At 27.7% G+C, this 117,911-nt stretch overlaps 10 protein-coding genes and 2 long non-coding RNA genes across 25 annotated transcripts; 7 read left to right on the top strand and 5 right to left on the bottom strand.

The window, feature by feature from the left end:
* Positions 1-3,129: 3,129 nt before the first annotated feature.
* Positions 3,130-11,302, bottom strand: LOC124957417. 2 transcript variants are annotated; one of them, XR_007103533.1, is made up of 4 exons: positions 11,081-11,302; positions 3,817-4,072; positions 3,549-3,727; positions 3,130-3,469 (listed from the first exon to the last, which is right to left on the bottom strand). It is a non-coding gene; the product is annotated as an uncharacterized LOC124957417 (long non-coding RNA). The 2 variants fall into 2 exon arrangements; XR_007103532.1 differs by having other exon boundaries at positions 3,549-4,072.
* LOC124957406 (fatty acyl-CoA reductase wat-like) lies at positions 3,875-14,374 on the top strand. Of its 5 annotated transcripts, none has more exons than XR_007103523.1 (17): positions 3,875-4,078; positions 6,135-6,221; positions 7,068-7,399; positions 7,661-7,909; positions 8,002-8,147; positions 8,259-8,368; positions 8,439-8,634; positions 8,736-8,975; positions 9,068-9,325; positions 9,412-9,559; positions 10,740-11,094; positions 11,174-11,597; positions 11,727-11,930; positions 12,183-12,267; positions 12,942-13,094; positions 13,216-13,302; positions 13,544-14,374. XR_007103523.1 is itself a non-coding variant. In XM_047514442.1 (11 exons), the coding sequence occupies exons 2-10, from the start codon at positions 6,250-6,252 to the stop codon at positions 9,515-9,517; spliced, it is 1,656 nt and encodes a 551-aa protein (XP_047370398.1). In that variant the 5' UTR covers positions 3,875-4,078; positions 6,135-6,249; the 3' UTR covers positions 9,518-9,559; positions 9,839-10,724. The 5 variants fall into 5 exon arrangements, 1 of the variants encoding a protein (XP_047370398.1); XR_007103520.1 differs by having other exon boundaries at positions 6,135-6,268; XR_007103522.1 differs by having other exon boundaries at positions 6,135-6,268; positions 11,174-11,619.
* Positions 14,375-18,742: 4,368 nt separating this feature from the next.
* LOC124957238 (fatty acyl-CoA reductase wat-like) lies at positions 18,743-19,764 on the top strand. The gene is made up of 5 exons (XM_047514077.1): positions 18,743-18,898; positions 18,991-19,140; positions 19,206-19,356; positions 19,427-19,622; positions 19,671-19,764. The coding sequence occupies exons 1-5, from the start codon at positions 18,743-18,745 to the stop codon at positions 19,762-19,764; spliced, it is 747 nt and encodes a 248-aa protein (XP_047370033.1).
* Positions 19,765-21,823: 2,059 nt separating this feature from the next.
* On the top strand, positions 21,824-30,401 carry LOC124957407 (fatty acyl-CoA reductase wat-like). Of its 2 annotated transcripts, none has more exons than XM_047514443.1 (14): positions 21,824-21,957; positions 23,115-23,446; positions 23,708-23,956; positions 24,049-24,194; positions 24,305-24,414; positions 24,485-24,680; positions 24,782-25,021; positions 25,114-25,371; positions 25,458-27,642; positions 27,772-27,975; positions 28,214-28,298; positions 28,969-29,121; positions 29,243-29,329; positions 29,571-30,401. In XM_047514443.1, exons 1-9 carry the CDS (start codon positions 21,939-21,941, stop codon positions 25,561-25,563), a joined length of 1,656 nt encoding a protein of 551 aa, XP_047370399.1. In that variant the 5' UTR covers positions 21,824-21,938; the 3' UTR covers positions 25,564-27,642; positions 27,772-27,975; positions 28,214-28,298; positions 28,969-29,121; positions 29,243-29,329; positions 29,571-30,401. The 2 variants fall into 2 exon arrangements, with proteins under 2 accessions (XP_047370399.1, XP_047370400.1); XM_047514444.1 differs by having other exon boundaries at positions 21,826-21,910.
* A 4,704-nt stretch (positions 30,402-35,105) lies between these two features.
* Positions 35,106-36,707, top strand: LOC124957413 (histone-lysine N-methyltransferase SETMAR-like). Its single transcript, XM_047514452.1, has 2 exons — positions 35,106-36,267; positions 36,374-36,707. Exon 1 carries the CDS (start codon positions 35,757-35,759, stop codon positions 36,195-36,197), a length of 441 nt encoding a protein of 146 aa, XP_047370408.1. The 5' UTR covers positions 35,106-35,756; the 3' UTR covers positions 36,198-36,267; positions 36,374-36,707.
* Positions 36,708-44,559: 7,852 nt separating this feature from the next.
* On the bottom strand, positions 44,560-50,853 carry LOC124957237 (fatty acyl-CoA reductase wat-like). Its single transcript, XM_047514076.1, has 13 exons — positions 50,780-50,853; positions 50,474-50,621; positions 49,155-49,206; positions 48,996-49,051; positions 48,573-48,594; positions 46,744-47,075; positions 46,234-46,482; positions 45,996-46,141; positions 45,775-45,884; positions 45,509-45,704; positions 45,168-45,407; positions 44,818-45,075; positions 44,560-44,731 (listed from the first exon to the last, which is right to left on the bottom strand). Exons 1-13 carry the CDS (start codon positions 50,851-50,853, stop codon positions 44,626-44,628), a joined length of 1,989 nt encoding a protein of 662 aa, XP_047370032.1. The 3' UTR covers positions 44,560-44,625.
* Positions 50,854-51,434: 581 nt separating this feature from the next.
* LOC124957236 (fatty acyl-CoA reductase wat-like) lies at positions 51,435-57,383 on the top strand. Its single transcript, XM_047514075.1, has 8 exons — positions 51,435-51,534; positions 52,624-52,764; positions 53,222-53,260; positions 55,335-55,368; positions 55,410-55,635; positions 56,445-56,681; positions 56,779-56,924; positions 57,215-57,383. The coding sequence occupies exons 1-8, from the start codon at positions 51,435-51,437 to the stop codon at positions 57,381-57,383; spliced, it is 1,092 nt and encodes a 363-aa protein (XP_047370031.1).
* Positions 57,384-64,385: 7,002 nt separating this feature from the next.
* Positions 64,386-64,949, bottom strand: LOC124957235 (histone-lysine N-methyltransferase SETMAR-like). The gene has a single exon (XM_047514074.1). It carries the CDS (start codon positions 64,947-64,949, stop codon positions 64,386-64,388), a length of 564 nt encoding a protein of 187 aa, XP_047370030.1.
* Positions 64,950-77,916: 12,967 nt separating this feature from the next.
* LOC124957414 lies at positions 77,917-80,838 on the bottom strand. Of its 3 annotated transcripts, none has more exons than XR_007103527.1 (6): positions 80,613-80,838; positions 80,280-80,483; positions 79,431-80,027; positions 79,089-79,268; positions 78,916-78,997; positions 77,917-78,338 (listed from the first exon to the last, which is right to left on the bottom strand). It is a non-coding gene; the product is annotated as an uncharacterized LOC124957414 (long non-coding RNA). The 3 variants fall into 3 exon arrangements; XR_007103528.1 differs by having other exon boundaries at positions 79,943-80,027; positions 80,613-80,834; XR_007103526.1 differs by having other exon boundaries at positions 79,089-80,027.
* Positions 80,839-81,836: 998 nt separating this feature from the next.
* LOC124957405 (fatty acyl-CoA reductase wat-like) lies at positions 81,837-92,765 on the bottom strand. 3 transcript variants are annotated; one of them, XM_047514438.1, is made up of 9 exons: positions 92,581-92,765; positions 84,803-85,134; positions 84,293-84,541; positions 84,061-84,206; positions 83,841-83,950; positions 83,575-83,770; positions 83,234-83,473; positions 82,884-83,141; positions 81,837-82,797 (listed from the first exon to the last, which is right to left on the bottom strand). In XM_047514438.1, the coding sequence occupies exons 1-9, from the start codon at positions 92,711-92,713 to the stop codon at positions 82,692-82,694; spliced, it is 1,770 nt and encodes a 589-aa protein (XP_047370394.1). In that variant the 5' UTR covers positions 92,714-92,765; the 3' UTR covers positions 81,837-82,691. The 3 variants fall into 3 exon arrangements, with proteins under 3 accessions (XP_047370394.1, XP_047370395.1, XP_047370396.1); XM_047514439.1 differs by lacking the exon at positions 92,581-92,765 and adding an exon at positions 86,328-86,425; XM_047514440.1 differs by lacking the exon at positions 92,581-92,765 and adding an exon at positions 86,493-86,606 and having other exon boundaries at positions 81,838-82,797.
* Positions 92,645-111,056, top strand: LOC124957411 (fatty acyl-CoA reductase wat-like). 4 transcript variants are annotated; one of them, XM_047514449.1, is made up of 11 exons: positions 92,645-92,725; positions 93,174-93,440; positions 93,522-94,100; positions 100,746-101,053; positions 101,852-102,100; positions 102,198-102,343; positions 102,435-102,544; positions 102,623-102,818; positions 104,115-104,354; positions 104,446-104,703; positions 104,790-111,056. In XM_047514449.1, the coding sequence occupies exons 4-11, from the start codon at positions 100,766-100,768 to the stop codon at positions 104,902-104,904; spliced, it is 1,602 nt and encodes a 533-aa protein (XP_047370405.1). In that variant the 5' UTR covers positions 92,645-92,725; positions 93,174-93,440; positions 93,522-94,100; positions 100,746-100,765; the 3' UTR covers positions 104,905-111,056. The 4 variants fall into 4 exon arrangements, 3 of the variants coding, with proteins under 3 accessions (XP_047370405.1, XP_047370406.1, XP_047370404.1); XR_007103524.1 differs by having other exon boundaries at positions 92,661-93,440; positions 104,790-105,035; positions 105,114-111,056; XM_047514448.1 differs by having other exon boundaries at positions 92,664-92,756.
* A 3,264-nt stretch (positions 111,057-114,320) lies between these two features.
* LOC124957412 lies at positions 114,321-117,710 on the top strand. The gene is made up of 2 exons (XM_047514451.1): positions 114,321-114,416; positions 117,166-117,710. Exons 1-2 carry the CDS (start codon positions 114,399-114,401, stop codon positions 117,649-117,651), a joined length of 504 nt encoding a protein of 167 aa, XP_047370407.1. The 5' UTR covers positions 114,321-114,398; the 3' UTR covers positions 117,652-117,710.
* The last annotated feature ends 201 nt before the right edge of the window (positions 117,711-117,911 follow it).

Genomic DNA, 117,911 nt, shown 5'->3' with positions numbered 1-117,911 from the left:
AATGATCATGCGCCTTAAGTGTGAAGTTGGGTGCAATAAAATACAATTAAATCCTCTGTCAGGAAAGAACGAAATTACTTCCCGAACAATCCAATATATATTGAAGAAAATAAATTGGCGGTTCAACGTAGGGGGAAGAGTCCGACATTGATCCCCTCTCTCTACATATTCGTTTTGTTAATTTATAATTAAGTGTAAAATAACATATGCACCTAATATAGATTTCGACGAACGAAACAAATCTCATCATTGACTTTTATTCGTTTCGTAATAGATGCTATGACTTTGTTTTAATATTCGATAGTGATCATGTCGTTGCATGAATATTATAATAAAAAAAGCAAACACATTAGAATAAAAAATGTGAATGATAATCGTTCGATTGCCTTTTTTTCAAGAGACACTTGAAGCTTCTTTCCATTATCGTTTAGATGATTAAAGTCAATGAATACGATAAAGAAATTGAGATTTTTTATGTTTACGTTTATGTTTATGTTTGCAGATCAATTTGGAAAAGTAAATATGATAGGAGAAGGTGAACAAAAAATAACCATAGCGAAAAGTTATTTGAGAGATGTTACGAAAACTGAGTATGCTCCTTCAGATATGGAATCTGTCGGAAGTCTAACAAGTTCACGCCAATTAAAAAATTCTAAGATGGTCAAAATATTTTTATGATTGACGAAACAGAATTTATAGGGAAATTATTGGTCGAGAAATTGTTAAGAGAATATTCCGGCATCATTTGAATTTATCTTCTGATATGTACAAAGAAAGAGAAACGTATGCTATGGCGTACGAAAGAACTAATCGAACATTCGATGAATTATTATATCTATTAGAGAAATTAATAAATTATTATTTCATTCTTAATTTAAAGCTTTCATATTATCTGTTTCTATTAAATAGCATAATTGATATATAATATAAAGAAACTTGAGAAATATAGAGTATTGGTCTAACATATGTTTAATGTGTAGAAAGTCACAAAAAATCATTTTCCTGTTATTTATGATAACGAACGTGAGAGGGAAAATATTTACAACTCTGTAAACTTTTTAGTTATTTTCCTCTTTTGTTTTTTTGAGAAAAAGACAATCAACGTTCAAAAATCGCCTAATCGCAATCAAGTACGATTGTAGTTTGTTGAATCTCGATATCTCAATGATCCATAAAGCTACATTTATACACAAAATCTCTATTCTTTTTAATGTCGCTACAAGTAAATATCTAAAGATCGTGAATTATTCTTTTCTGTTATAAAAGATCTTTATTTCTATGAAAGATTTAGGATACTAATTTTCCAACACATTTCCTAGCTATAAGAAAATATATTTTCTACTATTCCATTGAGATCAACGGTAAGCACTTATAAAATGGCGTAGGTACTTTTTATCTTGGATTTTTACTTCATTGACCGTATATTGTTGACAGTTTTGAAATTTTCAGGATTTCATTGGATGCATCAAGCAATGAGACTTATTATCGTTCGTGTCCTATTATCTGATGGACTATTGTTTTTAAACTATTTGTAACGTTCAGATCATCGTAACAGAAGTATAATTGTGAAAGAAAACAAAGGGAAAGAAAATAATTAAATAATAATTGACGATTTCCTCTATGTACGAACCAATTATTTATCGTATTTGATAGATCTTGATGAAACGATATGATAAGGAGGCAGTTTTAATAAATAAATTACAGTTTTTCATTACAAATTACTTATACCGTTAGGCTTAATATTATTAAATGACATTTATGATCGTTGAATAATAAGTAATATGCGATATATATAAATATATCTTTATAATTTTACTAGTTTGTTGTGTAGAGTCAATCTATTTGGGAAATAAGTCATTCTAAATTAGATATATTACATAAGCTTTAGTTTCTGCCGATTATCCGTCATTGTTCTTTTCTAAATATTTATTGGTAATATCTGCCTATATACTTGAGTCAATTTGAAATTTATCGAATCTGATTATTATTCATACTATACCATGCCTTGTAATTGAATTTAACGACGATAAATAAAAAATACAAGAAAAAAAAAACATGCAAGATATAGCAAAGACTAAATAATGCATAACGTCGTTCTTTTTTTTTTTTTTGAGCAACAATTCATCAGCAAAGATTAATTAGTCATAACATGCACAAGATTAACGTAGATAAAATAAATGCGTCAGGTTCACATAAATGAGAATTTGTAAAATTTGATTTCCTTAACGTAATATGCTTATTTAATAGAGTAATGGTGGACGTGGGACAGAAACGACAAAATATGAATTAATAGCGAAATGATGAAATAGGAAATTTTCATCACTTCACTTTATTTTTCTTCGAGTACTTTGATTTTTAACATTCTTATCAATTTTAGACAAATTCCAAACATTTAACCAATACGTCGAAATTTAATTTTGAAATGTAGAGTTTTCGTTCGTTGTTTGTTGTGTATAATGATAATTAAAGTTTTGAAAGATAGAGGGAAAGGGCTACCAACTTCTACCAAACTTTATAATCCAGTGCAAGAGTGCTCCTCTTTCGTGTAGCGTCTGAAGTTTGGATGAGCACACGAGAGAAACGTTTATAACTTCGATGAATGTGCGTCAATTTTAATTGTTCAAAACGTAAAATACTTCCAAAACTAAGTTAAGTTTATGTAAATTTGCATTAAAAATTCATAATTATAAAATATATTATAAAGATTTAGTCATATTCCTCTATAATAATTCAACAAATTCCAAGTCTACATTGGAAAAAATATAGAAAAACTTTTTGAGTGACACGCAGTTATGCGAAATATTTTTTCAATTATTTAGATATTATCATAATTTAACAAAATAAAAAATACTAGCTGCAAAAGATTGCACTCTAATTGTAATGAGATACTGTTAAACCGATAATTTAAATGGTCCGTGGTAATTAAAATACTAACAAATTTTTCATAATTTTTGAAATATTAAATATTTTTGTATAATCAAAATTTAAATAAATATGAAGAATTTAAATTAATATATTACAATTTAAACAATTAAATTTATAAATCACAATTATTACAATTATAATTTGGTAATAAAAAAATTTTTTAAATATAATACTTTAATACAGTATATTTATATTTTTGCTAATGAATATTTTTAATATAAAGATCAAAGAAGAAAATAAAAGCAACCAACTGCGGAAAAGAGAATATTATTAAATTCGGAGACAATATTCTACATTCGATCATAGCTAAAACCTTGACGAATTTAATAGGATTCAAGATTTTTTATGACACGTACAGGACAATTAATATAAAAATACGGAAGAAATTGACTATAGGTAATTCCAGGTGCGCATAAAACCGGAAAAATTCGCATATCTATTTTTCTCGACTAAACTGTCCACATTTTTGACAAGGACAATTATTCTCTAATACAGTGTTGTTTATAAATAACCGCCATTTTCATTGTTACCAGAGATTTTTATGCTAAACGCCGAAAAATAAAAAAAGTAATAAAAAACATGTGAGTAGGGTATCAGCTTGCACTAGAGTTAAATATACTTACTATCTTTTAATTGTTCGCGAATTGTTTTTATGTGATATGTATGATCTCATTTGTAATCTTTATTTTTCGTATCTTCAGAGCATAAAAGTATGCGTCTTAAACGATCACATTGAAACGCTTCTACAATCTTATATAAAATAATAAATATAACTTTGTTGTTTTCTTCTTTCTCCATTTCTCTATCGTTAACAATCATTTTCAAATGACACTTGTTTTTCAAATTTTTATGGCTTCGTTGGATGCATTAAGAATTGAAATCAGTTATTACCTTGTTATGATTGCATGAACTACTGTTTTCAGGCCTTCGATTATGCATAAAAGAAGCAACGTTTAAAGAAAAACGGTGAGTTATACAGTTGAAAGTAGAAGGATACTATTTTAACTTATACAATAGCTTTGTGCTATAAAGATAAAGTTAGTTCCAACAACACTTGCATCTGAAGTAAGAAGAAGGAAGGAACACTTGTTTTAAATCTTCATAATTTTCTTGAAAGTGCATCAATTTTGCCATATACAAAATAATTCTGAAAGTAGGTAAAATTTATATACATATGCATTTAGAAAATCGTAATTATACGTTCGTTGCATTATGAACATTTAGTAAAATTATTTTATGAAAAGTTAAATTTTATGAATTACATGGAGTTGGGCTAAAATAAGTTAAGTACAGGCTTCGATTAATACTATAATTTAGTAATATCGTTAAAAATTAATTGTCACAAACACATTTAAATCCATGCGTGATAAATAGGATGCAAATAGTGTTTGTATAGTTTTTGCGTATACATATCGAAAATGTCACAACTGTAAACAACTTGCATCCGGAATTTTTTTTATTCTGACTGATTATATTATTATTCGATTCACTATCTTTTCTTTCTCTTATTGTTTCAGTTGTAATTTAATAATTTCCGAAAATAGTTCGATTCCGTTAAAGTACTCAGTGGAAAATATTTTGATTTTGCAATTTATTAGGATCCAACTTTTGGAAAGAAAATTATTTCGAAAACATATCGTTGTATATTATTAGTTTGAAGAGACACTTGAAAAGACGTATACGTATTCTGTTTCTATAAATTAGGAGGGATAAACGAATAATGGCAAGTACGATAGGAATGATTTTTCATTTACGTGTTATATTACGTGTATTTTTCTCATATTTTATATTTTATTATATTATTTAATAGTGCAACTAACATTAAATACAATAAAAATACCATCTATAGAGTCACATTTGACATTTTGGGATCACGTGTAAAAAATAAAAAAATCTCTTTTCCGAAAATATCTTTATATTGCTCAAAGTTAGGATGGAGCGTGTAACTAATATTCAAGGTTGACAATTATTCAGTTATTCACTGCAAGCGCATTGTTAGTGTTTATGAACATAGATATAAACGACATTAACAAAATTTTTAACTCAACTAAATATATAATGTAGTATTTTTTTAGTTCCCATAATGTCTTACTATTTTCTACCATTAAAAATTTTTTGTTTTTTGTCCTTTCATAATGATTTATACAAAAATATAAAAAATGTATTATCAAGATATAACAAAGTGTCATTTTCTTAAGAAAAAATATTTATGTATTGGTAGAAATATTAAATTACAAAATAAAAAGAAAGGTGATAGGAAAGTTCCACTCATTTTTCACTTCGTATTATATATTATTATTGTACATTTGCATTTCGGAAAAAACACTGACATATTCACATGTGATAATATCAGAATATTCGCAATGATAATAGATTTTGTAGTTACGAAAATTTTATTTAGCAGCGTTCTAAACATTTAATTAGACAATGATCTTTCGACCTTCTGAGTATAAACACGTAAATAAATATTTGTAAACAGAGGAATAAAGTCAACGAGCTAATTATTGACCAAGGATTGTTAAGAGGATATCACTTTAAATGATAAATTTATCTTTTAAAAGGATCCATAAAAAAGAAACAACTTATTATTTTTTTGATTATGAAAATCGTTATCTGACTGTTTTTATCAACATTTACATTATTTCTTGCATCATTTCCAAACTTATTTAGAAAGCGACATGTAAATTAGAATGTAGAAAGTTTTTCTGTTATTCTACCTTACACATTAAATATACATTAAATCGTCCATTCTTTTCTCCTTCGCATGAATGTTTCATCCATTTCTAAAATAAGACTGATAATATTAATTTTCGTTTAAATCTCGTTCGTAATGTTTAAGTACATACTATCGATCATATCTCCTAACGATAAGAATATACATGTCTTAAATATGCTATTTAAACGCTCCTACAAGCATATATTAAAATAACAAAGATATTTTCTTTCTTGCCTTTTCCTTTCATTGTTGGTTTCTCATTAAAATTTAAAATAATGGCCTCTTTCCGAAATTTTAAGGCTTTATTGGATACATCAAGCATTAAAACAAACTATAAACTATGTGTGCTAATAGCTTTTTTAGGGCCACACGTGCTTTCCAGGATACGAATTATGTTCGAATATAAGGAAAAAAACCAAGACAATCAAGAATTGATCATTGAAACGTGGTGGGAGAAAAGGTTAAATGCTTTTGTTTTGTTTCTATATTTCAGAACAGAAGTGAGCTTCGTTCAGTCAACACCTACAGCTGCCCTAAGGAGTAGAAAGAAATCTCTACTTCGAATGTTCATAACTTTACGGTAAACATGTCTATTTTAATTCTGCAATATGGAAAATAATTCTGAGAGTAAGTAAATTTTATAGAAGTATACACTTAAAAAGAATCAAAATCATAAGGTGTGTTATAACAATTTAGAAAAATTTTTTTACGAAAATTCAAGTAAATAATTATGTAAAAATTCTGAAAAGCATAAAAATGTTTGTCAGTAACACGAAATTACAAAACAAAACAAAAATTAATTTATTCGGTTAATACTACAATTCAACAAAATCTAGAAGAATTAGCTGTAACTACCATAATTAAAACCATAAATAGAACGCGAAAAATTTTTTTTTAATTTTCGAAATATTCAGAAGTGTAAACACGGAATGTGATCAGCTTTGATTATTCTTTTGTTAGTGAACCGATCAAAAATATTTTTATTTGACATAAACATTGTTGAGACGGAATATGTAATGTAATTATCTACAGTAAATTTCCTGACACTCTTTTTTGTCGGTTTTTATATGGTCCACTTTAGTTTTATGTAGACTAACTTTTAACTTTTTTACACTTATCTTTTATCAAATATTGAAAAAATTTCTCCAAGAATCATAATAAATATTGTTTTCCTGTCTGAAACGAAGGAAGATTAAAAAATTTGTCTAGTTGAAAGAATTTCGTATCATTTTATTAACAAGGAATATCACACATTGCTCTGTTTGCGTAGCACTCGAAAAATTATACGTAGATTAGTATAGAAAAATGATCGCAATCGAAGACTCAATTGATTTTTCTCGTATAACTTGTTCTTTGATGTTCACTTATTACACATTATTAAGCGGCAGGTTGATTTCTACATTTACGTTTATGTTTATGTTTACAGATCGATTTAGAAAAGCAAATATGATAGACGTAGTGCCAGAAAGAGGTGAACAAGAAATAGCCCTATCGGAAAGTTCTTTGAGAGATGCTACGGAAACTAAATATGCACCTGTATATATTCAACCCATCGAGGATAATTACGAACTTACACCCATTCAAAAATTTTACAGTGGTCAAAGTATTTTTATAACTGGTGGAACAGGATTCATAGGAAAGTTATTGATCGAGAAACTGTTAAGAGAATGTCCCGGTATCACTTGCATTTATCTTTTGATGCGCACAAAAAAAAAAAAAAGTGTACATCAACGGATGAAAGAACTAATCGAAAATTCTGTGAGTTATTATGTCTTATTTCCATGCATTAGATTCATTGAGTTATTATATTTATTACAGGGATTAATAAATTATTATTCCACCTTTGATCCAACTTTGAAATTATCTCTTTCTAGTAAATAATATAATTGGTATATAAAATAAAGAAATTTGAGAAACAAAGTACTGATCTATCATAACGTGGAAAAGATCGCAAAAAGTAGTTTTCCTGTCATAACGAATGTGAGAGAGAAAATATTTACAACTCTGTCAACTTTCCAGTTATTTTCCACTTTGAGAGAGAAACAACCAACATTCCAGAATCGTATAGTCCCAATCAAGGGCGATTGTACCTTGCCGAATCTCGATATCTCAATGGTCGATAGAGCTACATTAATACGCGAGGTCTCAATTATTTTTCATGTTGCCGCAACCGTCAAGTTCAACGAGAAAATAAAATTGGCGACAGAAATCAACGTTGGAAGTGTAAAGGACATAATAAATTTGTCCAAAGAAATGCCAAAACTGAAGGTGCCATTTTTGTCCTCTGTATACGTATTAATAACAATCAGGGTCTTTCAAAATCTGACTTTAACAAATCTTTGTTATCCTTAAAATTTCAGAGTGTTGTGCATGTATCAACAGCTTATTCCAATTGTTTTCATATTCCACTTGAAGAGAAATTTTATGACCCACCGATAGATCCTGATAAGTTGATAAATTTGGTGGACTGTATAAATGAAAAATTGCTCGACGATATTACCCCACAGTACGTTTATATCTCGGAGTATCGATTGCTTAATTTCATATTTATTTATAAAAAATATAAAATGAATAGATGGGGCACTTAATTACACTCACACAATTGTTTTGATTGTAGATTACTCGGAATATGGCCAAATACTTATGTTTATACGAAAACAGTCGCAGAGAATTTTATAAAAAAGCATGCTGAGTCTATACCGATTGGAATATTTCGGCCGGGAATAGGTTGGTAGTAATGTAATCCTTACAGAATAAAACAATAAATGCTGTATGTTAATCAATTTAATATTCCTAGTGATATCAACTTATCGAGAACCTATTCAAGGATGGATCGATAACGTGTACGGACCAACAGGAATCACAATAAATGTTTTTATGGGATTAATGAGAATTCACCACTGCGATAGATTGATAAATGTGGACATGGTTCCTGGAGATTTGACCGCCAATGGAATAATCGCTTGCGCATGGGAGATTGCAAATAATCGAAAGTAACGACAAATACTCGAATCGATATTTTTGGAATCAAATTAAGTAATGATATTAGAAAATATTGAATTAATTCGTCTGTATGAATACGTAATCTTTTTAGATCCAACGAAGATATTCCCATTTACAATTATATATCAAAGGACAATGCATTCACTTTCGGCAGATTTTTGGAAAAGATACATACGTATGCAGAATTGGTACCGTCTGAAAAAGCAATTTGGTGCCCCATCTTTGAAATAACAAAATATCGGTTGATCTATCTTTTCTACGTATGTTTTGTACATTTACTACCAGCTCTTATAATCGATACAATCTCTTTGTGCAGGGGTAAAAACCCAAGGTAAATTTCTCTTATCTTATTTTCTGAAGGATGCGTATTAGAACGATAAAAAAGCGAAAAATTTCATCTGGCGATAATCCTTTTCGTTCAAGGTTACTCAGAATGTACATTAAAATTCACGAAATGTCAGATCTACTTAGTTATTTTTGTATAAACGAAAAAACATTTACGAATGAAAGATGGAACGAATTGTTGAGGAAGTTGACGCCCGAAGATCGTGAATTATTCTTTTGTGATATGAAGGATCTCGTTTGGAATACTTATTTTGAAACATATTTCACAGGTGTAAGAAAATATATTTTAAAGGATCCTATTGAGACAGTCCCACAAGCTCGTATAAAAAGGCGAAGGTATTTTTTTTATTGCATTTTTACTTCGTTGTCCTTTTATTATTAACAATTACTTTCAAATAATATTGATTTTGCAAATTTTCAAGGTTTTATTTGATGTATCAAGGATTGAAACTTCTTATCGCCTGTGTCCTACTTATCATCACATGGGCTATGATTTCCAGGCTGCTTGTAACGTTTGGATCTCCGTAAAAGAAGCAAACATAAGCAAAAGAATGAAGGATAAAAATAATGGTAATTTAGGCTATCGCCTATGTATAAATCAATAATTTCTTGAATGAAAATAAATCAAAATTAAACGGTTTTTATTCGTGAAATCTCGAACAGATATTTGGGTTAGAACTTTTTCCTTGTATAGATTGACTACGTCATTTATTGCATATAATATATACTTATTTTTTTATATTTATTTTTTATTAAATGTTAAATTGTGGTCAAATGCTTAGCCATGTGTTTCATTCCTAATCTTCATTGAAACAATGTATCATTTTTACTGGATTTTCTCTTTTTTAGTGAAAATTAAGATAAAACGAGTAAGACAATAATTCAAAGTTCGTTCGACAAATACGTATTTCAGAATCATAATTGGTGAGATTTGTTGCCGGAATACTTATTAATTCCGTATCATTTTTACTGGTAAATTCATTATTTTGGATTTTTTTGTAAAGTGCATTCATTATACTGATATCAAATCCCCAAAATTTAACCAAAACGTCGAAAATTAATTTCTAAATGTAAAGTATTTGATTGTTATGAGTCGCGTACACTGACAGTTTAAACCTTCCGTGATTGAGGGAAAAAGGCTATCTACTTCTACTAAACTTTATAGTTCGGTGCAACAGTGAGTACATTCGACAACAATATCTGTACGTGACATGAGCATAAGGAAATAATGCTTGCTTCAAGCATTTATAATTGCGATAAAAGTGCATCAATTTTATTTATGCAAAAAGAGAAATACTTCCGGAAATAAGTAAAATATATATTAATTTTATTCCCATGCCATATTTCTCACATATTAATACATTTATGAACGTTGTTTTTCGATCGAGATGATCAAGATGAGGATACCTCATATAATTTAAAGAAATCTATAGGTAAATATTGAAAGATAGAAATATATAAATGTATATCAATATGATGTAAATATTGTCTCCTTATGTCATGTTTTATAATTATTTGTCGTTTAAAAAAGAGCTGATGCGATCAAAAGAAAACGTTCTTATGCCAAATAAATAAAAACATTTATAAATAAAAATATATTGAAAAAAGTCGGAATGGATTTCTAACACGTGTAAGGATAAATGGTGGATTGAATTAATTTAAAGAAAATCCATGATTTTTCTTTATCAAAGTAGGGAACAATTTTCTTTATCCTGGAGATCATATTGATATAGTAGTTACATTTTTATAGAAAGTTGTATGAACAAGATTAATGGAAGAATAGAGACCAAATAGAAACAAAAATTATTCTAAAAAATGCGGGTTAAATAGTATCAACAAAAAGTATATGTGCATCGACAGAAATGAATCGAAATATTGTTAGAATATGAAATCAAATAATGCGACGTAGTTGCATTGCCTGCTGATACGAATATGTAAACGGAAAAATATAACAAGAATGAACGATGTAATATTTGGGTTTATCAAGAATTCAGAAAAACACGAATAGAAATAAGACGTTTTAAGGTTAATAAACGTAAATAAGAAAATGCTATGGAGAATTTGAAAAGATAGTTAATTATAGCACTATACCTTATACTCAACAAGTATTTTATACAAAATCATTTTCCAAAAACTGTTTTATCCTTCACAAAATCTACTATATTTCTGGTAATCTTTCTCCAGGCACGCTCTCGGCATCATTATCGAGTGTAATATATGGTTCATCATTACTATTTTTAAATATGGCTGATACCATAGTGTCGACAAATAAGGAAGCTATATTTCGGTGGAACTTATAATTTAATAGTCCAGTCAAAACTACAAACTCGAACGCCTCCATAATAAGTTTACACATTACTGTCGCAAGGTGTCGCCTAAGTTATTGTTTTGTTTCTTCCACTCTTCTACTTCCCAAAATCAAAATTTTTTGACAAAGATTTACGTTCAACATAAGTTCTGGCTGTAAAAAAAACCATTATTATCAATTAATTAATAAAGTTGATGGTGACGTGAAATATTATTAAAATGAGAATCATTAGATACAGTTTTGAAATATATTAAAATGAAGAACAGATCAACACGTCATAAATGGAAAGATACATTTCAGGTTATATTATATTATTAATAATGTAATAATTTTTGACAAAGTTACATGTTATTTAATAATATTCCTTACTGTTATAATTTAAATCGTTCTTTTGAAAAAGTACATGAGACAAGTATTTTGTTTGTGTAGCTTGCTGAAATGAGGAAAACGACGGGGAAGTGGAAATGTATTTTCATGAAACGACACAAAAATGGAATCTCCTGAAATTAACATATGATTATTGTAGTTCTAAAATATAAATGAGAAAAATTATTATATTATCGTAATCGCTCTATAAGGAACAATATATCATCGAACGTTCCTAAAATATATATAGTTAAAAATTAAATGAGAGTAAGTATTACAATTTCTTTTTAAAAGAAATTGCAAGGTAATAAACATTAACTTACTTGCTTTAAAAAGTTAATGTCTGAAGGTTTGATAGACTATACCGATTTTATTTCTCTCTAAAGTAGACATTATAACCTTATTTCAATAAGAAAATGAATTCGTAAATCAAAATCTAGTGTATACTCTTATGTAACTAATGCTCATATCACTGTAAAATTTTATTTATACCAATTAAAAAGAAATATTCAATTTCAGCAACAAATTATCCAGGAAAACTCGGAATTATCTACAAATGAAAATAATCTTATCTCTAAAAACAATGAAAAAGAAAACGAAGATGGTAATGACAATAATGAAAACGTGATGATGAAAATAATACTTTAGTTGACCAAGACAAAGAAGAAAGAATGGAATGACATGAAATTAAATAATGAAAATATTGTATATATTTAGAAGATAAAGATAAAACGACAAATGCACATTTGTTTGACATACGAAGACATATTGAATTTTCATAATATAGACCAAACTATAATTCAATAGATATGCAACATTAGAGAACTATGGTTATGCTAATCTGATTGATACTTTCAAGATTTTAGCTTGGATTGTAATCGAGCGATTACAAATAGATTTTCATTCATAAAATTCATAAAATTACTGAATATATTTGTCAAAAATTTAATTTTCATCGCATAGATCTCGAAATAAGTTAAAAGTCATATTGATTACTCAGATAACGATTATTAATTATATAAAAAGAGTAATACTTTATCTCTTACTTGACTAATGAAATGATTAAGAAAAACTATAGCTATATAAATAATTAAGGCACTTAATTTGTTATCAATGGTATCACTCCATTTAATATTAATTAGGATCTTTATTCTAAGTATACAAATTTATTATGTTCAGAAAAATACAATATTTAAATGAGCGACTGATATAATGGGTGCTATATAAATGGGAAAATTAAATGAAATACTTTTTAATGTAAAGTCTCTTTTGATACAGGAAACGTCTACGATTATAGAATCATCTACTTTTGGATAAATTGACAAAGGAGATAACTTCTGTGACAAAGAAATAAATGCGTAAGGAAGAAAATACGAAATTCTATAGTAAAAGACAACAAAACTGCAACAACAAGAGATATATAAGCTGCAGGTAAAGTATCGTATTTAGTTCTACTATAAAGTATGTCATCTATATATATGGTTCTTTTTATTTTTAATATGATTACCAACATTTATATTTTCTTATCGATTTAATAAATTTATAATTGTAGTTATAATTGTGGGAGAATTGAAATTATCAATAAAGGAAGAAATCTAAAGTTATGCAACAAAGAAAGAAAGTAAACAAGAAGAAAAACGTGAGTAGTGAAATGGCTATAAGAAAGTGAATGAGAATAAAAAGATCGATTTTGAAATTTTCTAATTATGTGTTTTATGTATATATGCATATATCATTACTTTTAAATTTAATGGTATAGCACTGTCGGTATTTTTTAATTAGTGCTTTTGCACTAATATCAGACTCATTAAAAGACTTTGAAAAATTAATATACTTAAAACTATTAAGTACAATTTTATATGATAATATTTCTGTTGTAGGCTTAGTAAACATCTTTAGTTATATGTACCTGTACCTCTGCTGACACGCTTTTCCAAATTACCATAAATTCATGGTACTGATGTGATATTGCCACATCTTGATATATCTCACTCTTTTCCTATGTGTTTTCACTGTGCAATTGCTTCTTGTAAAGGAACGGTGTTTTATCGCTGATGAAGAAGAAGAAAGAAAGGGCAGTCAGTTTTAATTCAATAATCAACAATCTTAATTAGAGAATGTCTGAAATGATTCTTTCCAATCGGTTCATAACCCTGTAAATCTATTAATATGTACATATTTGTGTCATATTTCATCTATTTTTACTCCTTAGACTATATTAATTGCTAACGATTGATCTACACTATTTCTTACAAATATGTAGGAAGAGAAATAAATTATGAGAATATTTGGATTGTCAGAAAATAAGCGTAAATAATTTTTTATTTCAAACTCACAGGTAATTTCTTTTATTTTATAGTATTTCATACTAATTACATTCGAATTGTATTTTTTCTCTGCATATATATTTCGATGTAAGTCATTTCAAAAGTATCTCAATGATTATTAATATATTATTTTATTTTCTCGTACACGTACTGATTAAGTTCTTTGAAAAATTTCTAATTTTGTGTCTCAATATAGAAAAAATAGCGGTTTTGTGATTTGTAAATAGTTATCTAAAATTTAAAATGCGAAATATATATATATATAAATTATAAAGTCAATCATAAGTAATGAAATATATTAAAATTATAAATCATTCTGTATTAGATTAAAATTTATATTTTATAGTTGTGCGAATAAAATGCAAAGTTAGGTAGGAATTGAGAGTCACTGTTATGTTTCTCACAAGTGCTCAGATGGTCCGCTATTCCTATATAATAAACTTCCAAGACTAAAATTAATGAAGTTTCTTCGTGCGTCACTTCGGAACCACTAGCGGAGTTCGTCAGTAACTCTCTCAACTTGCTCTGAGGAAAGTCCCCATAAGATCTTCGGCAGAGAGTGCCGTAACTTAGCTTGTTGTTATAAGCCTTTCTTCGCCGTCTTTCTCGATTATAGGATAGAGGAAGCCTTTGGCTGATCTTTTTCGAGATTGGGCGAGAGTGTATTGGTCAAAGCAAAGTTTTCGATGTGTTCGAGGCGCGAATTTCTATCCATCTTGTTTGGATGAATCTTCGTATCTAACTGAACAGGGCTTTCAGCGAGAAAACTTCTTCTTTTGCAATTATTTCTTTCTCCTTTCCGTGTTTTTTTTATTTTTATAAATGGATTCTTAAATGCATTAAATAAAAATTGTTTAATTAATTTAAAAAATTAACTTAATGATTGTTAGTTCGATGTTGAATTAGAAAACATTTTGTAATAACTACCTGCAATAGAAATTATTTAAAATTTCTTAGATAGAATATTTTATTAGAATTGACAGATAATTTGCACATATTTTAATTTTTATTTAAGTTAATTAATTTATTTAATTTTACCGTCAAATTTGATTTCATATAAAAATGAAATTTTATAATCCAATTAATTGATATATATGTAATTTATATAAAATCTTAACAATACTATATATATTGACTTGATTTAGTTTTATAAAAAAAAATTTAATTTAATGTAATATTAATCAAATGTCAAAAATAGCATATATAAATTAAAATTTTGTTAAATTGAACTTATTGTGAATTATCAGTTACTGTACCGATTCCCCAAACAAAAAAGAACACCTCCAAATCTTTTAAATTTAATAATTTATCATTTCATCTTTTTTTCTATAATTTTAACATATTATAATAGAGTATATAATCCTAATTTCAAATTAGCACAGGGAGAAGCCTACATTCAGGGGCAATGTCTAATATTTGTACTGAGTTTATGTAGAAAAAGATCTCAATATTATTTGCATTAATATTATTACAAAATAGGAATCATAACTTATATTTAAAAAAACAATAAATATTTCGGATACGAAGCAACAATTAAGATTTTGTGTCGATAAAATGAAACAATTTTTATATACATATATTAAATATATAAAAGGGTTAAACTTTGAAATGCTTTGTACTTATTTTTTTCAAACTTACGTGATTATATTGAACTTGACGACTGGAATCTTCATAAAAGTCAGGAAATTGCTGAACATTCTATTAATTGTAAATAACACTCTAAGAAGTTACTAAAGAATTGCTAACGTAGTCGAATGGCAATAATCTTTTAATATTAATACTAAACGATTTGCAAAATTATCACATACGCAGTTGTAACATTTCAGTTTTACATATTAAAAAATCTTAACAATTGACCGTCTAAAACAATGTATTATTTGTGTTTTCAAACATAATTAACATAAACTTCAATCTAATCGTTTCATAGTATTGCAATTCATTCACAAAAAAATATAAATTCATAACAAATAATATTGAATAACTGGAATAATAAAAATACATCTATTATAAAATCACATTTATAAAAGTAACAAGCTGCAATAATATATTTACATCAAGATAAGGAAATAAAAAAAGGAAAGAAAAATGTAGTTGTATCGCCGTTCGATTCAAAAAAATATTCTACTTCATATAAAATCAATTATTTACTCCTTTTGAAATGATTAGACTCAGTTTTCTTTGTTCTTGTAAATTCTTAATTCGAACATCAGTAAACGGTAGAAAAATTCTATTAATATCGATATTGAATCTTCTATGGAACGTTTGATTTTTTTTTATGTAAGTTTCGCAGATTTTTTATTTTAATGATTTTAATAGTGAGTAGTAAAGCTTACAGATTAAGAATCCGTTTGAAATTTTTTTTGAGTATCAATCTAAGATCTATAATTTCATCTGCTCTCGATAAGTAATAAATTTGTAAAAATGTCTACTACTTTAGAAATAGGCATAAATTTTCAGAATTCTGGTTGCTTCTTTATCAGCATGGAAAATAACTAGAAAGGGGGCATTGTTAAATTTATAAATCTTTCCTTACGTACATGCGTATCTATCATGAACAGAAGAGAGTGATTAAAATCGGACTCTGTGTCGTATCTACGACAGATTTTGTTAAATTAATGTTGGAAACCATTGATAAGTGGGAATACTACTGCAGAATATCGCCGTAATTCTATCGAATTACGATTACTTGTTTGTTATTGAGAATTGATAAGTTACAAGTTTATTAATATTTTTCTGATTTATGAATTCGTTTCAATATATCTTTTCCTCCTTATTACTTGATTTTTAAACTCGTGATTATTCATTTTCTATTTCTAATTTATAAAAATAAATTAGAAGTAGTGAAAACTTATATGCAGTTTCTATTGCATTTTAAAGACAATTATAAACATCGACGTATTTCTAAATCAATTCTCTCTCCGGAGAATGAGGGTTGTATCCTAACGCATTAAAAAGCAGGACATTTTTTATTAAATATTTTTATTCTGTGAAATTATTCCCTATTATTTTCAGATTATAAGTGATGGGAGATAGAGAAAATCGCAGTTTTATAAATCGAGAACAATTACGGTAAAATCAGTGAGAAAAAAGAAAGTATAATTCAAGAAATCTGATAGTGCCTGAAATAACTTTAATGCATGTATCCAATAATAAACGCTGAGAAGAAAAGTATATATTTATTTGGCTTATGAAAAGAAAATTAATAAACCTTTGAAATGTCGCCTTATCATAATCAATTGCTTAAATATTTTTGTTTTCAAATATGCCTACGTTCTTGAACATGATCAATTTTTATTTTATTTATGTGTTTTTTTTTATTCATAAAAAATGCATTTCTATTAGACAGTTTTTATGATTCAAGTCCGACAATTTAGTCTTATGTCATGAGTATGAGCAAAAAATTGGATACGCAATGACACGACTTTTATTTGGAGATTTTGTGGAGAATCATAAATGTAAAAATAAATATTTTATTGAATAGCATGTAAAAGAACATTACTATTAAAATATTAAACTTTTATTGATAATTTGTTCGTTCAATTTCGTTTAATTTGATTTAATTTTGTTATAAACCATATTTGTAATTGTTGTTTGATACAACGTAAAATTATTACGTAAAACAAATCTGTAAATATGTTATTTAGTTTTACGTGAGTTAATACCGTAAATTCTTTATATTCGTATTCAAGAAATATTTCAGTTTAAGTAATTCTTTCTAAATTTAATATTTCTAGTAATATTTCGTTCAATTATATTTGATACTTCTTGTTTAAATTTTAAACAAAAAATGATTGTAAAAGTAATATCAAAAAACAATATTTCCTATATTCATACACATTGAAACAACAGAACATTGAGGCATTCAAGTATAGACTTTTGGAAATTAGACGTAGTAATCAACTATTCATCTCGCTTTATTAACATTTGATTATGAATGTTTTAATATACGAGACGCAGTGTATCCGACTTTGGAACTCTTTTTCTAAAACGTTCTTTTGATCATTCTTCATAAATTCAAAAATTTATTTTACTGTAATTCTTTACAACACTTCCATCGAGGCAAATTATTAGATAACTAAATAGAGAAGATATGCTAAATATTAATTTTAATGTTATCATTAAGAAAAAGATTGACAAAAAAACCAATTGAAGATTTAAAAATTGAAAACTTGACAAATTTCATATGATCTAATACTTTGTGCACGATATGTACACGATTAATAAATGGAGTTTTAATGCGAGAATACAAAAAAAAATTATCATAGTTTAATATGCAAAACGGATCTATTTCGCTTATATTATTTTTTTATTTATCATTACATCATTATATTTGCATTCTATCTTATTCTATTATTATCATATGTTAGTTTGAACGATCATATTTATTTAGCTGAAAAGAAATGCAAATAGATAATGGATGAATTTTTTTTACATCGTTTTGTCGATAAGGTGTGGTGATAAACGAATATAAGTTTCTCTGTGAACAAAGATATAAATCTTTATTTGTCAATTAATGTTTAATTGTTAATTAATCTTATCTGTATACAAAGAAACGACAATTTATGTTTATTGTTCACACTGCTTAAATTTTATTTAATATCTTTTATAAATTTTCTTATTAGCTCTTGTGTTACCTTTCTCTTCTATGTTATCTTTCATACTGCCCGTTTCTCTTCCAAATCTTAACCAACATTCCAGAATCGTATAGTCCCAATCAAGGGCGATTGTACCTTGCCGAATCTCGATATCTCAATGGTCGATAGAGCAACATTAATACGCGAGGTCTCAATTATTTTTCATGTCGCCGCAACCGTTAAGTTCAACGAGAAAATAAAATTGGCGACAGAAATCAACGTTGGAAGTGTAAAGGACATAATAAATTTGTCGAAAGAAATGTCAAAACTGAAGGTGCTACCTTTGTCCTCTATATACGTATTAATAACAATCACAGTCTTTCAAAATCTGACTTTAACAATCCTTTGTTATCCTTAAAATTTCAGAGTGTTGTGCATGTATCAACGGCTTATTCCAATTGTTTTCAAATTCCACTTGAGGAGAAATTTTATGACCCACCGATAGATCCCGACAAGTTGATAAATTTGGTGGACTGTATAAATGAAAAATTGCTCGACGATATTACCCCACAGTACGTTTATATCTCGGAGTATCGATTGCTTATTTTTATATTTATTTATAAAAAATATAAAATGAATAGATGGTGCACTTAATTACACTCACACAATTGTTTGATTGTAGATTACTCGGAAAATGGCCAAATACTTATGTTTATACGAAAACAGTCGCAGAGAATTTTATAAAAAAGCATGCTGAGTCTGTACCGATTGGAATATTTCGGCCGGGAATCGGTTGGTAGTAATGTAATCCTTACAGAATAAAACAATAAATGCTGTATGTTAATCAATTTAATATTCCTAGTGATATCAACTTATCGAGAACCTATTCAAGGATGGGTCGACAACGTGTACGGACCAACAGGAATCACAATAAATGTTTTTGTGGGATTAATGCGAATTCACCACTGCGATAGATCGATAAATGTGGACATGGTTCCTGGAGATTTGACCGCCAATGGAATAATCGCTAGCGCATGGGAGATTGGAAATAATCGAAAGTAATACAATTGTTAATTTCATCTCATTTTCAAGAATGAAAAAAATAGTTTACAGTTACGCTTATGTTTACAAATCGATTTGGAAAAAGTAGAATTGATAGAAGCTCTTAGGAGGAGGAGGCGGAACAAAAGTAGTTGTTGAGGAAAGTACTTTGACAAGTGGCACGAAATATATGCCTGTAAAAATGCAATCATTCAAGGCAATTGTCGTTAAGCTTACCCCACATTCAAAATTTCTACGACGGTCAAAGTATATTCTTAACCGATAGAACCGGAATATTATCAATTGTTTTCCACGCACAAGTCTTGGAATTTGTGAGTATCATGACTTAATGAATAATTTAAATCGTCTAATATTGTATTAAACCTTAATGGACCAATGCCGCCATATGAACGGCATTGTATGTTACTTACTGGATCCAATATGGCGGCAAAGACCGAATTATTATTTTTATTGCTGTGATTGTTGTTATATGTACTAGTAATGCGTTAAATATTGTGCCATGTCATTTTTGTGAATTATCTATGTTCTGTTATTTTTTTATCTTTCCTTGAAATACTTCCGGACCGTTAAGGGTTAAACTATAAAACAAAGAATGAACAGGAAGTTTTTTTTTTTATAGAATTTAATTTCTATATTGCAAACAAAGCACCTAATTTCTTAATTGAAAGCAAATAAATAGTATTGTTCATGAGTTTTGTTAAAAATTATCATCCCAACAGCTAAAGATATCAGAAATATGTTAAATAAAATATAAGATAGTCGTCTCACCATTATGGTCATCTTATCTAGAATTACTCTATAATTAAGTATTTAGTATTTTGTAGATATAAAAGAAAAAGGAAATTGATAAATATTGTTTTGAACTAATATATAAAAGCTTTATATTAATTTCTTGAATTAATATGTAGTTATAATATATACGTCCATGGTGCAGAAAAGATTTAGAATATCTTTGAATGAGTGTTTTCCAGTTATTTTCCAGGTTGAGAGAGATATCTATATTTGTAGTTATATCTATGTCACACGGACATTACCTAAATGAAACATATTAATGTCTCCTCGCACAAAATTCTCCACAACTACATACTGCGGATGAAAAAAATCGAGCTAAAGAAAAGTGAAAGTACGTGATTTCACGTACGATGAAGAAGTAAAAAAGACTTACAAGTTCATCTATATGAACACGTTCGTAGATAGATCTGGAACAGTTGAAATGATGGAATTACTCTTAGAAGAGGAGGACAAGAATTGGAGGACGGAAAGCGACTTCGAGAGATTTTAATCTTTTCAAAAGATAGTTCAACTTCGTCTCGCTACTGTGACATCAACAGTTGGGTCTTGAATGGCTGTAGAGTAACCGAAGTGCCTGCAGAACGTACGAGTAGAAAAACAAGCTTATGTAACTTAGTACGATATAGATGTATACAATAGTTGTAGTTGTAGGTATTGTAGAATTAGGAAAATACTCATGTATATATGTATGAGGGTCGAAAAAGTGTTAGGAATAATGTAAATAAGATGGAGATGTAGACCTGATATAGATATAATATAAGATAGATATATAGATATGAGTGATACGAACGATATATAAGCGAGAGTATATGAGCGATAGAGTTAAGTGACGTGTGAAGATTAAGTGACGTTTAGGACTTTGTTTAAACACATAGTTCGTAGGTCCGTATCCTAAAAGATATACGATAATGAGAAGAAAAGGATAATGAGTGAGCGAAAGAAAGAAACGATAATTAGTATAAAGAATTAGGCATTAGTGCGGAAAGATTAGAATAGTACAGAGTAGATCAAAGTAGAGAATAGAGTAGAGTAATATAAGTTGACAAACTACGACAAAACATATTAATATCATTTAGATAAGAAACCATTTAGCTTGCAATGCAGAGGCCAATTTTTACATTTCAATTTACGGGACTCAAACAAAACAGATGCACTATAAATTCTTATTTCGTCTTTTCTATCTCACTTTTCCCAACATCCAATTAAAGAAATATGTCTCATTAAGAAAATGATATTCTACAAGTTCTTGCTAATATATCGTATAACCTGATCTATTGTAATCTTGTGTATATAATAATAAATTAGTCTTTAAGTATTGATGATTATCAAAAGAAAAAAAAATGACGCATCATTGAAAAGTGGTGGGAGAAAAGGTTAAATGCTTTTGTTTTGTTCTATATTTCAGTACAGAAGTGAGCTTCGTTCAATCAACACCTACAGCTGTCCTAAGGAGTAGAAAGAAATCTCTACTTCGAATGTTCATAACTTTACGGTAAACGTGTCTATTTTAATTCTGCAATATGGAAAATAATTCTGAGAGTAAGTAAATTTTATAGAAGTATACACTTAAAAAGAATCAAAATCATAAGGTGTGTTATAACAATTTAGAAAAATTTTTTTACGAAAATTCAAGTAAATAATTATGTAAAAATTCTGAAAAGCATAAAAATGTTTGTCAGTAACACGAAATTACAAAACAAAACAAAAATTAATTTATTCGGTTAATACTACAATTCAACAAAATCTAGAAGAATTAGCTGTAACTACCATAATTAAAACCATAAATAGAACGCGAAAAATTTTTTTTTAATTTTCGAAATATTCAGAAGTGTAAACACGGAATGTGATCAGCTTTGATTATTCTTTTGTTAGTGAACCGATCAAAAATATTTTTATTTGACATAAACATTGTTGAGACGGAATATGTAATGTAATTATCTACAGTAAATTTCCTGACACTCTTTTTTGTCGGTTTTTATATGGTCCACTTTAGTTTTATGTAGACTAACTTTTAACTTTTTTACACTTTTCTTTTATCAAATATTGAAAAAATTTCTCCAAGAATCATAATAAATATTGTTTTCCTGTCTGAAACGAAGGAAGATTAAAAAATTTGTTTAGTTGAAAGAATTTCGTATCATTTTATTAACAAGGAATATCACACATTGCTCTGTTTGCGTAGCACCCGAAAAATTATACGTAGACTACTATAGAAAAATGATCGCAATCGAAGACTCAATTGATTTTTCTTGTATAACTTGTTCTTTGATGTTCACTAATTACACATTATTATGAGGCAAGTTGAACGATACATTTGTAATTGAAACAATTTTTTTACCTTATAATAGATAAAAAACATGTTTCTTTCTTACATGTTACGTGATATTTTTCCCTTTCGAATTTAGGACACCAATTATCGATCATTTTCTATCATAACGAAATTGTCTATTTTAAATTATAGATATATATTAGGACGAGTAATAGATGCCACGAATGTCTTTTAATGATCGATATTAAGATAGAAAGAGCAAACCCATCGGAATAAAGATTGTGTTAATGATAATCAAACGTTCGATTATAATATTTTTAACGGAAACTTGAACTTATTTACTTTACCGTTTAAACGATTAAAATAAATAAATACGATAGAGAAACAGAGAATATTTCTACATTTACGTTTATGTTTATGTTTACAGATCGATTTAGAAAAGCAAATATGATAGACGTAGTGCCAGAAAGAGGTGAACAAGAAATAGCCCTATCGGAAAGTTCTTTGAGAGATGCTACGGAAACTAAATATGCGCCTGTATATATTCAACCCATCGAGGATAATTACGAACTTACACCCATTCAAAAATTTTACAGTGGTCAAAGTATTTTTATAACAGGTGGAACAGGATTCATAGGAAAGTTATTGATCGAAAAATTGCTAAGAGAATGTCCCGGTATCACTTGCATTTATCTTTTGATACGCACAAAAAAAGAAAAAAGTGTACATCAACGCATGAAAGAACTAATCGAAAATTCTGTGAGTTATTATATCTTATTTCCATGCATTAGATTCATTGAGTTATTATATTTATTACAGGGATTAATAAATTATCATTCCACCTTTGATCCAACTTTGAAATTATCTCTTTCTAGTAAATAATATAATTGGTATATAAAATAAAGAAATTTGAGAAACAAAGTACTGATCTATCATAACGTGGAAAAGATCGCAAAAAGTCGTTTTCCTGTCATAACGAATGTGAGAGAGAAAATATTTACAACTCTATCAACTTTCCAGTTATTTTCCACTTTGAGAGAGAAACTACCAACATTCCAGAATCGTATAGTCCCAATCAAGGGCGACTGTACCTTGCCGAATCTGGATATCTCAATGGTCGATAGAGCTACATTAATACGCGAGGTCTCAATTATTTTTCATGTTGCCGCAACCGTTAAGTTCAACGAGAAAATAAAATTGGCGACAGAAATCAACGTTGGAAGTGTAAAGGACATAATAAATTTGTCCAAAGAAATGCCAAAACTGAAGGTGCCATTTTTGTCCTCTGTATACGTATTAATAACAATCAGAGTCTTTCAAAATCTGACTTTAACAATCCTTTGTTATCCTTAAAATTTCAGAGTGTTGTGCATGTATCAACGGCTTATTCGAATTGTTTTCATATTCCACTTGAGGAGAAATTTTATGACCCACCGATAGATCCCGACAAGTTGATAAATTTGGTGGACTGTATAAATGAAAAATTGCTCGACGATATTACCCCACAGTACGTTTATATCTCGGAGTATCGATTGCTTAATTTCATATTTGTTTATAAAAAATATAAAATGAATAGATGGTGCACTTAATTACACTCACACAATTGTTTGATTGTAGATTACTCGGAAAATGGCCAAATACTTATGTTTATACGAAAACAGTCGCAGAGAATCTTATAAAAAAGCGTGCTGACTCTATACCGATTGGAATATTTCGTCCAGGAATTGGTTTGTAGCAACACAATTCTTATAAAACAAAGTAATAAATAATGTATATTAAGTGATATATTATTTCTAGTGATATCCACGTACCGAGAACCTATCCGAGGATGGATCGACAACAAAAACGGACCAATAGGAGTTACAACAAGTGTTTTTATGGGATTAATGCGAACTCACTATTGTGATGGATCGATAAATGTGGACTTCGTGCCTGGAGATTTTACCACCAATGGAATAATCGCTAGCGCATGGGAAATTGCAAATAATCGAAAGTAACGACAAATACTCGAAACAATATTTTTAGGATTAAATTAAATAATGATATTAGAAAATATTGAATTAATTTGTCTGTATGAATACGTAATCTTTTTAGATCCAATGAAGATATTCCCATTTACAATTATATATCAAAGGACAATCCATTCACTTACGGCAGATTTATAGAAATGATACTTACGTATGGAGAATTGGTACCTTTTGAAAAGGCAATTTGGTGCCCTATCTTTGAAATAACAAAATATCGGTCGATCTATCTTTTCTACGTATATTTTTTACATTTACTACCAGCTCTTATAATCGATACATTCTCTTTGTGCAGAGGTAAAAACCCAAGGTAAATTTCTCTTATCTTATTTTCTGAAAGGAGCGTATTAGAACGATAAAAAAGCGAAAAATTTCATCTGGCGATAATCCTTTTCGTTCAAGGTTACTCAGAATGTACATTAAAATTCACGAAATGTCAGATCTACTTAGTTATTTTTGTATAAACGAAAAAACATTTACGAATGAAAGATGGAACGAATTGTTGAGGAAGTTGACGCCCGAAGATCGTGAATTATTCTTTTGTGATATGAAGGATCTCGTTTGGAATACTTATTTTGAAACATACTTCACAGGTGTAAGAAAATATATTTTAAAGGATCCTATTGAGACACTCCCACAAGCTCGTATAAAATGGCGAAGGTATCTTTTTTATTGCGTATTTACTTCATTGTCCCTCTGTTATTGACAATCATTTTCAAATAATATTGATTTTGCAAATATTCAAGGTTTTATTTGATGCATCAAGGATTGAAACTTATTATCGCCTGTGTCCTACTTATCATCACATGGGCTATGATTTACAGACTACTTATAACGTTTGGATCTCTGTAAAAGAAGCAAAGATAAGCAAAAAAATGAAGGATAAAAATAATGATAATTTAGGCTATCGCGTATGTACGAATCAATAATTTCTTGAATGAAAATAAATCAAAATTAAACGGTTTTTATTCGTGAAATCTCGAACAGATATTTGGGTTAGAACTTTTTCCTTGTATAGATTGACTACGTCATTTATTGCATATAATATATACTTATTTTTTTATATTTATTTTTTATTAAATGTTAAATTGTGGTCAAATGCTTAGCCATGTGTTTCATTCCTAATCTTCATTGAAACAATGTATCATTTTTACTGGATTTTCTCTTTTTTAGTGAAAATTAAGATAAAACGAGTAAGACAATAATTCAAAGTTCGTTCGACAAATATGTATTTCAGAATCATAATTCGTGAGATTTGTTGCCGGAATACTTATTAATTCCGTATCATTTTTACTGGTAAATTCATTATTTTGGATTTTTTTGTAAAGTGCATTCATTATACTGATATCAAATCCCCAAAATTTAACCAAAACGTCGAAAATTAATTTCTAAATGTAAAGTATTTGATTGTTATGAGTCGCGTACGCTGACAGTTTAAACCTTCCGTGATTGAGGGAAAAAGGCTATCTACTTCTACTAAACTTTATAGTTCGGTGCAACAGTGAGTACATTCGACAACAATATCTGTACGTGACATGAGCATAAGGAAATAATGCTTGCTTCAAGCATTTATAATTGCGATAAAAGTGCATCAATTTTATTTATGCAAAAAAAGAAATATTTCCGGAAATAAGTAAATTATATATTAATTTTATTCCCATGCCATATTTCTCACATATTAATACATTTATGAACGTTGTTTTTCGATCGAGATGATCAAGATGAGGATACCTCATATAATTTAAAGAAATCTATAGGTAAATATTGAAAGATAGAAATATATAAATGTATATCAATATGATGTAAATATTGTCTCCTTATGTCATGTTTTATAATTATTTGTCGTTTAAAAAAGAGCTGATGCGATCAAAAGAAAACGTTCTTATGCCAAATAAATAAAAACATTTATAAATAAAAATATATTGAAAAAAGTCGGAATGGATTTCTAACTGGTGTAAGGATAAATGGTGGATTGAATTGATTTAAAGAAAATCCATGATTTTTCTTTATCAAAGTAGGGAACAATTTTCTTTATCCTGGAGATCATATTGATATAGTAGTTACATTTTTATAGAAAGATGTATGAACAAGATTAATGGAAAAATAGAGACCAAATAGAAACAAAAATTATTCTAAAAAATGCGGGTTAAATAGTATCAACAAAAAGTATATGTGCATCGACAGAAATGAATCGAAATATTGTTAGAATATGAAATCAAATAATGCGACGTAGTTGCATTGCCTGCTGATACGAATATGTAAACGGAAAAATATAACAAGAATGAACGATGTAATATTTGGGTTTATCAAGAATTCAGAAAAACACGAATAGAAATAAGACGTTTTAAGGTTAATAAACGTAAATAAGAAAATGCTATGGAGAATTTGAAAAGATAGTTAATTATAGCACTATACCTTATACTCAACAAGTATTTTATACAAAATCATTTTCCAAAAACTGTTTTATCCTTCACAAAATCTACTATATTTCTGGTAATCTTTCTCCAGGCACGCACTCGGCATCATTATCGAGTGTAATATATGGTTCATCATTACTATTTTTAAATATGGCTGATACCATAGTGTCGACAAATAAGGAAGCTATATTTCGGTGGAATTTATAATTTAATAGTCCAGTCAAAACTACAAACTCGAACGCCTCCATAATAAGTTTACACATTACTGTCGCAAGGTGTCGCCTAAGTTATTGTTTTGTTTCTTCCACTCTTCTACTTCCCAAAATCAAAATTTTTTGACAAAGATTTACGTTCAACATAAGTTCTGGCTGTAAAAAAACCATTATTATCAATTAATTAATAACGTTGATGGTGACGTGAAATATTATTAAAATGAGAATCATTAGATACAGTTTTGAAATATATTAAAATGAAGAACAGATCAACACGTCATAAATGGAAAGATACATTTCAGGTTATATTATATTATTAATAATGTAATAATTTTTGACAAAGTTACATGTTATTTAATAATATTCCTTACTGTTATAATTTAAATCGTTCTTTTGAAAAAGTACATGAGACAAGTATTTTGTTTGTGTAGCTTGCTGAAATGAGGAAAACGACGGGGAAGTGGAAATGTATTTTCATGAAACGACACAAAAATGGAATCTCCTGAAATTAACATATGATTATTGTAGTTCTAAAATATAAATGAGAAAAATTATTATATTATCGTAATCGCTCTATAAGGAACAATATATCATCGAACGTTCCTAAAATATATATAGTTAAAAATTAAATGAGAGTAAGTATTACAATTTCTTTTTAGAAGAAATTGCAAGATAATAAACATTAAGTTTTAAAAAGTTAATATCTGAAGATTTGATAGACTATTTATTTCTTTCTAAAGCAGACATTATAACCTTATTTCAATAAGAAAATGAATTCGTAAATCAAAATCTAATGTATACTCTTATGTAACTAATACTCATATCACTGTAAAATTTTATTTATACCAATTAAAAAGAAATATTCAATTTTAGCAACAAATTAACCAGGAAAACTCGGAATTATCTACAAATGAAAATAAACTTATCTCTAAAAACAATGAAAAAGAAAACGAAGATGGTAATGACGATAATGAAAACGTGATGATCCAAATAATACTTTAGTTGACCAAGACAAAGAAAAAAGAATGGACATGAAATTAAATAATGAAAATATTGTATATATTTAAAAGATAAAGATGAAACGACAGATGCACATTTGTTTGACATACGAAGATATATTGAATTTTCATAATATAGACCAAACTATAATTTGATAGATATGCAACATTAGAGAACTATGGTTATGTTAATCTGATTGATATTTTCAAGATTTTAGCTTGGATTGTAATCGAGCGATTACAAATAGATTTTCATTCATAAAATTCATAAAATTACTGAATATATTTGTCAAAAATTTAATTTTCATCGCATAGATCTCGAAATAAGTTAAAAGTCATATTGATTACTCAGATAACGATTATTAATTATATAAAAAGAGTAATACTTTATCTCTTACTTGACTAATGAAATGATTAAGAAAAACTATAGCTATATAAATAATTAAGGCACTTAATTTGTTATCAATGGTATCATTCCATTTAACATTAATTAGGATCTTTATTCTAAGTATACAAATTTATTATGTTCAGAAAAATACAATATTTAAATGAGCGACTGATATAATGGGTGCTATATAAATGGGAAAATTAAATGAAATACTTTTTAATGTAAAGTCTCTTTTGATACAGGAAACGTCTACGATTATAGAATCATCTACTTTTGGATAAATTGACAAAGGAGATAACTTCTGTGACAAAGAAATAAATGCGTAAGGAAGAAAATACGAAATTCTATAGTAAAAGACAACAAAACTGCAACAACAAGAGATATATAAGCTGCAGGTAAAGTATCGTATTTAGTTCTACTATAAAGTATGTCATCTATATATATGGTTCTTTTTATTTTTAATATGATTACCAACATTTATATTTTCTTATCGATTTAATAAATTTATAATTGTAGTTATAATTGTGGGAGAATTGAAATTATCAATAAAGGAAGAAATCTAAAGTTATGCAACAAAGGAAGAAAGTAAACAAGAAGAAAAACGTGAGTAGTGAAATGGCTATAAGAAAGTGAATGAGAATAAAGAGATCGATTTTGAAATTTTCTAATTATGTGTTTTATGTATATATGCATATATCATTACTTTTAAATTTAATGGTATAGCACTGTCGGTATTTTTTAATTAGTGCTTTTGCACTAATATCAGACTCATTAAAGGACTTTGAAAAATTAATATACTTAAAACTATTAAGTACAATTTTATATGATAATATTTCTGTTGTAGGCTTAGTAAACATCTTTAGTTATATGTACCTGCACCTCTGCTGACACGCTTCTCCAAATTACCATAAATTCATGGTACTGATGTGATATTGCCACATCTTGATATATCTCACTCTTTTCCTATGTGTTTTCACTGTGCAATTGCTTCTTGTAAAGGAACAGTGTTTTATCGCTGAAGAAGAAGAAGAAAGAAAGGGCAGTCAGTTTTAATTCAATAATCAACAATCTTAATTAGAGAATGTCTGAAATGATTCTTTCCAATCGGTTCATAACCCTGTAAATCTATTAATATGTACATATTTGTGTCATATTTCATCTATTTTTACTCCTTAGACTATATTAATTGCTAACGATTGATCTACACTATTTCTTACAAATATGTAGGAAGAGAAATAAACTATGAGAATATTTGGATTGTCAGAAAATAAGCGTAAATAATTTTTTATTTCAAACTCACAGGTAATTTCTTTTATTTTATAGTATTTCATACTAATTACATTCGAATTGTATTTTTTCTCTGCATATATATTTCGATGTAAGTCATTTCAAAAGTATCTCAATGATTATTAATATATTATTTTATTTTCTCGTACACGTACTGATTAAGTTCTTTGAAAAATTTCTAATTTTGTGTCTCAATATAGAAAAAATAGCGGTTTTGTGATTTGTAAATAGTTATCTAAAATTTAAAATGCGAAATATATATATATATAAATTATAAAGTCAATCATAAGTAATGAAATATATTAAAATTATAAATCATTCTGTATTAGATTAAAATTTATATTTTATAGTTGTGCGAATAAAATGCAAAGTTAGGTAGGAATTGAGAGTCACTGTTATGTTTCTCACAAGTGCTCAGATGGTCCGCTATTCCTATATAATAAACTTCCAAGACTAAAATTAATGAAGTTTCTTCGTGCGTCACTTCGGAACCACTAGCGGAGTTCGTCAGTAACTCTCTCAACTTGCTCTGAGGAAAGTCCCCCTGGACCTTCGGCAGAGAGTGCCGTAACTTAGCTTGTTGTTATAAGCCTTTCTTTGCCGTCTTTCTCGATTATAGGATATAGGAAGCCTTTGGCTGATCTTTTTCGAGATTGGGCGAGAGTGTATTGGTCAAAGCAAAGTTTTCGATGTGTTCGAGGCGCGAATTTCTATCCATCTTGTTTGGATGAATCTTCGTATCTAACTGAACAGGGCTTTCAGCGAGAAAACTTCTTCTTTTGCAATTATTTCTTTCTCCTTTTCGTGTTTTTTTTATTTTTATAAATGGATTCTTAAATGCATTAAATAAAAATTGTTTAATTAATTTAAAAAATTAACTTAATGATTGTTAGTTCGATGTTGAATTAGAAAACATTTTGTAATAACTACCTGCAATAGAAATTATTTAAAATTTCTTAGATAGAATATTTTATTAGAATTGACAGATAATTTGCACATATTTTAATTTTTATTTAAGTTAATTAATTTATTTAATTTTACCGTCAAATTTGATTTCATATAAAAATGAAATTTTATAATCCAATTAATTGATATATATGTAATTTATATAATATCTTAACAATACTATATATATTGACTTGATTTAGGTTTATAAAAAAAAATTTAATTTAATGTAATATTAATTAAATATCAAAAATAGCATACATAAATTAAAATTTTATTAAATTCATCTTATTGTGAATTATCAGTTACTGTACCGATTCCCCAAACAAAAAAGAACACCTCCAAATCTTTTAAATTTAATAATTTATCATTTTATCTCTTATTATATACCTTCAACTTATTATAATAGAGTATATAATACTAATATCAAATTAACACAGGGAGAAGCCTACTTTCAGGGGCAATGTCTAATATTTGTACTGGGTTTATGTAGAAAAAAATCTCAATATTATTTGCATTAATATTATTACAAAATAGGAATCATAACTTATATTTAAAAAAACAATAAATATTTCGGATACGAAGCAACAATTAAGATTTTGTGTCGATAAAATGAAACAATTTTTATATACATATATTAAATATATAAAAGGGTTAAACTTTGAAATGCTTTGTACTTATTTTTTTCAAACTTACGTGATTATATTGAACTTGACGACTGAAATCTTCATAAAAGTCAGGAAATTGCTGAACATTCTATTAATTGTAAATAACACTCTAAGAAGTTACTAAAGAATTGCTAACGTAGTCGAATGGCAATAATCTTTTAATATTAATATTAAACGATTTGCAAAATTATCACATACGCAGTTGTAACATTTCAGTTTTACATATTAAAAAATCTTAACAATTGAAACAATGTATTATTTGTGTTTTCAAACATAATTAACATAAACTTCAATCTAATCGTTTCATAGTATTGCAATTCATTCACAAAAAAATATAAATTCATAACAAATAATATTGAATAACTGGAATAATAAAAATACATCTATTATAAAATCACATTTATAAAAGTAACAAGCTGCAATAATATATTTACATCAAGATAAGGAAATAAAAAAAGGAAAGAAAAAAGTAGTTGTATCGCCGTTCGATTCAAAAAAATATTCTACTTCATATAAAATCAATTATTTACTCCTTTTGAAATGATTAGACTCAGTTTTCTTTGTTCTTGTAAATTCTTAATTCGAACATCAGTAAACGGTAGAAAAATTCTATTAATATCGATATTGAATCTTCTATGGAACGTTTGATTTTTTTTTATGTAAGTTTCGCAGATTTTTTATTTTAGTGATTTTAATAGTGAGTAGTAAAGCTTACAGATTAAGAATCCGTTTGAAATTTTTTTTGAGTATCAATCTAAGATCTATAATTTCATCTGCTCTCGATAAGTAATAGATTTGCAAAAATGTCTACTACTTTAGAAATAGGCATAAATTTTCAGAATTCTGGTTGCTTCTTTATCAGCATGGAAAATAACTAGAAAGGGGGCATTGTTAAATTTATAAATCTTTCCTTACGTGCATGCGTATCTATCATGAACAGAAGAGAGTGATTAAAATCGGACTCTGTGTCGTATCTACGACAGATTTTGTTAAATTAATGTTGGAAACCATTGATAAATGGGAATACTACTGCAGAATATCGCCGTAATTCTATCGAATCACGATTACTTGTTTGTTATTGAGAATTGATAAGTTACAAGTTTATTAAGATTTTTCTGATTTATGAATTCGTTTCAATATATCTTTTCTTCCTTATTACTTGATTTTTAAACTCGTGATTATTCATTTTCTATTTCTAATTTATAAAAATAAATTAGAAGTAGTGAAAACTTATATGCAGTTTCTATTGTATTTTAAAGACAATTATAAACATCGACGTATTTCTAAATCAATTCTCTCTCCGGAGAATGAGGGTTGTATCCTAACGCATTAAAAAGCAGGACATTTTTTATTAAATATTTTTATTCTGTGAAATTATTCCCTATTATTTTCAGATTATAAGTGATGGGAGATAGAGAAAATCGCAGTTTTATAAATCGAGAACAATTACGGTAAAATCAGTGAGAAAAAAGAAAGTATAATTCAAGAAATCTGATAGTGCCTGAAATAACTTTAATGCATGTATCCAATAATAAACGCTGAGAAGAAAAGTATATATTTATTTGGCTTATGAAAAGAAAATTAATAAACCTTTGAAATGTCGCCTTATCATAATCAATTGCTTAAATATTTTTGTTTTCAAATATGCCTACGTTCTTGAACATGATCAATTTTTATTTTATTTATGTGTTTTCTTTTTATTCATAAAAAATGCATTTCTATTAGACAGTTTTTATGATTCAAGTCCGACAATTTAGTCTTATGTCATGAGTATGAGCAAAAAATTGGATACGCAATGACACAACTTTTATTTGAAGATTTTGTGGAGAATCATAAATGTAAAAATAAATATTTTATTGAATAGCATGTAAAAGAACATTACTATTAAAATATTAAACTTCTATTGATAATTCGTTCGTTCAATTTCGTTTAATTTGATTTAATTTTGTTATAAACCATATGCAAAATTTGTAATTGTTGTTTGATACAACGTAAAATTATTACGTAAAACAAATCTGTAAATATGTTATTTAGTTTTACGTGAGTTAATACCGTAAATTCTTTATATTCGTATTCAAGAAATATTTCAGTTTAAGTAATTCTTTCTAAATTTAATATTTCTAGGAATATTTCGTTCAATTATATTTGATACTTCTTGTTTAAATTTTAAACAAAAAATGATTGTAAAAGTAATATCAAAAAACAATATTTCCTATATTCATACACATTGAAACAACAGAACATTGAGGCATTCAAGTATAGACTTTTGGAAATTAGACGTAGTAATCAACTATTCATCTCGCTTTATTAACATTTGATTATGAATGTTTTAATATACGAGACGCAGTGTATCCGACTTTGGAACTCTTTTTCTAAACCGTTCTTTTGATCATTCTTCATAAATTCAAAAATTTATTTTACTGTAATTCTTTACAACACTTCCATCGAGGCAAATTATTAGATAACTAAATAGAGAAGATATGCTAAATATTAATTTTAATGTTATCATTAAGAAAAAGATTGACAAAAAACCAATTGAAGATTTAAAAATTGAAAACTTGATAAATTTCATATGATCTAATACTTTGTGCACGATATGTACACGATTAATAAATGGAGTTTTAATGCGAGAATACAAAAAAAAAATTATCATAGTTTAATATGCAAAACGGATCTATTTCGCTTATATTATTTTTTTATTTATCATTACATCATTATATTTGCATTCTATCTTATTCTATTATTACCATATGTTAGTTTGAACGATCATATTTATTTAGCTGAAAAGAAATGCAAGTAGATAATGGATGAATTTTTTTTACATCGTTTTGTCGATAAGGTGTGGTGATAAACGAATATAAGTTTCTCTGTGAACAAAGATATAAATCTTTATTTGTCAATTAATGTTTAATTGTTAATTAATCTTATCTGTATACAAAGAAACGACAATTTATGTTTATTGTTCACACTGTTTAAATTTTATTTAATATCTTTTATAAATTTTCTTATTAGCTCTTGTGTTACCTTTCTCTTCTATGTTATCTTTCATACTGCCCGTTTCTCTTCCAAATCTTAATGGCTCGATTTGTAGGTCACAAAAGAATTCGATTTGTAAATAACAAAGGACAATGGAAGGGCGGGCTATGAGACGCGCGGCAAATCTATCTGAAGAAAGTATACTTTCTTTACATATATATATATATATATATATATGTACATATATATATATATATATGTATATATATATATATATGTACATACACACTAATTAGAAGTTTAACATTTATCAATTAAATAATATTGATAAAATGTCGACTTAAGTAGTTGAATAAATTGTCCCAAAAATATTCACAATAAATAGTATACATTAATTATTGTAATATTCCTAGTGATATTCATGTATCAAATACTTATTAAAGATTGATAACAGGAATATCAACATATGAACAGAAAGGAATTACATTTGCTACTCTAAAAAAATAATAATTATGATTTCGTATATCTACGAATCAATATTTTCTCTTATTCAAGGTATCTAAATCGAAACATGGTGTGAAAGAGAAATTAAAATACGATTCTGGAGAACTTTATTCGTATAATCTCTGACAAATATGGATATATTGTTTGTTATTTATTAAGTTACTTATTAGATATAGAAAATATACTTATATTACCATTACTGTTTTTGTTATTGAGTACGAATGATTCGTCGCAAGTTTAAGTTCATAAACCTTAAAAATGTATATTTTTCGAAGAAAATTTATCGCTATTATATGATTTGTACTTCGATATTTATTGCAAAGCAATTTGAAATGAATGATAGAATAATTCACCGTTGTAATGACACATACATACATTGAAATCATGAACTAGTTTCGCAGCTAAAGTACTTATTACAAATTCCGTATCTTTTTTCTGATAAATTTGTTTTACATTTATTTGTTATGTGGGTTGTTCAGAAAGTAATTTCGTTTTTTCCCGACAGAACATTTAATTGTATTTTTTTGCACCCAACGTCACACTTAAGCCGCATAATCATTATATGTTTTGAGAGTTGATATAGCAAGGTTTGTGTGTGAAAAAGTCCAATTGATTCTACGCAGTAGTTTTTGGTTGGTGCCCTTTTAAATATGGAGAGCAATAAGCAGCATTTTCGTCATATTTTACTTTTTTACTATAGAAAAGGTAAAAATGCTGTTCCAGCCAGAAAGAATTTATCCAATGTGTATGGAGAAGATGTGTTGACAGTACGCCAGTGTCACAATTGGTTCGCAAAATTTCGATGCGGCAATTTTGATGTCGAAGATGCATCACGTTCTGGAAGGCCGGTTAAAGCTGATAAAGACACGATAAAAGCATTAGTTGATACAAACCGCCGAATAACAACACGTGAGATTGGTGAGAGTTTAAATTTATCAAATTCAACTGTTTATGACCACTTTAAAGGCCTGGATTTAACCTCGAAACTCGATATATGGATTCCCCATATTCTCACGGAGAGAAATTTGTGTCGTCGCGTTGACATTTGTAATTCGTTTCTCAAACATCACGAAAATAATTACAATTTTTGAAGCGCATCATTACTGAGGACGAAAAATGTATATAACAATGTCAAACGCAAGAGATCATGGAGCAAAAAAGGTGAACCAGTTCAATGCATTTCCAAAGCCAATATCCATAAAAAAAAAGTAATGCTGTCTGTTCGATGGGATTTTAAAGGAATCGTTTTTTTTTTTAATTTTACCAGATAATACAACAATTAATTCGGAAGGCTACTGTCATCAGCTGGACAAACTGAATGATGCACTTCAATAGAAAAGGCTAGAATTAATCAACAGAAAAGGTGTAGTGTACCTCCAAGATAATGCGAGATCTCATACAAGTTTGGTCACTCGCCAAAAGCTTTTACAGCTTGAATGGGATACAATGCCACACTCACAATATTCTCCAAATCTGGTACCTTCGGATTATTATTTATTCCGGTCACTGCAAAATTTTTTAGACGGTAATACCTTCATTTCAAATGAGAAGGTCAAAAACCACCTCGATTAGTTTTTTACCTGCAAAGACCAAATATTTTATGAGCGTGGAATCATGTTACTACCAGAAAGATTGCGAAAGGTATTAGACCAGAATGACCAATATATAATTTAATAAAATATTTGTTCATTATACGAAAATTGTCTTTCATTTTCACAAAAAAAAAGACGAAATGACTTTCCGAACGACCTAATAGAATAAAGATGGCACAATTAATTTCATTATTTCTTTGGATAAAGTGATTCCTTCAGAGTTTGGACATTAATAGCTATAGCTGATTTTGTTTTCTCATTTAATCTAATGGTCGTGTTAAAAATAATTGATACCTCGCATATGAGCGTAGCTTTACTCCATCACGAGATGCCGAGATTGGACAATCCCTCTCGACTAATCAATATTGGAATTTCTATATGTCTTCATCTAAAGTAAAAAATAACGTCAATGTTTTTCAAAATACTGTCCCTTTCAACAAATATTTTCTATCTCTTAAGTAGTTACGTAGTTAACACGTTCCGTGCCAAGCCATTTTTGCATATTTCATCATTGTAGCATATTTCAAGAATTTGACCAATACGTCAAAAATTAATCTGTAAATGTAGAATTTTTTATCATTTTGATTTCCGTATACTGTTAGTTTAAGCTTTGAAATGTAAGAGGTTGTAATGTTAACTACTTTACAGTTAAATCGAAAGCTTCATTCGAACAACATCTACACTACGTGAGCACAAGGAAAGAATGCTATTTCAAATGTTTATGATTTCGATAAAAGTGCATTAAGTTTAATTGTGTAAAATGGAAAATATTTTTAAAAGTAGGTAAAATTTATATGGATAGTCATTTTTAAAAATTATCATTATTTCACAGAAATGAAATGGAAGTAAGTACAATAAAGCGGGAAACAGTTTTTTTCAAAATATTCTATATTGCAAAACAGTTAGGACCGTAAGATTGATTATTGGAATAAGTAATCAAAATTCGAAAATATTAAATTGTTTGCTCTCGATAGCATGAGTGTATCCATGAATTTGTGTGATCTGTTCGCAGGACAATATGATTAACTCTACTATAGAATTCTTTTTAAATTTTCATGACAATGCACTTGATTAAAATTTATCTTTTTATATTAAAAATAAATTTTAAATTAAAAATAAATAATTAAGCTTAACACCACTAAATGATCTACATTTATATTGCCTCTGAATAATAAATAATGTTACTATATCAATTTTCTTTACATTTTGTTTCATGAAGTTAATCGATCTAGCGAATGAAATTGGTTTGTACCTAAATCAAATAACTCGACAAAATTCGCCCACTCATTTTCAATTAAATTTATCACCTAAGCTTTATTTATCTCTCATAATCCATTTCACTATTGTTCTTCTGTAAATTATTTATTGAAATGTCTGAATGTTTACTTAAGTCGATTTGAAATTTACTGAAGCAGATTATTATTTGCATAATCTCGTGCCACTTGATCATATTGAGTATAGAATAAATCAAGAAGAGTAGGAAGGATTATAAATTCTAAAAAAAAATGATTAATACATCACGACCGAGTCATTTGCTTTACGTGTGAATTATAATTCATATTTTTTGCTCGCAAAAATCTCTGTGTTGAAAGCTGAATGATCTCTTATTTGAATAATATTCCCATGACTCCATTTTAGAATCCGTAGACAATGAAAAATAATCATTTCGATAGAAACATTTACATTCCTATACCTATATCTATTCCTAGAGCTAAACATATATCTATATCTATTTTGTACAGACAATATATTGGCTTGTTTATTTACTTGCACAAAATACAGCAACAACTACAGCTTGGAATATATTAAATCTACATATGTACAAGTTGCTAATGAATATTTATGTGTTTCAAAATCAACGTCAAAGAAGACAAAAAAAGCAAAACTATCCGAAATAGCGAATATTATATAATTCAGAAGCAATATTCGATATTCCATCACAGATGAAAACTTATCCAATTTAACAAGTTCTTCTACGAAACAATTCTTTTAAATTAGTCTTTTTTTTTTAAATTAATTCTTTTAAATTAATTCTTTTAAATTAATTTCGGAAATAGTGAGAAATAAAAATATGAAGTATTTTTAGAATTAAAAAAGAAAAAAAAAAGAAATATTAAAAATTAATAATTTAGTATAAATATAGTATAAAATATATGAAATTATTTGTAATAATTAATTATATATAATGTAATTATTTTATTGTGAGATATATTATTTATTAATTTATCATAATTATTTATATATATTAAAACATTTTATAAATATCTTTCAAATTAATAGTATGTTAAATTAATAATTTTAATACAGTCGCGCTTACAACGAGAAAAATTTGAATCTTTTTTTTTCAACTGCATTATCTACGTTCTTACCAAAGATAATTATGCTCTAATCCAGATTTGTTTATAAATAATCATCAATTTCACTTTTTTACTAGAAATTTTTATGCTAAACGTCGACAAATAAACGGAATTATAAAAAAACAAAATGCGTGTTAAGTTATCATCATGCATTACATAACGAGTCATATCTAATTACATGTCTTTTAATCTTTATGTGCATTAGTGTATTTAAATAAATCAAATTACTACATATCCGTTTTGTTCGCTTATAAATAAATATAAAATAAAATATACCCATTGTAAATTCTGTAATGTTTTTTTTTTTGTATTATAGCAATCAATAGTGATTCTTCCATCGTTTGAACGTAAAAGTAAAACAATACGATCATGACAAATTGGAAAATCCTTGAAAAATAACAAAACGTTCAATTTTAATTTCTTTGAAAGACAATTCCGCTTCTTCGCATAACCTAACGTTGGGTTATACAATTGTTAATTTCATCTCATTTTCAGGAATGAAAAAATAGTTTACAGTTACGCTTATGTTTACAAATCGATTTGGAAAAAGTAGAATTGATAGAAGCTCTTAGGAGGAGGCGGAACAAAAGTAGTTGTTGAGGAAAGTACTTTGACAGGTGGCACGAAATATATGCCTGTAAAAATGCAATCATTCAAGGCAATTGTCGTTAAGCTTACCCCACATTCAAAATTTCTACGACGGTCAAAGTATATTCTTAACCGATAGAACCGGAATATTATCAATTGTTTTCCACGCACAAGTCTTGGAATTTGAGAGTATCATGACTTAATGAATAATTTAAATCGTCTAATATTGTATTAACCCTTAATGGACCAATACTGCCATATGAACGGCATTGTATGTTACTTACTGGATCCAATATGGCGGCAAAGACCGAATTATTATTTTTATTGCTGTGATTGTTGTTATATGTACTAGTAATGCGTTAAATATTGTGCCATGTCATTTTTGTGAATTATCTATGTTTTGTTACTTTTTTATCTTTTCTTGAAATACTTCCGGACCGTTAAGGGTTAAACTATAAAACAAAGAATGAACAGGAAGTTTTTTTTTTTATAGAATTTAATCTCTATATTGCAAACAAAGCACCTAATTTCGTAATTGAAAGCAAATAAATAGTATTGTTCATGAGTCTTGTTAAAAATTATTATCCCTACAGCTAAAGATATCAGAAATATGTTATATAAAATATAAGATAGTCGTCTCACCATTATGGTCATCTTATCTAGAATTACTCTATAATTAAGTATTTAGTATTTTGTAGATATAAAACAAAAAAGAAATTGATAAATATTATTTTGAACTAACATATAAAAGCTTTATATTAATTTCTTGAATTAATATGTAGTTATAATATATACGTCCATGGTGCAGAAAAGATTTAGAATATCTTTGAATGAGTGCTTTCCAGTTATTTTCCAGGTTGAGAGAGATATCTATACTTGTACTTATATCTATGTCACACGGACATTACCTAAATGAAACATAGGTCAATGTCTCCTCGCACAAAATTCTCCACAACTACATACTGCGGATGAAAAAAATCGACCTAAAGAAAAGAGAAAGTACGTGATTTCACGTACGATGAAGAAGTAAAAAAGACTTAAAAGTTAATTTACATGAACACGTTCGTAGACAGATCTGGAACAGTTGAAATGATGGAATTACTCTTAGAAAAGGAGGACAAGAAGTGGAGGATGGAAAGCGACTTCGAGAGATTTTAATCCTTTCAAAAGGTAGTTCAACTTCATCTCGCTACTGTGACATCAACAGTTGGGTCTTGAATGGCTGTAGAGTAACTGAAGTGCCTGCAGAACGTACGAGTAGAAAAACAAGCTTATGTAACTTAGTACGATATAGATGTATACAATAGGTATAGTTATATTAGTTATTGTAGAATTAGGAAAATATTCATGTATATATGTATGAGGGTCAAAAAAGTGCTGGGAATAATGTAAATAAGATAAAGATGTAGACCTGATATAGATATAATATAAGATAGATATATAGATATGAGTGATACGAACGATATATAAGCGAGAGTATATGAGCGATAGAGTTAAGTGACGTGTGAAGATTAAGTGACGTTTAGGATTTTGTTTAAACACATAGTTCGTAGGTCCGTATCCTAAAAGATATACGATAATGAGAAGAAAAGGATAATGAGTGAGCGAAAGAAAGAAACGATAATTAGTATAAAGAATTAGGCATTAGTGTAGATTAGAATAGTACAGAGTAGATCAAAGTAGAGAATAGAGTAGAGTAATATAAGTTGACAAACTACGACAAAACATATTAATATCATTTAGATAAGAAACCATTTAGCTTGCAATGCAGAGGCCAATTTTTACATTTCAATTTACGGGACTCAAACAAAACAGATGCACTATAAATTCTTATTTCGTCTTTTCTATCTCACTTCTCCCGACATCCAATTAAATAAATATGTTTCATTAAGAAAATGATATTCTACAAGTTCTTGCTAATATATCGTATAACCTGATTTATTGTAATCTTGTGTATATAATAATAAATTAGTCTTTAAGTATTGATGATTATCAAAAGAAAAAAAAATTACGCATACATTATTAAGGTTATGTAATTCAATCACGAAATATGAGATAACTTGATTTATATATAATCAGATACGATATAAATCACTTCGATTTAAATAAGTAGTCGGATATTTTCAATGGTTATTCAAAAAAATACAACGAAGGAAGGAAAGCTTATGTAATATAACTAGTTGAACATAAATGGATGAATTTAGTCTAGTTACGTCGTTTAGATAACAGTCATTCATTTATCTAAACATTCACTCTTTCACATTTCCGTTGCTTTTATTTTTCCCTTTGTTGTTCATATTGTGAAAATATTATTATTCATTCGAAAGCTGTACGTATATGCATAAATGTATATTTCAAATTATATTTGTCGATCAGTTTCGTGCGAATGTAAAAATGAGCGTAACTTTTTGGCTTATGGTTCAGGCCCTATCCTTTACTTTAAAGCCATATCCTTTCTAGAATACTTAATTATATTTTGTTAAGAAAATCACATTTTATAACTTCTTGTTAATAAACCATATAGTCTGACGCATATATTATAATAAGTCGACATTAACATTATGCATTAATGTCATAATCAAGTCGCTTTTCGGAATGAATGATTATGAAAAAAAAGCAATAAAAAATATCATGTGCATTTATTATTTTTTTATTATTATTTTTTGCCATATCTTATAATTTCTTGTTACCTTACATTTTATCTTATCTTCGTGTAAGAAAATCACGAACTGTGGGATGATTCGAATAATAATTAGAATCGGTCAATATCAAATCGACTTAATTAAACAATCAGATATTTTTAGTGATAAAGAATTGTGATGGATGAGGAGAACAAAGAGAAGTTTAGATTATTTAGAAGATTAATGAAAAAAATTTGCATTGAATAACTATATTTTTTTTTATCTGTTATGAAATAAGAACAATGATTTTCAATGGCAAGCGTTCACCGTTTAATTAAACTTAAAATGAATTGTCATGATTTGTCTTAATGAGGCGAGTAAAAGTCGATGGTGTACTTGATTAGTTTCGTTCGTTTAAATCTATTTACAATAGATATAGATATACCTTATTTTACACTCATTTGTAAAGGAACAGGATGAATATGAAATGATTTATTGTATTTAGATAGATTTATGCACAAAACGATTAAAAGAAAATAAACACATTCAACTCGCTATGTAGTGCACGGTGATAGCCTAACCAATCATTTGTTTTTTATTACTTTGTTTATTTTTCGACGTTTAGCATAAAAATTTCTAATGACAATAGAAATTAAAATGGTTATTTATAATCGAAACTGTATTAGAGAATAATTGTCTTTGTCAAAAACGTGGAAAGTGCAATTGAGAAGAAAAAATCCGCGAATTCTTTTATTTGTAGCCTGGAAATTAATTTTGAATTTTAAATATCATGCACGTGTCGTGGAAAAATTAAAATCATATTAAATTCGATAAGTTTTTTCATAATATTGCTTCTAAATTTAATAATATTCGCTCTTTCGCATTGTTTTGCTTTTATTTTTTCTTTTGACATTTATATTGGAGGAAATAATTATTTATTGGGAAACTGTACATACGTAGATTTAACATATTTCAGGCTTTATTTATTGACGAGTTTCGTGCAAGTAGAGAAACGAACCAATGTAATGTCTGTGCGATATAGATATAGATATAGATATAGTTATAAGAATTTAAATATTTGCTTCGGAATGAATATTTTCCACTGTCAACCGACTATGAAAACAGGCATATGGGAATTTTACTCAAGAAAGAGGTCAATTAGTTGACAATGCAGAATGCGTTTTCGGGCAAAAGATATGAATTATAATTCGAAAGGGAAATAAATGATTTAGAATCTTTTCTCCTCATCTTGATTTATCGTTGTTTAATAATATCACGAAACATGAGAGTATGCAAATTATAATCATGATCGATAAATTAATGATAATCGACTTAAGTGAGCGATCAGACATTTCGAATTGTCATTTTGAAAAATACTATGATAGATCATAAGATAAAAGAAAGCTCATGTAATATAAGCGTTGAAGAAAAGCTTATGTAAAAATTCTGAAGAGAAGTTAATCGCATTTTTTTTATACTTTTTACAATGTATATACAATTCCTAACTTATATTATCATAGAGAAATATGACTAAATTTTTATAATATATTTATTATACAATTATGATATTATTGTATGTAAATCAATATATATTTTACTTATTTGCAGAAGTATTTTCCATTTTGCATAATTAAAATTGATATACTTTCATCGCAATTATAAACGTTTGAAGCAAACATTCTTCCCTTATGTTCATGTCACATACAGATGTTGTTATCGAATGTACTCACTGTAGCATCGAACTATAAAGTTTAGTAGAAGTAGATAGCCTTTTCCCCTCAATCACGGAAGGTTTAAACTGTCAGTGTACGCAACTCATAACAATCAAAAACTTTACATTTAGAAATTAATTTTCGACGTTTTGGTTAAATTTTTGGGATTTGAGATCAGTATAATGAATGTACTTCACAAAAAAATCCAAAATAATGAATTTACCAGTAAAAATGATACGGAATTAATAAATATTTCGGCAACAAAATTCAACAGTTATGATTCCGAAATACGTATTTGTCGAACGAACTTTGAATTATTGTCTTATTCATTTTATTTTAATCTTTACTAAGAAAGAGAAAATGCAGAAAAAGTGATACATGGTTTCAGTGAAGTTTAGAAATGAAACTTGTAGCTAAATATTCGGCCATAATAAAAATTAAATATGAAAAACTAAGTATATATTATATGCAATAAATGGCGTAGTATATAAGGAGAAAGTTCTAACCCAAATATCTGTCTGAGATTTCCCGAATCAAAGCCGTTTAATTTTGATTTATTTTCATTCAAGAAATTATTGATTCGTACATAGGCGATAGTCTAAATTACGATTATTTTTATCCTTCATTCTTTTGCTTATCTTTTCTTCTTTTACGGAGATCCAAACGTTACAAGCAATCTAGAAAGCATAGCCCATGTGATGATAAATAGGACACAGGCGATAAGAAGTTTCAATGCTTGATGCATCAAATAAAACCTTGAAAATTTGAAAAATCAATCTTATTTGAAAGTAACTGTCAATAACAGAGGGACAATGAAGTAAAAATGCAATAAAAAAAATACCTTCGCCATTTTATACGAGCTTGTGGAAGTGTTTCAATAGGATCCTTTAAAATATATTTTCTTACACCTGTGAAGTATGTTTCAAAATAAGTATTCCAAACGAGATCCTTCATATCACAAAAGAATAATTCACGATCTTCGGGCGTCAACTTCCTCAACAATTCGTTCCATCTTTCATTCGTAAATGTTTTTTCGTTTATACAAAAATAACTAACTAGATCTGACATTTCGTGAATTTTATTATACATTCTGAGTAACCTTGAACGAAAAGGATTATCGCCAGATGAAATTTTTCGCTTTTTTATCGTTCTAATACGCTCCCTTCAGAAAATAAGATAAGAGAAATTTACCTTGGGTTTCTACCTCTGCACAAAGAGAGTATATCGATTATAAGACCTGGTAGTAAATGTAAAAAATATACGTAGAAAAGATAGATCGGCCGATATTTTGTTACTTCAAAGATGTGGCACCAAATTGCCTTTTCAGACGGTACCAATTCTCCATATGTACGTATCATTTCTATATATCTGCCGTAAGTTAATGGATTGTCATTTGATACGTAATTGTAAATGGGTATATCTTCGTTGGATCTAAAAAGATTATGTATTCATATAGACGAATTAATTTAATATTTTCTAATATCATTATTAAATTTGATCCTAAAAATATTGTTTCAAGTATGTGTCGTTACTTTCGATTATTAGCAATCTCCCATGCGCTAGCGATTATTCCATTGGCGGTTAAATCTCCAGGTACCATTTCCGCATTTATCGATTTATCGCAATAGTGAGTTCGCATTAATCCCATTAGAACACTTGTTGTAATTCCTGTTGGTCCGTACACGTTGTCGATCCATCCTTGAATAGGTTCTCGATACGTGGATATCACTAGGAATATTAAATCGATTAACATACACCACTTATTGTTTTATTCTATAAGGATTACATTACTACCAACCAATTCCTGGACGAAATATTCCAATCGGTATAGACTCAGCATGCATTTTTATAAAATTCTCTGCGACTGTTTTCGTATAAACATAAGTATTTGGCCATATTCCGAGTAATCTACAATCAAACAATTGTGTGAGTGTAATTAAGTGCACCATCTATTCATTTTATATTTTTTTATAAATAAATATGAAATTAAGCAATCGATACTCCGAGATATAAACGTACTGTGGGGTAATAGCGTCGAGCAATTTTTCATTTATACAGTCCACCAAATTTATCAACTTGTCGGGATCTATCGGTGGGTCATAAAATTTCTCCTCAAGTGGAATATGAAAACAATTAGAATAAGCCGTTGATACATGCACAACACTCTGCAATTTTAAGGATAACAAAGAATTGTTAAAGTCAGATTTTGAAAGACTGTGATTGTTATTAATACGTATACAGAAGACAAAGATGGCACCTTCAGTTTTGGCATTTCTTTGGACAAATTTATTATATCCTTTACACTTCCAACGTTGATTTCTGTCGCCAATTTTATTTTCTCGTTGAACTTAACGGTTGCGGCGACATGAAAAATAATTGAGACCTCGCGTATTAATTTAGCTCTATCGATCATTGAGATATCGAGATTCGGCAATCTACAATCGCCCTTGATTGGGACTATACGATTGTGGAATGTTGGTTGTTTCTCTCTCAAAGTGGAAAATAACTGGAAAGTTGACAGAGTTGTAAATATTTTCTCTCTCACATTCGTTATGACAGGAAAACGACATTTTGCGAATTTTTTCACGTTATGATAGATCAGTACTTTGTTTCTCAATTTTCTTTATTTTATATACCAATTATATTATTTAATAGAAAGAGATAATTTCAAAGTTGAATCAAATGTAAAATAATAATTTACTAATCCATGTAATAGATATAATAACTCAATGAATCTAATGCATGGAAATAAGATATATTAACTCACAGAATTTTCAATTAGTTCTTTCATGCGTTGATGCAGACTTTTTCCTTTTTTTGTACGTATCAAAAGATAAATGCAACTGATACCGGGACATTCTCTTAACAATTTCTCGATCAATAACTTTCCTATAAATCCTGTTCCACCAGTTATAAAAATACTTTGACCACTGTAAAATTTTTGAATGGGTGTAAGTTCGTAATTATCCTCGATGGGTTGAATATATACAGGTGCATATTTAGTTTCCGTAGCATCTCTCAAAGAACTTTCCGATAGGGCTATTTCTTGTTCACCTCTTTCTGGCACTACATCTATCATATTTGCTTCTCTAAATCGATCTGTAAACATAAACATAAACGAAAATGTAGAAATCTTGTCTGTTTCTCTATCGTATTTATTTATTTTAATCATTTAAACGATAATGCAAATAAATTCAAGTGTCCGTTGAAAATACTATAATCGAACGTTTGATTATCATTAACACAATCTTTATTCCGATAGGTTTGCTCTTTCTATCTTAATATCGATTATTAAAAGGCATTCATGGTATCTATTACTCGTCCTAATATATATCTATAATTTAAAATAGACAATTTCGTTATGATAGAAAATGATCGATAATTGGTGTCTTCAATTCGAAAGGGAAAAATATCACGTAACATCTAAGAAAGAAACATTACATATATTACTATTAATTGCTTCATGATATTCTTTTTTATCTAGTTCAAGGTAAAAAAAAACGTTTCAATTGCACATGTATCGTTCAACCTGCCGCTTAATAATGTGTAATAAGTGAACATCAAAGAACAAGTTATACGAGAAAAATCAATTGAGTCTTCGATTGCGATCATTTTTCTATACTAATCTACGTATAATTTTTCGAGTACTACGCAAACAGAGCAATGTGTGATATTCCTTGTTAATAAAATGATACGAAATTCTATCAACTAGAAAAATTTTTTAATCTTCCTTCGTTCAAACAGGAAAAAAATATTTATTATGATTCTTGGAGAAATTTTTTCAATATTTGATAAAAGATAAGTGCAAAAACGTTAAAAGTTAGTCTATATAAAACTAAAGTGGACAATATAAAAACCGACAAAAAAGAGTGTCAGGAAATTTACGGTAGATAACTACATTACTTATTCCGTCTTAACAATGTTTATGTCAGATAAAAATATTTTTGATCGACCCACTAACGAAAGAATAATCAAAACTGACAATTTTTTGGTCAATTATTACCTCCTAATTTTATTTCCCTGTTTATAAATATTTATTTACGTATTTATTCTTTTATTCAAATGGTCGAAGGATCATTATCTAATTAAATGTTTAAAACGCTGTTAAATAAAAAGTTTCGTAATTGCAAAATCCATGATTATTGTGAATAATCTGATATCATCACATATGAATATATCAGTGTTTTTCCGAAATGGAAAAGTACTAAAGTAATACATAATGCGTAGTGAAAAATGTTTATTACGTCTCTCAAAGTATCTTTGAAATGAATATCATTCATTGTTATGACCTTCCACCATAATTAGTTATCACTATACTTTCTCTTTTATTCATGGAGAATAGAGAAATATGATTTCTAATTTTAATCAGGTTTAACCGGATTTTAAATTATTTGTAAAATAAATCATCACGATGCGTCTTAATGAAACGAGTGAAAGGAAAATTACCTATAGTAAATATTTTCTGTATTTTTATGTTAATTGTCGTGTATCTCTCATAAAAAGTCTTTAATCATTTTAAATTCGTCAAGTTTTGAGTTATGATCTAATGTAGAATATTGTCTCCGAATATAATAACATCCTCCTTTCTTCATTTGCTTGTTTTATTTTCTCCTTTGATCTTTATATTAAAAATATAAATATAAATATTAGTAAAAATAAAAATTTTCTGTATTAAAGTATTACATGAATATTTAAAAAATGTTTGTATTGCCAAATTGTAATCGTAATAATTGTGATTTATTAATTTAATTGTTTAAATTATAATATATTAATTAAAATTTTTCTTATTCATTTAAATTTTGATTATACAAAAATATTTAATATTTTAAAAATTATGAAAAATTTGGTAGTAGTTAATTATTACGGGCCATTTAAATGATCGGTTTAGCAGTATCTCATTACAATTAGAGTGCAATATTTTGCAGCTAGTTTTTTTTATTTTGTTAAATTATGATAATATCTAAATAACTGAAAAAATATTTCGCATGACTGCGTGTAACTCAAAAAGTTTTTTTATACTTTTTCCAATGTAGACTTGGAATTTGTTGAATTATCATAGAGGAATATGACTAAATCTTTATAACATATTTTATAATTATGAATTTTTAATGCAAATTTACATAAACTTAACTTAGTTTTAAAAGTACTTTCCGTTTTGCACAATTAAAATTGACGCACATTCATCGAAGTTATAAACGTTTTTCTCTTGTGTTCCTGCAATTTTTAGATGCTACACGAAAGAAGGGCATTCTTGCACTTAATTATAAAGTCTAGTAGAAGTATGTAGCCCTTTCCCTCTACCTTTCAATAACGAACGAAAACTCTACATTTCATGATTAAATTTCGAAGTATTGGTTATATGTTTATTATAATGCTTAGGTAATATATCTAATTTAAAATGATTTATTTCCCTATTTTCTGTATTTCTTCATTGTACTCATTGATTTTTAGTATTATAACCTTTTCTTTTTATTTTTCATTTATTTCTAAAACTAATTCGATAATTCTATTAACTCTATGAATAATTATGAACGGTAACGAGATGAAATTATTCAACGAAAAATTGTTGAGAAATAAGCACGTCATCAGATTCATTTAACTTTTGATATTTTCGAAAATTAGTAAAGAACGTGCTTCCATGCATGAAGAAACTCATGGAAGATTCGAATAATGAGTTGTTTACTTGTGATCGATTATTATTTCCTACTAATATCTAATAATATAATTAAATTATCTATATATGATATCACTCTGATTAAATTCTGAGATTCCCTGTTACCACTAGAAACGGTATTTAAAATTTAATATTTAGTACATGTAAAGAGGAAAAAATTGATAAATAAATTTTGTACTATGATACACGTTGAACATGTTAGAAGTTGTAAACTTTTTTGTTGTTTTTCACGTAATAATACTTATTTATGATGCGTATGTGAAAAAAAACGGAAAGATTCACAACTCTTTCAATGTATGATTTCCACAGTTGTTTTTCACGCAGAAGAATAGACATTCAGAATTCCGACAATTTGCCGAATCTCGATATCTCAATGGTCGATAGAACTATACGTATACGCGAGGTCCCGGTTGTTTTCTATGTTGCTTCGACTGTGAGATGCAATAAAAAAATGAAGTCGATGTCAGCTATTAGCGTTTGAAGTCAATAATTTTATATTATTTCAATTTGCATTAAATTATTCGATTAATATTGTCCTAGGAGAAAATATTATTTGTATGCTATTTCATTTCTTTTCTATATACACGCAAGCACGATTATACAAATTTATCGATAGTATTAAAAGAGATCGAATGCAAATTCAATTCAAAAAGAAGCAAAAAATTTAACCGGTTAACAAAAAATATTAGTAATCTCTTCTTGTAAGTGCGCTCGAAAACTTGCGGATAAGTAAAAAAAAGAGTGAGAAATATAGGCAAGAGAAAAGATAAAATGATCTACTTAACCGAATGCACTAAATAAACTATTATGTATATCTATGTACATATATAAACTCGAACAAGTCGTTTGCATCAATTAATTTAATATTTTTGAATTTATTTTTCAACGGGTAGTGTAAACTTTTGTATAATGTAGAAATACCTTTTGGATTTTTATTCTTTTTGGAATTTGATCCCATTTCAGATCCAAATCTATAATTGGCAATTGTATTGTATTTAACGATACATATTTAATAGTATAATATAATAATATGATAGTAAATAATGAAATATAAAATATAAATGTTAAATATAGTAAATAATATGGTAGAAATAATATATAGTAAAAAATATAATAGAATGCAGAATACGAAGAAAATGAATGAATGATTGTGATTTTTCCCTCGTACTCGTCATCCGTTATATGACATTCATTTATAGCCATGCGCGATAATTACGAGAAAAAAATTTTTTTCATTATCAAATATTAATATATTTTAATGTAATATTAATTTGATTAATATTTTGTAATTAATTAATATAGTAGACTTGAACGAACCTTGTGAACCTAATCTTGAGTCATTTTCAACGCAAAAATGCAGTAAAAAATTTAAACTAAACAAATAATTGTTAAAATATTTTAATAAATAAGACATAGGTAAATTCGCAATATGAATAAATATAACATTTTGGAAAATAGTTTAGTGTCAATTTAAAATCGAATTGTCTTTTGTTAAATAATTCTCACGATAATAATTAGTATAATTTATAAACATAATAATTATAAAGTTTTAGTATGACAATAACGTTTACTATTATTGCGAATTGATCGTTGCATTTTTCAAAATGGAAATATTATTATTAACAATTATCTTTACGTTTCACTTGATATTGAGTATGTAAATTTATGGAAATGCAAAGCGTTAGAGAAATGATCCTGATCATTTGTTTATTTCATATTTTCTCTGTATTCTTGCATTTTATAATATTGTTTAATGGTATAAGTATCACTGAAATACAATACAAATGCCAATTATAGAGTTTCATTTCAATTGGGATCGAGTGCAATTAGAAAAAGAAAATAAAAGCGAACAATCACTCTTTCGAAAGTATTTCCACATTGCAAGTAATTATAACTGCACGTGGTACGAATATTCAAAATTGATAAATATCTATGTTCATAAATCTAAGCTACAATATTTTATAAAATATACGAGCTCAATCGCACAGATTATGCAACCTTTTTCTTCTCATCATCTGTCACACTTTTCTTTTTTTTTAAATAACCATTAAAAATATCCGACTGTTTGTAATCGAGTCGATTTAAAAATTATCGAAATTCATTATTATTCAAATAATGTCAATATATATCAATAACGATAAATGAACGATAGAGAAATATTACAAAAAACTAATTAATAAATTAAGCGTGCGTTATTTCTTTTTTTATTAGATTTCAAGATTAAGATAGATTGATTGTTAATAATATATGCAGGAGATTGAAAGATTCATTTAATATGTTAATCATACATATTCATTATATTTTTTGTCGGTTATGAGAAAATATGTTACTTTTATTTTGTTTACAATATCTCCTTTCTTTTTCTTTCATTTTTTTTTTACTCTGATTGAATAACTTCACAAAATTTGTCCTAATGTTTTCAATTATTCAGTTCGATTGTAAGATGTTAGCACTCGAATAATCGTTCTAGATCAAATTATATAACGGTTATTGCGACAATTCAAATGTTTCTAACGATTACATGTTTGAGCAAATTTCATTTAAAATTAAGTCATCGGGGTTGTATAATTGTTTTATAGAAAGAAAAAAAAATAATGTGGTACGTATACGGTACGTATAATAAATTAAGGGAGGCATTATTTATTTGTAAATTCTGTCAAGTTTCTTTTCATAGGGGTGATTTTTTTTATTGGTACCGCACTTTGCTTAAATACTAAATGATAATAATTATATATATATAGGCAATCTAAATTTCTTTTACTTGATTTGATTTTTTTTCACTGATTTTCGTGAACTTAATTATTCGTGGCTTTAGTCATCTCTGGTATATATGAAGAATTTTGAACGTAAACCACTTTAGTCGATCATAATATATTAGAAAATTTTATAGTGAGCAACTATAGTCACCCATGGTAGCGAAAACAATTAATATAATATTCTTAATAATATTCAAGTATTAAGAATCTATTCAAGGATGGATTTATAATGTACACAGAACAATAGGAATTACAGCAGGTGCTGGAATGGGATTAATAGAAACTAATCATCAGGATGGATTGATAAAAGTGAACTTAATGTCCGGAGTTTTGATGATCGAACCGCTAATCATTAATGGTTGATATATCGCACAAATTAGCAACGAAAGATCGTGAATACTTTTTTTTCCTTTTATGAAGGACTTTGTTTTTGAAGGATATTTATTTTCAAACGTATCTCTTAAAGAATCTCATTGAAATGCATCTACATGTTTGTGTAAAACAACAGAGATATCTTCTTTCTTGCATTTTACGTTCACTATCGCTTTCTAATGATATTTATTTTTCGAATTTTCAATGCTTTAATGAAAGCATCAAATATTGAAATTCCTTATTGCCTGTATCTTCTTCATAATTACATGATTTCGCGGCTTATCGTAATGTTCAGATTTTCGTGAAAGAAACAAGATTGTCAACGAAGATGAAGAGGAAAGAATAATTTTAATTCTTGTTCTTGTCAAAATGCGGATCAATGAGTTCTCTTATTTAAGGGATTTTGTTTAAAATATAAATTTTATGAAAAATTATAACTTCAGTGGTGGTACGGGAGGAAGGTTACAATTATAATTATTTGGGTATTTTTATTCATAAAAGTTTGATCGGATATTTTTTTTCTCATTAATTAACTTATTTATTACGTATAAAAAGATATCCCGCCGTATTTTTAAAAAATTAAATATTTTTATATAATTATATAAAAATATTTCCTGCATAAATTTAAATCGTAAATCATGTAAAAGGAAATATTTTTTGAAAACTATATTTGTTCTTCGATATTTATTGGAAGGCAATGAAAATTAGCATGGAATTAATAATGCAATAATTATGCGTCAGGTTAATAAATACATAAATACATTGAAGTTATTATTGGCGAGTTTTTATTTCGAATATTCCTTATCATTTTCACCGTGATAAATTGATTGGTATTTTTTGTTTACAGTTATTTTAGATTTAAATAATTCGAGCAAAAACTTAAAAATGAAGTGTTGACCTTTAGAATTGTTACACCTTCAGATCGTGTTGGATATGCTGAATAAATAGTAGAGGGGAACAATATTAAGCTGCTTCTATCTGATTTTATAGTTTAGTGTAAAAGTGAACTCTGTTCGAGTATATACACCTATCGTGAGTACGGAAGGAAAGTACGTTTGTGTTTAAGTTATTAAGTACGTTAATAATCTTTTTTAAAGTACATACGCAATTTCAATTCATAATTGGAAAATACCTGTGAAAGACAGTAAAATTTGTGTATATATGAAAAAAAAAAATATTACAATTATTAAAGAATATATTTACGATTATGCGTGATATTACGCGAAAATAATAGTCAGTGGGAGTGAAACAATCACGATACTTCGTTTATATTTTTCGTATCTTTTTATTATATTATTTTGTAACATATTATACTGTTATGAACATTTCTTTTCTGAAATTTTACATTATTATAAAATATTATATTATATAATTTTATTATATTAATTTGCAAGTACCATTAAATATAATACAAATATAAACTATATATTTAACATTTTATAAGGAATTAAAAGTAAAAAACAAGCATAGAATCGCATTTTCAAAACGGATATTCAAAATTATATTCTATTCAAGATTATGTATTCAATATTGTATATTATAATATACAAACGACACTATTGTAGAAAGATCGTTTTCTGAATTATATGAATTACATAACCTTTTCTTTTTTCCTATTATATGCCGCTGTTTCTTTTTTTTCTTCTCCAGTAAATCGATAGTTCGACTGTTTAATTACATCGATTTGAAATTTATCGAAGCTTGATTATTATTTAAATATTATGTTTTTTAATTGAATTTTGAGATGATAAATCAAGAATAGAGAGAAAACTATCGAAAAATTTGGCGTAAGATTTGAAAACAAAAAAGATAATGGTTGTATAACTTGAGCGATTGTTTTTCTTTTTTTGCTTTTTTTATCGAACAATGTCTCAAAACGGTAGACCGAAAATAAGATACCTATTTATTATAGATATAGATATGTATCTTATATTGCTTACATACTTATTGTGGATAAATTTCGACGAACCAATGTCACAATCGACTCTCACTCGCCTCATAACGCATTGTGTCAATTGATTTTTTTTCGAATAAATTCAAGACAAGCCAAAAAGGTGAAAAATTGCTTCTTTGATCATAATCATAATAGATTATAGAAGAAAATATATTGTAATAAACAATTAAAATGTAGATTTATTGGAGGATATTTTGTCAACCGTATTTAACATTCTTTATTTCACATTATTACTTTTTATACGTTCGCATCTCAGAAAAGTAGTATATAGGTATATATACACCAACGTGCTTACCATGAATATATATTTTATAATTGGAAGTGATCGTGGTCGTGTGGCCAAATGAATATAAAGATAAAAAAAAAGAAGCAGTTAGAAAAAAATGCGTTAGAATAAAAAAATGCGTCAATAGTAATCGACAGTACAATTTATAATGTTTTTCAGAAGACATTTCAGCTTCGTTGCGTTAGCATATATACTCTTACGTTAAGATTATAAAATTATCAGTTTTCTTTTCAGAAGCGGATTAAAAAAATCCGTCCGAAAGAGAAAATTATGATATAAATTTTAAAAAATGTCTAATTCACGCTTACTTTTATAGATCGATTTGGAAAAGTAGAAAAGATGAAACCGCTGTTAGAAGAGTGTGACCAAGAAGTGGCCTTTGATTCAACAGTTGGAACATCACATCGTCCGTCAAAATAATCGACGAGCTTACACCTATTCAAAAGTTTTACGACGATGAAAGTGTATTTTTGACTGGCGGAACCGGATTCATGGGAAAATTATTAATCGAGAAATTGTTAAGAGGATGTTCTGGCATCAGATGCATTTATATTTTGATACGTTCGAAAAAAGGGAAAAATGTTCTTGAACGCTTGGATGAACTTATGGAAGATTCGGTTAGTTGTTTATTATTTCTATATTTTCTTTGATTGTTATATATTAGATTCTGTATTTATTAAATAATCTATACAGGGTGTCTTATTTATTTTGAAAAATTGGAACATCTTGTGAGAGGTCCAACCTAAAAAAGAAGGTTTTTGTACGGATTTGTTTAATGCGAAGGGATACACCATGTTCTAATTCCTTTTTAAGCATGTTAAGCGTTGGGAGAATTTCGAAGTCAAATTCATTTTTTTAAATCGAACTATATAACAGCTTTTTGATAGTTGGATTGATATAAATTCATGTTGAATTATATGCAATATAACAGTCAGAAACTAGTAATATATATTTGTATTCCTTATTATTTAAGATCTCACGAATTTATAATGTAATTTATAATATTTTATAATAATAAATGACTTCATATAGAAAGTCGTCGAATTCGTCTTAAAAAATCATCGAGCCGTGAAAAAAGAATATATATTTCTATTAAAAAAATGAGTTTAGCTGTAAAATTTTCCATATCGTTCGATTTATAATAAATAAATTTGGCACAATCCAATGTTTCCGATCATACCAAACAAATCTCTTCAAAAATTTTTTTGCTCGCTTCAGTCTCTCAAGTTTCAATTATTTGAGATAAATTGAATACCTTGTATATACTTGCTAGATATATGAAACAAGAGATTAATAAATAAATTATTAGTTTAATGTACTTTGAACATGTACAAAGTCTTCTAATGCTATTTATTTTTTTATGACATTTATTTAAACGAAGTGGACGAAATTTACAACTTTATTCGTTTTCTAGTTATTTTCCAAGTTAAAGAAAGTAGAACTAAAATTCCGGAAACGAATAGTCGCAATCAAGGGAGATTGTAGCTTGCCAAATCTCGGTATTGCCAAAATTGATAGAGTTATACTCGTACACGAAGTATCAATTGTTTTCAATGTCATCGCGACCGTGAGATTCAATGAAGAAATGAAAGCGGCGATAGCTATTATCATCCAAAGTCTAAGGGATTTGATAAATTTGTCCAAAGAAATGCTAAATCTGAAGGTACCATCTTTATCCTATATATACTTACTAATGACTATCAAGATCTTTCAAGGAAGATATTGACTTTTGTAAATGTTCGTTATTTTTGATAATTTAGAGTTTCGTACGCGTATCAACGGCTTATGCTAATTGTCTTCATAATCCGATTAAAGAGATATTTTATGATCCACCCATGGATGGGGACAAGTTGATTGATCTGATGAATTCTTTGGATGAAAAATTGCTCAATGACATTACACCGCGGTACATTTAGATTTCCAAATAATAATTCTTTTTACTTATTTCACATTTATTTACAAAAAAAAAAGAATTTAAGAATTTGTATTATGCATTAATTAATAATGCATAATATATACACGAAATCAGCCGCTGAAGATATAATACGGAAGCATGCTAAATCGATACCGATTGGAATCTTTCGTCCTGCAATTAGTTGCCAGTAATATAGTTTTTGTAGAATAATACAATAAATAATGTATATTAATTAACGTAATATTTTTAATAATATCAACGTATCAAGAACCTTTTCCAAGATGGATCGACAATATGAACGAACCAGTAGGAATTACTGCAGGCATTTTAATGGGATTAATGAGAACTCATTATTGTGATGGGTCGTTAAAAATAAACTTGGTGTCCGGAGATCTAACTATAAATGGTCTAATTGCGAGTGCCTGGGACATTGCAAATAATCATCGATAGGTTCAAATGATTTCGTTTACACGGAAATAGTATTTTCACGATCGAATTTTATAATGATTTTAGAAAAAAATATATTATATCCTCTTTATTCGAATCGATAATGTTTCTGATTCAGCGATGATGTTCCCATTTATAATTACATATCTGAAGATAATGTAATCACTTACAACAGACTGAAGGAAATATTATTTAAATACGCACAATTAATGCCGTCTAAGGAAGCAATTTGATACTATTGTTTAAACATGACGAAATACCGGCCGGTCTATTTATTCTACGTTTATTTTCTACATTTACTACCAGCTTTTATAATTGATACGATCGCATTGTGTTTATATAAACGGCCAAGGTAAATTTCTCTGATCTTATTCTCTGGACGAAAGGCATTAGAACGAAAAAAAGGGAGAAAAATTTTATACTGATGATAATATTATTCGTTCAAGATTACTCAGAATGTATAATAAAATATACAAAATGTCGGATAATCTTGATTATTTTTCTACAAATGAATGGAACTTTACAAATGAAAGATGAAACGAATTGACGAGGAATTTAATGCCTGCGGATGACAAATTGTTCTTTTGTAAAAAAGCTCGATTGGGATAGCTACTTTCAAACTTATATCCTAGGGATAAGAATGTACATTTGAAAGGATTTCATTGATACGCTTCTGCAAGCTCGTATAAAATGGTAAAGGTATCTTCTTTCCTTCATTTTTATATTATTGTTTATCTGTCATTAATATTAATTTCTAAATGATACTTATTTTTCGAATTTTCAAGACTCTATTGGATGCATCAAATATTGAAATTTATTATCGCCTATTTTTTTCTTATGATCGCATGAGCTATGGTTTCCGGACTACTTGTAACGTTCAGATCATCGTAAAAGAAGCATAAAAGTGAAAGAAAATGAAGAGAAAATAATAATCATAATTTAAGTTTTCATGTATATACAAATCAATTATTTCTCATATTTGATGGATTTTAATTAAACGATATGGCGAAGAGGAAGGAGTAAATTAGTATTTTTTATTTGTAATCTTTCAACAGATATTTGGGTTTTTCTTTTTTGCATTTACTCTACTACTTATTATTTACAAATAATATACTTATCTATGATGTAGTTTGGATGGATATGACGAAATAAATATCATTCACAAAATATATATATATATAATAATATATATATTATTGTGACTATTGCAAGTCTGTTTTAAAATAAATTTATAAAATGCTATAGATCGTACTGTTTTTCTTCATAAATATTATAAAATATTTTTCATGAATTAAAGAAACAGTATATGCTTTTAACTTTTCCTTCTATTTCGTGATGCTGGAACAATGAATATTTCGAAGTGGTAAAAATAACTTTGTTTGCAATGCAATTAGATATCCCACAACATTTTGTATCATGAATGTGCATAGACTGCTTGGAAATAAAATCTTTTTGTACTTTCCTTACCTTTTCAACAATCGCATATGTTTCTAATTAGTAAGCTCGCAGTTGAATAATTTACCGCTTACTTCAAAATTTCTCAGAAAAATATTAATTTGTTAACAAATTATAGCAGTTTCTTCGGATTTAACGTGTTGGAAAATAATGACATATTATCCTGTATTTAAGTGAATTAAAGCATTAAATGAATTTTCACATAACAGTACTTTCTAATTTTCACAAAAACCAATAAAATTACGATTTTCTAAATGCATAACCATATAAATTTTACTTACTTATAGAATTATTTTTCATAATACTTTAAATGAATTTTCACAAAACAGTACTTTCTAATTTTCACAAAAACCAATAAAATTACGATTTTTTAAATTCATATCTATATAAATTTTACTTACTTTTAGGATTATTTTTCATAGGGTAGAATTAAATTAATGCGCTTTTAAAAAAATTATGAAAGTTTGAAATAAACGTTCCTTCCTTTCTCTTACTTTGGAAAGAGATGTTGCTCGAACGAAGTCTATCTTTGCACTGAAGCAGTACCCCTCTACTTTCAATTTTAAACTCAATATTTTTTTTAACAACCTTGTTTCTTTTACGCATGATCGAAAGTAAGTAGCCTGAAAAAAAAATAGAAGGTAATAACTGGTTATAACAAGCTTTTCTTTTTAATACATACAATGAGGCCATAAAAATTCGAAAAACAAGACTCATTTAAAAATGGTTGTCAACGATAAATGAGCATTCAAGAAAGAAAAAAAAAAACAGTTGTATTTATCATTTTATATAAGATTATAAAAGTATTTCAATAAGATTATTTAAGAAACATATCTTATGCTCAGAAGATACGATAATTATGGAGTACTTAAATATTATAAATGATATCATTTAGAAACAATTCATTCACCGATCATTACTTGTTAACTTTCTTTTCGGTTCATTCCATTTATTCATATACTTTCATTTGATCGTAGAAAAATGATCGATTACATTCAATATTTTGTGATAATCATTCAAAAGTTTGGAATCAATTTATATAGAATGATTACATTGTAAGTATACTCAATAAAATTGTACTCCTTTTGAATAATAATCGAAATCCCTGAAATGAAACTTGATTCTCCTAATAAATAAATAATTTAAGATATGTCACATATTATGTTACATAATCGAATATTAATTAAGAATTTAAATAAAGTAGAAATAATTATTATTATAAAAAATAAATAATTTAAGATGTCATATATTATACTATATAAATAAATTTTTTATGAATATTCTTATTATAATTAAGAATGTGATTGGGTAATTACCTTATAAATTATAACTGATAAATAATTAATATTTATTTAAAATTAAAATTGTAAGATATTTAATTATTTTAGAATCTTATGTTTAATTAAATATTAAGTGGAATTTAAAAAGTAAGAAGATTATTGAAATAAAGAATATTTTTTTAATTAAAAAAGAAATATTTAAAAATAAGAATTTAATTATAACATAATATAATGTATAAATAATTAATTAATGTATATATTTAAATTATAGAATATATTTATTAATTAATTATTATTATTTATATATGTTAATAAATTTTATTATATTTTAAAATTGACTCAGATTCGCAAGTACATCTTGCACTTGATCTTATCTTTAAAAAATCAAGGATCCATCTTTTGGATTAGTCATTGAATGAGAAACCCATACAAAACTATCTTTCAAGTGAGTAATTTAATTCTCTTTCAAGGAAGTGATTACGCTCTTTTGATTTTATTTCTGTTTTTCTCAATTGATTTCGTGTAAACATAAAAGTTCGTTCATATTGTAAATATTCTAAAATCAAAAATATTAATATATTTTATACAATGAAAGATAAACGTACTCTAATCTAAATAAAATAATAAAACAAATCTTTTGAAGAGTCGATCGTACTTTTTATCTCAGTTTCATATTTCTTCATTTAAATATTTTAAAAGAATATTAATAATATTTCCTCACGATATAATTAATAATATATTTAATAATATATTCTCATAATTTTAATAATATAATGATATATTCTTATAAATTTTTCAATTTAGATTATATACGTGGAATATACAAAATTAGTAATCGAGAATGTTATGACAAATAATCTAGAAAGTATACACAGAAAAATTGCTTAGGTCAATGTTTAGTATATCGTATATGAGCCATCGTGTCGTTCAATTCGTCGTCAGTAATGGAATTATCCTTAAATACATAATTATCAACATGAATATCTTCGTTGAATCTGAAAGATCAGATCTATCGGTATGAATTAATTTAATTGTTTCCAATCTTTATTTATTTCGATTAAGAAAATATTATTTAAAAGTATGACATGAGATCATTGCACTATTTACATTTGATTATTTACATGTTATCAATCCATTCTCGATATGTAAATATTACAAAAAATGTTACATCAATTAACATACATCATTTATTGCTTTCTTTTACAATAATTACTATTAATCAATTCCTGGATGAAATATTTCAATCGGTATCATGTCAGCATTCTTGGACACCTGTCATTCTGAGCATTTGATTTCGTATGTAACGTAAGTATTCGGTCATATTTCAAGTAATACGAAATTAAAAAATTGTATCAGTGTATTATTAATTAACGCGTATCATCTATTTTTTTTTAAATATATTTTTATATTAATAAATGTAAAAATAATATAAAAGATTTATACTTGGAGATAATAAACGTTCTGCGTTGTATTATCGTCGAGCGATTTTTCGTCCATAGAATCAATCAAATTGATCAATTTGTCGGACTGTAGCAATTAATTAGCATAATCCGTGAATACATGAACGAAATTCTGAAATATTAATAATAACGGATATTTGCTAATGTCAGAATTTTCATTGAAAAATTCAATTTTTGACATTTACTTGAACAAATTTATCGCATCCTTCAAACCTCGAACATGTAATTAGCTATCGCTAATTACATTTTTTTTGTTGAACTTGACAATCGTAGGGACATTAAGATGAATTGAAAGCTCTCAATCATGATTATAATATTTCAGAATTTTAATGGATTTTCACTCAACGTGAAAAATAACTGAAAAGAACAACACATTGAAATAATTGCAAATCATTCAAGTCTCGTTTAAATAATTATCATAAATACTTATTACGTTAAAGATGGACATTTTTTTGTACGTTTATAGTGCACTAAATCAATAATTCATTTATTAATTTCTCTCTTCTCAAATTTATTAAATACGGAATATACCAGTGGAAGTAGAAAATTTCAGAATTCAATCTGGTTGAAGTAACGATATATACTAAACAGTTACATACTATATATACTATAATATATACTTTATATTAAAGTAAATCCTTGATGAATTTTCCCCTATGTTGAAATATATTTTTTCTTTCTTCGAACATATCAAAAAATAAGTACACTTAATGCCGGTACATATTTTTAATAATTTCGTGATGGATTATTTGCATATAAATGTAACCTGTTTCACCGGTTATGAAAATGCTTCAGAAGTATTATATATATATATATCGTAAAAGTCCCGAGTCGGTGGATAAATAACCGAGATAAATTTCTCTTACCTTATTTTCTGGAGGGAAAGAATGTTAAAAGAGAAAAAAATTTCATACTGGCAATAATCCTTTTCGTTAAGGATCACTCGGAATGTATAAAAAAATTCACCAAATGGCATACGTTTTTGGTTATTTTCGTACAAACGAATGGACTTATACCAATGAAAGATGGAGTGAACTAATGAAGAAGTTGACACCCGAAGATTGTGATTTATTTCTTTATGATATGAAAGATATCGTTTGAGATATTTATTTTGCAACATATATCGTAGAAATAAGACAATACATCTTAAAGGATCCCATTGATATAAACTCGTATAAAATGGCGAAGGTATGTTTGTTCTTGGATTTTTTCTACATTTCCTATTTATCATTGACAATCACTATCAAATGATATTTATTTTTCAAATTTTCTAGACATTATTGGATGCAACGAATATTGAAACTTCATTTGCTGTGTCTTTCTTATCATCATATGGGCTATAATTTTCAATCCATTTGTAATGTTTGGATCTTCGTAAAGAATGCAAAGATATCTAAGAATGTGAAGAGAAAAAAATAATTATAATTTATGCTTTCGCTTATCTACAATTTCATTTCTCAAATATAATGAATCTGAATTTAAGCGATATAGTAAGAAATAAATTACAGTTTCTTGATTTCCGAAAGATATCGAAATTAAATCTTTCAAAGTGTTTGTAAAAATTAAATGCAATTGGATATAGCGTGTCAGATAAATAAATAATTATCGAAAATGTTGAATAAATGAAACATAGTTGAATTCGCAATATGAATAAATACAAAATTGTAGAAAACAGAAATCAAAACAGTTGTCTATCAAATTAAAACGAATAGTACTTAATACTTAGTAGATATAACAGGAAAGAAATAATAAAGAAATTAATCTTTTAGTGCATTATGACCACGCAGAAAGTTCTCTTCTTTGAAATAATACATATTCATGGTAACTACTTAACACGTTCCGTGCCATGTGTACCACCGGTGGTACACGCAATCATTTTTTTCTTTAGTCAAAATATCAAATGACCTGAACGACAAGTCAGGCAAAAATAGCTTGGCACGGAACGTGTTAACTACGTAACTACTTAAAAGATAGAAAATATCTGTTGATAGGGACAGTATTTTGAAAAACATTGACGTTATTTTTTACTTTGAATGAAGACATACAGAAATTCCAATATTGATTAGTCTTAATCGAGAGGGATTGTCCAATCTCGGCATCTCGTGATGGAGTAAAGCTACGCTCATATGCGAGGTATCAATTATTTTTAACACGACCATTAGATTAAATGAGAAAACAAAATCAGCTATAGCTATTAATGTCCAAACTCTGAAGGAATCACTTTATCCAAAGAAATAATGAAATTAATTGTACCATCTTTAGTCTATTAGGTTGTTCGGAAAGTCATTTCGTTTTTTTTTTTTTTGTGAAAATGAAAGACAATTTTCGTATAATGAACAAATATTTTATTAAATTATATATTGGTCATTCTGGTCTAATACCTTTTGCAATCTTTCTGGTAGTAACATGATTCCACGCTCATAAAATATTTGGTCTTTGCAGGTAAAAAACTAATCGAGGTGGTTTTTGACCTCCTCATTTGAAGTGAAGGTTCTTCCGTCTAAAAAATTTTGCAGTAACCGGAACAAATGATAATCCGAAGGTGCCAGATCTGGAGAATATGGTGGGTGTGGCATTGTATCCTATTCAAGCTGTAAAAGCTTTTGGCGAGTGACCAAACTTGTATGAAGTCTCGCATTATCTTGGAGGAACACTACACATTTTTTATTGATTAATTCTGGCCTTTTCTGTTGAAGTGCATCATTCAGTTTGTCCAGCTGATGACAGTAGACTTCCGAATTAATTGTTGTGTTATCCGGTAAAATCTAAAAAAAAAATGATTCCTTTAAAATCCCACCAAACAGCCAGCATCACTTTTTTTGATGGATATTGGCTTTGGAAATGCTTTGAGCAGGTTCATCTTTTTTGCTCCATGATCTCTTGCGTTTGACATTGTTATATACAACCCATTTTTCGTCCTCAGTAATGATGGGCTTCAAAAATGGATCTTTTTCGTGACGTTTAAGAAGCGAATCACAGACGTCAACGCAACGACACAAATTTCTCTCCGTGAGAATATGGGGAACCCATATATCGAGTTTCGACGTTAAACTCAGGCCTTTCAAGTGGTCATAAACAGTTGAATTTGATAAATTTAATCTCTCACCGATCTCACGTGTTGTTATTCGCCGATTTGCATCAACTAATGCCTTTATTGTGTCTTTATCTACTTCAACCGGTCTTCCAGAACGTGATGCATCTTCGACATCAAAATTGCCGGATCGAAATTTTGCAAACCAGTTCTGGCACTGGCGTACTGTCAACACATCTTCTCCATACACATTGGATAAATTCTTTCTGGCTGGAACAGCATTTTTACCTTTTCTATAGTAAAAAAGTAAAATATGACGAAAATGCTGCTTATTGCTCTCCATATTTAAAAGGGCACCAACCAAAAACTACTGCGTAGAATCAATTGAATTTTTTCATATGCAAGCCTTGCTATATCAGCTCTCAAAACATATAATGATTATGCGGCTTAAGTGTGAAGTTGGGTGCAAAAAAATACAATTAAATCCTCTGTCGGGAAAAAAACGAAATTACTTTCCGAACAACCCAATATTTGTCTCTTTTTAATGTCTATTGGATTTTTTCAATGAACAATCAGAATTTAACAAATCTTTGTTAGCTTTAATATTTCAGAGTTTTGTCATAGCTTTTGCCAATTGTCCCCATAGTCTAGAAGTTCTCTGGATACCGACAAGATAAATGATTTGATGAATTTTATTCTATATTTCCGGCGACATTATATACCAATACATTTATCTTCGAATGTCGATCATTTTTACGCTAGTTTCATATTCATTTTTTGGATATACATTAAAATAATGCGTGATGCATTTAATATCTTAAGAAATGATACATTCGTACAATTTTTTGATTTTAGATTACAGAAATAGGATCAAAGATTTGGGTGTATATGAATTTAGGGATAGTTTTAACATATGAGAAAGAGGTGGTCCTAAACTATTATTTTCGACATTTTTCACTAAAGTCGAAAATCCTATCCATTGTAATTATTTACAAGAATTTTATCACGACTAGTTTTTAGATAATTAATCAGGAAATCTTTTCTCATCAAAAAAAAGAAATAAAAAGAAAGTTATACAAGAAAAACGACAATTGAATGACACCATAAATAATATGAAATACGATAAGTTTTCTAAGAGTTTGATCTCTATCATTTATATTTTGATGATGTTACGTATCGTAAGGATTACGATTGTATTATAAAGAAATGTTACTTTTGTATGAATCAAGGTGTGTGTTTTCACGATACCCGGCGACTTGATACTTTCACCGTGTACTCTCGGACAAAATGATAGCAAATGTGTGCTATATTTAATTTCTCGAGAACAATTTAGAAATTCTATATATAGCAAATATTAGATAAATGTAATAACATTGAAAGAAGAAATTTGTTATTAAATAAGACTGTCTTTCATTGTATTAGGTTGTTCGGATAGTAATTTCGTTTTTTTCCCGACAGAGGATTTAATTGTATTTTTTTGCACCCAATTTCACACTTAAGCCGCATAATCATTATATGTTTTGAGAGTTGATATAGCAAGGCTTGTGTGTGAAAAAGTCCAATTGATTCTACGCAATAGTTTTTGGTTGGTGCCTTTTTAAATATGGATAGCAATAAGCAGTATTTTCGTCATATTTTATTTTTTTACTATAGAAAAGATAAAAATGCTGTTCCAGCCAAAAAGAATTTATCCAATGTGTATGGAGAAGATGTGTTGATAGTACGCCAGTGCCAGAACTGATTTGCAAAATTTCGATTTGGCAATTTTGATGCTGAAGATGCATCACGTTCTGGAAGGCCGGTTGAAGCTGATAAAAATACGATAAAGGCATTAGTTGATGCAAACCGGCGAATAACAACAAGTTAGATCGAACGTTACACGTAGTGAGTCACCAGACCGCTTTCAATTATAGTTTTCATCCACTCTATCGTATTTTAAAAAATTAAATGAAAATCAATCTCTATTCGACATCATTGATGCTCGACGTTTCTTTTCTTTTCAGATTACTCAAAATTTATAATAAAAATCACAAAATGTTCTCGATCATTTTTGTACGATCGAATGGAAGGATACGAATGATAAACAGAACGAACCAAAAAGAAAATTAACTTCTACAGTCTTATATAAAATAATAAATATCTCTTCTTTCTTTCCTACTTCATTCATTATTCATCTCTTATTGACAATTACTTTCGAATGACGCTCATTTATTGAACTTTTAATGCTTCGATGAATGCATTAAGAATCGAAACTTGTTATAACCAGTTATAGCCTTCTTATGATTATATGAACTACTTTCTTCAAACTGCTGACGTTCGAATATTTATATAAGAAGCAACGTTGTCAAAAAATGAAAACAAAGATGAAATCATTTGAAAGTAGCGAGGATACTCCTTGAATTCACCTTAATAATTCAGTGTAAAAGTAAACTTTGTTTAAGTAATACTTATATCTGAAGTAAGAAAGAAGAAACGCCTTGTTGATTGTTGACGAGAACGTTTTTGAAAATGCGCTTCTCGCACCGGACCAACGATGACAGTCGATTTGCACGGAGGAAATGTCCCCCGTCTCGTCCTTGTTGTCCAAGCTATAGACCCACTGGTCGCGATGAATATGGACGACGGCACTAGGCTAGGATATCATTGCAGGCAGTCAGCAAAATACCGCTCGCCGCATTCCCGCAAATTAATGGGAGAACGCGCATTCTTTAAAGGATCCCGTGAGAAATGGAGAAGTAATTGCGATATGTAAATCTCACCGTGTATTTGATTGGATGAGTTACAATTGTTTGTGTGTCTTGTGTATAATGCATAGTTAGCCGAACTGATTGCTTGAGAGCTTAGACGTTGTGAGTCTGAAAGATGGAACTTGACTCCTCAGATGTTGTGAGTCTGAAAGATGTAATTTGACTGCCTTTTTGTCTATTTTGAACTATCCACGTAAACTTAAATGAGATTGGTAAAGGGCGGAGTTTGACCTATGGAAAGGAAAAGAATAAATGCTCCATTGGTCGGGGATAGTTCGTTGGAATATTTCAACATTCCATGTGTGCTCGTTTGTTCTAATGATCGTGATTGGAGTATGACAATGGATATTTCAAGGCTAGGCGCAGGTAGCCCTTAGCTTACCGACCCTAGGCTTCTGCTTTTATTGTTTATTTATTGGCCGGGTCGACACATTATCGAAACCCAGGTACTTTACTAAGAATGCCTAACCCCAGACAAAGATGGCCATGTTTTTCTTATCTATACGTTTTGTTTTCCTAATAGCCGATATATTCCCAAGGATAATTTTTTCCAATGGTGTTATATAATCCTTAAGAGAAGGTACCGTGAACAATGAAGAGACACACGTGTGCGTCAACAGCCTGTTTTACATTTTCGAAGGGGCATCAATTTAATTTTGCAATATGGAAAATAATTTTGAAAGTAAAAAAAAAAATTAAATGGATATGAATTTAAAAGAATCCTATTAAAGCATGTTATAAAAACTTATTAACAGTATTTTATAAAAATGCAAGAATAGAATTATGTGGAAATTGAAAAAAATATAAAAATGTTAATGAATTACGCAGTATTCCGCAAAAAGAGTAATTCGAATATTTGAATAATACTGTAATTTACCAAAATCAACAAAAATTATGTACAACTGACGATAAATATGGTATAAACAAGTTTTTCAGAAATTTTTGAAATACTAACACATTGACGTCCTTTGAAGCTGGAGATAATCTAGATACGTGATGATTTTGTGTCATTACTTTCCAACGCGTTACATTTGAAGAAACTGCTATAATTTGTTAACAAATTAATATTTTTCAAAGAAATTTTGAAGAAAGCGGTAAATTATTCAACTACGAGCTTACTAATTAGTAACATATGCGTCTGTTGGAAAAATAATTATATTAAATGTGTCGATTATAGTAACCTTTTTACCTTTCGGAGATTTCAAGATCACCTTTTGTCTTTTATGCATAAACTTGTAATATTTTTACACTTATCCTTTAACAAATATTGAGAGAAAAATCATTAAGAGTCGTAATAAATTTTTTTTCGATCCAAATATAAAAATCATTAAAAGAAAATCCAAATTAAATAAATTTTGTACAATCTTATTAAAGAGCATACAAGGCTGTTTTCGGAGTTGATGATAAATTATTGCTATTATATTATTTAATGGTATAAGTATCTTTAAATGCTATACAAATATCATCTATAGAATCGCATTTGAAATGACACTACATGTCATTTCAATTTTTCAACGTGTCAATTTATTATCTCATATACATAAGAAATACACAATTTCCTATTAACATATTATATGATCTAACGGATAGTATAATTCTACATTAATATTTTGAATATGTCGTTAATAATGAGCCTGTCGTCTTAAAATATGAGCTAATGAAAAAAAAATAAATAACGCAAAGGCGATACATTAATTAATTTTTGTCGTATTTTGCAGTGATTTTATCTGTCTTCGAATAATAATATGATTCGATAAATCCCAATTCGACTGAATTAAATGTTGGACATTTTTAATTGTAAAAAAAAATCTAAATTAGAAGTCATTTTACGAGTTGTATTCAACATAATGTAATTCTCATTACCTATTATTTTTAGATTTATATAACAACCATACATACATACATACATATATATATAGATACACCGAGTGATTCCATAAAAATGGGACAAATTTTGAAAAAAGGTAATACATGCTAAGATAAGCATTTTTCTTCATAGCTGACGAAATCATGAATTAAACTTTAAGGTTATAGGTCTTAAGGAACCTGTTGCTCTGTGTTATTTAGTTCATTCAAATTTTTGTTTACTCTGTTGAAGAAAAAAAATACGTATGCAAATTTAATCTAAGGAAGTGACTTTATACTTTTACGTAAATTCTTTTAACCCGAAATATACGACCTTTTTAATTACGATCACACATTACATTACAAACGCTCACAAATCAAACGATTTTCTCATTATTTATAATTTTACAATAGTATAGAAGCATAAGTGTAAGAACTGTCATGATTACTTTTTATCCAACTGGAGTTAATAACGATCTTGTGGTTGCTCGATTATACGAAGAAAAATAACGTCATAACATTGTAAAATGCATAAATAATATTCGATCACAATATTTGTTCTTAAATTGTTTTTTCTAATAGAATCATTAATCAATCATCAATCACACTAATGTGAGGTGAATGGAAAAATTCGTTCTAAAAAATAGAAAAAAGAACAATCAAAATGAATCGATGAAATTAATGAAATAAGAAGTTTTGAATATCTTCAGGTTTATGTTCATCTATACGTTTGCAGATCGATTTGAAAGAGCAGAAATGATGGGAGTTCTGATAAATGCGAATGAAAGAAATGGCTGTTGCGAAAAATGATTTAAACCTTGACATATCGACCGAATGTGCGCCAACTAACTTATTGTTAAAAATTAAAAGAATTCTTTCAAAGTCGCATCCCATACTCCTCACATAATAACACATTTATTAGCGGTGTTTGTCCGTGAGATACTTAGCTGTACATCTCATATAATTTTCCGAAGTTTATAACTAAATACTGAAAGTATTCAACTATTTTAAGGTGCATGAATATAACAAAAAGTATTGATTATATTGCTAATATCATGCTTATAATTATTTGACGTTTAAAAAAGGGCTGACATGGTCAAAATAAAAAGTTCTTATGCCAACTAAAGAAGAGTATTTATGAATATAAATAAATTGAGAGAAGTCGGAATTGCGTATCAATTAGCACACATTTGATTGATGTATCAATTCTCGAGACGCTTTTTGCAGCAGCCATTTCTTATTTCTTCGTCGACTTTTATCGGTACTACCATCATATCGATCTCTAAACGTAGAAAAAGTAATTAATAGAATGAAATAGAATATATTAAATACAAAAGATATTATCGAAAAATATCTTTAATGTGATTTTCATTGCTATACTATATTAATCATTTATCATGATCGTTCAACCTATTTCACTAATAACACCGCCCCCCTTTGGTCCGCCATGATTAAAAACTCACGAAGAAAATTTCAGATAGAGTCGCCTCCGATTTTGATGAGCTTTCACACCGTGAAATTGGTCGGAAAATTAGCAGACACGTATTTTTTCTTAGGTGTAAACACTTGACAATTTTCGAAAAAATTGGTCATTTTGTCGAAGAAAAAATTAATTGAAGAACTTGCTCATGCTGCTTCAAAATAACTTAGTTCGTAGTGCAGTGGTTAAAGCATTAGTGTACCATTTTTCAAATCCATCAACGATTTTTTTTCTTTTTCTTCTTACTTGTTATTATGAATATTATAAATAAACGATAGACATATTTTTTTTATTACACAGTAAAGCTTTTTTCATTTTTTATGTATAATTTTTTTTTATCATCATTTGAGAATAAAACTTGAGAGAAAAAATATTCTTTGCATGCATACATTCATTGTTTGCATGTGTCATTAACAATCGCGTTATTATTTCGAATTTGATGAAAAAACATACAAATTAATAAACACATTAATTAGTTTTTACAATGTTTCCTTTTATCTTGGATACGTCTGCAAATTCAATTGCAAAGAGGAAGATTATTTAAATAAATTAAAAATTTACTTAGATAAACAATCGGACGTCTTTGATTTATTCCATGAAAGAAAAAGAATAAATGAATAAATAAATAAATAAATAAAATAATGATGGATGATGAGAAAAGATAATCTATTTAATTGATAATGAGTGCACGAATTTTGTAATATTGAGTAAGATCGATTAAATTGATCTACTTAGAATTTGAAAAAAAAATTTTTTGCTTTTTTTTGCATTTGATTCTATTTCAAATTCGAATCTATAGTTGACATTTGTATTCTGTCTAATTGCACTTGTACCATTTTAATAAGCGTTTAATAATAATTTGTAATTATAATAAACATTATTATTATTATAACAAGATATATTTATTTATATAAGAGTATAATATATAAGACTGCATATTATTTACATATTTTATTATTATATTTATTAATTATAGTAAGACATATTGTACTAATATATATTTGACAGGAGACAATTATAAATTGACAAATAAAAAAAAATATATATATATATATATATATATTATTTTCTTTTTTGATTCTATTATCTACGTACATATTACTTCTTAACATACATATTACTTCAAGAAAAACGACTTTTTATAACTTTATATACATTCCAGGTTTGCTAAACCAATAATTTCTTTATCAATTTTAGATAACTAATAAATACGGAATATATCAAATACTATATACTAGTAAATGGAAATAAAGAATATCAAATTTTAATGAGTATGACATAATAATCGATGAAAAGTAAACAACTAACTTATTCTACGATGAGTTCATTTCTTGGATAAACAATTTTTTCTTTTTATTCGAACGTATCAAAAAATAAATCCACCTGATACCTGATATAGTCGATCTGTTTATAATCTTTTTCTACAATGGTTATATTTTGTCCGTTTGTTTTTAACAACACTTCAATCATTTCCACATCCTGAAATTGTAAACATAAACGGACACGTAAAGATCTTCTCTATTTCTCTATCATATTCATTCATTTTGATCGTTTCTTTTTCTTCTCTTTCATACGGGTTTTTTTTTATAATCCGCTCTTAGATTTAACTTCATCATTGTATTAACTCAACAACGGAATGGTCTCTAATGCGATGAAGTTTAAATTTCTTTTAAAGATCTTTCCAATTAATTTGAGAGAACAAAATAAGGAGGTAAAAATAAAAACATATACAGGATGTCCTATACTGTAAGTTTTCTAAATTTATTTCGATAAACACAAACCAACTACTAATATTAATCACTCATATTAAGGTAAGATTAAAATTTTCCTTAATAGGTATTCATTACCCATAATATTACCCGTTCATTAACACTTAGCGATAGACCTAAATAATTCAGAAAGCATTTAGTTAAGATAATTTTCTAATGTATTAGTTTAGGACATAAGTATGTTAATATTTTTATGTAGAGCATAAGAAATTACATCAATTGTTCCAGTCAAAAATATAAGTTTCCATTAAAATAAAAAATGCAGTTGGATTTTTCTGATCCACATAATTACATAAAATTATTTGCATATTATGCACCATTTAATACCATTTAACTACATTTAATATCAATTAACTTCTAATATTTTTTTTTTATTTTCAATCGTTTAAATTGTATAAAAGATTAATCCCTTCCAACTTTGTGGGACACCCTGTATACTATATATATGGTATCGAAAATTTTAATTACTGCTTTGTGCGTGAAATGTTAACGAGCTAGCTATGTATAAATATCTCGTATCGGTCTATTTATGAATTTCCTGAGGCTATGTTCCACTTGAAAGGAGTGTGCGTGTGTGTGTGTGCACGTGTGCGGGCACTTTGTTCTGTCGCATTATCGGTTAAGTTTTTTACTTCACACGCTGTGATGGAGTGAAAAACATAACGTAATTATCTAAATATAGACACCAATATAATGAATTCATAGAAGTATAAACAGTATATTGCTTAATGTATTTTTAATACATTCCTTTCGTACATATGTATGTCAAGCGACATTGATTTAACATTAAATAATCTCGGGTTACCTTCCGCACGATGCGTGTGATTTCAGCATAAGTATGGACGTTATATAAAGTATAACCATGTCTCTCATATGGGTGTATAAACTTTTCTAAGTTATATATTTTTCACATCTATAATAATCGGATAATAATCGGACTCATATCCGATTATAGTAATTAGTGTTAGTAAGTTATGAATTCACGCTTTTTAATTCTGTTATTTCTTCTACTTGTCATTGTTCTTATTATTATATTATTATTATATTAATAATAGTAGTAATAGTAATAATATAAATTGGATATTACTATACGAGAAACAATAACAAAAATATTACTGATCTTAACTCATAGATAATATGGAAATGAACTCGTTTTTTGATTTATATAATAATATATATATTCACTAATTATTATTTTGGATAAAATGATTGATAAATTTAAATATATACTTTATATACCTCTGTTATTAAATAAATTGTATCATTGTTGTGTCGTATGTAAAACTAATCATCAAGAAACGCACATCAACCATAAGAGATTAAATATTAATATCTTACTAAACTATCAAATAAGGAGAAAAAAGAATAAATTAGTCAATTACATTTGTTTAAATCTATGCAATAAAAAAGTAACTGATGAAATATCGTTCAGTTTCTAGACGATTCTAAACGCTTGCCAATGTGCTTATAAAATTGATGTCTCATATTGCTTATAAAATTTAAGGCTCTAAAATATAAAGTACAAAAGAAAGTATAAATTTTTTCTAAAATTTAACAATATCTTAAAAACTGAAATTCATTTGAATGAACGCCTGAACACCTATTTCATTATTTTTGTCATAAAATCATCTATCGAAAGCACCATTAAAATATCCGAATGAGTTACAGTAATTTTTTCGTGAAACTCATTTCTTTGCGTTTGAAAATCGAAGCATCATCAATTTACGCACACGAACAAGTAGGTAATCATCTACTTTGAAATTGGTAGTACAAGTTTCTTCTCTTTTGCTGAAAATTTTGAAAAGTGCCACTGTATGAAACTTTTTCTCGTCGAAAGCAAATATTTACTTTAAACGTTAAAAACAATATTTATGCCAAATATTTTTAAACAATTTTAATGAGCAATGCCTCATTTTAAATATGAAAGTTTAAGCAAGGATTTTGCTATTTCGAATTTGTGAAAAAGCTTTACTCTAAAAGCGTAAATTATTTTCGAAAGAATATATTTTTTTTTATAGGATGTTTAAAAAAAAAAAAAGAACTAACAAATTACTTGCTTGTAAATTCCGTATGATTTTCATAATTGTAAATCGATTAAAATAATGAAATTGTGCGTGTAGAGGGGACATGTGTGCGTGTAGAGAGGACGGTATGATACACTATCATGTTCTATCGCATAGGGAAAGAGGTCAGTGTTATCTAATTTATTTACCCGTCTACCTAATTTTTCTATTTATTAATAGTATAGACGCAAACTTCATACGAGCAACATATTTCTGTCGTGAGAACAAAAAGAAAGATGTTCGACTTGAATCTTGATACTTTATCGTTTGAGTTTTAATTCAGAGATTTTTAATTCAGTGAAATCGAAAATACATCTAAAAGTGAATAGAATTTGTATAAGCATTAAAAAAAAAAAAAAACATAATAATACAACGTGATATGAAAATTTAGTGATACACTTCTATAAAAATTCAAATAAATAAGTCAAGTAAATAATTAAAATTTTAAAGTTATATAAGAAAATTTATGATTTACGTGGAATTACGATGAAAAATCAATCCAGGCGTTTGATTTAATAAGATTATATTTATAATAATTATTTGATTATTAGATATTTGAATAATCTAATTTGATTATAATTTAATAAAATCAAATAAAATAAGCTGCTATTATGTATCGTTAATGTCTAATAATAAAAATAAAATTTGTAGAATGTTAAATCGGCATTTAGGGCCATGCCAGGTAATTGGGAAAGGGGGAGAACATTTTCTTTACTTTTTGACATATTAATATATTTTAATATTATATAACGATTTCATTAATTTAATAATACATTTTTTTTTAATTTATTAACATACAAATAAATACGACGAATATTTCGATCTTTTCTTTGGGTCACCATCAACGAAAAATATAATAAAAAATTGAACTATAATTAAATACAACGTGCGCTATGGTTTACAAACCCTTGTAACGTTCCATATATGTATAAGAAATATAAAATAATCAACACGTGGCGTTGAGGAGGTTCACAATACAATCTGGAGGAATTCTTTTCTCGAACAATTCGGATATTTGTTTTGTTTTGACTTGATATTTCGTTATTTATTAAATAATTTGTTACCTTTAGAAAATTTATCCCTATTTCTATGTATTTTGAAGTAGTAGACGTTTTTGTAAATCTTATTATTGAGGGCAGCTAAAATTATGAATCTTAGGTAGATACGCAAAAAAAATTTTAAACGGATTCTTAATCTGTAAGAATGTCACTATTAAAATCACTAAAATAAAAAATCTACGATATTAAAATTCAGAAAAATCAAACGCTCCATAGAAGATTCAATATCGATTTTAATAGAATTTTTCTAACTAAGTTTGCTAACATTTGAATTAAAAATTTACAAAAAGAAAGAAAACTGAATTTAGTCATTGCAAAAGAGAGTTTTTTTCAATCATACATTACATATGCGATACAACTTTTTTTTTCCTTTTTTTATTTCCTTATCTTGATGTAAATATATTATTGCAGCTTGTTATTTTTATAAATGTGATTTTATAATTGATGTATTTTTATTATTTCAATTATTCAATATTATTTCTTATGAATTTATATTTTTTTGTGAATGAATTGCAATACTATGAAACGATTAGACTCAAGTTTATGTTAATTATGTTTAAAAACACAAATAATATATTGTTTCAGACGATCAATTGTTAAGCTTTTTTAATATGTAACACTAAAATGTTACAACTGCGTGTGCGATAATTTTACAAACCGTTTAGTATTAATGTAAAAAGATTATTGTCATTCGACAACATTAATAATTCTTTAGTAAATTCTTAGAGTGTTATTTACAATTAATAGAATATTCAGCAATTTCCTGATTTTTATAAAGATTCCATTCGTCAAGTTCAATATAATCACGTAGGTTTGAAAATAATAAAATCCGAAATATTTATTGTTTTTTAAATATAAGTTATGATTCCTATATTGTAATAATATTAATACAAATAATATTGAGATTTTTTCTACATAAACCCAGTACAAATATTAGACATTGCCCCTGAAAGTAGGCTTCTCCCTGTGTTAATTTGATATTAGTATTATATACTCTATTATAATAAGTTGAAAGTATATAATAAAAGATGAAATGATAAATTATTAAATTAAAAAAATTTGGAGGTGTTCTTTTTTGTTTGGGAATCGGTACAGTAATTGATAATCCACAATAAGTTGAATTTAACAAAATTTTAATTTATATATGCTATTTTTGATATTTGATTAATATTACATTAAATTAAATTTTTTTTTATAAAACTAAATCAAGTCAATATATATAGTATTGTTAAGATTTTATATAAATTACATATATATCAATTAATTGGATTATAAAATTTCACTTTTATATGAAATCAAATTTGACGGTAAAATTAAATAAATTAATTAACTTAAATAAAAATTAAAATATGTGCAAATTATCTGTCATTTCTAATAAAATATTCTATCTAAGAAATTTTAAATAATTTCTATTGCAGGTAGATATTACAAAATGTTTTCTAATTCAACATCGAGCTAACAATCATTAAGTTAATTTATTAAATTAATTAAACAGTTTTTATTTAATGCATTTAAGAATCCATTTATAAAAATAAAAAAACACGAAAAGGAGAAAGAAATAATTGCAAAAGAAGAAGTTTCCTCGCTGAAAGCCCTGTTCAGTTAGATACGAAGATCCATCCACACAAGATGGATAGAAATTCGCGTCTCGAACACATCGAAAACTTTGCTTTGACCAATACACTCTCGCCCAATCTCGAAAAAAGATCAGCCAAAGGCTTCCTATCCTATAATCAAGAAAGACGGCGAAGAAAGGCTTATAACAAGCTAAGTTACGGCACTCTCTGCCGAAGGTCCAGGGACTTTCCTCAGAGCAAGTTGAGAGTTACTGACGAACTCCGCTAGTGGCTCCGAAGTGACGCACGAAGAAACTTCATTACTTTTAGTCTTGGAAGTTTATTATATAGGAATAGCGGATCATCTGAGCACTTGTGAGAAACATAACAGTGACTCTCAATTCCTACCTAACTTTGCATTTTATTCGAACAACTATAAAATATAAATTTTAATCTAATACAGAATGATTTATAATTTTAATATATTTCATTACTTATGATTGACTTTATAATTTATATATATTTTGTAAAATTTAACATAACTATTTACAAATGACAAAACCGCTATTTTTTCTATATTCAGACACAAAATTAGAAATTTTTCAAAGAACTTAATCAGCATGTGTACGAGAAAATAAAGTAATATATTAATAATCATTGAGACACTTTTGAAATGACTTATATCGAAATATATATGCAGAGAAAAAATACAATTCGAATGCAATTAGTATGAAATACTATAAAATAAAAGAAATTACCTGTAGGTTTGAAATAAAAAATTATTTACGCTTATTTTCTGACAATCCAAACATTCTCATAGTTTATTTCTCTTCCTTCATATTTGTAAGAAATAGTGTAGGTCAATCATTAGCAATTAATATAATTTAAAGAGTAAAAATAGATTAAATATAACACAAATATGTATATATTAATAGATTTACAGGGTTATAAACCGATTGGAAAGATTTATTTTAGACATTCTGTAATTAAGATCGTTGATTATTGAATTAAAACTGACTGCCCTTTCTTTCCTCTTCTTCTTCAGCGATAAAACACTGTTCCTTTAGAAGAAGCAATTGCACAGTGGAAACACAGAGGAAAAGAGTGATATATCAAGATGTGGCAATATCACATCAGTACCATGAATTTATCGTAATTTGAAAAAGCGTGTCAGTAGAGGTGCAGGTGCATATAACTAAAGATGTTTACTAAGCCTACAACAGAAATATTATCATATAAAATTGTATTTAATAGTTTTAAGTATATTAATTTTCTAAAGTCTTTTAATGAGTCTGATATTAGTGCTGTTAATACCGACAGTACTATACCATTAAATTTAAAAGATATGATATATGCATATAATATGTTTTATTATTTTGGATGAGGTGATAAACGAAAATATGTTTCTCTGTGAACAAAGGAATAAATCTTTATTTGTTAATTAACAATTATTTGCTATTTACAGTCTTATCTGTGATCAAAGAAACGACAATTTACATTTATTATTTACACTACTTAAATTTTATTTAATATATTATCTTTATAAAATTTCTCTGTAATCTCTCGTACATAGGTCCTACTTTCTAATGCCTGTTTTTCTTCAAAATCATAACGGCTCGACTTGTAAATAACAAAAGTCAATCGAAGAACGAGACATGAGAAGCATGGCAAATCTTACTTAAGAAAGTATACTTTCTTTACATGGATATATACATAAAACGCATAATTAGAGAATTTCAAAGTCGATCTTTCTTTTGACATTCTCTTTCTTATAGACATTTCAATACTCACGTTTTTCTTCTTGTTTACTTTCTTCCTTTGTTGCATAATTTTAGATTTCTTCTTTTACTGCTAATTTCAATTTTCCCACAAACTACAATTATAAATTTATTAAATGTATAAGGAAATATAAATGTTGGTAATCGTATTAAAAATAAAAAGAAACATATATATGGATGACATACTTTGTAGTAGAACTAATTACGATACTTTACATGGAACTTATATATCTCTTGTTGCAGTTTTGTTGTCTTTCACTATAGAATTTCGTATTTTCTTCCTTACGCATATATTTCTTTGTCACAGAAGTTATCTCCTTTGTCAATTTATCCAAAAGTAGATGATTCTATAATCGTAGACGTTTCCTGTATCAAAAGAGACTTTACATTAAAAAGTATTTCAGTTAATTTTCCCATTTATATAGCACCCATTATATCAGTGGCTCATTTAAATATTGTATTTCTCTGAACATAATAAATTTGTACACTTAGAATAGAGATTCTAATTAATATTAAATAGAATAATACCATTGATAACAAATTAAGTGCCTTAATTATTTATATAGCTATAGTTTTTCTTAATCATTTCATTAGTCAAGTAAGAGATAAAGTATTACTCTTTTTATATAATTAATAATCGTTATCTGAGTAAACAATATGACTTTTAACTTATTTCGAGATCTATAGGATGAAAATTAAATTTTTGACAAATATATTTAGTAATTTTATGAATTTTATGAATGAAAATCTATTTGTAATCACTCGATTACAATCCAAGCTAAAATCTTGAAAGTATCAATCAGATTAGCATAACCATAGTTCTCTAATGTTGCATATCTATCGAATTATAGTTTGGTCTATATTATGAAAATTCAATATGTCTTCGTAGGTCAAACAAATGTGCATTTGTCGTTTTATCTTTATCTTCTAAATATATACAATATTTTCATTATTTAATTTCATGTCATTCCATTCTTTCTTCTTTGTCTTGGTCAACTAAAGTATTATTTTCATCATCACGTTTTCATTATCGTCATTACCATCTTCGTTTTCTTTTTCATTGTTTTTAGAGATAAGCTTATTTTCATTTGTAGATAATTCCGAGTTTTCCTGGATAATTTGTTGCTGAAATTGAATATTTCTTTTTAATTGGTATAAATAAAATTTTACAGTGATATGAGTATTAGTTACATAAGAATATACATTAGATTTTGATTTACGAATTCATTTTCTTATTGAAATAAGGTTATAATGTCTGCTTTAGAAAGAAATAAAATCGGTATAGTCTATCAAACCTTCAGACATTAACTTTTTAAAGCGAGTAAGTTAATGTTTATTACCTTGCAATTTCTTTTAAAAAGAAATTGTAATACTTACTCTCATTTAATTTTTAACTATATATATTTTAGGAACGTTCGATGATATATTGTGCCTTATAGAGCGATTACGATAGTATAATAATTTTTCTCATTTATATTTTAGAACTACAATAATCATATGTTAATTTCAGGAGATTCCATTTTTGTGTCGTTTCATGAAAATACATTTCCACTTCCCCGTCGTTTTCCTCATTTCAGCAAGCTACACAAACAAAATACTTGTCTCATGTACTTTTTCAAAAGAACGATTTAAATTATAACAGTAAGGAATATTATTAAATAACATGTAACTTTGTCAAAAATTATTATATTATTAATAATATAATATAACCTGAAATGTATCATTCCATTTATGATGTGTTGATCTGTTCTTCATTTTAATATATTTCAAAACTGCATTTAATGATTCTAATTTTAACAATGTTTTATGGCATCAGCTTTACTAATTAATCGATAACAATGGTTTTCTTTACAGTCAGAACTTATATTAAGTTGAACGTACATCTTTGTCAAAAAATTTTTATTTTGGGTAGTAGAAGAGTGGAAGAAACAAATCAATAACTTAGGCGACACCTTGCGACAATAATGTGTAAACTTATTATGGCGGCGTTCGAGTTTGAAGTTTTTGCTAGACTATTAAATCATAAGTTCCATCGAAATATAGCTTCCTTATTTATCGACACTATGGTATCAGCCATATTTAAAAATAGAAATGACGAACCATATACTACGCTCAATAATGATATCGAGAGCGTGCCTGGAGAAAGATTACCAGAAATACAGTAGATTTTGTGAAAAATAAAACAGTTTTTGGAAAATGATTTTGTATAAAATACTTGTTGAGTATAAGGTATAGTGCTACAATTAACTATCTTTTCAAATTCTCCGTAGCATTTTCTTATTTACATTTATTAACTTTAAAACGTCTTATTTCTGTTCGTGTTTTTCTGAATTCTTGATAAACCCAAATATTACATCGTTCATACTTGTTATATTTTTCCGTTTACATATTCGTATCAACAGGCAATGCAACTACGTCGTATTATTTGATTTCATATTCTAACAATATCTCGATTCATTTCTGTCGATGCACATATACTTTTTGTTGATACTATTTAACCCGCATTTTTTAGAATAATTTTTGTTTCTATTTGGTCTCTATTTTTTGATCAATCTTGTTCATACATCTTTTTATAAAAATGTAACTACTAGATATCAATATGAACTTCAGGATAAAGAAAATTGTTCTCTACTTTGGTAAAGAAAAATCATGAATTTTCTTTGAATCAATTCAATCCACCATTTATTCTTACATCTGCTAGAAATCCATTCCGACTTTTTTCAATTTATTTTTATTTATAAGTACTCTTATTTATTTGGCATCAGAACGTTTTCTGTTGATCGTATCAGGTCTTTTTTAAACAACAAATAATTATAAACATGATATTAGGAGACAATATTTTTATTATTTTGGTATACATTTATTTATTTGTATTTTTCAATATTTAGCTATAGATTTTTTTAAATTATATGAAATATCCAGATAAGCATCTCGATCGAAAAACACCGTTCATAAATGTGTTAATAAGTGAGAAATATGGGATGGGACTAAAATCCATACATATTTTACTTATTGCAGAAGTATTATCCATTTTGCATAATTAAAATTGACGCACTTTCATTGCAATTATAAACGTTTATAGAAAGCATTCTTTCCTTATACTCATATCACGTACAGATGTTGTTATTGAATGTACTCACTGTAGCATCGAACTATAAAGTTTATTAGAAGTAGATAGCCTTTTCCCCTCAATCACGGAAGGTTTAAACTGTCAGTGTACGCAACTCATAATAATCAAATACTTTACATTTAGAAATTAATTTTCGACGTTTTGGTTAAATTTTTGGGATTTGAGATCAGTATAATGAATGTACTTTACAAAAAAATCCAAAATAGTGAATTTTCCAGTAAAAATGAAACGGAATTAATAAATATTTCGGCAACAAAATTCAACAGTTATGATCTCGAAATACGTATTTGTCGAACGAACTTTGAATTATTGTCTTACTCGTTTTATCTTAATTTTCACTAAAAAAGAGAAAATCCAGTAAAAATGATACATTGTTTCAATGAAGATTAGGAATGAAACACATGGCTAAGCATTTGACCACAATTTAACATTTAATAAAAATTAAATATAAAAAAATAAGTATATATTATATGCAATAAATGACGTAGTCAATCTATACAAGGAAAAAGTTCTAACCCAAATATCTGTTCGAGATTTCACGAATAAAAACCGTTTAATTTTGATTTATTTTCATTCAAGAAATTATTGATTCGTACATACGCGATAGCCTAAATTACGATTATTTTTATCCTTCATTTTTTTGCTTATCTTTGCTTCTTTTACAGAGATCCAAACGTTATAAGTAGTCTGTAAATCATAGCCCATGTGATGATAAGTAGGACACAGGCGATAAGAAGTTTCAATCCTTGATGCATCAAATAAAACCTTGAAAATTTTCAAAATCAATATTATTTGAAAGTGATTGTTAATAATAAAGGGAAAACGAAGTAAAAATGCAATAAAAAAAATACCTTCGCCATTTTATACGAGCTTGTGGGAGTGTCTCAATAGGATCCTTTAAAATATATTTTCTTACACCTGTGAAGTATGTTTCAAAATAAGTATTCCAAACGAGATCCTTCATATCACAAAAGAATAATTCACGATCTTCAGGCGTCAACTTCTTCATCAATTCGTTCCATCTTCCATTTGTAAATATTTTTTCGTTTATAGAAAAATAACTAAGTAGATTTGACATTTCGTGAATTTTATTGTACATTCTGAGTAACCTTGAACGAAAAGGATTATCGCCAGATGACATTTTTCGTTTCTTTATCGTTCTAATACGCTCCATTCAGCAAATAAGATAAGAGAAATTTACCTTGGGTTTTTACCTCTGCACAAAGAGAATGTATCGATTATAAGAGCTGGTAGTAAATGTAAAAAATATACGTAGAAAAGATAGATCGACCGATATTTTGTTATTTCAAAGATAGGGCACCAAATTGCCTTTTCAAAAGGTACCAATTCTCCATACGTAAGTATCATTTCTATAAATCTGCCGTAAGTGAATGGATTGTCCTTTGATATGTAATTGTAAATGGGAATATCTTCATTGGATCTAAAAAGATCACGTATTCATACGGACGAATTAATTCAATATTTTCTAATATCATTATTTAATTTGATCCTAAAAATATTGTTTCGAGTATTTGTCGTTACTTTCGATTATTTGCAATTTCCCATGCGCTAGCGATTATTCCATTGGTGGTAAAATCTCCAGGCACGAAGTCCACATTTATCGATCCATCACAATAGTGAGTTCGCATTAATCCCATAAAAACACTTGTTGTAACTCCTATTGGTCCGTTTTTGTTGTCGATCCATCCTCGGATAGGTTCTCGGTACGTGGATATCACTAGAAATAATATATCACTTAATATACATTATTTATTACTTTGTTTTATAAGGATTGTGTTGCTACAAACCAATTCCTGGACGAAATATTCCAATCGGTATAGAGTCAGCACGCTTTTTTATAAGATTCTCTGCGACTGTTTTCGTATAAACATAAGTATTTGGCCATTTTCCGAGTAATCTACAATCAAACAATTGTGTGAGTGTAATTAAGTGCACCATCTATTCATTTTATATTTTTTATAAATAAATATGAAATTAAGCAATCGATACTCCGAGATATAAACGTACTGTGGGATAATATCGTCGAGCAATTTTTCATTTATACAGTCCATCAAATTTATCAACTTGTCGGGATCTATCGGTGGGTCATAAAATTTCTCCTCAAGTGGAATATGAAAACAATTCGAATAAGCCGTTGATACATGCACAACACTCTGAAATTTTAAGGATAACAAAGGATTGTTAAAGTCAGATTTTGAAAGACTCTGATTGTTATTAATACGTATAAAGAGGATGGCACCTTCAGTTTTGGCATTTCTTTGGACAAATTTATTATATCCTTTACACTTCCAACGTTGATTTCTGTCGCCAATTTTATTTTCTCGTTGAACTTGACGGTTGCGGCGACATGAAAAATAATTGAGACCTCGCGTATTAATGTAGCTCTATCGACCATTGAGATATCGAGATTCGGCAAGGTACAATCGCCCTTGATTGGGACTATACGATTCTGGAATGTTGGTTGTTTCTCTCTCAAAGTGGAAAATAACTGGAAAGTTGACAGAGTTGTAAATATTTTCTCTCTCACATTCGTTATGACAGGAAAACGACTTTTTGCGATCTTTTTCACGTTATGATAGATCAATACTTTGTTTCTCAATTTTCTTTATTTTATATACCAATTATATTATTTAATAGAAAGAGATAATTTCAAAGTTGAATCAAATGTAAAATAATAATTTACTAATCCATGTAATAGATATAATAACTCAATGAATCTAATACATGGATATAAGATATAATAACTCACAGAATTTTCGATTAGTTCTTTCATGCGTTGATGCAGACTTTTTCCTTTTTTTGTACTTATCAAAAGATAAATGCAAGTGATACCGGGACATTCTCTTAACAGTTTCTCGATCAATAACTTTCCTATGAATCCTGTTCCACCAGTTATAAAAATACTTTGACCACTGTAAAATTTTTGAATAGGTGTAAGTTCGTAATTATCCTCGATGGGTTGAATATATACAGGCGCATATTTAGTTTCCGTAGCATCTCTCAAAGAACTTTCCGATAGGGCTATTTCTTGTTCACCTCTTTCTGGCACTACGTCTATCATATTTGCTTTTCTAAATCGATCTGTAAACATAAACATAAACGAAAATGTAGAAATCTTGTCTGTTTCTCTATCGTATTTATTTATTTTAATCATTTAAACGATAATGCAAATAAATTCAAGTGTCCGTTGAATATACTATAATCGAACGTTTGATTATCATTAACACAATCTTTATTCCGATGGGTTTGCTCTTTCTATCTTAATATCGATTATTAAAAGGCATTCATGGCATCTATTACTCGTCCTAATATATATCTATAATTTAAAATAGACAATTTCGTTATGATAGAAAATGATCGATAATTGGTGTCCTCAATTCGAAAGGGAAAAATATCACGTAACATCTAAGAAAGAAACATTACATATATTACTATTAATTGCATCATGATATTGTTTTTTATCTAGTTCAAGGTAAAAAAAAACGTTTCAATTGCACATGTATCGTTCAACCTGCCGCTTAATAATGTGTAATAAGTGAACATCTTAGAATAAGTTATACAAGAAAAATCAATTGAGTCTTCGACTGCGATCATTTTTCTATACTAGTCTACTTATAATTCTTCGCGTACTACGCAAACAGAACAACGTGTGATAATCCTCGTTAATAAGATGATGCGAAATTCTATCAACTAGAAAAATTTTTTGATCTTCCTTCGTTCAGACAGGAAAAAAATATTTATTATGATTCTTGAAGAAATTTTTTCAATATTTGATAAAAGATAAATGTAAAAAAGTTAAAAGTTAGTCTATATAAAACTAAAGTGGACCATATAAAAACCGACAAAAAAAAGTGTCAGGAAATTTACTGTAGATAATTACATTACATATTCCGTCTCAACAATGTTTATGTCAAATCAAAATATTTTTGAACGGTTCACTAACAAAAGAATAATCAAAGCTGATCACATTCCGTGTTTACGCTTCTGAATATTTCGAAAACTAAAAAAAAATTTTCGCGTTCTATTTATCATTTTAATTATGGTAGTTGCAGCTAATTTTTCTAGATTTTGTTGAATTGTAATATTAACCGAACACTTTAATTTCTTATTTTTCCATAATTTCGTGTAACTCACAAACCTTTTTATGCTTTTTAAAATTTTCATGTAATTATTTACTTGAATTTTCGTAAAAGAATGTTACTAACACACATTTTTATAACAAACCTTTTGATTCTAATTCTTTTTAAGTGTATACTTCTATAAAATTTACATACTTTCAATATTATTTTCCATATTGCATTATTAAAATAGACGGTTTATAGTAAAGTTATGAAAATTCGAAGTAGAGATTTTTTTCTATTCCTTAGAACAGTTGTAGGTGTTGATTGAACGAAGCTCACATTTGTACTGAAATACAAAAACAACCAAAAGCATTTAACCTTTTTCTCCCACCACGTTTCATTGATCAATTCTTGATCTTTTTCGACACTCTTGCTTTTTTTTCTTATATTCAAATATAATTCGTCTCCTGGAAAATATATGTGGTCCAAAAGAAGCGATCAGCACACACAGGTTGTTGCTTGTTTTAATGCTTGATGTATCCAATAAATCCTAAATTCGGAAAGTTGGCATTATTTTAAATTCTAATGACAAAGGAACAATTAAAAAAAAACGCGAGAAAAAAGATGTCTTTGTTATTTTATATATGCTCGTAGAAGCGTTTCAATAGCATATTTAAGACGTGTATATTTTTATCGTTAGGAGACATGATCAATAGTACGTACTTAAACATTACGAGCGAGACTTAAACGAAAATTAAATTTATTGTCTTGTTTTAGAAATGGAGGAAACATTCATGCGAAGAAGAAAAGAAAGAAAGATTAAAATTAATGTGTAAGGTAGAATAACAGGAAGAATTTCTAAATTCTAATTTACATGTTGCTTTCTAGATGAGTTTGAAAATGATGCAAGAAATTATGTAATTATTGGTACAGGCAATCAGATAACGATTTTTATGGTCAATTACATTCTTTTTTTCAGAACGTGTCCAAAGATATATCTATTTTTTTAGTTAAATGATATCCTCTTCACAATTCCTTGGTCAATAATTAATTACCTCGTTGATTTTACTTCCCTGTTTACAAATATTTATTTACGTATTTATTGTTATATTCAAATGGTCGAAGGATCATTATCTAATTAAACGTTTAAAACGCTGTTAAATAAAAAGTTTCGTAATTCCAAAATCCATGATTATTGTGAATAATCTGATATCATCACATATGAATATATCAATGTTTTTCCGAAATGGAAAAGTACCAAAGTAATACATAATGCGTAGTGAAAAATGTTTATTACGTCTCGTATTATTTTTCATTTATTTCTAAAACTAATCCGACAATTCTTTTAACTCTATGAATAATTATGAACGATAACGAAATGAAATTATTCAACGAAAAATTGTTGAGTAATAAACACGTCATCAGATTCATTTAATTTTTGATATTTTCGAAAATTAGTAGAGAACGTGCTTCCATGTATGAAGAAACTCATGAAAGATTCGAATAATGAGTTGTTTACTTGTGATCGATTATTATTTCTTACTAATATCTAATAATATAATTAAATTATCTACATATGATATCACTCTGATTAAATTCTGAGATTCCCTGTTACCACTAGAAACGGTATTTAAAATTTAATATTTAGTACATGTAAAGAGGAAAAAATTGATAAATAAATTTTGTAATATGATACACATTGAACATATTAAAAGTTGCAAACTTTTTTGTTGTTTTTCATGTAATAATACTTATTTATGATGCGTATGTGAAAAAAAAACGGAAAGATTCACAACTCTTTCAATGTGTGATTTCCACAGTTATTTTTCACGCTGAGGAATAGGCAATCAGAATTTCGACATTAAATAATCGCAATCAAAGGCGACTGTAATGTGCCGAATCTCGGTATCTTAATGGTCGATAGAACTATATTTATATGCGAGGTCCCGGTTGTTTTCTATGTTGTTTCGACTGTGAGATGCAATGAAAAAATGAAGTCGACGTCAGCTATTAACGTTTAAAGTCAATAATTTTATATCATTTCAATTTCCATTAAATTATTCGATTAATATTGTCCTAGGAGGAAATATCACTTGTATGCTATTTCATTTCTTTTTTACATACACGCAAGCACGATTATACAAATTTATCGATAATATTAAAAGAGATCGAATGCAAATTCAATGCAAGAAAAAAGCAAAAACGTAACCGGTTAACAAAAAATATTAGTAATCTACTCTTGTAAGTGCGCCCGAAAACTTGCGGATAAGTAAAAAAAAGAGTGAGAAATATAGGCAAGAGAAAAGATAAAATGATCTATTTAACCGAATGCACTAATTAAACTATTATGTAGATCTATGTACATATATAAACTCGAACAAGTCGTTTGCATCAAATAATTAAAAATTTTTGAATTTATTTTTCAATAGGTAGTGTAAACTTTTGTATAATGTAGAAATACCTTTTGGATTTTTATTCTTTTTGGAATTTGATCCCATTTCAGATCCAAATCTATAATTGGCATTTGTATTGTATTTAACGGTACATATTTAATAGTATAATATAATAATATGATAGTAAATAATGAAATATAAAATATAAATGTTAAATATAGTAAATAATATGATAGAAATAATATATAGTAAAAAATATAATAGAATGCAGAATACGAAGAAAATGAATGAATGATTGTGATTTTTCCCTCGTACTCGTCATCCGTTATATGACAATCATTTATAGCCATGCGCGATAATTAAGAGAAAAAAATTATTTTCATTATCAAATATTAATATATTTTAATGTAATATTAATTTGATTAATATTTTGTAATTAATTAATATAGTCGACTTGAACGAATCTTATGAACCTAATCTTGAGTCATTTTCAACGCAAAAATGCAGTAAAAAATTTAAACTAAACAAATAATTGTTAAAATATTTTAATAAATAAGACATAGGTAAATTCGCAATATGAATAAATATAACATTTTGGAAAATAGTTTAGTGTCAATTTAAAATCGAATTGTCTTTTGTTAAACAATTCTCACGATAATAATTAGTATAATTTATAAACATAATAATTATAAAGTCTTAGTATGACAATAACGTTTACTATTATTGCGAATTGATCGTTGCATTTTTCAAAATGGAAATATTATTATTAACAATTATCTTTACGTTTCACTTGATATTGAGTATGTAAATTTATGGAAATGCAAAGCGTTAGAGAAATGATCATGATCATTTATTTATTTCATATTTTCTCTGTATTCTTGCATTTTATAATATTGCTTAATGGTGCAAGTATCACTGAAATACAATACAAATGCCAATTATAGAGTTTCATTTCAATTGGGATCAAGTGCAAAGTTAGAAAAAGAAAATAAAAGCGAACAATCACTCTTTCGAAAGTATTTCCACATTGCAAGTAATTATAACTGCAGGTGGTACGAATATTCAAAATTGATAAATATCTATGTTCATAAATCTAAGCTACATTATTTTATAAAATATACGAGCTCAATCGCACAGATTATGCAACCTTTTTCTTCTCATCATCTGTCACACTTTTCTTTTTTTTTAAATAACCATTAAAAATATCCGACTGTTTGTAATCGAGTCGATTTAAAAATTATCGAAATTCATTATTATTCAAATAATGTCAATATATATCAATAACGATAAATGAACGATAGAGAAATATTACAAAAAACTAATTAATAAATTAAGCGTGCGTTATTTCTTTTTTTATTAGATTTCAAGATTAAGATAGATTGATTGTTAATAATATATGCAGGAGATTGAAAGATTCATTTAATATGTTAATCATACATATTCATTATATTTTTTGTCGGTCATGAGAAAATATGTTACTTTTATTTTGTTTACAATATCCCCTTTCTTTTTCTTTCATTTTTTTTTACTCTGATTGAATAACTTCACAAAATTTGTCCTAATGTTTTCAATTATTCAGTTCGATTGTAAGATGTTAGCACTCGAATAATCGTTCTAGATCAAATTATATAACGGTTATTGCGACAATTCAAATGTTTCTAACGATTACATGTTTGAGCAAATTTCATTTAAAATTAAGTCATCGGGGTTGTATAATTGTTTTATAGAAAGAAAAAAAAATAATGTGGTACGTATACGGTACGTATAATAAATTAAGGGAGGCATTATTTATTTGTAAATTCTGTCAAGTTTCTTTTCATAGGGGTGATTTTTTTTATTGGTACCGCACTTTGCTTAAATACTAAATGATAATAATTATATATATACATATATATATACATATATGCATATATATTATAATAATTATATATATTATTTATATATTATTATAATAATTATATATATATATATATATATATATATATATATATATAATTTTATAATCTGATTAACCATTCATCATATTTCTATTAAATTGTTAAATACAATCTTTTAATGGTTACTATTAATGCCAAATTGTAATAAATGCTACTAATGAAATCATTTCACAAGAAAATATTACTAATAAAATTAATCGTGGCGTAGATACGATGCTTCATTTTCAAACCAAAATATTCCATACTTTTCACAGGTATAACAATTATTCTAAAGTTTTATTTTAAATGTAAAAATGTAAAAATGTAAAAATTATTGCTGCGATTAAGCAAGTCCCGATCATTAAGATGCTAGATCCACGGAATATTATGGTCAATTCCATGTCATCCATATCTACTATAATACTATCATTGTAATTAATATCTTTGTCATAATTGTTATTATTATTATGATATTATTATCATTATTATCATCATTATCATTATCATTAGTCATATTATTAGTCGTATTATTATCATTATTATCATTATTATTGTAATTAGTATATTTAATCATTGTAAGATTGTTAAGTATACACATCCTCACAAAACCATAACACCACAAGACCTCTTTATCCCTAGCCAACGCTTTCTCCTCTTTTATAGGACTTCTTCTAATTCTCATCAACTCTTTAAAACAAATCTCTTCTCATTAGATTTCCTTTTCTCAAAAATCTATCCTGCAAATCACTCTTCACTCTAAATCTATTCTCTACTCTTAAAAACTTTCGCTTCAATTACCATGTAGCAATACAAACCATCTGGAGAATAAATTACACATTTCAACAATATCTGCAAACATATCTGTTATTCATCGGATTGCGGAGCGAACTTATATTGCGTATTGGCACGTAACACATATAGACGCGTATAAAGATATGCGTCTTCAGTTTTGCCATTTCCTTGGGCAAGTTATGTGAATGAAAACATAATCATCGCATTCAATTGTTGCAAGTAGAAAGATGAACGTAAAATAAAAAGCAAAATAATAAATGTTTTCATTTACGATGAACTTTAAGATCCCTTACATTCTTATACTCACTAACGCATAGCTAATGTTGAAGTATTTATATATCATTCGCTATCTGCATTTTGTACAATTCATTCATCAAGTCAAAACTACTGGAGAAGATTTTTTTCGTTGAACTTTATAATTAGGGCGTAACATAGAAAACAATTGATATTTCATGTATGTGTGCAATTCTATCGGTTATCGGAATAACAACATTCTTCAAATTACAATTATCCTCGATCACGGGATTAGTTCCGATTCCTTTTTGTTCGGAATTTCGATTGTTTCTCTCTCATCGTAGAAAATATCTGACAAATGCAAATTAAAAGAGTCGTAAATCTTTTTAGCCTGGCATACATATGTAGATAATTTCAAGGAGAACCACTTTCTGCGTCTTCTTACACGTTAAACATGCTCCAAATCAATAATTTATTTCCTAATTTCCTTTTTGTTACATTTATAAAATATTAAATACTACTTTGCTTTTTAAACGGAATCAAGAAATCTATGATTTAAATGCAGATGAAATAAAATATAGAAATAATAATCGATCAAAAATAATAACTCATTAAAACCTCAAATTATCTTTTCCTTTTTTTCGAACATATCGAAAGATATTTCGAAATATATAAGACATAAGACTTGATGTCTCTGAAAAATTTCTCGATAAATAATTCCTCTATAAATATTGTTCCATAGCTTCTCGATGCTTTAATAATTTTAAAAGTTAAATGCTCGGTACAATCCTCATTGTTGCGATTAGCTATGCATTTAACTATTATCAATACTTATACTACTTGTGAAAGAATCAAATTTTTCTAACATCGAATTACTTGTAAGTACATTTTCGAATTTCTAGAATTAAAGATTCACATATAAAGTTAGTTCGACGTTAGCATGTTACGGTATTGTGCTTAATGATTTTTTATTATTTACATTATATATAATGTATCACGAATTTAACAGTTAATTGTAAGTAATGCATCTTCTCACGTCCTTCGCCCTTATAAAATACGGATTGTGTAAAGATAAACTTTCGGCAGGTTTCTTTTTTTTTCGAGCAATAGAAAGAGCCGAATGGTACGCACCCATTGGATGCTTCACCAACATGTGATTGATCATCCTCATTGATGTGGTCATCAGCGCTCTCTGTTGACGGCGTACCGATTTACGGTACTTTAACAGATAGTTACATACTTTGACGAAAGAAGTGAAGTTCATTATTTACATTTGGTAAAATAAAGTTTACTTCAGTAACACTAATGTTTGTATTATAATGTTATATAAGTACTTTTATTATATAAAATATAATTTTTTCAACAAATTATCGAACAAATGTATATTTATCTTATATTAGTAAATTTTTATGACGTCACTTACAATGTCGTGTAGAAAAAATTATATAATGACATGTGAAAAAATGAATGTGTGCTCTAGATTTTATTTTTATCGAGAAAATATGATTTCTGGAATTTTTATTTTTCTAATTCGTTGACGATTCTATACAGTATGTCTTTTCTCTCAGAACCGATTTTGTCGTATGAACGTGATAATTTTTTGATTCTTTCTCAAATTGTTCTTGCATTAATCTTGTTTGTTAATTATTACATTAAACCATGATTAAAACAATGATTAAAACAATGATTAAAACAATAAAAAACAATGGCAATCGATACTACAGAATTCTGTCGGAAGTTGCGAATGAGGTTAGGATTGAAACTTTATCCTATACATCAGTTTCACAGACTTGTACTCCTTCAAGTTACTTTAAAAATGAAGTGAAGTGTGACGACGTGTATTCAAATAAGACACATTTGAATGAAAAAGATATTAATATAACTGTAAATTTGGATATATTCAAATTCGGTGTTCCATGAGTTTACAAGTTGCAGCAGGAAAGACAATAAACATCATGGAAGATATTGAAAACAATTTTTTACATCAAAAAGTAAGTGCTGGAATAAAGAAAAGTATTTATATGCGACTTTCATGAAGGAAGTATGAGTATTCTAACAGTGTAATTATACAGGATCGTCTGGCAGATGTCGTCAATCAGCTATTAGAATATTATGGCCAGGCCGTAAGAAGCAATGAACATAATCTAGATAATATATAGGATACCATTTTTCCATGAAATTTCAAGACGTTCACAACTTTTGTTCAAACGATTGATTTAAATGTAAATCTGCTGAAGCAGCTGAAACTCTATATTGGTTAACATATAATCTGTTATATCAGTTATGAAGATAATTACCAGAAACTACTATCGAAGAATTAAATAGGAAACATTAAATGTAAATAAATCATTCTATTGCATTGTATTGATAAGAATATCAAGAAATGTATTTGTCTGAATCTCATATATCAAAGCTTGGTATATGTGATACTGTCATTACATTTAATGATGGTAATGCTGGCAAATTGAAAGTTGCTCAGAATAGCTGGGAATGGAATACGACAGTCATAACTGAGATGTGAAGTGACTTTCAAGGCAAAGTTACAAGCTTGAAAAATTTCTAAGAAGATGTGATCTTTGATTAGCTTGGATGGTTTGGAAGGAGATGAATTTTACAGTAGCAGAGGATTTGGTTGCTTTTTCTACTGGAAAGTAAGTTTTTACTAAAATTATTTTTTTTATCCTAATTTTTGAAAAGCTTTCTTCTTTTTTAGACTAATGATCCGTTTTCTCATGAATTATTTAAGATTTGCTCTTGATTTTTCTACAGTTCATTTATAATATTCTTCTGATAACGAATATTTAAATTTATAATAATTTTTAAGGAAATAAAAAGAAGATAATTGTAGGTTAGAATAACAAGATAGAACAAAAATTTCATTTTGACCCCTAACATATGTAGTCCAGTGAAACTAGAGAAGTAAGTTCTCAAAGTATATAACTTATTTACTAAAGTTTCATTAGTTATTGAGAAGATGGATCATGAGATTGGTGAATGTAACATTAGTGGGATTGATTATTCATATTGCTCTTAACACTTGCTATTTCTTGTTATTGTTTTTTGCACGTTTGCATCTCGGATAAATATATGCAGGATTTAATTATCATAGGCTGTAATTGTCAAACTTTAATTAGTATATTTTATTGGTCGAAATAGGAAAAAGAAAATGTTATATAAACATGGATTATTTCTTTTTAAGCATTATTAAAATGTTATGACACGGATACAATATATGAAGAAAACAATATCGAATACTTGTAATTAATGCTATAAAATGTAGTAATGAATCAGCAATATTTACATTAATGACACATATGTTAATAGTCCTCTATTTTATATCAAATCGGTTGATAATAAGTACACTTTTGTATTTTCTGAGATATGAATTATCATATCTTTTAGTACATTTTATATTTTTTTATGAGATTTTGTGTAAAACATGTAAATGCAATTACAATGAGAAGAACAAAGTATTAAAAAAAAATAAATTTAAATACGCTTAATGAAACATTAATACTACGTTGATTGTGAAATGAAGTGAAGCGAAAGTATAAATGAAATTTCTAGAGTATTAATAAATTCGATTTTAGATCACTTTCGATCTTGTATCGTCAAGAACGATGAATATTTTGAAATAGAGTATTAATTAATTTTGGAAATGTTAAAATGCTACCCTCAACGATCTCGTAGAATAAACACAACACATATAAATAGATATACATTAATATAAATATTACTGATTTATTTTTACATTGTATCATAGTAATTGAAATATCGATACTCATTCCTTTCGTATTTCGTATTTTTGTAATAATTTTTTAATAAGGATTTAAAATGAGTCAAAAAAGTATTTGTACATCTAATTTTCTTGCAACAATTTAATACAAACGAATGATACACCAATAAAAATTGTTTTCTTTGATAGTATATTATATATAGAGATAATGTACGAATTAAAAATTTGTCATAATGCGTTTTCATAAACAAAAAAATAATATAATAAATATAATAATTTGAAAATCGAGAAAGTGTTTGTACATTTATTTGATTCTACTGCTTGATTTTGAAAATATTTACGTACGTATGTTGCATTACCAATTAAAATATATAGGAATGATTTATAAGTTTATGTGATGATCTTAGTCTTCTCACAATAGTAATGTGTCGTCGAATTGCGTACAGAAGTCATGAATGTAAAGAAAAATGAAATATTATCTTTGTTCGTCTCAGATCACGTTATTTCACTTTTTTTTTTTTTTTTTAAATCTTTTTTGCCAGAAAAATTTGGCAAAACTTAAAATTTTAATATAATTTTTTACTGATGTACACAATAGTGCGATATATCATTAAGAAATATGAGAAAATGCAAATTACAGATAATAAATCTCGGCTGAAGATACTAACAATTAAAGAACGTCAGATCATTATTAAGGAAGTTACAAAAAATTCATTTATAAATATTTGAATATTATGTAATGATATCGGTGTTAATATCAGGGAAGAATACGTACCCTCAAATTATGAGAAATATTCTGTATCTTGCTAAAATATAACTCGGCAGAGTTGTAAGATAGAAAGCAACTGTAAGTGATGAACAGATAAATACAGTCGACTAAAACTTATGTGCATTAATTTGATTGAACTTTGGAAACTCGTTCTTTGCTCAGATGAAAGTAAATTTAATATTGATTTATTTTACTGCAAATTTCTTTTAACAATGTTCAACAAATGATGGTTTCGGAGCATGAGCAGGTGTCTCGTCCCTATCAAGTTATCGAGCAGATCTCTTTTTATTATCATGCAAAATCTATTTCTCGTCAGAAATGACAATTCCATCAAAAAATGGCTCCCGAGGAGGTCGGGTTAGTAGCGATGAATATACGTACAAGCGATTAAGCTTATGTCATTTGGTCAATTTGTGCAATACCAATATATCAACTTTTTTGATCTTCCTAATTGCAGGAAAGTGTTGCAATATTGCTGAATGGTCAACCTTCATTTTGACAGCACGTTCATTTGTTGTCACATTTGAATTCATTTCCATCAATTACTTCAAAATATCATTAATCACAGTTAACTTGTGGTCTTCCATGCGGCTTATTTTGTAGTGATAAATATCTGAAATGAAATTTTTCGAAGCAACGCTGCACTTTTCTCTCGTTTATAGCGTTCTTCTTAAATGCTTAATTTATGTTGCGCTTGGTTTTCGTAATTATATTGTCAAGTTCGAACACGTATAAGAAAATTACATGCGTGTCAGCAGATTTCATTCTTGTACAATATTCAAAATGAATAACAAGAATAAACAATTTTAGTAAACTTTTTTTTGACGAAATATCACTCTGCCAATAGACAATAAGACTTTTAACAAGGTTATAACAAAAATAACATTCACATGTAATTAAAATCCAATATTTTATATGTATCAACTTAATAATACCATAAAATATTCTAGAAAAATAAATGAAGTAATTAGATGAAAAAAGAAAACTGCATTGACCTTCATAACTCCAAAAGGTCATGAATAAAGTATATTATATAATAGCATATTTAGTATTTATAAGTATATACATATATCGTACTTATAATAGTATATATAATAGTATATACTTATAATAATATTTAATCAATTAATATAGTCGAAAATATTGGTTTCCATCAGAAAGTACGGTTGCATTTTTTTGGTGCAAAAAATAAGAAGAAAAAAAATTCAGAAATAAAAATTATTGATCTAAGATAGATTGAATGTACAAAAAAGTCTTATTTTTTGAAGTAACACGTATTTATTATACTTTGATACTTATATTAGTCAGGAAAGATTTATAACTTTTTCAATATGTGCTTTTTAGTTATTCTATATGTGAGAAGTAGAGAATAAAAATTTCGATATCGCATAATCACGATCAAGGGCGATTGTAATTTACCGAATAAGCGAATTACATTACTTTACGTAGCTGAGATTTAGAGTTTTAACGTGAAAGTGAAATAGGCGTTATTAACGTTTGAAGTTTATAAATGTTTGAAATTTGTTTTTTATACGTATGTGTCTCAGAAACTCTTTTACAAAGCTATGTCTTCGTTACTTTTAATGATTGAAGTATTTCATCTAGAAACTGATTCATAATAATCTAATCTAGTTACTAATAATAAATTATAGTGCAAAATAATAAATATAATGTTAATTAACCATATGTTAATTAACCATTTCGCTATTGTTAGTTTGGTTGTTAAATCGTTTTTTCAAAACCACAAAGAGTACTTTATATCATAAAGAGATGACTTTACTCTCTCATCGATCATGAATCATCGCTTATAATTCAACTAATTATGAAATTTTTTTCTTTTGCGCAAACTCTATCGAGCTATCTAAATTTCTTTTACTTGATTTGATTGTTTTTCACTGATTTTCGTGAACTTAATTATTCGTGACTTTAGTCATCTCTGGTATATATGAAGGATTTTGAACGTAAACCACTTTAATATATTAGGAAAATTTTATAGTGAGCAAAATATAGGCACTCATGGTAGCGAAAAAATTAATGTAATATTCTTAATAATATTCAAGTATTAAGAATCTATTTAAGGATGGATTTATAATATACACGGGCCAATAGGAATTACAGCAGGTGCTGGAATGGGATTAATAGAAACTAATCATCAGGATGGATTGATAAAAGTGAACTTAATGTCCGGAGTTTTGATGATCAAACCGCTAATCATTAATGGTTGATATATCGCACAAATTAGCAACGAAAGATCGTGAATACTTTTTTTTCCTTTTATGAAGGACTTTGTTTTTGAAGGATATTTATTTTCAAACGTATCTCTTAAAGAATCTCATTGAAATGCATCTACATGTTTGTGTAAAACAACAGAGATATTTTCTTTCTTGCATTTTACGTTCACTATCGCTTTCTAATGATATTTATTTTTCGAATTTTCAATGCTTTAATGGAAGCATCAAATAGTGAAATTCCTTATTGCCTGTATCTTCTTCATAATTACATGATTTCGCGGCTTATCGTAATGTTCAGATTTTCGTGAAAGAAACAAGATTGTCAACGAAGATGAAGAGGAAAGAATAATTTTAATTCTTGTTCTTGTCAAAATGCGGATCAATGAGTTCTCTTATTTAAGGGATTTTGTTTAAAATATAAATTTTATGAAAAATTATAACTTCAGTGGTGGTACGGGAGGAAGGTTACAATTATAATTATTTGGGTATTTTTATTCATAAAAGTTTGATCGGATATTTTTTTTCTCATTAATTAACTTATTTATTACGTATAAAAAGATATCCCGCCGTATTTTTAAAAAATTAAATATTTTTATATAATTATATAAAAATATTTCCTGCATAAATTTAAATCGTAAATCATGTAAAAGGAAATATTTTTTGAAAACTATATTTGTTCTTCGATATTTATTGGAAGGCAATGAAAATTAGCATGGAATTAATAATGCAATAATTATGCGTCAGGTTAATAAATACATAAATACATTGAAGTTATTATTGGCGAGTTTTTATTTCGAATATTCCTTATCATTTTCACCGTGATAAATTGATTGGTATTTTTTGTTTACAGTTATTTTAGATTTAAATAATTCGAGCAAAAACTTAAAAATGAAGTGTTGACCTTTAGAATTGTTACACCTTCAGATCGTGTTGGATATGCTGAATAAATAGTAGAGGGGAACAATATTAAGCTGCTTCTATCTGATTTTATAGTTTAGTGTAAAAGTGAACTCTGTTCGAGTATATACACCTATCGTGAGTACGGAAGGAAAGTACGTTTGTGTTTAAGTTATTAAGTACGTTAATAATCTTTTTTAAAGTACATACGCAATTTCAATTTATAATTGGAAAATACCTGTGAAAGACAGTAAAATTTGTGTATATATGAAAAAAAAAAATATTACAATTATTAAAGAATATATTTACGATTATGCGTGATATTACGCGAAAATAATAGTCAGTGGGAGTGAAACAATCACGATACTTCGTTTATATTTTTCGTATCTTTTTATTATATTATTTTGTAACATATTATACTGTTATGAACATTTCTTTTCTGAAATTTTACATTATTATAAAATATTATATTATATAATTTTATTATATTAATTTGCAAGTACCATTAAATATAATACAAATATAAACTATATATTTAACATTTTATAAGGAATTAAAAGTAAAAGACAAGCATAGAATCGCATTTTCAAAACGGATATTCAAAATTATATTCTATTCAAGATTATGTATTCAATATTGTATATTATAATATACAAACGACACTATTGTAGAAAGATCGTTTTCTGAATTATATGAATTACATAACCTTTTCTTTTTTCCTATTATATGCCGCTGTTTCTTTTTTTTCTTCTCCAGTAAATCGATAGTTCGACTGTTTAATTACATCGATTTGAAATTTATCGAAGCTTGATTATTATTTAAATATTATGTTTTTTAATTGAATTTTGAGATGATAAATCAAGAATAGAGAGAAAACTATCGAAAAATTTGGCGTAAGATTTGAAAACAAAAAAGATAATGGTTGTATAACTTGAGCGATTGTTTTTCTTTTTTTGCTTTTTTTATCGAACAATGTCTCAAAACGGTAGACCGAAAATAAGATACCTATTTATTATAGATATAGATATGTATCTTATATTGCTTACATACTTATTGTGGATAAATTTCGACGAACCAATGTCACAATCGACTCTCACTCGCCTCATAACGCATTGTGTCAATTGATTTTTTTTCGAATAAATTCAAGACAAGCCAAAAAGGTGAAAAATTGCTTCTTTGATCATAATCATAATAGATTATAGAAGAAAATATATTGTAATAAACAATTAAAATGTAGATTTATTGGAGGATATTTTGTCAACCGTATTTAACATTCTTTATTTCGCATTATTACTTTTTGTACGTTCGCATCTCAGAAAAGTAGTATATAGGTATATATACACCAACGTACTTGCCATGAATATATATTTTATAATTGGAAGTGATCGTGGTCGTGTGACCACATGAATATGAAGATAAAAGAAAAGAAGCAGTTAGAATAAAATGCGTTAGAATAAAAAAAATGCGTCAATAGTAATCGTCAGTACAATTTATAATTTTTTCAGAAGACATTTCAGCTTCGCCGCGTTTGCATATATACTCTGACTTTAAGATTATAAAATTATCAGTTTTCTTTTCAGAAGCGAATTAAAAAAATCTGTCCGAAAGAGAAAATTATGATATAGAATTTAAAAAAATGTCTAATTCACGCTTACTTTTATAGATCGATTTGGAAGAGTAGAAATGATGAAATCGCTGTTAGAAGAGTATGACCAGGAAGTGGCCTTTGATTCAGTAGTTGGAACATCAACTATAGAATCGTCCGTCAAAATAATCGACGAGCTTACATCTATTCAAAAGTTTTACGACGATGAAAGTGTATTTTTGACTGGCGGAACCGGATTCATGGGAAAATTATTAATCGAGAAATTGTTAAGAGGATGTCCTGGCATCAGATGCATTTATATTTTGATACGTTCGAAAAAAGGGAAAAATGTTCTTGAACGCTTGGATGAACTTATGGAAGATTCGGTAAGTTGTTTATAATTTCTATATTTTCTTTGATTGTTATATATTAGATTCTGTATCTATTAAATAATCTATACAGGGTGTCTTATTTATTTTGAACATCTTGTGAGAGGTCCAACCTAAAAAAGAAGGTTTTTGTACGGATTTGTTTAATGCGAAGGGATACATCATGTTTCAATTCATTTTTAAGCGTGTTAAGCGTTGGAAGAATTTCAAAGTCAAATTCATTTTTTTATATCGAACTATTGTATATAACTGCTTTTTGATAGTTGGATCGATTTACATTCATGTTGAATTGTATGCAGTATAACAGTCAAGAACTAGTGGTATATGTTTGTATTCCTTACTATTTAAGATCTCACGAATTTATAATGTAATGTAATTTATAATATTTTATAATAATAAATGACTTCATATAGAATGTCGTCGAATTCATCTCAAAAAATCATCGAGCCGTGAAAAAAGAATATATATTTCTATTAAAAAAATGAAGTTTGCTATAAAAGTTTCCATATCGTTCGATTTACAATAAATAAATTTGGCACTATCCAATGTTTCCGATTATACCAAACCAATCTCTTCAAAAATTCTTTTGCTCGCTTCAGTCTCTCAAGTTTCAATTATTTGAGATAAATTGAATACCTTGTATATACTTGCTAGATATATGAAACAAGAGATTAATAAATAAATTATTAGTTTAGTGTACTTTGAACATGTACAAAATCTTCTAATGCTACTTATTTTTTTATGACATTTATTTAAACGAAGTGGACAAAATTTACAACTCTATTCGTTTTCTAGTTATTTTCCAAGTTAAAGGAAGTAGAACCAAAATTCCGGAAACGAATAGTCGCAATCAAGGGAGATTGTAGCTTGCCAAATCTCGGTATTTCCAAAATTGATAGAGCTACACTCGTACGCGAAGTATCAATTGTTTTCAATTTCGCCGCGACCGTGAGATTCAATAAAGCAATGAAAGCGGCGATAGCTATTAACGTCCAAAGTCTAAGGGATTTGATAAACTTGTCCGAAGAAATGCCGAATCTGAAGGTACCATCTTTATCTTATATATACTTACTAATGACTATCAAGATCTTTTAATGAAAGCTCTGATTATAATAAATGTTTGTTACTTTTAATATGTCAGAGTTTCGTCCACGTATCCACGGCTTATGCCAACTGCCTTTACAATCAGATCGAGGAAAAGATTTATGATCCACCGATAGATGCTGACAAATTGATCGATTTGATTGACTTTATGGAAGAAAAATTACTTAACGATATTACACCACAGTACGTTTCATATTTTTTTATAACAAAGATATTAAAGAATTAGATGGTGCACGTTGATTGAAAATACACTCGTACAATTTTTTTATTTTATTTTACTTGGAAGTTGGCCAAATAGTTATGTGTATACGAAATCACTTGCAGATAATGTGGTAAAAAAGCATGCTGACACAATACCGATTGGAATATTTCGTCCTGGAATTGGTTAGTAGTAATGTAATATGTATTAAATTATAAAATAAAACAATAAATGGTGTATATTTATCAATTTAATATTCCTAGCGATATCCACGTATCGAGAACTTATTCAAGGATGGGTAGATAATATGTACGGACCTATAGGAATTACAGTAAATGTTCTAATGGGAATAATGCGAATTCATCATTGCGATGCATCGATGAAAGTGAACTTGGTACCCGGAGATCTGACGATTAATGGATTAATTGCTAGTGCCTGGGGCATTGCTAATAATCTAAGGTAGCGTCAAATGATATCCTTCAGGAATTAATTAAATAATGATTTTAGAACAAATTAAATTAATTTATCCTTATTCGAATATAATAGTTTGGTCTTTATGAAGTGACGGGTTTTTAATGAATATTAAAAACGTTATATTTTTTTAAAAATGTTTATTTAATCTAAATAGGTTTCATTTGCTTAGATATATTTTTAATGTATAAATGCCATTCTTCAAGGTGTTTTGATTTTAGTCAATAAACTCTACTTTGGCAATTTTAAGATTCTCTTCGTTTTCAAAATGTTTATCGCTTAAAAACAATTCAAGGTGTTTAAAGAAATGACAGTTCGTTGGAGATAGGTCGGCTGGATACGGTGGATGTTGAAAAATTTAAAGCATTAAGTCAGTCAATTTTGCAACTGTTTGTTGTGACGTATGCAGTCGAACGTTTTCATAGAAAAATATTGATGCGAAGAGCGCATAACTTTTAATTCTTAATGCATTTGATCAATGTATTGGAAGTATTTTGCATTAGTAATGGATTCCTCAGTTTGTAGGAATGAATAATGACTCATTCCACTTACATTCCACCAACCAGTTTTTCGTGAATGAAGCGATGGTTTCGGAGCATGAGCAGGTGTCTCGTGTCTATCAAGCAGATCTCTTTATTATCATGCAAAACCTATTTTTTATATGAGGTCGGGTTAGTAGCGATGAATATACGTACAAGCGATTAAGCTTATGTCATTTGGTCAATTTGTGCAATACTAATATATCAACTTTTTTGATCTTCCTAATTGCAGGAAGGTGTTGCAATATTGCTGAATGGTCAACCTTCATTTTGACAGCAAGTTCATTTATTGTCACATTTGAATTCATTTCCATCAATTACTTCAAAATATCATTAATCACAGTTAACTTGGGTCTTCCACGCGACTCATTTTGTAGTGATAAATCTCTGAAACGAAATTTTTCGAAGCAACGCAGCACTTTTCTCTCGTTTATAGCGTTCTCCTTAAATGCTTAATTTATGTTGCGTTTGGTTTTTGTAAATATTTCGCCAAGTTCGAACACGTATAAGAAAATTACATTATCGAAGTTTATTCTTGTACAATATTCAAAATAAATAACAAGAATAAACAATTCTAGTAAGATTTTTCTTGACGAAATATCACTATGGCAATAGACAATATGACTCTTAAATAGCTTCTACTATTATAGTACTAAATGAAAATATAACAGAAGTATTGTAATTAATATTCATGTATAATTAAAATCCGACATTTCATATACACCGATCTAATATAATTTTTCAGATCCAATGAAGGTATTCCCGTTTACAATTATGCATCTCAGGATAATCCAATCACTTTCGACAAATTGAAAGAAATGACATTAAAGTATGAACGATTGATACCGTTTAAAGAAATGATTTGGTACTGTAGTTTTAAGATGACCAAATACCGGCTGATCTATCTAATCTATATGTACTTTCTACACTTACTACCAGCTTTTATAATCGATGCGATCGCTTTGTGCGTGGGTAAACAACCCAGGTAAATTTCTCATATCTTATATTCTGAAGGGAAAGTATTAGAATGCTAAAAGAGAAAAATTTCACACTGGCAATAATATTTATCGTTAAAGGTTACTCGGAATGTATAAGAAAATTCACCAAATGGCGGACGTTTTTGGTTATTTTTGTATGAATGAATGGACCTATACGAATGAAAGATGGAATGAACTAATGAAGAAATTGACACCCGCAGATCGTGACTTATTCCCTTGTGATATGAAAGATATCGTTTGGGATAATTATTTTGCAACATATGTTGCAGGAATAAGAAAATACATCTTAAAGGATCCCATTGAAACGCTTCCACAAGCACGTATAAAATGGCGATGGTATCTTGTTTCTTGCATTTTTAATTCATCATCTGTTTATTATTGACAATCATTTACAAATGATATTGATTTTTCGATTTTTTAAGGTTTTCCTGGGACCATCAAGGATTCAAACTTTATATAGCCTGTATTTTTTTTGTGATCATATGGGCTATTTTACTGAGCGCTCCCAGACTATTTCTAACGTTACCATTTTCATGAAGTAAGCAAGATCGTCAAAGAAAATGTAGGGGGAATAATAATTTACTCTTTCACCATAATATAAGTCAATTATTCCTTTTATAATAAGGGATCTTCGTTAAATGGTTTGATGAGACGTAATGATACTTTTGGTACGAGTTAAGGATATTTTAGTGAATTTTATCTATAAAATTTCGAGCAGGTTTGATCTTTTTTGTGTCATTTTGAAGGTCTGGTACTCTTCTACTTCTCTTGATGGCGACTGGTCGCAAATTGATGCAAAAAAAAGAAATAGATATAAATTTCAAACGAATTCTCAATCTATGCGAATGTTGCTATTGAAATGTACGTTGTACAAAATGCACAAAATAACAAATGTACGAGACGTGGATTTAAAAAATTCTATTGTTCTCTGAAAAATCAAATATCGATTTTTTCAATAGTTAGCTGACTTTCCAAATAACAAATCTTTGACATGAAAAAATGTAATTTAATTATTTCAAAAAATTAATACAAATTCAATACACTTTGAACGTACATTGGTTTTAAATCAATTAGTTCAGTAATTTTTCTTTTTGTAATTTTTGTGATCGGAATTGAGAAATAAATTGTTAAAATTTGAAATGTAAGTTTCTATGGTAAATTCTTAGTAAGTATATTTAATAAATTTACAATTGATATAAAATGCCAGCTCCGAGAACTGACTCCTCTTGAAATTTCGAATTCTTTTTTCAATAGTTATTTTTTATTTCTTTTTTGGCAGTTTTGCTCGTTTTTTTTTTTTTTATCCTTTTTGTTGTACCTGTTTGAGGTGCAGGACATCACAGACCAACTATAAACACAATTTAAAACAAATAAATGTTTGTAAATAGGACTAGGGTCGCCATTTGTCAGTAGTTGAGATATGTATCTTTGTATTGCCAGAACAGTTCGCATTGTGTCACTCGCTTTATTTTGATGAAGTAATATTGAAGTTCGCAAAATCTTGGGTGTGCTACTCCTGAGCGCAGTATATTTGTTTTGCGTTAATTTTTGATTTTCTATTATTAAAAATTTTTAGTCCATTCATGCTTTTTACCATCATGCGTGATCTTATGTATAAGTATGGTAGAAGTTATTTTCTAACCTTATGTCTCGTTATATCTCAAAATCAAATGCAATCAATGAGAAGGAAAAATAAGTTATTATACATTACTGAATGATATAATGAAAGTAAAAGAGGAGTCGAATCTTTTTGATCAGTTAAGTCATTCGGTCACTGATAATAGAAAAATTAATCGTTGGCCTATAAGAATTTTCGTCGGGATATTAGATATAGTTGCTATAAATTCCTGAATATTACTGAAAAGTAAAAATGCTAATAGAAATGTCAAAATTCTATAATAAATGGAAATATTAATATGTTCAAGTTCTCAATCTTGTCTGGTAGAACTTTATATTAGAGCGTTTCAATATGATATTTTTTTTATTTGATTTAAAATTAGGAATTAAGAGCATACTCGGACTTTATATTGGGCAAATGAATTCTCTCGAATTATAATATATGAAAAGCAAAACCCTTATGATTTGTCCACGTTCGAAAGACAGAAAAATTAAAATTGAATGTCCCTCATATAGACGCTCAATTTGCTATAAGCACCACGTTGGAATATTCATCGTTCAGTTCATCGGTCACGAGTAAACATTTTATTATTTTTTTACCGTAATTTCGTTTTTTTATAGCTCTTTGTAGAGATAAGAGATTGTATATATGGTAATTTCAATTAAATGAATGAAGAAAGAAACTGTAAGTGATGGAAATTGATGGAATTAATGAGTATTTTTTTGTTCTCAAAATAAGATATTTTTGTACTAGAAAATAATTGTATGTTTTGCAACGACCATTTATTTTATTTTCAAAGAAAGAAGAAAGACTCGTCTCTAAATGATTATGGTGCTTGCTGTTTTTTGAAACATTGACAATTAAAAACCATATGAGGTTTTTAACGAAAAAAATCAATTTTTACGTATTGCACGATTCATGAATGTTTTTTATAATATAAAAATTGGAAATGCATTTTCAAGCCTACTGATTATTATTTCCGAGGCTTCAAAGAATATAAAGTATTTTTTTGAAGTCAAAATTATTGGTTCAGTATAAATGATTGTTGTTTAAAATGCCTGGGGTGTAGCGCACACTAAGTGCACAACTTGAAATTATTTTGAAGTGTGCACAATTAGGGTTAAGCTTTCCAGCAATTGTGCGATGCATAGTAAAGCAAAGAAGAAATTCCTAGAATTTTACATAAATTATAAAATTTGTATTATTCAAGACTGTCGAAAGTGAGAGGAACAATGTATCACATTTTTTGTTTTTTATATACATATACCATAGCGTATTCGTTCATAGGGTGGTTTAAAAAAATTTTTTGCAATATTTTATTTTTAATAATAAACAATTTTTGAATTGTCCGATTTTCAGATATTTTTATTGGTAACATTGATAATCATTAACAAAATTTATGAAAAGTACTCTTTGTTTGTATTCCGTTAAGAAATTAGATGTTATTCGTAATATAATGTTACGTCTTGTAGCGTTATGCAAGAATGATACCGTTTTAAGAACAAATAATAAAATAAAACATATCCATTCATTGGCTTTACTATGGTCAAAGTATATGCGTAATCGGTCGAATTCGATTTATGAAAAAATTCTTGATCGAGAGGTTGTTGAAAGGATATCCGGACCATTAAGTGCATTTATTTTTAGATACATTCGAAAAAAGAGAAGGTAATGTTTCAATGCACGGAGGAAATCGTTAAAGATCCGATGGATTTTTTTCTAAATAGTAATTCTTATTCAACCGTCTTTTTTATTATTCACCGATTTTTATTAATTAAAATTTGAATTCATTCCACTTTTTCAGGAGTTTTAGCAGTTACGAGTCTTACAGAAAGAGGTTCGCTTTTAACTGTACGATCACTTTTAAATCTACTCTACCACTTTTAAATTGATTCATAGATATGGCGATGATTCATAGATTCATCGCCATACATTTTACGAATAATATGTATGGTTTCCGAATACGTATGGCCAGTCCCCTTAATCTTTTCACCCTCATCTAATCTCAACTCATTCGATCAACTTTATAGATCAAATTGTCACAAAGGTTATTAACATGCTATCACATTGTCTTATTGTATTAAATCATTCACGTCTGTACGAAAAGTAGGGTAATATAAAACTATTAGTAACTTAGGTATTAACATTATTATCTACGTTTTCTATTACATTGTCACTTGCCGATTGCTTTTGTACTCGTTTCTTGTGTCTCTTACATAACAACCAGGTCAGATAGGTTCTGCTTCTTTACTTCTGGTTTTTTGCATCTTCTCCAAATACATGAGACATATCGTTCTGTTTATTGTTCTTCATTTAAAAAAAGATCATAATAGAGTTTTCTCATTAAAAATGATTAAGACAAAGAATAAAAATCTTTTCATTTTCGTAAGCAGCCGAGTGTACTTCGAAAAAAAAATCCCCGAAAAAATGCCAACCATTTAATTCGAAAGTCAGGGAGTAATCTGTATTTGTTTTTTCAAAAATCCCACGACAATATCTTATAATAAATGCAAATATAATTTTTAGATACTATGTTAATGCACTTTATTCAAAAAAAGGCATTATTTTTTGATAAATCTTTAATAAATTATGATTTAACGATCAAGTGAAAAATTTTGGAGATTTAATTTAATTTTTATATTATAAATAAATTCTTTTGTTGAAAATAAACAAAGTGTATTGTTCCTGAAACTTGTTAATAATGCTCAGTCCTATCATCCAACGAATATTCGAAAATTAGACTATATTTAGAAAATATTAGATCGAATTTTCTCATGCGTTATTATTTATCTCACTTGAAATTATTCTATGTCTTTTATAAATAAAATTTTTATTTTCCAAAGTCATATATATACATACACAATGACTAACAAAAGTATTCGAACGCTCGGTATTAAAATATAAAATAATAAAAACGAACATGTTAGACTTAAATTTTGAAAGTAATGTAGCAACCACTATAAAGCACAACTATCGAAATTATATGTACAAACTTTGAAATGAATCGTATAATATTAATAGTACATATAAAACATTTATTGCAAAGATGTATTGAAATAGGATCACAAAAGTATTTCAGCAGTATTAATTATATGCACTTTATTGTAATTACTATTTAATTAGATTTTCTCACATGTTTACAATTTCTCTACGAAAACGTTCTTCTATTGTTGATTTGTTATCTAAGCGTTCAAATACTTTTCTGATCATTAGAATGAATATATTTCCTAACGTTTACTAATATTATTCGATTCGCTTCAAATTTTGTATATATAATCTCGATAGTTATGCTCTATAATAACTGCAACATTACTTTCCGAGCTTAAGTGTAACTTAATAAAAGTGTATTTTCATTATACATATAAAGTTTCAATAGTGAGCATTCGAATACTTTCGTGAGCGTTGGTGCGAATGAAATGTTGGATTCTTAAGTGAATATATTAAACTGCATATCTTTTTCCAAAAGCTGTTTACTTGATCAAAATATGCTCCATTTACTTCAATACACTTTTCCCAACGAGATTTTAATGCATAGATGGCTGTCTTGAAGAAATTCTGATCTTTAGAATCAATGAACTCTGATATGGCATTTTTCAGACTGTCTTCATTTGCGTACTGTTTAGCCCCTAAAAACAGTTCTAAATGTTTAAATAAATGAAAGTCGGTTGGCGAAAGATCCGATGAATAGGTTGGGTGCTGCAAAATTTCATATTTTATAATTCATTTAATTTCGCAATTATTTTGTACGATATATGCGGCCGAGCGTTGTCGTGGAGAAATATTGGGCCATGCCGATTAACAAGTGATGGGCGTATAATTTTCAATTTTTCATGCATTTCTTCAATGTACTGGCAATACTTTTCGGCTGTAATTGTCATTCCAGTTCGAAGGAATGAGTAGTGTATTACTCCAGTCACATTCCACCAAACTAAAAATTAAAATTTTCCTTGGATGAAGTGATGGCCGTGGAGTATGAGCACAAGCCTCATCCCTATCAAACCACCGAGCACACCTTTTCCTATTGTCGTAAAGAACCCATTTTTCATCACAAGTAATGATCCGATCGAAAAATGGATCTCGATTAAATCGGGTTAGCAATGATGAGCATACGTTCAAGCGATCCAGCTTATTTCGCTCGATTAATTCGTGCGGTATTATTCACTTATCCATTTTCTTCACCTTGCCAATTTCAGAAAGATATCGCAATATTGTTGTATGATCAATTTCCATTCTGGCAGCAAGTTCCCTTGAAGAAACAATTGGATTCATTTCCACCAATGCTTTCAAAGCATCATTTTTCAGACGTTTCGGATCTTCTACGTGGTTCATTTTGCAAGGAAAAATCACCAGACCGAAATTTTTCAAACCAACGCTGCACTTTTCGATCGTTCACAGTATTCACCCCAAACAACTGGTTTATATTGCGTGCAGCTTTTGCAGCATTATTACCAAGTTTATACTCATATAAGAAAATTACACGAATATCGGTTGAATTCATATCGGTCCAAAATTCAAAGCAAATAACAAAAGGGAACACTTTTGAGAAAATCTTCTTTGCTAAAATGTAACTCTGACAATGGACAGTACGACTATAAACCAGGTTATGTCAAAAACAAAAGCATAACAAAAACAGGGAGACAAACGTTCACATTTAAAGAAAATCCGACATTTCATAAGCACCAACCTAATACATCCTTCATATTACAACATTCATTTTCCGAGGGCGTATTTGTATACGTTCTTCATAGCAAATGGCTTCGTACTACTTGGATTTGATGGCTGCAACGCGTAACAATGGCGCTAATATTACGTTATGACGACACAGCTGATGAGCAGGACCAGTAAGATTACTTCGAGAGAAGAACACGCGCCAGCATTCGTTTATACACCGCCATTTGGCCACGCCTATTATCTCCCTCTCTTCTATTTCCTACTAATCCTATATTTTAACATAGTTGAAGTTATTAATTTTCTTTACATTAATTATTTTTATTATTTCCAATGTTATCACGAAATGTTCCATTTAAATGATGTATGATATAAATTATAATATATTTTATTGTCTTTTGTATGTTTTCTTAACATTAAGACATTTAGTCCCGATCTTTCCTACCTATAGAGACAGTTAATTTCAAGATAGAAAATATTCCAGAAATTACATTGCATTGATCTAAAAAAAAAAAGAGAAAGAAAAAATTGCAACCATATTTAAAAATAACTACTGCTTTATAGAATGTACATATTTATAAATTTATTGGGTTGTCGGAAAGTAATTTCGTTTTTTTTCCCGACAGAGGATTTAATTGTATTTTTTTTGCACCCAACTTCACACTTAAGCCGCGTAATCATTATATGTTTTGAGAGCTGATATAGCAAGGCTTGTGAAAAAGTCCAATTGATTCTACGCAGTAGTTTTTGGTTGGTGCCCTTTTCAATATGGAGAGCAATAAGCAGCATTTTCGTCATATTTTACTTTTTTACTATAGAAAAGGTAAAAGAGCTGTTCCAGCTAGAAAGAATTTATCCAATGTGTATGGAGAAGATGTGTTGACAGTACGCCAGTGTCAGAACTGGTTTGCAAAATTTCGATCCGGCAATTTTGATGTCGAAGATCCACCACGTTCTGGAAGACCGGTTGAAGCAGATAAAAACACGATAAAGGCATTAGTTGATGCAAACCGGCGAATAACAACACGTGAGATCGGTGAGAGGTTGAATTTATCAAATTCAACTGTTTATGACCACTTGGAAGGCCTGGGTTTAACCTCGAAGCTCGATATATGAGTTCCCCATGTTCTCACGGTGAGAAATTTGTGTCGTCGCGTTGACGTCTGTGATTCGCTTCTCAAACGTCACGAAAATGATCCATTTTTGAAGCCCATCATTACTGGGAACGAAAAATGGGTTGTATATAACAATGTCAAACGCAAGAGATCATGGAGCAAAAAAGGTGAACCAGTTCAATGCATTTCCAAAGCCAATATCCATTAAAAAAAGGTGATGCTGTCTGTTTGGTGGGATTTTAAAGGAATCGTTTTTTTTTGAGACTTTATCGGATAACACAACAATTAATTCGGAAGTCTACTGTCATCAGCTGGTCAAACTGAATGATGCACTTCAACAGAAAAGGCCAGAATTAATCATCAGAAAAGGTGTAGTGTTCCTCGAAGATAATGCGAGATCTCATACAAGTTTGGTCACTCGCCAAAAGTTTTTACAACTTGAATGGCATACAATGCCGCACCCACCATATTCTCCAGATCTGGCACTTTCGGATTATTATTTGTTCCGGGAACTGCAAAATTTTTTAGACGGTAAAACCTTTTCTTCAAATGAGGAGATCAAAAATTACCTCGATCAGTTTTTTGCCAGCAAAGAACAAAAATTTTATGAGCATGGAATCATACTACTACTAAAAAGATGGCAAAAGGTTTTGGACCAAAATGGCCGATATATAATTTAATAAAATATTTGTTCATTATACGAAAATTGCCTTTCATTTTCCCAAAAAAAGAAAAAACGAAATTACTTTCCGAACAGCCCATTATGATATTTAATCTACTTCCTTTTTACATAGATTAAGTGATATTCAAAATATTAACCTAGCAATATCAGCATATAACAAATAATTTTCCATGGATTCTTGTTATGGTAATAATCTACTTCTGGTTAATACTCACGATAATAAAGACTCAAAATCCTTATTTATGATAAGTCAGTATACGGTTTGATCTATGGATATTCATTGCGGCTTATAATTTGATAGACCTCATTAATCCTCATTATATTTAACAATAAGGATTACTATTGTAATGGGATTTAATATTGTAATTGCAATATAACTCAACAAAATTGATAAACGAAATGTATATATTTACAATTTTTCGATATGTGGATATCATTAGGAATATTGCATTAATTAACATATCTCCTTTATTGTGAATATTTTTGGGACAATTTTATCCTATTACTCAAGTCGATCTTTTATCAATATTATTTATATTGACAAATATTAAAATAATATATATAAAATATATATTATATATATACACATATATTAATTGTAAATATATATATATATATATATATATATATATATATATATATATGTATACATATACACACACACACAAACAATTTTTTATTTTTTTCAATTTTTATTAATTTATTAAATATTTCATAAATTTAAATATTTTAATAAATATTTTATAAATTTTATAAATTTATTAAAAAATTATTTTTATTAATTTTAAATATATATATATATATATATATATATATATATATATATATATATATATATTTATATATATATACATGTATACATATACACACGCAAACAATATATAAATATATATCGTCTAATATATAGAACACATATGTTATTTAATACAAAATCATAAACGTCTGAGAATTAGTCTATCATATTAGTATGTATCATATTATTGCATTTGATGGTATATGTGTAATGTACATCGGAATGTATATTTAACATAATCAATTTCTCTAGTATAATAAAATTTTTGTGTTATGTTATTTAACCGTAATAAAATAAAATTCACTTTGATGATGTTGAAGTCCTTTGGTGATTGTCGTTTGTAAATAATAATTAATAAGATTTTTTTCCCATATGAAAATACTTTTACTTATACGTACAATCGAAATTAATAACTATTCTATTATTTTCATCTACAATAGCAACTCTAACGATCGTTAACAAGTCTAATGTAAGAACCCCAATAGCTTCACCATTTTTTATACACTTTATAACGGTCGATTAAAAGTGAACTAATTAAAATCGATTAAAAGAGAACTCAAGGTATAGTTGAATTCAACCGTTTTATAATTTGAACACTTCTATCTTTCGTTTTTTCGTTTTTTCTTTTTTTCTTTATCCTGCAGTAGAAGTTCGTCGTAAACTTTTCTTGTTCCTTTTTTTTTTGTCTTTTTTTTTTGTCTTCTTTCATTTTCACGAGAAATAATATTCAGACGAGAATTCTACGGAGAAACTTTTTAACGGATATAGAGTCCAAAAAAAAAAAACAAAGGAAGAAAATGAAAATTATATATCCTACGTAGACAGAACGTTGGAGATAAATGAATTATGCAAAAACACCGTCCGTACAGTTTGGTCGATTATTAATGAGTCGACTTTGTTCGTTCGTTAACGAACCCACTACCTCCCCTTTCTTTCATTTCATCATAACCTTCGATACATTGGAATAAGGGTTCGAAAATTGTTTCGTAATTTTTTTTTTGCTTTTTTTCTTTTACTTTTTTTTTTTTTTTGTTTTGTTTTTTAGTCGTACGAACCATTCAATCAGCCGTTTCAACCCCTTACCGAACGTAGTTTACGTCGTTAGTAGATCCTGACTTAGAGGAACAGTCTGTCGGCGACCTCCGGACGAGTAAAATGGAAGATAGCAGAGAAGTACGGATATACACGTTGTTTTTTTATTAATATAATAGTTGACGGTTCATTAAACAAGTGTGACGTTTGTGATAATTCCGAGTGAATTTTTTTTTTTTTTAAATATTTGGGGAGGAAAAACCATTCTGACGATTTCCGAACATAATCATGGAGAACCATCTTTTCTTTTCTTTTCTTTTTTTTTGCTTTTTTTCTTTTTTTTTTTTATTTCTTAATCGTTCGGAGAATCTACAAAAATCCGAAATTTTTTTTCGGAATTTTCTTAGCACATTGACTGCTCAATTTTTTTTTTTTTTTTATTATATGATTACATATTAAATATTTTCTCAGTTGAGCCATGGTGATACTTATTTATTTACAAATTAATTATTATATTTATTAAATGGTGGATAATGAATAAAAATATTTTTCTTTTTTTAATAAAGCAAATAAATAGTAAAAATATCTGTCGTGAAATAATTAATATTATTTTAATAACAATTTTTATGAATATAATATATGAAATTATGAATAATAATTATTTATATTTGTGCTTTCATAATCTATAGATAAATTATTTATTATTTTGAATATTAAAGATCGGTTTATTCGTCCTTGCTGATTCGTAAGTTAACAAAATTAATTTGTTTTTCTAAATTATTATTTTGAATTATTATTGCATATCATCATTACTAATTCGAAATTTAATAAATATATTTTACAAAAATTAAATTTCTTCACATGCATAAACAAAACTGTGAATTATTATTTTGTACAATTTTGTGCACTTTTTTTGCGAATAAGTATTAACCATATAACGAATTGATAAGAGTAAGCGATTGGCATTAATGGAGCAAGAGTGATAAAAGTATAATTTATTTAATCGCCAGGCACAATAATTAATTATTCTAATAAAATTATTATAATTATGAAAACAATTTCAAATATTACTTTCAGGAAATTTATTTATTTATTATTATATACGTTATATGTATTATACAAGGTGTTTCATAACATGTGAGATCTACTTTATTGATGAGCGAGATATATTAAAATAATGAAGAAAATTTATAAACATGTGTCTCCCATTTAACCAACCATCATGTTTTCGAATTGAAATCATTTGAAGAATAAAAATATAATAGCAGAAGTATATAATAGTAGAAAATATGGGATGACATGACAATTTGAATAATAATTATTTTATCCGTATCATGTTTTGTTACTATCAACTGTTATCTGAGGAAGTCTACGTAAGTTTAATCTGTTAACCTAATATCAAAAAAAAAAAAAAAAAAAAAAAAAAAAAAAAAAAAATAAAAATGAAATAAAAAGAAAAGAATCTCATACAAAGTAATATCCGCAGCTAATACAACATCGATAATTTCATCCTCATCATCTTAAGTGCTTTTATTTTTATGACTTTAGACCATTCGTAGATACAGTGTGAGTGTATGTATAAATTCTAAGAACAATTACAAACCGTTGGTTATTTAATATCTATTATACATTATATACTTACCTACGGACATGATTAAACAAAAAAAAAAAAGAATAGATATTTATTTACGTTGACTAATTTTTCAACAAATTTTGGTAAATCAGAGACAAATATCGAAAACTTATAAATAACATATTAAAAATAATTTGAGTCTATGGTAAAATTTTCTGCAATAGTAGACGTTTCATAACAAAATTATTGACAATTGGGTTAACCTATTCCTTATAAATAATCAATTATGATCTCTCCTAATGAATATTATGAGAATTGACAATTCCATTTCTGGTCTGGAATCCAACTTCGTTGGTAAATAATATAGAGTGTGATAGAAAATAAACGTATCATTGATAAACATTTGTATAGATGGATAATGTTTGTTTATCCAAACTTTATTTTTGATCGATGAAGTGGGTACATATATTAAAAAACATCATGTATATACTTACATATCCGTAGATTTATATTTATATATATATATATATATATATATATATATATATATTTATATACATATATATATGTATATATGTATTTTAGAAATATATATGTGCGTGTGATGTATATTAGTGATATATTATACAAGAATATTTTTATACGTATATTTATATATAAGAAATAATTAATTTAATTAAAATCATTAAACAATTTTGTTCTTTTAGAATAGAAAAAAATTCGATTATAATTCCACCGGAAAATAAAATTTTTGATTGCGTGATTATTATTTGATTTTCAAACATTTATTATTAATATTAATAAGATTCTTTTTTATTATTATTAAAGACACTCGATTTAACCAAAAGCAATGAAATCATTGATATTAGTCGATTATTGCAAAAAAATTCATGTTCCTTTAATAATGTTCCTTAATTAATTTTCAATTTTATTATAAAATTTTAAAACAAACCTAATTTTTATTATTATTTCAAATTGTTGATTTAATCGAAGTGACCATTAATATTACATTAAATAAATTCATTTTCGCCTATTGTCACAAAAAAATAAATTCGTCGTTCTTCCAATATTTTCCAATTTTTTATCATAAATGTTGATAAATCTGTTGTTTTTTTTTTTTATTATTATTATTATTATTTTTACACGCAATTAATTTAATTGTAGCAATGAAATCATTGGTATCATGAAAACTAATTTTTTTTATTCAAGTTGAAGAAGAATTATGGTATAATTATAAGAAAAAAGAAAATTATTAAACCATATTCAATTATTTAACATAAATATTAATAAGCATATTCTTTTTGTTTATTATTACAGACACTCGATCTAAACGAAGCAATGAAATCGTTACGATGGAACAGACGATTACTGAAATATCTTGGAATATGGCCCCTCGAGATCTATGATCCACTTTTCCTCATTATTTTTATTTATCTTTTCCTCCATTGTTCTTTGACATTTGCCAATTTAATTTATTATAATCATAAAAACGATCTCGCCGAAATTATCGTAAATTTTACCGAAAATGTTTTATTCATAATGACACTCACAAAAATAACGATCTGCAGGATGAATAGAAAATCGTTAGGACAATTGCTCGTAGAAATTGAAAACAATTTCGTCGTTGATGATTATAATACATTGGAGAAAAAATTTATTTTTATGAAATATACTAAATTGGCAAAATATTATTTTGTAATTGCATTTACATCGATGGCCATTGCTATTGGATTGTATTACATCTCCGGGATGATACCGAACGTAAAAATCGGTAATCGATTCGATTCATTTCATAAAAAATAATTTTATTAATGAAAGTATGTATATGTTGTATATATATATATATATACTTACATACAACAAAATAGGTTCAAAATATTTATATATTTAAAAGGAATTTTAAATAAGAATATTTTTTAATATAGTTGTCTTTTTTTTTTTTTTTTTTTTTTTTCTTAATAATCTATGATCACTTATAATTGTCGTTTAATTGTGATTTAATTATTAATTGTGAATTGTTTATTTATTATCATTGAATTTTCATTTAATTAATTTTTGTGTAA

This window comes from Vespa velutina, chromosome 25 (genome assembly GCF_912470025.1).
Source record: "Vespa velutina chromosome 25, iVesVel2.1, whole genome shotgun sequence".
In the NCBI taxonomy this organism is placed as follows: Eukaryota; Metazoa; Arthropoda; class Insecta; order Hymenoptera; family Vespidae; genus Vespa; species Vespa velutina.
Note: the sequence above shows the minus strand (reverse complement) of the source record. Positions and strands in the feature narration are given on the sequence as shown.

Coding starts and splice junctions, on each gene's coding strand:
- LOC124957406 (XM_047514442.1), top strand. Junction 8,369..8,438: donor AATATTTCGGCCGGGAATAG/GTTGGTAGTAAT, acceptor TAATATTCCTAG/TGATATCAACTTATCGAGAA. Junction 8,635..8,735: donor GAGATTGCAAATAATCGAAA/GTAACGACAAAT, acceptor TAATCTTTTTAG/ATCCAACGAAGATATTCCCA.
- LOC124957238 (XM_047514077.1), top strand. CDS start 18,743: ATGGTCGATAGAGCAACATTAATACGCGAGGTCTCAATTATTTTTCAT. Junction 18,899..18,990: donor AAGAAATGTCAAAACTGAAG/GTGCTACCTTTG, acceptor TTAAAATTTCAG/AGTGTTGTGCATGTATCAAC. Junction 19,141..19,205: donor ACGATATTACCCCACAGTAC/GTTTATATCTCG, acceptor TAAAATGAATAG/ATGGTGCACTTAATTACACT.
- LOC124957407 (XM_047514443.1), top strand. Junction 24,195..24,304: donor CTCGACGATATTACCCCACA/GTACGTTTATAT, acceptor GTTTGATTGTAG/ATTACTCGGAAAATGGCCAA. Junction 25,372..25,457: donor GCTCGTATAAAATGGCGAAG/GTATCTTTTTTA, acceptor CAAATATTCAAG/GTTTTATTTGATGCATCAAG.
- LOC124957413 (XM_047514452.1), top strand. CDS start 35,757: ATGGAGAGCAATAAGCAGCATTTTCGTCATATTTTACTTTTTTACTAT.
- LOC124957237 (XM_047514076.1), bottom strand. CDS start 50,853: ATGGCTATAAATGAATGTCATATAACGGATGACGAGTACGAGGGAAAA. Junction 46,483..46,743: donor AAGAACTAATTGAAAATTCT/GTGAGTTAATAT, acceptor TCAACTTTCCAG/TTATTTTCCACTTTGAGAGA. Junction 45,076..45,167: donor TGCAGAGGTAGAAACCCAAG/GTAAATTTCTCT, acceptor TTTTCGTTCAAG/GTTACTCAGAATGTATAATA.
- LOC124957236 (XM_047514075.1), top strand. CDS start 51,435: ATGCCAATTATAGAGTTTCATTTCAATTGGGATCGAGTGCAATTAGAA. Junction 55,636..56,444: donor ATGAACTTATGGAAGATTCG/GTTAGTTGTTTA, acceptor TTATTTTCCAAG/TTAAAGAAAGTAGAACTAAA. Junction 56,682..56,778: donor AAGAAATGCTAAATCTGAAG/GTACCATCTTTA, acceptor TTGATAATTTAG/AGTTTCGTACGCGTATCAAC.
- LOC124957235 (XM_047514074.1), bottom strand. CDS start 64,949: ATGGAGAGCAATAAGCAGCATTTTCGTCATATTTTACTTTTTTACTAT.
- LOC124957405 (XM_047514438.1), bottom strand. CDS start 92,713: ATGAACTTCACTTCTTTCGTCAAAGTATGTAACTATCTGTTAAAGTAC. Junction 84,542..84,802: donor AAGAACTAATCGAAAATTCT/GTGAGTTATTAT, acceptor TCAACTTTCCAG/TTATTTTCCACTTTGAGAGA. Junction 83,474..83,574: donor GAAATTGCAAATAATCGAAA/GTAACGACAAAT, acceptor TGATCTTTTTAG/ATCCAATGAAGATATTCCCA.
- LOC124957411 (XM_047514449.1), top strand. CDS start 100,766: ATGATGAAATCGCTGTTAGAAGAGTATGACCAGGAAGTGGCCTTTGAT. Junction 102,545..102,622: donor AATATTTCGTCCTGGAATTG/GTTAGTAGTAAT, acceptor TAATATTCCTAG/CGATATCCACGTATCGAGAA. Junction 102,819..104,114: donor GGCATTGCTAATAATCTAAG/GTAGCGTCAAAT, acceptor ATAATTTTTCAG/ATCCAATGAAGGTATTCCCG.